This window comes from Sceloporus occidentalis, unplaced genomic scaffold (genome assembly GCF_023333645.1).
Source record: "Sceloporus occidentalis isolate IW3139 unplaced genomic scaffold, rSceOcc1.0.p SCAF_1, whole genome shotgun sequence".
Classification (NCBI taxonomy): Eukaryota; Metazoa; Chordata; class Lepidosauria; order Squamata; family Phrynosomatidae; genus Sceloporus; species Sceloporus occidentalis.
The window spans coordinates 305331159-305473772 of NW_028316981.1; the positions used below are offsets into that span (position 1 = coordinate 305331159).

The 142614-nt window shown below is 41.9% G+C and overlaps 1 protein-coding gene across 2 annotated transcripts; it reads right to left on the reverse strand.

Moving 5' to 3' along the window:
• Positions 1–9583: 9583 nt before the first annotated feature.
• On the reverse strand, positions 9584–111506 carry LOC149324185 (mitogen-activated protein kinase 4-like). 2 transcript variants are annotated; one of them, XM_089497406.1, is made up of 6 exons: positions 111314–111506; positions 52944–54293; positions 26947–27091; positions 16119–16280; positions 13604–13805; positions 9584–11771 (listed from the first exon to the last, which is right to left on the reverse strand). In XM_089497406.1, the coding sequence occupies exons 2-6, from the start codon at positions 53487–53489 to the stop codon at positions 11084–11086; spliced, it is 1743 nt and encodes a 580-aa protein (XP_089353532.1). In that variant the 5' UTR covers positions 53490–54293; positions 111314–111506; the 3' UTR covers positions 9584–11083. The 2 variants fall into 2 exon arrangements, with proteins under 2 accessions (XP_089353532.1, XP_089353533.1); XM_089497407.1 differs by lacking the exon at positions 111314–111506 and adding an exon at positions 68557–68873.
• Positions 111507–142614: the final 31108 nt, after the last annotated feature.

Genomic DNA, 142614 nt, shown 5'->3' on the forward strand with positions numbered 1-142614 from the left:
TACCATCTGAACTAAGAACAAAAACAACAAAATGCACGCTCTTCCATTTTTTTTCTCTTCTCTGATTTTTAACACCTTGCCTGATGAAGAAGCCAGTGGAGCTTCGAAAGCTTGCAACATGTATATTGTACATTTTGGTTGGTCCAATAAAGGTATCACTGTTTGGAGAATTTTTGATGTTATTGAATTCACTAACTCAGTAAAATATTAAACACATACAATTTTTCCCCCATGAATGGTTACTTTGTACTGTATGTTGCAAGACTCACCATTGCTGTACCTACTTTGGTACTTGGGCCGACATGAAGCAGGTGTTCAATATTTAATCAGAGAAATCAAGTTTCATCATCTTGACTTTTGAAAGTAACATTCTGGAAGGAATGTCAAGGGGACACGAAGGCTTTCATGGCCGGCATCCATAGTTTTTTGTGGATTTTTCAGGTTATGTGGCCATGTACTAGAAGAGTTTATACCTGACGTTTCTCTGAAGATGCCAGCCACAAATGATGGCAAAGCGTCACAAATAAACTCTTCTAGAACAGGGGTAGGCAACCTTTTTGAGCCGGGGGCCGGGTTGCTGTCCCTCAGACAACTGGGGGGCCGAAGCCAAAAAATAAATAATTAAATACTTTTAAAAAAAAATTAAATAAATAAACCGGGACAAATGTAGGACAAAATTTTCAAATGGAGGATGCTTTTTTTTAAAAATGGAGGACACACGAAAAAATTTGCTGATTTTTTAAAAAATGTTAATATAAATGCATGTTTCGGAGGCTTCTATAGACAATTGCCCCCCTTGCCCGCCACTTGCCCCCCCTTGCCCGTCTCCTCCTGATAGGCCAAAAGCTCCACACCCTCACACGAGAGGCCAAAGGCTCCGGCAGCAATCGGCGGCAGGACTGGGCTGGGGCCGGTCCCAAGGCCTTGCCGGGCCGCATCCGGCCCGTGGACCCCAGGTTGCCTACCCCTGTTCTAGAACATGGCCACATAGCCCAAAAAACCCACAAAAATCTATATCAAGTGGACAGTTTTCTGCAATAATAATAATAATAATAATAATAATAATAATTTTTATTTATATTTCCCACCTCTCCCTGCGGATCAAGACTCGACTGCAGAGAAATGATGAGACATTAGACTTTATTAATAGCTGAGATCATTATAGTAGGATGGCTTGGAATTTAATTCCTAGTCACTGTCATTTTATTTACACAACTATTTTGCATGTAGTTTATCTGCTTTTTTGAAAGCCTCACAATATACTTTCTAATTAAAAAGCATAATTGAAGGTTATTGCCTCAATTATTCTTTTCCCTTCTTGCTTTTTTCTCCCTCCCAGAGATACTAACATTTAAAAGGCTTTCTTTATCAGCTGTCTGTCTGTCTGTCTTTCTGTCTGTGAAAGAGAGATGAGAGAGAGAGTTCCTGTGTATATTTTAAAATACTTTTTTTAAGTAATGAGCAGTCATTCACAAGACCAATATATTGTCCAGTTTTATTTATTTACTGCATTACGGGGTTGTTTTTCACCCCATCTTATCTGGCAAGGCCTAAACACAGCACTTTTTAGCACTTTAGGATCTTCTGGGAACATATTTTATATGAACCAAAATAGCCCCGAAATATTATTTATATGTTCATGTAGCATTCACTGTGTGATATAGGTCCGTATCTTGGCACAATATTTTAAGTAATAGTAAATGGGCAGAGTGGTTGATGGATGTACAACGATGGGGAGTGTGCATATTTGCATAACAAAACAGGGCAATTGCCTGATAAAAGAACCATCCAAACCCATTATGTCCATCAAGGAAGCACCTGTGATATTCTTGACCATCTAACTGGGGGATTCCAATAAGATTCCAAGTACCATCCAGCAGAACTAAGTTTGAAATCACTGGTTCATACCAAAGATAACTGATCCGCAAACAGAAAGTGTTTATTAGGGAGGAAGAGGAGGAGGAGGAAGAAGGAGGAGGAGGAGGAGGAGAAGACATGGCTCTTTTCAATTATCTTTATTGTTGTTTAGATACATAAGAAAATCCTGCCTCATAACCAGCTGAAAACAAGCACATTTTAGGTTAGAGTTTTCTGTTCTCCTTTTAAAAAGTGTTTTGCTAATACTGGAATTTTTGAAATAGTGTGATCGGATATTCACAGAAGAAAAGAGACAGAAAGTCCCATGAAAAAGTTTAAGTATTACAAAATAGACATTGGTATGTTTTCCTACTGGTCTGCCATCTCAGTTTCCTTGCCAAAATGGAAGTTTCAAAGAAAAACCAAAAAATGCTATCATATTCACATTTGTAGCCACAGTTATAAAATATCAAAATATGTGTGATAATATCCAAACTGTATGTTTAAAGAGGGGTGGATGCATAAATATTAACTTTTTCCATTTTTAAAGTTTTTTTTTGTAATTGCAATGTTTATTTTTTGTGGAGTATTTCTCCAGGAGCGGAGGTATTAACTTCACACCTCATATGATCAGGTGCACTACCTTTATACATGCTAACCCAGCAAATGATGGCAAAAGTAAAATCATGAACTGGTATATATTTTGTTTTGAAAGCATACACTAAAGCCCAAGCAGATTTGTCATGCACTCATTGCAAAGTTAACAGCAAAATAATCCTAGATATTAAAATGTCAAATTTCCAGATACAAACTAGCAAATCTTTAAAATGCAAGACCATTCCCCAGATTTTGAATGTTAGGAAGAAATTTCACAATGGAGCAACAAATGTTAGATATTGGTAACTAGATATGGGCGATGACAACATTCTAAATGCTTGTTCTTGTTGTGTGCCTTTATGTCATTTCTGACCTAGGATGACTCTAAGGTGACTCTTATCACGGGGATTTCTTGCCAAATTTTGTTGAAAGAGGGTTTGCCATTGCCTTCCTCCATCACCGAGAAAATGTGAGTTGCTCAATGACACCGCGTGGGTTTCTGTAACTGAGTGGGCATTTGAACCATGGTATCCCAGTGTCCTACTCCAACCCTCAAACCACTGCCCCATACTATCTCTTTCTAAATGCTCATGTCAACTTTCTAACAAAACATTTATACCATACCTTTCTGCCTTGGACATACAATTGGCCCTTTGTTTTCGGGGGGATCCGTTCTGGACTCCCCCCCCCCCCCGTGAAAACAGAGGTTCGCACATATTCATGTCTCATGGGCTTGAATGGGGCACACACCATTGAAAATAGCACAGGATGCCCCTCCGTGAATATTTGAGGTTGCAGATCTCAGATCCGCGAGTTAGGAGGAGCGACTGTATATGTATATGTAACCCAAAGGTGCATCTACACTGTAGAAATAATGCAGTTTGACACCACTTTAAGTGTTGTAGCTCCATTGAATAGATCCGTAGTTTTACAAGGTCTTGAGCCTTCTCTGCCAAAGAGTGCTGGTGCCTCACAAAACTTCAAATACCAGGATTCTGTAGGATGGAGCTATGACAGTAAAAGTGGTGCCAAACTGCATTATTTCTACAGTGTAGATGCACCCCAAATTTGCCTCGGTTTACATACTGTTTCATACTCTGACACACCAACACACACACACACTAGAGAATTTGAAAAGCTGGTTCCAAACCTCAAAGACCTATTGCCTCACAAGGGTTACACTGTTTACATTTATCATATCTGAGCCATTGTTAAAGTCGTTTAGATCCCATGAATTTCAACATGGACAGTTTAAATACTATTAGATTCCTAGTCTGTCTACTCTAGTAACTGCATTTAAGTCCTCCAGATGTTGTTGGAGAGTAAATTCTCACTAGTATATCCAGTGGTGAGACATGCTGGGAGTTGCAATCCAACAACAGCTGTAGAGCTGCATTATTCCTATCCTTGATTTAATGGGGGCCATTAACACTTTTCTAACTTACCACAGCAAGTTTCTACTATGACAAATGGAGGAGAGATGTGGTGAAGCCATTCCGGTTTCTTCTTCCGGTTTCTTCTTCCAGCCTTTAAAGAAGCTGCCCAAGATGCACAACAGCATGTTGGATAGTTCCTTTAAAATCCAAAAGAAAACCCAAAGCAGATTCTTTGAACTCCTGACACGGAAGCCATTGGTTGAATTGTGGTTTGCTTGGCAATCCCCTTAATTTTGCAGGAGGCTGGTGGTCTGCATGGTCTATCAGGTGTTGGGCAGACTTCCAGACCTCAGAGCGAACATGCTGTCAGGGCTCTTTTCCAACATACAAAACCAACCAAAGGGAGAGTGCAAAGCAGATCAAGGATTCTATCCCCATCTCACCTCCTACTTCCCCCATACAAAGAGGATGAAGTATAGAAACATGATTTGTCTGACGTACCAGAATTTCTACCTCTCACTTCATTTCTGGCCAGAGATTATGCTGCATGGCAGAGCTTAGGAGCTGTGGTCCAAAAAATAAACTTTCACAAATGCTGTTTTTGTTCATGTGCACAGAAAAAGCACTAGTAATGACAACAAGCAGCAAGGCCACACAATTCAGATGGGAAGGTAGCAGCCCTTTGCAGGAATAATGTGTAGATCTTGGTAGCTAGAAGAATAAAAGGAGACAAAGCCTGGGCTTTTAAAAAATAAATGTCTTTGAACCATCATATAGCACATGGGACTTTGTCTCCTTTCATTCTTCTACTGTAAATATGTGCTTTCCATTTTTTTGTTTCGATCTTGGTAGGTACCCAACAGTATCAACCTGGGATGAGAATTCTGACAAATTAGATCATTCGGGTGAGCAGAAAAGGAGGAAATTGTAAGAAACACAGCAGGTGCATCAATCATGCAATCGCTTTCCCCCTTTTGGACCATCTTCATTTTCATCAAAGAAGTGAAACCAGAATTAAATGGTTGAGTTTCCATTAAACTTGTAGTGTGTGCACAGAGAAGTCACAAAGGGTGTGTGGGCTGTACATCGATCAGTAGGGAAACCCTGTTTTTATGAATTTTGTGGGCAGAAGGGTCTGGAAACCTTGCCCTATGAGGAACGACTTAGGGAGCTGGGGATGTTTAGCCTGGAGAAAAGAAGGTTAAGAGGTGATATGATAGCCCTGTTTAAATATTTGAAGGAATGTCATATTGAGGAGGGAGCAAGCTTGTTTTCTGCTGCTCCAGAGACTAGGACCCAGAGCAATGGATGCAAGCTGCAGGAAAAGAGATTCCACCTCAACATTAGGAGGAACTTCCTGACAGTAAGGGCTGTTCGACAGTGGAACACACTTCCTAGGAGTGTAGTGGAATCTCCCTCCTTGGATGTCTTCAAACGGAGGCTGGATGGCCACCTGTCGGGGATGCTTTGATTTGGATTTCCTGCATGGCAGGGGGTTGGACTGGATGGCCCTTGTGGTCTCTTCCAACTCTATGATTCTGTACTGAGCTTGGAAAAATAAGCTTTTTGGGACCGTAGGATTCCTTTTCCAAGCTGGATGCTTTCTCCAGACGTAAAGGATGTCATGCCTTTTCTGAGCTAAACTGAGAGAAGTCTTTTTCTCTACAGGGTTTGAAACAAAAAAAGTGGCACACGTTTTGCTGAGATCTATCATTTGTTGGGGCAATTGCTTCTGATTCTTTCATTTTTGCCTCTTGTAGATAATAGCCCCTACATCTATCTGAAAGTGGCCATGGTGGTGGGGGAATTCTGGGAACTGTAGTACAAAAAAGTTATTTTCCAAGTTCTGTTCAAATTTTTTCTATGATCTGATGAAGTAGGTTCAAATAAGACTTGCTAGTCTTTAAGGTGTCACAAGACTTTTCTTGTTCTTCATCCAAGATTGTATTATATTCCCTCCCAACATGGAATTTAGCTGTGAAGACCAGAGGTTTGAGTTCCTCCTAATACCAATAGTTACAAATACAACCCATGCCTCAAAACTAAATCTTCAGCCAAATTTTAAAGCTTCCCAATGTTAGAAACATTACATAAGAGTTTCCCCCCTTTACTTACATTCAATGTTTCTTTTTCACAGTGCATTATATCTTCTATTAGGATCCAACAGTTGTCTAAATGCAGTATGAATTTTAAAAGAGTTCTATGGCTCCCAAAGGCTTACACACTTTATTTTGAACACACTTAATTAAAAGATATCACCTCAGTTATAGAAGTGACAAGAGTAATATATGAGCCTTTTGAAAGTTAAGTAATAAATAGGATACCTTCTCCACTGTAAGTGGGGAAAATGGCATAATCCCAGAAACAAAATGCATGTAATATTTACATATTTTCAGCCTTTCCTTTAAAAAAAGAATTGAACAGGCAGATTAAATAGAATGATATAACATTTCTTCAAGATATAAATTAATTAGTAAGATGCTCAGATATGTTAATGAAAACAGAGCCTCTAGCACAGCTATTAGTGTGTATATTTATTTATTTACAAATTTCTTTGAAATTGATTTCTTCCTTTACCTTACAAGGACACTTCAGTACAAAACAACTGTGGTGGGAAGGACAAAGCTGAAGTTCAGCCTTGGCTAATCCTGGGAAACACACAATAGTGTCATTTGCTTATTTAAATACAAGATCTCGAGCCACCGGCCTTAAAGAAAAAAGTATTATAATCCCTTCTCCGGACTTATTTGCCATGATCTACACACAAGGGATCATAATGAACATTCAAGCCATTGGCTTAATTACTAACACTGAAAAACTGGTTCAATGATAAGATTTGAAATAAAATTTCATTATCAGTTAAAAATTTGGCAGCACTTTAGAGTTCAAATTTCACTTTCAGAATTTTGCATCCTTTCCCATTTTCCTTTTGAGATTGGACTTAGTGAGATACATTTAAACAAAAAACCTCACTCTTCTTGATGGACTTTAAGGCAAAAATTAGATCAACTTTCTGCTTTCAATTCTCGTAAGGTCCTGGGAGACATCTAGAACTGTGGTTCACAGCAGGAACTTAAGTCCTGGAAGCTTCACTAGCAATCTATCTTCACTGCTAGCTTGCGAAACTGAGCTCTGCATTTCAGGAGCAGCAGATAAACCAAGAGTAGGGAAACTGTTTCATCCCATGGGAAAAGTTCTACTTCAGAAAGTTTCTTGAATCTACATTCTAATGGTGGGCAAGGCTAGAGGTTAAAAGGTGGGACCTAAAATATCAGCATTGGTATTTTCAACCAGGTTGAACCTCTCACTACTAACAACTAAGCCTCTTTTTTGTTGTTAGTTGCCATAAAGTCAGCTTTGACATACAGTAACCCCATTAATATGAATATGAGACCTTCAATTTACTCTGTTATCAAAAGACTTGCTCAGGTCTTGAAAACTCAGGGCTGTGGCTTCCTTGACTATCTATCCACCTGTAAACTAAGCTTTAGGAGATGTGTTTCAACCTTTTATAATAGGTGGGTTGATAGAAGAACTCCACACAAAAACAAGGAAACCACCCAACAGTGATGTCATGAGAAGGAATTGGTGTGTGGCCATCCAACTGATGGACCCTAGCAGGCCAGCCTGGGACTTCCGGCATACTGGATTCAGCTCTATAGGGCCTAAGCTTCTCCACTTCAAGAGTCTAGGCTACAAAGGAATACAAGGAGCTATTCTATACTGAGTCAAACCATAGGTCCTTCTAAACCAATGTTGTCAACTCTGAACGGCAGCAATAGTTCAGCAAAGTTTGAGCCCTATTTGGAGATTCCTGGTACTCCTTAGTGGTCTCTAATTCAAGTACTAACCAGGGCCCAACTCTCTATAGCTTTCAAGATCAGACACATTCAAGTATACCCTGGATGGTGTGATGAAAACGTATGTTCAATACTACATGACCCTTAGGGCCAATTCCTGCCCACCATTCTCCATATCTTTGGGCTTTCACAGCTTTCTTCTTAATGCGTATAAGTAACTTGCATCCTCTGTCTAGAAGACATTTTTTGCCTTCAATTTTGAACCCTGACTAGTTTTGACAGGACTGGTCTGTGGCCCTTCTGGCAATTGCTCATTGGAAGCCCAGTCCTTGACCATCTTAGACTTGTACATGCTTCTGAACATAACCTGGAAAAGTTACTGTTCTCAACTGCACCCCCATAAAATACTTCCAACTTCCATTGCCAGTTGTAGTCTGAAAACGTAACTTTTCCAGGTTCTACTTCTGACCCATTTTGACTGATAGACAGTTGTTATTGGGTCAGGAAACTGAGAACCTAGAGCTTGACTTTTGCAAAAGCCTGATACTATTTTACACCACAAGTGCATAACCTTTAGCCCCTGGACTGATCTCAAGCAAGCCCTATTGCATTAGAGCAGGTTTCTGGAAATGCAGTGTGTTCCCAGTACTGCCAAGATGGGAAGGTAAAGGAAGATAAATAAAATAAGAGAGAGGATGCAGAAACAGAAAAAAGAGAAAAAGATGGGAGGATGCATATATTTTTGGCTCTTATCCTGTCCAGCACTAGTATGATGTTCCATTACAAACTGCCCTGAGGAAATGTGGCCCTCAATAATAATTAAAAAAATGCTCCCTCCTCAATGTGCCCCAATCCAATATAAGAAAATGTATCAGCCATCAGGTTTTGTGCATGCAAATGCCTCATGCTGAATAATCTAAGCCATTCACACTGTACTCACATATAGTCACACTGTATTCACATATAATCAGTTCATGGGCAAGAGCGATGGTAACATGATCAGGAACTGACAAAATCCCAAGCTCAGCCTCAATAGACATGTGCAGGATGTCCCCTCTGTTCAAATAAGGGCCCTTGTTTTCCCTCTTAAATCCAATAGAATGAATAACTGGCAATATCAATATCGATAAACAAAATGGAAGATTGTGATCTTAAAATTCTTACAGTTCGGAATCTTGTGATCAGGTACTTGCTTATAATACATATCTCAGTGTTGTTCTTCACAATTTGTGCATCAGTCCAAGTTTAGATTTCTGTGGAAATGAAACTTTGAAAGTAGTGATTTTAAATTCAGGTGCCACAATGCTTTCTCTCTCCATTATTTCTTTTGCACAGACCATAACTGTTGGGCATGGGGTTGCTTTAAATAATGACTTTTTCCCCATTTATATCCTGACTTTCTTCCATCCTGGGCTTTAGAGCAACAAGTATGGAGATCCTAGGTGGTCTATTATTCAGGTACTTAATCTAGTTTCAATAAGGCTGCTGCATCATGCACTTTCCTATTCACTGGTTTCAGTACTTTAAATCCAGTATAATTGGTGGGGTGAAACTGCCCCCAGCATATTTACACTGAATTGCACCATTGTGCAAATAGCGACATCTGTTGCAAAACCATGAAAACATGGTTGTATGTTTTCATGCAAAAACACCTGCATGAAAACATACAGCAAGGGCGAGTAACTGTCAGAGCAGAGGGGTGGGGGTGGGGGGGTCACATAACCCCTATGAATTCTTGGAGAGCTACAACCCCATTGCACACACCTCCCATTAAAAAAAAAATATCAAAATTTGGTTCCCCCCCCCCCCCCATGAACCCATACACTCTTGGGAGGTATGAGGGCATTTTTGCCAAATCTCCCCCCCCCCCCCCGTCATTTTAGGCTCAAAAGAGGCCTTGTTCTATAACAGAAAGGGAACCAGAAGTCACTTTCTGCTTTTTAAAAAGACCTCTCGCAGGTATAAAATGGCCCAGAGGAGCAAAACATAGTGAAAATGCCCTCCTCACATTCTACATGGTGGCTGGGGACATTTTTGGGAGGCAAATCCACTTTGCCCATCCCCACCCTCATTGTGTAATTGCACAGTTATAATGGCACAATAGGATCCAGGTCAATGCATTTTTTACCCACAAAGCTTTGGGTAAAGGACAGATGGTTCCCTTTTGATTATTTCTTCATTTAACCCAGTATAGTCCATGTCAACTGGCAGAGACTCTTCATTATCTCAGGAGAAGGTTCTATTTTCTGTCATCTAATAAATGAACTCTTCTAACTTGATGTAGAAGGTAAGTTGAGAGGAACTGAAGCTAGAACCTTCTCCATGCAAAACATGCATCTCTGAGTCCAGCCCTACCATTAGGCAAAGTGAGGCAACCATCTCAAGCAGCAAATTGATAATTATCCCATTTCTTAGTGTTGCACTATCGGGGATAGAGAAGAGGGATTTAGGAGATTTTCTACCTTAGATGCCAGAATAAAATGGCTAGCTTTGAATATTATGTATCTTGACCTGGGTAGGTGGGATGTCATTTTGGATTCCATCTGAAACAGCAAGATACGTTGGGCTACCAGTGCTTCTCAATTATTTTCTGTCATGCCCCCCCCCTAGGAAGAAGAAAACAGTTCGCGCCCCCCGTGCGACTGTAAATAGTATTTGCCGAGGTCAAACGAGCCCCCCTTTACGGAGCCTCGCGACCCCCTTTATGGAGCCTCGCGCCCTCCCTGGGGGGTGCGCCCCACTATTTGAGAAGTACTGGGCTAACCTTATGGAGTCTCCCTAAACAAGGATAAAGAATTCAAGGCTGAAGGCTGAAAGTCCCCATTTCAACTTTCACTTCAAACATAAACTCACTGTGAGTCAAATTTAGAATTAGAACTTGAAAGGGTACTTTTTTCAAGCTCTGGCCACAGTCTCTCAGCTGCAGTTTGTAATGCATGCAGTAGTACTGCCCTGCCTTACAAATGTCATGAAGACTGAAAATACATGGGAAAGCACCATATCAAATTGTGATGTTACTAAGAAACAGGGGCACCTGGTTCTCTGAAGGAGGGCTCAGACCTTCCTGCCTCTCAAAGCAAAAGTGATTTGACACTCCTCTATAAAATTAAAAGTTTAACATCTTTTGCAGGACATCTCTACACTGGAGGCTGATGTCCAAAACATGTCCCCTAGAGCAAAAAGGCAAGACTGTTAAGGCAGCATAAGAATCCCTACATTTCATTCATACCTCGGGAAACCTTTTAGGTTTCCTGCCAAGGCCTCAAAAGGGGATTTTGGCTTGTGGTTGCCCTTAACATGAAGGATTTCAGTAACATTAGATAATAAGCCAGCATGTTCCATGTGTGATCAAACCTTGACTGCTATTCATCATTGGGTACGTAGCACATGAAAATGGAAGAATTTTTAAGGAGATTTCCAGAACCCTGGTTAATTATTTTTGGTCTTTTTTTTTTACCATCTCTCTTTATGATACACCTCTGTCTGTACAATCTCATTTGGGTGTTCTGCTAAACATGCACCATTGATGTCCTTAAGCTTGTTGTCCGGAAGATCCTCGGGCTTCGTGCAAAGTTTCAGTGCCCTGGAAATGAAGACATCCAAGTCAAACTGAGGGTCACTTTTGCTATCAACTTCCTTGGATTCTCTTTGGAGATGGTGAGGCGAAGATGGCAAACTCCGTTCTTGAATCTCTGGAACGGTATTGGGACAATCAAGTCCCGTCTGCGTACTTGTCACCCACTGGGCTATCTCTAAGAAAAGGTTGGAAGGTTCCTCTTCCAAAGCTATCTCTGCTGTGGGTGCAATAGATGCCCTTTTCCAGTGGGACAAGTCCAATATAAGTTTGGGTTCTGAATAATGGTGGAGCTTGCTGTCCCTGCATAGCAGCTTGTCTAAATAGGAAGGCGACCCCACTTTGTAATCACATGATCGTCCATAATCCCCTTCAAATGCTCGGTCCATGGAAGAATGTGACTGCTCCAGGAATCTCTCTGAACTGCTCTGGGAATATTTTCGGGGATCCACTTGAGCTTCCTCGGCAATGGATTCCGATCCTGCTCGAGGATCACGTTGCACCTCGTCCAAATCATGGCATTTCTCATGTTTCCATTCCACATCCGAAGACAAACTCACTTGATACCTATTTGTTCAAAATGATGACAGTGTTGGACATACAGGTAAACATTTCATATGCATTAACCTACCTCGTAAACATATGGGTTGCTCTTCTTGTAATTTTCCCCTCAAAACAATGTACAGATACAGGTTGAGTTTCCTTTATTCAAAACATTTGGGACCAGAAATGATTTGGATTTTGGGGTATTTTTTTGGGATTTTGGGATACCTGTATTTGCATATACGTCCATAATGAGATATCCTGGAGATGAGACCAAAGGCTAAACCCAAAATTCATTTATGTTTCATATATTATATACATAGCCTGAAAGTAGTTTTATATAATATTTTTAATAATATTGTGCATGAAACAAAAGGCTAAAACAGACCGGCCCAAAGGAGGAGCATGATGAAGCCCCTTTGAGAACTGGATCAGGGCTGTGGCACTCACACACCATGGCCCTGATCTGGCTTTTTTCTGGTGCAAAAAGAAGCGGTGAAATGCTAGTCCTTTTTGTGCCAGAAAAAGGGTGCCCTTTCTGCTGCCGCTACGGCTTTTCAATGCTCCTGCGGCGTGCAGTGTTTAAATGCCATGCTGCCAGTGTGCTGAAAACCTGCCACTGTGTAAACAGCCAGGGGGCTTAACAATGGCTTCCTGCCAGCTTGAGGGCATGTGTTGTGTGTACACCACATCCCCAAGCCACCAGGAAACTGGTGTATTTTGCCAGTCTGTCCCAACCCAAAATTTGTTATACACTGAACCATCAGACAGCAGATGTGTCACTATCTCACACTCATGAAAAAAGTTTGGGTTTTTAGAATATTTTGGATTTCAGAATTCCAAATAAGGGAGATTCAACCTGTATTTTGTTTTATTTATTTATTTAAAATGTTTGTTTATCACCTTTCAACCTCCTAGAAAATGCACTACAGGTTGCACTACAGCATTACAGGTTGTGTACTTGTAAAGAACGGCCTTCTTTTGTTCTTCTCTCTTAAGGTCCATGCAAATCAATGGCATATAACAATAAATATTTACTCCTTCTGTTTTTAATTTTTGTCCTTCTAAGGATCACAGGGAGCTTTTCCTCCTTCCACCATTATATCCTCATTTGAACGCAGTAAGATGCAAAAGAAGAAGAAGAAGCAGCAGCAGCAGCAGCAGCAGCAGCAGCAGCAGCAGCAGCAGCAGCAGCTGCCTGAGCTAATATCACGCTGGGATTTTTATAGATAAGCAAAATTTGATTCTAGAACAAGGTTTCCCCACTTCAAATCTAAAGAAACTGAATTCTTTGACAGCATGTGTTAAATTAATTGTTTAAGTAAATCTGCATATATTAGCATGGTTGGAATGACCGCTGGTCTCTAAGAATAAAATCCACTCATGTTTGAATCATTACAGATAATGAAGATAGGACATATTTTCAAATTTTACCTTATTTTGCCTATAGCAGTCTATAAAATGTACTATTTGGTGAAACTTATTTTGCTTTTATTCAGACACATAGCCATGTTAGTCTTGAATATCAGTAAGCAAAGGGATCTTGTGACATCTTTGAGACTAACTGTTTAGAAGAAGTTCTAAATCTGAGATCTGAGGAATTAGACCAAGCCTACAAAAGCTTATGTTAAATGATTCTGGTTTTTTTAGTCATGGGGAAGGAAAAGCCCACTTTCCAACCATTGGAAATATTATACAACAACTCTTTTGGCTTCTGAGGCTTTGCCATAGACTTTCTTGTGAATCTTAGCATCTGTAAGGACTAGAATTTTTTTTAAAGTCCTGTGATTCTCAGAGAAGTGAAATTCTGCTCTTGATTTCACCATCGCATGCCTCAGTCTAATAAATAAATGTACCTCTCCCAGTTGGACATCTGGCTTTGGTTGGCTTCCATCAGCAAAATATCATCAATCTCATCTTCAATGCGGAAAGGATGCTGAGAAACAGGCTCATCTTCAGGACAGTAATAAGGGCTCATATAAGGATGCTGCAGCCCCATCTCCGCAGTCAGTCTGTCCATGGGATTGAATGTCAGTATCTTCTCCAGAAAATCAATAGCTGCAAGTGGCAGATAAATAATCAGGCCAGCTGTAGGTAGGCAAGAACAGATCTGGTTCCTAAATGGAGAGTTTCATGGGACCATTATAACACTGTCTGAAATCAGATGACATACCCTTTAAAGCTCTATTTCTATTTAATTATGGGGTGTAATTGCCCTTGAGTCAAAAGTAGAACTCTAATTATACTTAATGAGAATGACGTGCAGGCTTTGGAAGGATACTGAGTCCTGCAGACGTTAGTCCTCTTAAAAATAGGGCAGGGCCCACAGTAGAGATAGCTAAACAGAAACAGGGAATGTAATCCAAAGCAATCGACAGCACTAAACACACTTATCTAGGAACAAATTCCTTATAATTCAGTGGTATTAATCTCTGGGTATGAATGCATAGGACTGCATTACTAAACACATTATCACACTTGGGAGTAAGCCCCATGGAACACAGTGGGGCTTATTTCTGCATACCTCCTCATTTCTGCATACCTCCTCAGAAATAAGCACAAATGTGTTCTATGGGGCTTACTGCAAAGTAAGTGTGAGACAGTGTGAGTAATAGATGTCTTAGGGTTGGTATTGTAGAGTCAATTGTAGGGGATCCATCACATATGGTGACTGGCCATAGGTCACCTGTTAGAATCATAGAATCATAGAGTTGGAAGAGACCACAAGGGCCATCCAGTCCAACCCCCTGCCATGCAGGAAATCTCAATCAAAGCGTTCCCGACAGATGGCCATCCAGCCTCTGTTTAAAAACCTCTAAGGAAGGATCATGGATGAATGGGATGGGTCTCCCTCGGATTATTTTGACACAGTAACCACTATAGAAAACGGGCTCTTACTTTGCATGAGCTTTTCAATTCTCTCCCAGCCAGGTGTGACCAGGTCCACATCAGTTTAAGTTTAGCAATGCTGCAACATCAAACTCACGTAGTCCGAGAATAAGAAACATGTTACCCTCAAAAAAGGTTTGATAACAGCTTCCCTCAGCTTCAACCAGTGATTAGTGAGTGTAGGACCTATGCTCCAGAACATCAAGCTGCCTACTCCTGACCTAGATTAGTAGTCCACAAGCGTTGGTCTTACAGATATTTCAGATTTCCCAGAATCTTTGCCATTGGTCATGCTGACTGGAGCTTTGGGAGTAATGAAATCCAAAACACATGGAGGGCCAACGGTCCATTATATTGGTGAGCACAGGAAACAGTTTTTTCTGTGGTGGCACCATCCTTGTTGTGAAAGGTCCTGTGACAGGACTGGACTATCCACTGGGACCAGAATGTACTGCTTCTTTAATATGCACAACTGGAGATATTTACCACATATAGTCAACTATAAGTTGACCTCATGTATAAGTCGGGGGTAGATTCTGTGGCCAAAATTATGGGGTTTTATAGGACCTGTGCATAAGTCAAGGGTAAAACTTGGGGCATGTAACAAAGGATGAAGGGGCATGTAAATGATGAATCAAAGGAAAATAATGCTAAAGAACTTGCAGAATTCCAGCAGGCATAACTGTTTGTGTTCACCCTAAAGGCTAGATGGATGAGAGAATCAAAAAAGCATAGAATCATAGAGTTGGAAAAGACCACAGGGGCCATCCAGTCCAACCCCATTCTGCCATGCAGGAAATCTCAATCAAAGCATACCTGACAGATGGCCATCCAGCCTCTGTTTGAAGACTTCCAAGAAAGGAGACTCCACTACACTCCGAGGGAGTGTGTTCCACTGTCGAACAGCCCTTACTGTCAGGAAGTTCCTCCTAATGTTGAGGTGGAATCTCTTTTCCTGTAGCTTGCATCCATTGCTCCGGGTCCTAGTCTCTGGAGCAGCAGAAAACAAGCTTCTCCCTACTCAATAAGGCATCCCTTTAAGTATTTAAACAAGACTATCATATCACCTCTTAACCTTCTCTTCTCCAGGCTAAACATCCCCAGCTTTCAAAATCGTTCCTCATAGGGCATGGTTTCCAGACCCTTCACCATTTGGACACACTCCAGTTTCTCCACATCTATGACTCTATGTCCAGAACTGGACACAGAATAGAGGGGAGTCAGTGCTCCCAGGACAATTACACTCTTACCAGAGGATGGTTTCTTTTAAAATAAGAGTTAAAGTACAGTACTGACATTGACCCATGGATAAGTCAACTCAGTTTTTTGAGGGCAATTTTTTGACTAAAATATCTAGACATACACATGAGTATATACAGTAATCTAATTTCAACTGAGTTTGGTGCTTATGCATTGGGAGAGAAATATTTTTCAGCAAAGGAGCCTATCCTTGAATCCTTCCAGATACATAACCCACTGTACCTTGGCTGTTCATCTCTGGAAGAAGCTTCCGCAAGGGCTTCTTCACCTCCCAGGTGCTGTTGACAAACGTCGGCATGACTTTGAGCAGTTCTTCCTTGTCCTCTTCATGGAAAACGGGAATGGTCTCCAAAATGAGCTGCATCTGTTCCAACTCATGGCTTCCTAAACAAGCACAGATGATGCTGTTCACAGGAACAACTGTTGGGAACTAAGGAACCTCAAACCTTGCCATACATGTATTTTCATCATTGGCCAGGTGAGGCATGTGTGAAAGAGCTAAGTCTAAATATTCAAATCCCCACTGAGTCATAGAAACCCACTGGATGACACTGGGCAAGTCACATTCTCAGAAGAAGGTGAAGGAAAAAACCCTCTGAACAAATCCTGCCAAGGAACCCCTGAGATAGTGTTATCCTCCTGGCTCTGATGTCCAGAGAAGACGCCAAGCTACTGCTTGCTTTAGGGGAATATTTAGACTTAGCTCAAATAGAGAGATATAGAATGACTGGGGTAACTTAGTCTATCCCAACTTTTATGGGGTCTAAAAAGTTGGTTTTCAATGAAAATGAGTTTTATTTAAAAGGGAAATAAACACACCAATCAAGGAAACAACCATGCACACACACAAGGATGATAGAAATCAAAGGTGGGAAGTAGATGTAAGGCTTCACTAACAGTGATGATTACCTATTTGGATCTTGATTCCTATCAAACTAGTTCCGGGAAAAGATAGAGGACTCAATCGCTCTTGTGGTAAGTGGGAATGGCAAGCAATCGAGGTGCTAGTCAAGCAAACTGACAGTTTGTGCCTGCTACTGGACTGAACTGGGGACTTGCTGAAAAGTACCAATACTGTCCGCCTGCATTATACGTGGGCATGCCTTACATGGCTTTCAGCATACACTGAAAGCTGCTCCAGAAGAAGGATGAGTGTGCCCCGGACAGGATAATGGTGTGCGTGCGCTACTGCACTGCTGCGTGCACCAGCCCCATTCATTTAAATGGGGCTTGAGCATACAGTCTGGAACTGATCCCCTGCGTAAGGGAAGGGTGGACTGTATTTATACCAAAATTATGCTTTGGGAGCAGATTCTAAGGAGTTGAAAAGACCAAATGGTTTTGAAGTTACTTTGAAATGGTTTTGAAGTTCTTTGAAATGGATTTGGAATCACTTTGAAATGGTCTTGCAAGGTGGCAACATTGAGGTGTGAAGGGATGGCAATAGCCGCACATTTCCGAGGCAGAGAGGATTAGCATGCAGGATCACCAGTGCTTTGTTTATCTTATATGAGCTCACTGTCCTAAAGTCTTGGGTCTCCTCACCTCCTCCAGAACATCCAAAATCAATTAATCAAACCAGGGCCCCCATGCAAAACTGACAAATATTCATAATACAGAGCAGGTGTTTCTTCATCAGAGTCAAGGACTGTATGCTTACACTGTTTAAAATGCCATCTTTTACCACTAGGTGGAAGACAGCAACTGTTTGTGCCCACGATAAATCACCAACAAAGCTATTCACAATGCTTGAATCCTCTATACAAGTAAACTTTCCTCCCAGTTTGGTGAATATCGTGTTTAATAGGATGTTTTCCATTATAAATAGCAGGTTACCTGGGGCAAGATCCAACATTGTCAGTGTACATTGTCAGTTCTCCAGACAGTACTCTACTACAGTTCCCCATGCATAAACCCCAGGATCTCCAGTTTTGCTGTAGGCTGTTGAAGCAAAACTATGAGACCTGGAGCCAGAGTACTTTCGCCACTGCAGAGGGTGGAAGGGAATGCTAATCTCCAGAACACGCTCCCCCCCCCCCCCCAGGCATATAAGGTGAACTCACGCTTTGCATTTGTCGTTAAAAGGATGCTGGCCTTAGTGGGGTAAAATTTCAATAGAGTATAACATTCTAATATCATAGAATTGTAGAATTTTTAAATTTGGAAGGGCTGCGAGGCCATCTTGTCCAACCCCTTGTCATGTAGAAATATACAGCTAAAGTCATTAGGTCAGAATGACTGTCCAGCATCTATTTAAAGATCTCCAAAGAAGGAGACTCCTTCACCCTCTGAGACAGTCTTTTCCACTGTCAAATGTTCTTATAGTCAAGAATTTCTTCCTAATGTTTAGGAGGAATCTCTTATTTTTGAATTTGAATCAAAGGTCATGGCCTCCTGTTCTAGACTCTAGAGAAGCAGAAAACCAGCATAATCCATCTTTTGCATGACATCCCTTCAGATATTTAAAGATAGTTATCATATCACAACTCAGTCTTCGCTTCTCCGGACTGAAGATACTTGACTCCCTAATAAGCTGTTCCTCATAAGGCTTGATTTCCAGACATTTGATCATCTTGGTCCCCCTTCTCTAGACACAGTTCATCTTGTCCATATTCTTCTTGAACTCTGGTGCCCAGAACTAGACATAGTATTCCAGGTGAGGTCAGACCAAAGTAGAATAGAATGGTACTATGACTTTATTCTCCTGCTGATATGGACTAGAATTGCATTGGCTTTTTGGCTGCTGCATCACACTGTTGACTCATGTTTAGCCTGTAGATGCTTTTCCATATGTACAGTGGGTCCTTGGTATCTGCTGGGGTTTGGTTCCATGGATGCACAAAATCCATGGATGTGCAAATCCCATTAAATATAATGGCAGAGTAAATATGGGGAATGTGCTGTGTGTACCAATGGGCCATTGAGCTTGTAGGTGATGCCAGTGGACCCAGGCTCATCATTTTCAAAGTATCCAATCTATAAAGTTGCAGCTGGTCAGACTAGAAACAGAACTAGATAAAAGAATGATATTTTTCTCTGGATTTTAATAAGGCAGCCCAGTGAGGTTAACTGAATGCAAGCACGTAACAGGTATTTTTGAAAAACAAATAGCTAATATGGGCATGGAAGACCATGATTAGCAACAGACTTTTGGCACACACACCAGAATTTCCAGATCTCAGAGCCTTGGGTTCATCAAGCCAATGATGAAAAATCTCAGGATGAGAGCCCTGCCTTGAAGAATGCATATTTCCTCATTTGATAGATTTGATACTTTCCTTTTTAATGGCATACTCTGTAGAAATGTGGTTGACACTTAATGTATTGTGCTTAATGACTTCACCAGCAATTGATTCTTGTAACATTACAGGAGATTAATCTTAGTCTCAAATTTTGGCCATGAAACCTCAGGGCCTGAGATAATCTTCAACTGCAAACCCTACCACACACACAGTCACACTCACATATACACACACAAAACTGGTGCCTCTCAAACCTGAAGCCCTATGAAAATCCCTTCTTCCCCGACCCAAGATCTGTATGTACTTTCTAACTGTCCTCATTTCACAGTGACAGTTCCCATTAATCCTCTGCCATCCCACTTCTCCTGCTGCTTTTAAAATGGCTCAGTTTCCCTACCCCCCTACTTTCCCCCTTTGTCCTCCGCTTACTTCAACTGATGCAGACTGAACTGAAAGTGCAAAAAGTATTGTTCACTCACCTAATGCAGCAGAGAGACAGGACCGGGGGGGGGGGGGGTCAGGACCCAGTAGACTCAGGCAAAAGCAAAATGCTGCAACCTCTTCTAGCCTCTCCGTTCTTCCTCATAAATAACTTTTGCTATCTTGACCATATACTGATGCTGCATGGCTACCCATTTTATGGTTTTCATTTGTGATACCCATCCAACAGGAGAGTATTCCCTATAAGGAATTCTGACCTTAGTTTAAAGTGGCTCATAGAAAGAAAAAGGTTTTTATTAAAGGAGATGACAAAACAAAGGCAGCAGGAGTTGTGAGCAGGCTTGCCTCCCCTTCCCCAAGCTTTAGGAATTAGCTCCCAACACAAACCATCACACATCAATGCTCAAGGACAAAAGTAAAGCAAGGAGATTTCATTAGGCTATGTTACTTACGGTATTTCTTTTCCCCCCCAAGGACCATTAGCTAATAATGTCCAAGTTACACCGTCAGTATAACTACCCCAATACTCTTTTGTTTGTTTTTTGTTTGAATCTCATTAATGCTATCTAAATAATTAACAAACTCATATCTGGATTCATTATTATTTAAGCAGCTGAGATGTCCTATTTCTAATAGCTACCCAAGGAACCGGATAGAGGCTTTATTTCTTGGAAATGCTTCCATATTCCCAAATGTTGGCCTATGAGGATTCAAAAACAAAAATGAGTTGCATAGCTCCATTTTTGAGTCACTGACATCTGAAAAAGAGGGTTCTGTTGAGCTAGAATAGGTACAGAAGGGGGAAATCGAAATGTCCAGGGTGCTTTTCTCCAAGAAAAACTACAACATTTGAGGCTTTTATTTAATTTTTTTTTAAAAAAGATAATCCAACACATCTGGAAGGAAGCAGGTTGGGGAGGACTAATCTACATCGTTCCAGGATCTGGCCAATTCATTGTTTTGGTGCACAAGCCAGTGAGTGACTTTCCTTTGTTCACAGGAGGGATCCACTTGTGTTTAAACAATCATCTGATTCAGTGGTTAAAAGCATTTTCCATCACTTACACCCCCTGCTCCCCGTAGTTTCTTTGGATAGAGAAGCATGTCCTCAGCATGGTGTGAAAACACTCCACTATTTGTTTTAAGACAACATCTCTTGATGTGAGTCCTGGTTGCTGCTGGGGGTTGTTGGGAGGGGTGTTGAAGAATGTGCACGCATGCTGCCTCCCACTATCCTAGCCTTAAAAAACCATCCCACCCAAAATGGATTCCAAGGTAATTTATATTTTATCTGTATTCCTGATCTATGAGATGACCCTCTACAACGATCAAATGCAGAGCTTGGGAACATTATCCTTTTTTTAAACGATGGGTGCATCTCCCCTGTAGAAATAATGATGTCTGAGTCCACTTTAAGTCCTTTAGCTCCATCCTATGGAATCCTGGGATTTGTAGTCTTTAGCCTTCTCTGCTAAAGAGGGCTGGTACCTCACAAAACTACAAATCCCAAAATACTGTAGGATCGAGCCATGACAGTTAACGTGGTATCAAACCGCATTGCTTCTAGAATGTAGATGCACCCTATAATTCCCATAATCTGACAGCCGGCCTGACCTGGTTTTGCTGGCTAGAGAACTGTAGTCCAAAAATTGCAATGTGTCCAAGCTCTGATCAAACTGTAAACCAGCTGAGATTATTCCTAAAGGAGTATCTGGACTGTACCACTGAAGACAGTTGGAGAAAGGAGTTCACGTGATTGAATATTCATACATACAAAAGGAAATCCCTACACAAAGGAACTATATAAGATGCCTGAAGAAAGGCATTCTAGCCAAGCCATCTTGGCTGGCAAACTGCAGTCAGTCCTCCATATCCACAGATTCTTTATCCATGGATTAAACCATCTATGGGTTAAAAATATTCCAAAAAGATATAAATTCCATAAGGCAAACCCTGATTTTGATATTTTATACAAGGGACACCAGTTCACTACCGGTATGTCATTATATTGAATGAGATTTGAGCATTCACAGATTTTGGTATACACAAAGTTAGGGTCAGCCCTAATTATATTTGGATCTTATCACCTTTTCCAGTGAGTCATGTCATCTCAAGACACAACAGGTTCAGTTCAGTCACTTTGGTTTCTACTGAGAGTTCAGGTTTGATTTATTCTCAGCCCATTTATTTGTCTTTGTGGTAGTCCATCGTTTCCACAACACTCTCCTCACACATTGCATTTCAAATGAATTGATTTCTTTCCTACCAGCTATGTTCACCATCCAGCTTTCATATTTGTACATAGAAATTGGAAAGACTATGGCAGAGATGATTCGGACATTGATATTTAATGCTGTATCTTTACACTTGAGGATCTCATCTCGTTTCTCCATAGCTGCCCTTTAACACCACTTTAATGGTCATGCTTATCCCACAGAATCCTGAGATTTGCAGTTTGGTGATGCATTCAGCCTGGCCTGTCAGATAGCTCTGGTGCCTCACCAAACTACAAATCCCAGGATTATGTAGAATAAGTCATGGCAGTTAAACTAATGCCAAAGTGCTTTAATTTCTGGAGTGGCAACACCTAAAGTCATAGCCTTCTTCTGATGTCTGAACAATAGTCTCCATTTTTATTAATGACTGAGGCAAGGTATAGAAAATCTATAACAATTCTGTTGTCTTCATTGCCCATTTTAAAGTTATGTAACTTTTTTCCCCTTAATATTTGGCTGTAACCCTTCTTTTCACTTTCTTCCTTAATTTTCATCAATAGTCATTCCAAATCTTTTTAAAAATTATTTTTATTTTTTGCTAGTAATAGGACGTCATCTGTGTATTAAATTGCTGTTTTTTCTTCCTCCAGTTTTCACACCTTCCTCCGCTGAGCCTAATCCCGCTTTAAGGTAGGCCTACTGAGAGTTATTACCATGGCTGAAAATAGAACCTGCATGTACAAAGACAGCATGACTCCTTCTACCGCCAATATTCACCTTTGCGTGTTATTGCTTATATAGCTAAAATAGCAGCTCTATGTGCAAGAAGGTGGTACAGGCTGAGAATCCAAAATGTTTGAAACTGGAAGTGTTTTGCATTTCAGTTTTTTTTTAAATTGAAATATTTTAGACAATGAGATATCTTGGAGATGGGAACCAAGTCTAAACGCATAATTTTGTGCGTGAAACAAAGTCTGTGTACACTGAACCATCAGAAAGCAAAAGTGCTACTATCTCAACCAACCTTGTGGGCAATTTTTGGATTTTGGAGCATTTCAGCTTTTTGATTTTCAGATAAGGGATACTTAGGGTGCATCTAGACTGTAGAAATAATGCAATACGACACCACTTTAACTGAAACGGCTGCATCCAACAGACTCCTGGAATTTGTAGTTTTGTGAGGCACCAACACTCTTTGGCAGAGAAAGTTGAAGACCTCATACAACTACAAATCCCAGGAATCCACAGGATCAAGCTAAAGTCCTTAAAGTGGTGTCAAACTGCATTATTTCTACAGTCTAGATGCACCCACATCCTGTATTAGCAGGCTGAGAGGGTCCTCAAGAGAGTGTTGCTGTTGTGTGCCCTCAAGTCATTTCCGACTTAAGGTGACCCTATCAGGGGGGGTACTTGGCAAGACTTGTTTAGAGGTGGTTTGCCATTGCTTTCCCCTGAGGCTGAGAGCATGTGACTTGCCCAATGTCACCCAGTGGGTTTCTTGGTCGAGTGGGGAATCAAACCCTGGTTGCCAGAGTCGTAGTCCACTACTCAAACCACTTTGTCACCCTGGCTCTCACCTCAAGGGGTGTGTAAATATTTAAAAAATTGAAGGAAAAGCTCTAACTGCAAGGTGTGGGGGAGGACTCCAAAAATAATGCAAGGACCAAGTATGCTCAGGGTTCACAGACTTGCAAGTCACTGTTGTAGAAAGAAAATTAAAAAGAGTTGATGCCATTTCTGCAACAGAATAGAGTATGTTAAAGAAGGGGGAGACTGGCTCTCTGGCAGAATGAACCAGGAGTACTGCATATTGCCAAAATTTTGTTACAGGTCCCACCTGTACACCTGAATACAAGCCACTGTACCTGCATCTGAAGTGTTCTTTTAGCGGTTGCTAAAAACCAGTCATGGTTAGAAAGTGAGAAACTATTGTTATCCTATCTTTGGTGGAACATATTGGGAGATTCAGATCTCCAAACACTTTTTCTTGGGGACAAAACAATCCCCCAAGCTGAAGAAGTTGGCCATCACTGCTCGGTACCACAGCCTATGCAACCAAGTCTTTTGGGTGACATTATTATGGACAACCAAGACTTAGAAATCTATTATTAATGGAGCTTATTATATATTTAGAGAAAGCTGTGTGCAGTTGCTTACTAGAGTGTCAAAATCCTGCAGCCTTGCAAAATAAATAATGGGCTGTGATGGTACAATAATAATAGCAAAGAAGAAAGACGGCCAGGTCAAACTGAGAAGGAGGGATGTTTATTTGTTCAGTGGCATCAGGGGGTGCATTTGATGCCTGAATAAATATTAATGGCCTCCTTTTCCAGCTGTTGCATAGAGACTGTGCCAGCAACCTTCTAGCAGGTGAGGAAGCCTCTTATTCTTGTTAAGAATATTTTCTTCTTAATAAGCGCCAGGGACATAGGTTAGCAGGAGACTTGAAAGCATGTTGTCATAATGAAAAGAGAGAATATTTTCTTCCAGTTTTTAGATGCGGTTTATCGTGAAAGTATGAAATCTACAGTATTTCAAATTGCTTTCTTCCCCAGCAGCACTCAAAGGGCTGCTTTGCTTAAGATGCTGCTTTTGGGTTGCATAAGCCAACAAAAAAGGATCATCAGCAATCACCACAACCAGGGCCAGAATATCTATTAGCTAGGTATTGCCTGAGATCTCTTCTTTAAGTTTCTGCTATTTTAGGAGGAGCATTTGAAATGAAACAGAGGGTACAGTTTAAATGGAGGGCATAATCTCCTATCCCACTTGTGGGCTGTATCTGCTCTGCAGAAATAATGCAGGTTGACATCACTTTAACTGCCATGGCTCCATGTTATAGAATCCTGGGATCTGTAGTTTTGTGAGATATTTAGCCTTCTCTGTCAGAGAGCTCTGGTGCTACAACAAACTAGAAATCCCAGGATTCCACAGGATGGAGCCATGATAGTTAAAGCAATGTCAAACTGCATTATTTTTGCAGTGCAAATGCAGCCATGGGCTTCCTATGGGCAGCAGTCTGGCCACTGTGTGAACAGAATGTTCTGTTGATAAGAGTTGAAGAAAGGGTTATTGATTCCATCAAGAAAGCTCAGGGCTAAGTTTGCAAGACCTAAGCAGAGGCTCTTGAAGGTCTCATTCATAGGATCACTGTAAGTTGAAGTCAACTTGTTGGCAATTAACAAGACCAACAGCTGATCCAATGTGGCCCTTCTAATATTTTCATTCTAATTAGGAGATGGTCACAGAGTACAGTTAGTGTCCAAAACAGAAAGGGCATACGTCAAAGGACAGTGGTGCACAGGTTTAGGGCTGGCCAGTGGAATATCAGAGATAGATTACTCAGACTGAGGACCCAAGCAACAGTTGGTGGATTAAAAGAACAAGGGAAAGCCCTAACTGAGCCTTTGTTTTACCTGATGCTTATAGTTGCAGTAATAGACAATAGCAATTTGAAGTAGAGATACTGCAGTGCAACAAGAGAAGATCAGCAGCTTATCTCTTGCTTGGCAAGGTGCCATGGTGGTGGGGGGAAAGGGCTATGGCATTACCTGGAACCCACTGTGAGGATTTCTAGTCTGCAGGGTCCATCACTTTACACTCAACCTAAACCTTTAGGATTATGTACAACATTTCTCAAAATGCTGTCCAACATGCTTGAGTGTCAAGATCCTTACTTCCAAACCTGTTCAAAACATGCATCAAAACCTTTTAGCTAACCTCTTCCTGAAGCTATTGCTATCACTCACCAGCTTTGTGGGGGTTCAGTTGTGAAATCACATAAATACATATGTATGTGGCATAGTGATTTGAGTAACAGACTATAACTCTGGAGACTAGGATACAATTCCCAGCTCAGTCATAAAATCTACTGGATGATCTCGTGCAAGGCATACCTTCACAGCTTCAGGGAAAGGCAATGGCAAGCCTCCTCTGTACAAATCTTGCCATAAAAACCCCAAGATAGATTTGTCTTAGGGTTGCCATAAGTCAGAAATGACTCAAAGGCACATGACGACGGCAACAACAACAAATTAAAGCAGTGGCCACAGGGAGACAAAAGGGGCAGCATTCATATAGTTTGTCACCACTATACTGATGACCAGATCTCCTGATTCTGATGTATAAGCACTAAAATCTCTGACATAGATGTGGATAGTGAGAAAGTATGAATCCAGGGGAGCAATGAGGGTAGCTAAGTGGGGAAGTCAAGTAATCAGATATAGGACTAGGCATTAATGAAGACAGTTTTCTCTTTTTGCATTTGAATCTGACACAGTTTAGGCTCTGCTGTGAACATCTGACTCCATCCTGGCTTCTGAGGGAGAGAGGGGTGGGCCAATCCCATCAGGCATCCCCAAAGGAACTGAGTCCTTCCCAGAAGGCATCTGGTTCCATCCTCCACTCCTTTCCCCTTTTGTGTCATGTCTTTTTAGATTGTAAGCCTGAGGGCAGGGAACCGTCTAATTAAAAGATTGTATGTACAGTGCTGTGTAAATTTACAGCGCTATATAAATAAAGCTTAATAATAATAATAATAATAATAACAGACCTATTACCTGGCAAGTTCACAATAAAGGGCTGGTTTTGTGGACAAGTATGTTTGCTGCTGAGAAGCAAAACATTTCTCTGTTGCCTTTTATTTATTTATTTTTAAAAAATTATTTCCAAAATCATGGGAATCAACTACTTTCTGTTTCTTCTACTATTTTTAAACTATACATGGGATGACAAGATTTCTAGCACTAGCAGCATGCCACAAATAAGCAATGTGATCTACAGAAAGTTCACATGCTATAGGTTTCCAAACTGTTGTGTCTTCAAGTTGTTTCTGACTTATAGTGAGCCAAAGGTGACCCTATCATGTGGTTTGCTTAGCAAGATTTGATCAGAGGGACCATGCTGTTGCTTTCCTCCAAGACTCAAAGAGTGTGGCTTATCCAAGGTCACCTAGTGGATTCCATGGCTGAGTGGGGATTTGAACTCTGATCTTTCAGAGTCCTAATCCAACCCTTAAACCAATACACCACACTGGCAGTTCCCAAATACTGTATTGTTTAAATAGGTATGAGAATATACAGGAAGTTTCCACAGACACACATCAGGAAGAGAAGGGAAAGGGTTTTAAAAAGATAGGAATTAGTGACTTACCAGCAAAGAGCATCTTTCCTGTAAGCATCTCTGCTAAAATGCAACCAGCTGCCCACATGTCAATTGCTTTAGTGTAGTTGTTGGGTGAGAGGAGCAAACGAGGCGATCGATACCATTTTGTTACCAAGCCTTCTGACAGGTAACCCTGAAGGAATAAAAGAGATATCTCTGATACAGAGGAAGGAGTTTTACCATGAATTACCAAGATATTTCCACAAATAACTGCACAACAGAATTCATCTTTTGTCTTCAGTGGTATACATTCAATAGTACCCGCATGCATTTCCACATCAGCTTTTGGCTTTCTTGCCTTTCTACAATGGCTAGATCACAACACTGAAGAGACAACCCATCATCTACTCCACATTATTTCTTCAACCCTGTCACCTAGTTTCCCTGTTTCTCATACTGGTCCTCAGTACACAAATATATATAGCTTTCGGCCTGGGCAAGATTTTAAGATTCTAGATAAACTGATGGAGAAGTTGCAATGTTTATGAACATTCTGTATTTTACTAGTTTTGGAACAAAACAAAAAACGGGAAAGCATGCATTCACAGTAGAAGATTGAAATGAGACAGTGTCCCACATGTTATGTGATAGTCCAAAAACTTTTCTTTCTTCAAAACCCTACCAAAAACTATTATTTCTTTAAAAAGCTCCCCCACCCCAAATTTTATTTAAGAAATAAAAGGTTTGGGACCATTACATAGCATATGGTGCTTTATCTCATTTCAGCCCTCTATTATATTAGTTCAGTTCAACTGTTCAAGTTACATCAGCATAACCAGTCCCACAGGAAAGGAGGTGCTGAAGCTGAGAATGTTCAAGCATGGCTACTTCCATAGCAAAAGCAAAAGTCAATGTATGTATGTAGTATGTATGTATACATGCATATATGTGAAGACACACCCAACTAAAGGTGGTGGCAGGTTTGGGTGTGCAACACTGGTACCCTGGTGAAATCAAACTCTTTACCCAAAAAAGGCTCTGAAGCTGAATGTAAAGTTCAAAAGGGGGGAAATTTAATTTATAGGACAAAAACAAAGAGTTTTCTCCTCCCCAGCTCTAAACAAAAGATACTTTACAGCTTCAGCAATCTTCCGGATGTCATCTTTCTGGGTCTGATGTTGGTTTGCTCTCCTCACTCAATGGAGCTGGTGCAGGGTCTTTCAGCTCCTGAATTCCTCTATTTTCTTGCTGATGGTAACTAATTTGGCTAAATTGGTAACTAAAATGGCTAAGGTACTTGGTAACTAAATTGGCTAAATTGGTAACTAATTTGGCTGAGGTGTAAGAAATGCCCTTTCCAGCTGTCTGGGCCTGTTTGCCACCAAAAAGACAGCTCCCAACTAAAACCTTCCAGCTACAGCAGAGCAGGCTGGGAAAGGGCAAACCAAACCTGGAAAAAATGCAGGGGAATCCTACAGCTCCTCCCACAAACTAATACAATGACTTTCCTACACTAAAATATTCTATGGCCTGAACCAACATGAAAGAAAATGCAGGGGGAAATTCAATCAGTCCTGGCAGGACATCACAATATATGTAACTGTGATTGCTACTACTGTTGTTGTTGTTACATTACTGTTATTAGGACAATAGTACTCAATGTTAGAGAGGATTCTCTCATCTTCTTCCATAAAACCATAGAGCATTTACTATGATAATAACTCTTGTGTTTTTTCCACCTCTAACTTTGTAGAATTATGCTACTACCCAAATGTGCTGAACAAATGCCTTTTCTTTAGTCATTTTGAAGCAGCAGTGCTATCTTTCTTCTCAAGAAGAAGAATTCATCCAATTCATCAACAGAATGGAGATCTCTCCTTTCTTGCACCAATGATTTTCAAAAGGCAGTGGTCTCACTAGGGGATGCAGACCACACCAGGTGACACATTAAGGAGTGTGTGTGATACCACTGCTCCTCAAACATTTGCATTTTGGCAGAAATGAACTTTGGCAATTGCCTATCAGTTTATTCTTCTCTGTTCTTCTTTTGTGTCTTTAAGTTGCTTCCAATTTATGGTGACCCTGAGGCAAACCTATCATGCGGTTTTCTTGGGCTGAGAGGGTGTGATTTGCCCTCACTCATTCAGCAGATTTCCATAGGTGAGTAGGTTAGCTCTGATTTCCAGCGTCCTAGTCCTATACTCAAACCACTACACCATGCTGGCTGTTCTTCATTGTCATATGCAGACAGTGTAAGTGAGCCCATTCCTTGGCATCAGATGGAGAGTGGGAAGGAATTGGATGAGGCATCTTCAAACTTCAAAGCCAGCTAATGATAACAAGCAGCCAATCCATCTAACAAAAGGACTAGCTTTGCTTGGCTAAACTTTTTTTTTTTTTTTTTTTTTTTTTTTTTTTTTGCAATCATAGCACCGCAAGGTTGGAAGAGATCCTAAGTTCCTATTTTGCCTTTGTACTTGTGCTGTGTAAATCACACTCTTCTGTGTTTTTTAATCAGACTGACAGCATCTCTGTTATCACAGCATGTTCTAAACAAACTGCCTTCATCACACAATGCCTCTTTTCTGTCAACAGTGTGCAAAATAACCTGTAGAAGAGCCAGGTCATTTTCACATGGGATTATGAGAGCACTTTTCACCTCTCCTGACACTCTTGCACCCTGGTTAACAACCAGGATTGTGTGGTAAATTTCATAGCTTGTGTAGCATTGTCTGTAGTTTCAGCAAGCACAGTCCTTATACTTCCAAGCATGTTACCACAGTCCTTATACTTCCAAGCATGTTACCAAAGTCATAAAGGCTAGAAATTTGCTTTCATTTTTAAGGTCAGATTCTCCAGAACAGAATTTCTGTGTCCATTTCTGATTTGTATGCAGTTTCTGGTGTGTAAGCAGAGGGACTGAAGAGTGCATATTTCCCCAGTAAATTATGGCACTGTGTCAGATATTCCATTAGATCTAACTGACAGCTCAGAAGAAAAAAATGGATTTACCATTGGATTATCTGCTGGGCACACAGTTACTGGCAGCTGAGAATAGAAATATTCTTTCAGAATCATTTTATAGGTCTCTAAGAGAGCACCAGGCACCTGTAAAGCCTGCTCTATAGTGACAGCATCATACCCCAGTGAAACTAGTCACACCTTGTAACACTGCCACTTAAGACAAATCACCTTCTTCTTGTTTTCCTCCTATCCTGGGCTTTCCCCCCTCCCAACAGGAATGGAGCAGTTTGGAAAGATGTGCACACTCCTCCTCTGTCCTGAGCTTTTTCCACATTCACATTTTTTTCATATTCACGATGGTCTTGCACCCCTAACCCCCATGAATGCCAAGGGCATACTGTATAATGTACATGACAACACATGATAAGCACCAGCCAAAAACACCTTTATTGTGTTAATATTAAATTTTTCTACTAACTAGCCTTCAAAGTGGCTTGCAAGCAAATGCCATTTCCTTTTTCCTTTTTAAAAAATCAGTAAACATTAAAATTATATATAGACTCTAAGCAAATGTCTCTCAGTGGAGATTCTTAAAGTGATTGTCCCTATATACAGTATTACAAAGATACTCTGAAGCTCTTAAAGTGATTGTCCTGTCTCTGGAACAGTTTTTATCTCTTCCCATTGCTATTTGACAGCTGTGTTAATCCAGTTAACGGGTCCATTTCAGCTACGCAAAGACCTTTTTGGAGCCAGTCTGTCATATGCAATCATCCATTAGACTTCCATTACTAGTAGCAGCCTCTACAACCATCTTCACTGTAACCAACACATTTCCAATCAAATTTTTGTGATCGTTGTTGTTATGTGCCTTCAAGTCGTTTCTGACTTATGGCAACCTTAAGGTGATCCTATCATAGCAATAGCAGCTTCATTTATATACCACTTCATACCACACTAAGCAGTCTTTAAATGGTTTACAACTGTAAGCTAATGGCCCCCAATAAGCTGGGTGCTCATTTTATTCACCTCGGAAGGATTCAAGGCTGAGTCAGCCATGAGCCCCTGGCAAGATTTGTTCAGAGGAGGTTTGCCATTGCCTTCTCCTGAGGATGAGAGCATACAACGTGCCCAAGGCCACCCACTGAGCTTCATGACTGAGGTTGGAATTGAACCCTAGTCTCCAGAGTCCTAGTTACCGTAAATGCTCAAACCACTATACCATCCTGGCTGTCTTATACCCACATAATATACACATATAACTTTGAGAAAAACATATTTTTAGAAAATGGCACACCAATGGGTCATTCTCTGCATTTGTTCCAAAGAAGGGAAGATGTTCCTTGTGACAATTCCCAGCCCTACGCAGAGGGGTCTAGAGGTCAAGATGACTACCGTAAACTGAGCCTGCCATACTTTGGCCACATTATAAGAAGACATGATTCTTTAGAAAAGATGATAATGCTAGGAAGGAAGGAGGAAAAAAGAAAGACCTATGGATAGAGTCAATCAGGGAAGCCACGGCCTTGAGTCTGCAAGACCTGAGCAAGGCTGTTGATGATAGGGTGACCTGCAGATCTTTCATTCATAGGGTCGCCATAAGTCAAAGTTGACTTGAAGGTATTTAACAACAACATTTTTTATTTAGTAACTCCATAAAATCTCAAAGAGTACAGCTTGCAGCCTGAATCTCAATTTAGTATTCTTTTTAATATTCTCTTGCCAACATATTTTTCCAAAAGGACAAAATTAAAACCTATGAATAAGTCAGTGTATTTTATCTCACAAGTTACTATGGAAATATTATAGAAATTAAGCAACAATTTAAGAATGACTAAAATCAGAAAGCATAAATGACCATCCAAAAAACAAGCAATACACCAATACAACATCAAAGCATAAATCAGAATAATAAAATAGATCCTTATGACATCTTGTCAGAGGTTTTTACAAGATTTTATCTAGAGCCTAAGGGATAAAGAAGCAAACACCTGGCAAATACACTTGGGAAGGCTTCTCCATGTTGGAGGCTGTCACTACCAGTTATGGGAACAGTAAGAACAAGGGCTTGGTTGGCGAACAGAACAAAATAGGTAGGTTAAGCTGCAGCATGTGTGCATGTGTCATCAAGTCGCCTGTCAACTTACACTGACCAGACTGTAAGGTTTCATAGGGTTTTCCTAGGCAAGGAAAACTTAGAGATCGTTTTGCCAATTCCTCCTTTGAAATACAGCACCTGGAATTTGTTTCGCAGTCTCTTATCCAAGCACTAACTAGAGCTGACCCTTCTCAGCTTCCAAAATCAGACATGATCTGGTACCTCTGGGCTATTTAGGACTAAGCTGCAGAGGCCTATGTAAATATTTAGACTATAAATGTCATGGGGGAGCCAGTCTCGTGTAATGGTTTGAGGGTTGCACTATGACTCTGGAAATGAGAATTCAAGTCCCTGCTTTCCCATGGAAATCCACTGAATGACTTTGGGTAAATCACATTCTTTCAGCACTGGAGAAAGGCAATGGCAAACTCTCTGAACAAATCTTGTCAAGGAAACTCCATAACAGGTTCACCTCAGGGTTGCTATAATTCAGAAATGACCTGAAGGTACACAACAACAAAATATTTCTTGGGACAGGGACATGGCCTCTTTGACATGGTAAAGCACAACAAACTCTTTATGGATAATGAAGCTACTGGGTGCAAGTGATGGAAGACATGTACCGTAAGCACAGATTCAGAAAATATGAAAAAGCAATACCTTTTGTGTCAGCATTTACAGCATAGATATGATGCAGAAAGTTATTTAAATGCAGGGATGCATTTGGAAATGTAAGCTTCCAACTTCTAAAAATAAATAAAATAATAAAAATGGCCACAGAAGCGGCTTACAGGACCTGGGCTGCATCTGGGATGGACCTGGGCGGTGATTCAGTGGTGATTTCTGTGTGATAGGATTCTGCAGCCTCCAGAATTAGCACTGGATTCAGGAAAGGTAAGCTGCTGCCTTAACCTCATGCGATAGGGTCCCTAGTGAGCTTCCAGGCTGACTGAGGATGTGAACGCCGATCTAGCCAACTATATTGTACAATGATTTTCAATAGCCAAAAGAGCAAATTATCTTCAGACAATAGAAATATCCAGGAGTGATGGCAGTATAAAATTACACTGCCATGTTCTAAAATCCTTTTTCACAGATAACAAATCTACAGGCCTCTGGATTCCTGCTGCACATGAATACTTGCCTCATTTTGCATGCAAAAGGAGCAAGCACACCAGTCTCGTGAGAAGAGTGTTGCTTGATGAACAAACAGGCACCAATCTCTCACTGCTCATACAAGCGGCATTGCAGAGAGAAATACTCCCCAAGCTAATGCAATGTGACAGCTGCTGTGTGACCCAGCCAGTATCCTTGCAGGAGGGGAAAATGTGTTGAACTTCTATTTCCCTCTCTGTGTACGTTTCCAGAATCAATGCCCAGCCTCTCAACTGTCTTATCATAGCTCCATAGTGGATTTCAGGTGAAGCAGTAGAAGTATTCAGCTGCAACATACTTACACATCCTGGTTTTGTGTAATCTACACTCACATCACCCTGCAGATTCCAGGTACAGTGGGCCCTGGTATCCTCTGGGGTTTGGTTCCATGACCCCACCATGGGATACCAAAATCCATGGAGGCTCAAATCCCATTATACAGAGTGGCATAGTAAAATGGCAAAACCAAGGTTTGCTTTTGGGGTTTCTTAAAAATATATATATTTTCAAGCCATGGATGGTTGAAAGAGCGTCATCCTCGCAAAACATGATAAACTGACGCTGTGTTCATATTGCTTTAGTTGTGTTTCTTGTACCTTCATATGCGGAACACCCAAAATCTGCATTGGGTCAAGAATAGCTTATCATGTCAGTCCAAATAGATATCATCATGTACTGATATAGCTATCACATACACAAAATGTGCACAACAGTTAGTGGTTAGGGGACAGACTATACACCCCAAACCCTCCAACTATACAGATTTGGCAGGTACAGTCACCATTAATTGTCTGTCATCCCACTTTTTCAGATGCTTTTAAAATGTCCCAGTTTCTCTCTCCTCCTCCCACTTTCTCTGTTTGTTCTCAGATTGCTGCAAATTGAGTTCAAAGTACAAAAGTAATTTGCATTCAAAACAGTAGGGAGAAGTGAGGAGGGGTGGAATCATGCCTTTCCCCATAGACTCAGGCAAAAGCAAACTTCTGCTACCTCTCCTTTTTATACATTCTTGCTTATTAATAACCATCGCTATGTTGAGCACATTATGTTGTTGCTTGGCCTCAAATGTCACCATTTTTATACGTGAAATGTTGGCAGGTATACTCTGCCGAAGACCTGAGAGGGCTGCATCATTCTTACCGTATCCCATGAAAAAAGATTTTAAAAACAAAATTGGGGGGAGGGGGATGCCTTCAAATACCCCCCACACACTTCACTACATTTCTGTGCTCTCTGGACCATTTTAGTCCCCGCAAATGCCTTTTTCCAGCATAAAATGATCTGGAACCCAATTTTCAGATCATTTCTTGTTAGAAAAAACTTCCTTTCCTGTGTTTGAAATGGCACAGCCAGGGCCAACAGCATTCCAAAATAGCATCACAAACCACCTGAGGGGCTCAAGGGGCAGCAAATATGGTTGAAATGGCCTCCACATCCCCTACAGAACATTTGGAGGCATTCTGGAGCAACAAGTGTTTTTGAAAAGATTCTTTCAAAAAAAAAAGCTTTCCCCCCAAAAAACAATATTGACCCCCTCCCCCAGGTGAGGCAGGGTGGCTCCAAACATGGGGGAGGGGGGCAGTGGAATCCTTCCACGCCTCCTAGAGTACATTTGAGGGCATCCTGGACCAAAGAAAAAGAGTTTTTAAAATTTGTTTGAAAATATATTTTGACCCCCTGGGGGCCACAAAATGGCCCTGGGAATTACATGTTGCCCCTGGGATGAACTTTCCCCACCCTTGCTCTATGCTTACAGACTAAGAAGAGGGTTTTTAAAAAATAGCATAAATGAACTTACCTGGAAGCACTCTAAGGGGGCGTTCCCACTTGGCAGATAAAACGGATTATACTGGCGCGATTCTGATTTGGATTATGTTCCGGTAATAATTCAAATTTTTTTCATCGTTTCCATTACTAAAAGGAGCAAATTACCTCGATTCATTTAGACCCTGTTTTCATTCCCATTTATTTTAAATTGCTTTATTTTAAAGCGGATTAACTTGCTCCCCGTTCCCATTTGTGTCCACAAGCTGTCAATCAAGCGCGTAGGCTTCAGACGTCACAAGTCTAGGGTTTTTTTATTTTTAGGGCAGCCAATGAAAATTGGCTGCATCCAAGGCTCTTCTGTTGTGTCTCCCCAGACTAGAAGGAGGCTTGGCAAAGAAGGCAGCGGGCTTCATTATTGGGGAGAGAATCTTTGGGGAAGAGAGAAGAGAAGGTTCAATTCCCCCCCCCCCCTCAGATCCCTGGATGTCCAGGCTCTCCATTCCCCAAAATCTCTTTGCCTCTTCCATTGCTCCCTGGGCTGTCTGGGGGGCGATCAAGCAGGGATGTCCTGCAAAGCCCATCTGCTGCTCAGGCAGAGGTGAAAAAAGAAAAAAGAATAGTTAAAAATTGTGTTCAATGGCTCTTCTCACACATCGGTCTATGAATGAGGAGCAGAGGGCAGGCTGCAATCCACCGGGGGAAAGGCTATGCGAATGGAAGAAAGAAAATGGTGCTGGCAATGCAGAAAGAGACCAAAGAGGGTGACACCCCCAGGCCAGCCCCTTGAGTGCTGCTCCTCCCATCTCCAGGTTCCCAAATCAGACACCCTTTCGTTCCCATTCGGATACCGCGAATCGTACCCCGCTTTCAAAAATAACCCGCGTTATAACCTACTATTTTTTAAAACTGGTTTATAGGCATCTAATTAGAATTATACAATATAATTCAATTTTGAATCGAATCACAGTGGAAATGATTCCAGGGCATTGAGGAACTAATTCGGGCATCAGTGGGAACACCTCTTAATTCACTTCATGATCTGCTTTATAGGCAAGTGGGAACGCGACCTAAGAATCAATGGCTCTGGGCTGAATTGTGGCTGGGAACCTACAGAACCTACAGATTCCCCAAATGTGTTCCTTTGGTTCCCCACTAGGAAAACTGGACACTGCTCCTATACCTTTAATGGTTGCATAGGGCCGGAGCAGATGGATGGGAAAGAACGGGCCAAGTCCACTCCAGCCAGAAGTGGGTCTGAACATCCGACTGCATGGCCTGCTCCCAAGGCAGGCCATGCACACAAGGGCTGACAGGAATTGGATTATCCAAGCTCCTTTCTGCTCTGGTCCAAAGGACCGGAGCACAGTTTCGGCACAGCTTCCAGCTGCTTTGGAGGTATGCGTTATCTAATTGGCATGCCTCCAAAGCAGCTGGAATCTGCTTCATTCCACTAGTCTGTTTCACCTCATAGATGATTGAATTTGAGCAGCTCTTTTTTGTTACAGTACCTGTTTGCATAACAAGAAACCCTGGCTGTAATTCTCTCAAAGCTACATTAAAGATACAGGAGCCCTCTCCAGTTTTTAGCCTGGCAACCCTCTTCCCCATCTACTCTCTAACTTTGAGGCCAAGTATGTGAATTATAAACATAGCAGAGCTACAAGAGTACAAGATCTGGGATGAGTACAAGATCAGAAAAATGGAGGCAATGGAGAAAGAAACTGCCGGCATCAGAAAAAGAAATTGCTTTTGTTTTTTGGCCATTTTCCTTGACCCCCCAAATACCTCCTTTGTTCCTCACATGACTGTTGTAGTGGTTGCAGTTTTGGATTAAGACCAGTGTGATTTAGGTCCAAAACTCACTGCAGAAATAATCCAGTTCGAGACCACTTTAACTGCTATGGCTCAGTGCTAGGAAATCCAGGGTATTGTGGTATATTGTGGCACTAGAGCTCTCTGACAGCGAAGGCTAAACGTCTCTCAAAATTAGAGTTCCCAGAATTCCCTAGCATTGAGCCTGGGCAGTTAAAGCGGTCTCAAACTCAATTATTTCTGCAGTGTGTTTTGGACCTTAGATTCATACTTTAAAAGCTGCTCAGCCACAAAACTTCCTGAATGGCCTTGGGTCAGTCATCTCTTTCTACCTAACCTAACTTTTAAAAACCACTTAATGTCATATCTTGTGGGAGTGAGTTCCACATGTGACTCAAGGCTGTCAGAAGGAAGTATGTCTTGCCACAAGTACTTTCTTGCTAGCTCTGAACTTTAAAAAAGCCTTCCCTTGACCCCCTGGACAAAAACAACTACCGGCCAGTTTCACTTCTACCTTTTTTAAGCAAGGTGATTGAGAAGGCAGTCACCATTCAACTCCAAGCTGTCGTGGATGAAACGGATTTTCTACATCCATTTCAAACTGGTTTCAGGGCAGGATACGGAACTGAGACCGCCATAGTCACCTTAGTCGATGATCTCCATCTGGGCACTGACAGAGGAAGTGTGACCCTGCTGGTGCTCTTGGACCTCTCAGTGGCCTTCGATACCATAGACCATGGTAACCTTCTGGAACACCTGAGAAAGTTAGGAATCGGGGGCACTGCTTTGTAGTGGTTCCAGTCCTGCCTCTTGTGTAGGTTCCAGATGGTGTCGCTTGGGGACAGCTGTTCAGCCAAGAGGGAGCTCAAATCAGGCATCCCTCAAGGCGCGATTCTGTCCCCAATGCTATTTAACATTTACATAAAGCTGCTGGGTGAGATCATCCAGAGACATGGAGCGGGGTATTATCAATACGCTGATGACACCCAAATATGTTTCACTATGTCTCAGACTGAAGCAGTGAATAAGGATGGCATCTCTCCTCTGAATGCCTGCCTTGGGGCAGAAATAGACTGGATGAGGGAAAACCGACTCAAGCTGAATCCAGGTTAGACGGAGGTACTAGTTATAGGGACCCCTAATCCAGGAATGGAGATATGTCCACCTATTCTGGATGGAGTCACACTTCCCCTCAAAGATTGTGCTCGTAGCTTGGGGGTGCTTCTTGACTCATCCCTCCAGATGACAGCCCAGATAAATGCGACAGTCAAGAGTGCCTGTTATCAGCTTCGGCTGATACGCCAGCTGCGGCCCTTCCTGGAACTGGGTGACCTAGAAACAGTAGTACATGCACTGGTAACCTCTCACCTTGACTTCTGTAACATGCTCTACACGGGGCTACCCTCATGCCAAGTTCGGAAACTTATTGGTACAGAACATGGCAGCCAGACTGGTCGTGGGCACCTCACGAGCCACCCACATCACACCGGTTTTAAAATCTCTTTACTGGCTGCCTATTAATAATACTTAATAATACTTATTTATTTATACCCTGCTCTTCAGCCAAGGCTATCAGAGTGGCTTACAGTTTGTTAATTAGACATTTCCCTGCCCTCAGGCTTGCAATCTATTAGTGTCCAGGAAAGGTATAAAGTGTTTGTTATTACCTTTAAAGCCCTAAATGGCTTGAGTCCAGACTACTTGCAGGAATGCCTCCTTCTACACAATCCACCACGCACACTTAGTGAAAACACTACTGTTTGAAAACATTGAAATTCTGGACCATGCCAACCACTACCATGTCAGGATACAGAGGGAAGCCATTGAAATCCACAAACACCGGGACAATTTCAACAGGAAAGAGGAAACCCTTAAAGTAAACAAGGTTTGGCAACCAGTCCTGAAAAATAGCAAGATAAAGACTCAACAAATGCAAATGAGAAATCTCCCAGCAGACAATGAGCACTATCAAGCAGACATTAATCCTCCTTTGCAGACCCTCCCACCCTGAGGCCTGCCATTAGCAACAAAACAATCCACATGCAAATCACTCCTGCCTTTCCAGGTCATACAATATATATACCCAAGTCCTTTCCAGGCAAGCATTCTTTGAAGATGCCAGCCACAGATGCTGGTGAAATGTCAGGAAGAAACTTTTCTAGAACATGGCCACATAGCCTGAAAAACCCACAAAAAACAATCCACTGGTTTTGTTAACTGGGCTTCCAAACACATGGACAACTGTATTGTCCTATGAAGCAGGCATAATGTCAGTATTCCCGTTAAGGAATTTTAAGCATTGGAATTTCAGCATATTTGGCATGGGGAAATTAAAACATGGCTTTGCACTGTTTTGGCCTATTTATTTACATTACCGAATGAGCAACACACTCTCTCTCTCTCTCTCTCTCTTTTCTTGGGAAGCAACAGAGACTTCTTATTCTCTATGCACATAACTTATATAATGATTTTACTAGATCTCTAAGTCATCAATCATCCGTTTGCTAAGGAATACAGTCTCTTTTCTTTTGGAACTTTGCTGCTTTTATTTGCATCTAGTCAACTTTAACTTATGGCAACCCAATGAAAGAGAGACTTCCAGAATCTCCAGTCATCAGCTGCCCTACTCACATCTTGCAAACACAGGGTCATGGCTTCCTTGATGGAATCAAAGAACTATACATCTCTGAACAAGCATCCATCAAAAAAAACTTACACAACACTATAATATAGTCACCAGTCCACTTAGCAGCACAACTGCTTCAACTATCACTGTTTCTAACAGCTGCCTAGTGTACTGTTCCTAAGATAAGTACCATATGTGATAATGCTTAGCCTATTGGATAAATATCTGTTAATAGAAATGTATAACAGATGCCTCTGTTTTGTGATGTCTGTGAAAATGTGTGTGACCTTTTTTTAAAATGAATGTCTGGTCAGAGATTATGCTTGATGATTGACCATGTTACCTATGATATCATAGAGTTTCCTTCATTTCCTGCATCCCTCAACCTTTTACAAGGACAAGTTAAGTCAAGGAAAGATTGTTAGTGTAAATGGAGGGAGCACAAACTGGCAATTCCTGGCTCTGTAGAGAGAGCTCTTCTTTGTACCAGTCTGGAAGAATCTGGCATAGTCTGGAAGAGTCAACCCAAATCTTTATTTTGGTCTATGACCAATAATATAGAAAAAAAAAATAAAAATGATAAAAGAATGGTACTTTGAGCATGAAACTGGTCAGGTTATACTCCAAATGAGGGAGGCTACATGCAATGGCTTGATGGACAGTACATGCAGTGACACAAAATTTAGCAACGCTAAAAGTAACTGATTTACTTACCTCAGAAAGAAAGAAGAAAGCATAAAAAGAATCTGTATGGTCTGGAAAATTAACTAAGATGGGATCAATCAAGATTTTCCTGAGACCATTGTTTAAAAATGCCATTAAAGAAGGATATGGGCCACTGGTTTGCCTTCCTTGAATCACAAGGGCATGTGCGATCACAGAGGGGGGTTTGTGAGATCTTTTTTCCAGCACAGCTGAAGGGAGAGAGAAGCATTTCTTCTTGACTTTTTGCATGTAAAGAAAATGCCCTGCCAACAAGCCAAGGCTTTACCTCTTCTTTGAATATATTTTAAGGACAGTATTTAGTCTTAAAAGCATGAATACAATTCAATCCCCAGAAAGGCTAAGGTTCTCCACTTTAGTCAACATGGTATTAATTGTTATTATTATTGGATTTCAACAAATGCCCTCACTTTATTCAGCATTTTCCAACAGACAGTAGACTACAGAGTGGGGGATTTGAGCCAGAACGGAGTAGAGAAGGCCAGGAAAGGTGCCCACTAGCAATGACGTGTCTTTCCACAAATTACACATGAGAAAAATATGGGACACCCTCTTGCTAGCTCAGTACATCTGGCTGTAGGAGGGAAGAAACAGGAGCTACAAACCAGGAACTCCCCTGCCATATGGCAAGAATTGTACTCAGAGCTGCAATGAAATGGCAGCACATGGCCCACCATCCCCCTCCATGCTTTAGTCTAACAACCCTTTTTAGATTCCTAGAATTCAGAGATAAGACAAGTGCATGGTTAAACATACAGCAGGCACCATTTCTGCCCACCTGCACCCATTACTCACTGCCATCTCCCATGTATGTAGTGGGCAATAGTAGTTGTTCCTTGATTCTGGCTAGCAATTCTTCAGTGGCCGTTGTAACATTCTTCTCGGCTAAAGTCACGAAGATTTGCTTATGGGCACATTGTCTTCTCAGGTGTTGCATGGGTGGCTCTTCTCAAACATCATGCCTCATATGCACTTTAGAGACTGTGTGGACCATAAATGATGTGTAACATGTGGCATTTCACTATTCTGGAGGCTGCTTGGAAACAGCACCTCTGACAACTGGATCCCTTTGTATTTTAGTTGTACAGAGAAATCAACCGTGGTAACTGGTGGATCCCATGTCAAAGGAGCAATGAACTCTCAAGAAGCAATTCTATTTTGGAGAAAGGGTTATGTGGTTCGCCTTAGGGTTGCCATAAGTTTGAAACAATTTTAAGATACACAACAACAGAACCTTTAATTACTCCTTTAAAGGTCTGGGCCAAAACTCAAAGCAGATTTGTTACACCTCAGATGTGGAAAATCACTAGTCGCCACTGGAAACCATCAGTTGGCTGAAATTGCCACAAAAACGTCTTAGCAACAGGGCCTTTGCATGGGAAGTTGGTCAGCATCAGCAAGCAGGAAGGAGGCTTTTTTTTTACATACTGTTGCTGCCGTTCTATTTTCTTCTTGATGTAATTTCATTATTTTTGTCACCCAAAATAATTAACTTTATCAGGCGAAGTCTTGTTCTGGCTTTCTTGTCTGGTGCAAAAGATCCTTTCACAAATATCATGATTTAGGGATCAGATGGATCACGGTGAGTGTGTCTGGGGCATGCGGTAGGCATCTCGGCCTCAGAGGGAGCCATCAGGCAGACCCAGCAACATCAAGGTCTGCCTGAAGGAAGAGGCCCCTCCCTCCTCAACTGTCATCTCGGCCTCAGAGGGAGCCATCAGGCAGACCCAGCAACATCTTGGACTGCCTGAAGGAAGAGGCCCCTCCCTCCTCAACTGTCATCTGGGCCTCAGAGGGAGTCATCAGGCAGACCCAGCAACATCTTGGACTGCCTGAAGGAAGAGGCCCCTCCCTCTTCAACTGTCATCTGGGCCTCAGAGGGAGCCATCAGGCAGACCCAGCAACATCTTGGACTGCCTGAAGGAAGAGGCCCCTCCCTCCTCAACTGTCATCTGGGCCTCAGAGGGAGTCATCAGGCAGACCCAGCAACATCTTGGACTGCCTGAAGGAAGAGGCCCCTCCCTCTTCAACTGTCATCTGGGCCTCAGAGGGAGCCATCAGGCAGACCCAGCAACATCTTGGACTGCCTGAAGGAAGAGGCCCCTCCCTCCTCAACTGTCATCTCGGCCTCAGAGGGAGCCATCAGGCAGACCCAGCAACATCTTGGACTGCCTGAAGGAAGAGGCCCCTCCCTCCTCAACTGTCATCTCGGCCTCAGAGGGAGCCATCAGGCAGACCCAGCAACATCAGGGACTGCCTGAAGGAAGAGGCCCCTCCCTCCTCAACTGTCATCTCGGCCTCAGAGGGAGCCATCAGGCAGACCAGCAACATCTTGGACTGCCTGAAGGAAGAGGCCCCTCCCTCCTTAACTGTCATCTCGGCCTCAGAGGGAGCCATCAGGCAGACCCAGCAACATCTTGGACTGCCTGAAGGAAGAGGCCCCTCCCTCCTCAACTGTCATCTGGGCCTCAGAGGGAGTCATCAGGCAGACCCAGCAACATCTTGGACTGCCTGAAGGAAGAGGCCCCTCCCTCCTCAACTGTCATCTGGGCCTCAGAGGGAGTCATCAGGCAGACCCAGCAACATCTTGGACTGCCTGAAGGAAGAGGCCCCTCCCTCCTCAACTGTCATCTCGGCCTCAGAGGGAGCCATCAGGCAGACCCAGCAACATCTTGGACTGCCTGAAGGAAGAGGCCCCTCCCTCTTCAACTGTCATCTGGGCCTCAGAGGGAGCCATCAGGCAGACCCAGCAACATCGAGGACTGCCTGAAGGAAGAGGCCCCTCCCTCCTCAACTGTCATCTCGGCCTCAGAGGGAGTCATCAGGCAGACCCAGCAACATCTTGGACTGCCTGAAGGAAGAGGCCCCTCCCTCCTCAACTGTCATCTCGGCCTCAGAGGGAGCCATCAGGCAGACCAGCAACATCTTGGACTGCCTGAAGGAAGAGGCCCCTCCCTCCTCAACTGTCATCTCGGCCTCAGAGGGAGCCATCAGGCAGACCCAGCAACATCAGGGACTGCCTGAAGGAAGAGGCCCCTCCCTCCTCAACTGTCATCTCGGCCTCAGAGGGAGCCATCAGGCAGACCAGCAACATCTTGGACTGCCTGAAGGAAGAGGCCCCTCCCTCCTCAACTGTCTGTCATCTAGGCCTCAGAGGGAGCCATCAGGCAGACCCAGCAACATCAGGGACTGCCTGAAGGAAGAGGCCCCTCCCTCCTCAACTGTCATCTCGGCCTCAGAGGGAGCCATCAGGCAGACCCAGCAACATCTTGGACTGCCTGAAGGAAGAGGCCCCTCCCTCCTCAACTGTCATCTCGGCCTCAGAGGGAGCCATCAGGCGGACCCAGCAACATCTTGGACTGCCTGAAGGAAGAGGCCCCTCCCTCCTCAACTGTCATCTCGGCCTCAGAGGGAGCCATCAGGCAGACCCAGCAACATCAGGGACTGCCTGAAGGAAGAGGCCCCTCCCTCCTCAACTGTCATCTCGGCCTCAGAGGGAGCCATCAGGCAGACCCAGCAACATCAAGGTCTGCCTGAAGGAAGAGGCCCCTCCCTCCTCAACTGTCATCTCGGCCTCAGAGGGAGCCATCAGGCAGACCCAGCAACATCTTGGACTGCCTGAAGGAAGAGGCCCCTCCCTCCTAAACTGTCATCTCGGCCTCAGAGGGAGCCATCAGGCAGACCAGCAACATCTTGGACTGCCTGAAGGAAGAGGCCCCTCCCTCCTCAACTGTCATCTCGGCCTCAGAGGGAGCCATCAGGCAGACCCAGCAACATCAGGGACTGCCTGAAGGAAGAGGCCCCTCCCTCCTCAACTGTCATCTCGGCCTCAGAGGGAGCCATCAGGCAGACCCAGCAACATCAGGGACTGCCTGAAGGAAGAGGCCCCTCCCTCCTCAACTGTCATCTCGGCCTCAGAGGGAGCCATCAGGCAGACCCAGCAACATCAGGGACTGCCTGAAGGAAGAGGCCCCTCCCTCCTAAACTGTCATCTCGGCCTCAGAGGGAGCCATCAGGCAGACCCAGCAACATCTTGGACTGCCTGAAGGAAGAGGCCCCTCCCTCCTCAACTGTCATCTCGGCCTCAGAGGGAGCCATCAGGCAGACCAGCAACATCAAGGACTGCCTGAAGGAAGAGGCCCCTCCCTCCTCAACTGTCATCTCGGCCTCAGAGGGAGCCATCAGGCAGACCCAGCAACATCAGGGACTGCCTGAAGGAAGAGGCCCCTCCCTCCTCAACTGTCATCTCGGCCTCAGAGGGAGCCATCAGGCAGACCAGCAACATCAGGGACTGCCTGAAGGAAGAGGCCCCTCCCTCCTCAACTGTCATCTCGGCCTCAGAGGGAGCCATCAGGCAGACCCAGCAACATCGAGGACTGCCTGAAGGATGAGACTTCTCCCTCCTTTAACTGTATTTTTATTGTATTAACGATTTTACTGTACACCGCTATGATCATCGCGGAATAGCGGTCTATAAATAAAACATATTATTATTATTATTATTATTATGGTTACCCTAGGTCTGTCTAAGCCTTCCATTCTCATTTTATTTTCATAATAGGGAATAAAGTTGCCAGGTGTCCCTTATCTGAAAGCCAGAGTGCTTGTCCATTATGGGGATGGCAGCTGTCCCTTATTATAAGGATTGTACCTTATTTGGGGGCTGGAAAGCTCTTACTTTTATACAGACTAAACAAGATGCCCCCCAAATCCCATAGTTTTGGATGTGGCCCCCTCATGAAGACAAAAATGCAGGCACCATGTGGACAATACGTACCCCCCCTACACATGGGCACTATCTTGCTGCCATAAGGAGCTGTTCTGCTCTCCCAGTGGCAATGCTGGCTGGGGATACTAGGGTTATAGTGAGGGAAAGTATACTTACAAAGCTCTCAGTCCTTTTCATAATAAATATATAGTGGAAATCTGATGTAAAGGTGGTGGCCGTGAGAAAACAGCACTCTGGAAAGCTGATGGTATTCCACAAAATTTCACCCTGCAAGTGGATGGAAGCAATTCCAAGCCAACATCTCTCTCCCAGCATCAACAGAAAATTCAGAAGTTATCATCAGGAACAGGTAGATATTTTTAAATACTATTTTGCATTCCCTGATGGGAAGATTATATTATTTAAAACCAGTTCTTTTTTTATAACTGAAACCAAGTTGGAATTATTTTGCTGTTAGGAAAAATATTTATTATTCAGACTGGTTTATTCAGAAGACCACACAATGTGTGTAGCTATTTTCTCAACTAGGGCTGCATCTGCACTGTAAAAATAATGTAGTTTGATGCCACTTTAACTGCCATGGCTTAATGGGAGGCAATGCTAGTATTTGTAGTTTGTTGTGGTACCAGAACTCTGTGACAGAGAAGTCAAACTAATCTCACAAACACTTTTGGAGATTAGAGTGTCTTCAGCTGACATATCAAGTCGTTGAACTGGCTGAGGGATTTGGGAAGTCCAAAAATGTAACTTTCCCAACCTCTGATCTTGGTGTATCACATGCATAAAGGTGGAATCATGTGTACAACAGAATCCATGCAATCTCTGCAGCAATTAGTTTCCAAACATCTGAGGACACTCAGCAGCCTGCATTTCAAAAGAGCAGTGCTAATTAGACTTTATGGTAAGAACAGATGACTTCTCAGAGAATTTTTTTGGTGGGTGGAGAGAAACACTCCAAAGAAGATCTTGCTCCCACTGAAATTAATTAGTACGGTAGTTATAATGTCGCTATAGCAAATGCTTCCTGTTTTCATTTGGTGGCAGAAATCCCACAGCACTCCATTTGCAAAAGGTAAGGAGAACATTGATTAGAAAACAAGCCAGACTTTGGCCATAAGGACCTGTGAATCAAGCAGCAAAACCATCAGAGGGGCTCCACTTTATTGCAGTGGCAGTAACTGCAATGATGTTGATAATATTAAATATTTACTAGTATTTATGTCTTCTGAAATTTACACTGTATCTTAATGTCAGGCACAATATCTGTATCTTTTTAAAAATTTGCACTGAACCAGCAAGTTGTGTGTTTCAAGCACTGCTTTGTTATAACTGCATTCTTCACATTAATAAACTGTACTGGATTGTAATTGTCATGACTGTGGTTGTGGAACACAGGGTGGCTCACAATTTGAAACAAGTACAATATAGCTAAAATATTCAAAACAATCAACGATAAAACAGATTTAAAGTATTCTGCCTTTAATTCTGAACACTCCTCAAAGGCAGCCCCATGAAGACACATCCAAACTGGGTGTTAAAGTAATCCAAATTGGGTCTGCTTCAGGTCACTTTGGAGGAGGTATGCTATTTAAATGACACACACGTCTTAAGAGTCCAGAAGCCGCACCAAAGCTGCGCTCCAGGCCTTAGGACTGGAGCGCGGCTTTAGCCCAGCTTCCAGCCTCTTAGGATGCATGAATAATTTAAACAGCATACCTCCAAAGAGACCTGAAGCAGCTTTATTTTGGCCTGTCTGTTCAGGCCCTAAGACATGTACCACCTTAGCCAGGTCAGGCATCTCCAGGAATGGATACAGTTGACACACAGGCTTCAAATGTGCAAAAGCACTTCTGCCCTGCCTACAGCAGAAACCTGGGCATCCAGGCTCAAGAATACACTCAAACTGTGGCCTGTTACAGACTGCCAAAATAAAGCTGCTTCAGGTCTCTTTGGAGGTATGCTGTTTAAATGATGCATGCATCCTAAGAATCTGGAAGCTGCACCAAAGCTGCCCTCCAGTGCTTAGGAATGGAGTGTGGCTTTGGCGCGACCTCCGGACTCTTAGGACCCATGCATCATTTAAATAGCATACCTCCAAAGAGACCCGAAGCAGCTTTATTTTGGCAGTCTGTAACAGGCCTGAGAGTCTGTGTCTTGAGGTAGTGTATCCCCATCCAGCATAGGCTGACTCCCTATTCCCTAATCTACCTTTTGACGGAAGTTCTGTCTTGTCTGGATTAAGTTTCAATTTGTTTATCCACATCCAATCCATTAAGACATAACCAGTTGTCAAGCTAAAGAATGTGATGGAAGCCCTGCTGTTCCACTGGAACTTTACTATGGTGCTACTTTGGTACAACTGTAATGATACATGGTGGGGATTGCTATTCAATTTGTCATGCCACTATTTTTACTGCCAGGAACTGAGCAAGGTGCTTATGGGACTTTCTAGATGTGCCAGAATTACGTAGCTTGTTTTGATATGATACATATCAATTTGGTGGTTCAATTATCTGTCCTGCCTCAGGCAGCAAAATGTCTTGGGCTAACCTTGATCTGTAAGAGTGGAAGCAGGATGCCGGGCTACAACAACATGGCCAGGCACCACCTTCTGACATCAGAGAGTTTGATGAGAGGCTTCAGGATGGACACAGCAGCAGCGGCGACAGGTATGGGATGTGCAGGGCCATCTGGATGCGGGTGGAAAAGTTAATGGGTGTTGTTCCCTTAGAAACTGTTTCCCCCACAGATCCTGTTATCCTTTACTTCAGATACACTGGTTATGATATAAAGGGGATCCTACTACCACCTTGAGCATGACGTTAACAGGCCTTTCTAAGATTAAACCCATCTTAATTTAGGACCAGCATACCCAAGAACAAGCCTTCCACTATAATAGTCTAAGGTAGGGTCAAAAACAATGGCCATGGAAGAGCTAAAAAAATTCAATCTAGATGACAAGAAAATTGAAATGGTTAAAAACCTTTGACACCTTGGATCAATTATTGATCAGAATAGAGAATGCAATCAAGAAATCGGAAAAAGATTAGGAATGGGAAGGGCAGCTATGATAGAACAGGACAAGATCCTTAAGTGCAAAGATATACAATTGAACAATAAAATTAGGATCATCCAAGACATGGTATTTCCCATCACCATGTATGATGCAAGACCTGGACAGTGAAGAAAACTGATAGAAAGAAAATAAACTTCTGATATGTGGTGCTAGAGAAGAGTGCTGAGGATACCATGGACAGCCAAAAAGACTAACCAATGGGTCTTAGAACAGCTCAAGTCAGAACTCTCCTTGGAAACATGGGCCCTCTTCAGACGGGCCTTTGCAGCGCCCACGTCACATGCAAGGGGTTGGCCGAGGGCGCACCATCCTTACTGGCCTCACCCCTAGCACGTGACAGGGGCGTCAAAATGGCGGCGCCCTGTACACACAGGCACCACCATTTTGATGTGACGGACGCTTAGCGTCTGCACGTCCCGGCATGTTTGTGATGCCGCAAGTGCACCATTGGCACACTGCGGCATCACAAACACACCGCAAGATCCTGATTTTTAAGAGTTCTTTTTGCTGTGTGAGGGAGCCGCACCGTTTGTCTGCTGTGGCTCTCTTGCGGAGCAAAACAAGGCACGGATAGACCGCCCTTTTTGGGCTGTCTGTATCCCGCCCAAGATGACTAAATTGAGGCTGTGGTACTTCGGCCACATCATGTGAAGATACAGCTTACCAGAGAAGACAATGATGCTAGAAAGGGAGAGGGCAGTAAGAACAGAGGAAGACCTCATACCAGAAGAAAAAATTCAGTCAAGGAGGCTATGGCCCTGAGCATTGCAGGCCCTGAACAGAGTGGTCGAGGACCAGAGGTCTTGGAGATGTCTCATTCACAGGGTTACCATGAGTTGAGATTGACTTGAGGACAGTTAACAACAATAGAGTTGCCAGAGTGAAAACTGCTTTTAAAAAAAAATACCTTTAATGTTTGGGTAGAAGAGGAAATTTCAAATGTTGCTTGTGACCTACTTATGTGGCAAGTGACACCTGCTGAAGTTCTCTCTTCTACACGTCTTAAAAGTTACAGGAACCTTTTCTAGTCCTCAATCTGGCAACATTCAGAGATCTTCTGAAGGGTTGCTCCTAGTAGTTCAGCCAGTGTCTGAGATACATTTGGAGTCTACCAGAAGTAATGCCTTTCATCTTCTCTCCTGTGGAATGTCTTTCTAAATGAGATTAGGCGTGTAGTTCTCTTTTTCTGATCTTTGCCAAAATCCATCAGAATTGTGAAATGCTTGGACATTTTGGAAGATAGGAATTACACTATTAATGTAGAGTCCAAGATCTAGGATTCCTACCTATTTACCTGCCAAGATGCTGCCAGGCTGAATTAAATATGCTTAGAGCTGAAACACAGCTGTTCAGTTGCTGCATTTTTGGCCAAATACAGAATTAGCTTCAGTTACCTAAAATAAAATAAAAAATAAAATTTAAAAAACATGGATATTTCTATGCATAGAAATTTCCCCTGCGGCCTTATTCTCAGTGAGATCTTGGGTATGGTCTTTAACCTACTAAGAAACCAGAAAAGGACAACAAATATGATTAGTTGACCTTCTGTCTTTCTGCATGTTGGAGATCTGATTTAGCTTTCCCTCCTTTCCCCCAATCTTCATCTAGTAACAAAAGAGATAGACTATTTGAATATCTGCTGCATCGGATAAAAGAAATTACACTGAACTGTTCAGGTGGAATTAACTCCCCCAACATTCAACTCCTGGGCAGCATACTGTACTGCCAAAAGTATCCTTTATGATAGTATAGCATATACTGAAGTCTCTGTTCAGGAAACTGAAAGCCTTTAAATGCCGCTTGGCCCTCAACCACAAGATGCTGTGCAACTGAATCAAAACAGAGACGCACTAGAGAACTGATCCTGTGACTGGAAGGAGATAAACGTTTTAAGAGAGCTGAAAGTAGTCCAAAGAGACCTCACTTCCAATACAGTGTACATGCATTCCTGTAGACACTGTGTTGCCTTTGGTCAAACAAGACAAAAAAATCATTCATCAGTGTCAAAAGGACATGAGATTATGGTGCTCTCATGGTAGAATGAACCGCTGCAGTTTAGCACACAGTTAGGCAAACAACTTATACAATTCTCTTTTACATTTACATTTTTGCATACCTTGTCATAGAACAGAACTGAATATTTATGCTGAAAACAAGAGGGAAGAGCAGCTTCTGACATCCTTCAAATCCCTCTCTGAACTCACGATTTCTGCAAAGTCTTAAGTTCAAATGCTACGTTATGAAGTGGTGGGTAAGGCACAAGACATCTTCAGGATGCAGTTTGTTGAGCATCTAAACAGCAGTCATGAAATACTGTTAGAGAGCCAATGTAGCATTGATTAGAATACTGGGAGACTATGAATCAAATCCCTACTTGGCCATGGAAATGGGGCAAGTCACACTCACAGGAAGGCAAGGGAAAATCCCTTCTGAACAAACTGTTGCCAAGAAATCCCCATTACAGGAAACTCCCTTAAGATTGCCATAAGTCAGAAATGACTTTGAAGACAACAAAAATACTGTTGGTTGAACAGCTGCAGATCTGACCCACTGTAGTACTGTCCAAAATATATTTTATCATTTTGCCTAACCCATGATAAGGTTCTCTTAGAGTTGCCGAAAGTCGGAAACAACTTGAAGGCACACAACGCACACATACAAAAACAGGATTCTGATAGAAAACTCTCTCAAAAGGTGCAACAGTTTGCTTCTGCCTGGCCGTGCTGGGAAGGACAAGATTCCACCTCCTCCTCTGCTTTCCCCCAGCTGAGTTAGTTGAGAGCAAACTGCTTTGCACTTTGAACGCAGCTTGCAACTATTGAAAGAAGCTGGACAAAGGCGGAAGTGGGAGAAGACACTGAGATATTTTTAAAGCAGTTGAAAAAAAATGGGACAGCAGGGGAGTAGCCACGGCTGCGCCTGCCAAATTGGGACAGTTGGAAGGCATGTAGGTTTCCTTGGATCACACGGTGACCCTAGCTTTGTTCCTAGCAATACTGCAAATATATATATATTTAAATGCTGCTTCAAGCTCCTTGCACAGAAGATTAGAGATAATGGAAAACTGCCATTATCACGACTTCACATATTTAGCCATTAGCAGGCAGCTTCAAACCTCTGGTTAGTTTTCTGATGCATCACATGCCTGAGCACAGTCACCCAAAAGCACACACATTAAGAATTCAGGATTTTGCATTGTTTTCTTATTAGCCAACACACATGCACCTCCAAGAATTCAGGACGGAAGTGGGAAACATCTCTCTTATTTTTGACCAGCAAAGCCAAAATCCCAAATAAACTACTAGCTGGGGGGAAAACATACCAGAGCACAATTGTTGAACATACTGCACATTCCTCATTCTGTCCATGTATTGCTTTTATCTAGGGAGACCATGCGTATATGCCAAACTCATGCTTAGGACACAACTCTGTTTGACGGGGTGAGGTGCTCAAAGTTTTCCATAATAAGCCATTCTTTTTACTTTAACATTGGAAGTTTCCATGCTACAGGTATAACGGTTCCAATTCTAGACTTCCCATCTGTTCTTTCTGCTTAATTAAGCTCAATGATACCTGCTATACTGGAAAGGGACATAAAATCAACGAAGCTTAAGCAAATCACCTTTTTGAAGTACAGGTTCCTGAATCTCCTACCACCATAGACACTGGTAGGTTTTCAGGAGTGTAGTCCAAAAACGGAGTTTGTCTAAGCTCTGAAAACTGGGGGTAAACATCTTTGCTCCAGAGCAAGACAGTTTGCCAATTTCATACTCCCTGGGTTGAAGTCTTCGGCTAACTAAAGTCTGGAAAACTGTATAGTTGGATTCCCTTCAACACAGCTGGCTTGTTTGTAATAGTCTAGACTTCACAGTCAATGCGAATCATGCCTTTTCGCCACCAGAATGGAAGCCAGTTGTTTTTACCTGGAATGTACAGCCCTGACAATATTGTTCTTTCATTCAATTTGGAGACACAGATTAAAAAATTGTAAAAGTGTTTCAGAATCAGCTTTAAAAATCAGCAAAGCTTAGCTCTCCTTAACCTTTCCTATGCCGTACTTTCAAACAGCACTAGGAATCATGTAGCCTTCCTGGTGCTGTTTGACTGCAACTTCCAGCAGCCCTAGCCAGTGTAGACAATGGCAAAGAATGGTGGGAGCTGCAGTCTACCAGCTGATTGCTGAATAAACAAAAGGCAGGATGCTAAGCTAATTGGCTAGGAGCAGCAAGATGATTTTTCGCATTACATACTGTGGAACAATGACATTATTGTGTTGTGTCACATGAGGAGATGCTTTACTTAATAGCTAAACAGGTTTCAACAACAATACTAAGAAATTAGCACTTGTAACCTTTGAGGGCTGGTAGCTACTAGCTCTCACTGCATGCCACTTGCCAAGGCATGGGCTGATGGCAGTTGGTGAGTTTGCATGCAACTCATGATGGAGATAGAAGTCAGCTGGCTGGCTGGCAGGCAAGAAACAAATATAAAGCAAGGTACTGTAATTTGGTTTTAGAGGACTGATGCACCTTTAAATACTCACCGTGTCTTCAATTCCTATCCCAGCTCAATCTAGAGTATTTGTCAATTATGAAATTTTACATAAAAGTGCTACAAATATTTGTAGTGGTTATTTTTTTCCTCCTAAGGAAATCAGTTCATTGAAACGCTGCTCTGGGCTTCCTTCCACTCAAAGCAATGGGAAGAGTAAAACATTATTTTACTATGCTTACTAGATTGCAAAATGTATGCCTACTTTCTGGATATGTGTCTAATGAAACTCGTTGGGTGTTATGTCTGAGTAAACATCTACAGGATTGCATGGCTAATGTGCCTTTAGCACAGGAATGAGAAGCATATGGACCCCAGCTCTTCTCGGTCCCAATCAGTGTGGCCAAAGGACAATAAGTGGAGAACCAAAGCTTCCACATCCCTGCCTTCATATAATACAGTTCCTTTCTGTGTACATCACTGCTTTGGAGGGGAAAAAGGCCTCATAAGGCCTTAGAATGATCGAGAGTGGAAAACTGATGTGGGATCTCAGGTCTGTGGACAGTAACATGAACAAGGTAGCAAAAAACCCATTGGGACTTACCTTGTGTGAATAATGCTGATCCACAACCCTTGCTAATCCAAAATCACCAATCTTCAGCACCAAGTCCTCTGTGTTAATGAAGATGTTGGCAGGCTTCAAATCCCTGTGCAAAACATTGGCTGAGTGGATGAACTTCAAGCCTCTGAGCAATTGGTACATGAAAAGTTTGGCATGTTCCTCAGAGAGCGGTCCTTGCTCCAACAGACGGGCCAGGTCTGTCTCCATATATTCCTGGATAACATACACCATGTTAAATTTAAACAAATCCCCTTGAAGGTCTGCTCCTTTGGGTCCTAACACCTCATAGACCTTCACGATGTTGTCATGGTCCAGTCGACGGATTATCTTGATCTCCCGGAAGGCATGCTTCAAGCTTTGTGCGTCATTGATGGCGATCTTTTTCACAGCCACCTTGCGGCAACTTTTGCTGTCAACTGCTGACAGGACGAGCCCGTTCACACCAAAGCCCAGGGGTCTGAAGTTGATAAAACGGCAACCCAAATCATAACCATACATGTTTGCGATGTAATCACACTTTTCCGCCATGGTGGTGTCTTCTTTGTTCCTGTAATAAAATCCCACCAGAGAGCCAGAACTTCCAGATCACCAGTCTGGTTTGAAATCAAATGGCTCATCATGCTTATGAATTAAAATCTCCAAGTTTCCTTGCTTGAAGCCCATAGTGACAGAAGAGAAGGAGTTTGAATATTCAGAAGTGTGAAGTGAGAGACTAGGCATGAAGTCAATTCAGAAATACTTTCTTCAACAGGCTTGGAAATTTAAAACAATGACTCATTAGTTCAGAAAGAGGGCAGACAGATTGTTTTTTAAAGGTACAACTGCACTTAAGCAAATTAATCTAGGGAAGGCTCTACCTGCAACATGTCAATAAACTAAAAGACTCATAAGAATTTCAAAATTATCCTTCTCATTTCTTCTGTTCTGGGGAATATGCCTCAGTGAAACCTAAATCACTTTTAAAATAATCTTGGTTACCTAGATATGGATCTTCTGTGACAAGGGTTGGAAATCAGTATTTATACCAGAAATATTTTGTTCTCCAGAAATGTTCCGTTGTTAGCATTGTGAGTTAATGATTCTCCATGCAAAACAAGTAATGAGGATTTGGTTAACTTTATATCGCATCTTTAAATACAAAACCAGTTTTCCATTTCATCATCTGGAGACACATTAAAAGGAAAAAAGTACTATCCTCATCAGCTGATCTTGGTGCCACGCATCTGAATACTCAATTTCGTTCCATTTTTCCACATTCTTTATTTGCTGATATATGTGTTATTTGGTCTTCACAGTGCCACATCTCCTCCTCGCTTATTCTAGAGGGTTTTCCTGCAAGGAAGATAAAACACAAAAAGCTTAACATAATCCATGATAATGTAATCTTCTTTAAAAAAAACACACCTGTCTTTCTGAATAGAATGGACAATATAAATGATAACTTTTTCAGTACCTCAAGTGTTATCCTTGCTAAATGATAATAAACACACACACACACACCCTTAAACCTCTCTACCTCCCTCCTTTTCTACACTCATACAATATCTATTTTTCTATCTGAACATTTTCCAGCACAAGAGGCAAACTCTTGGAAGAATGTGACACACAAAAACACAACAATCAGATACCTTGCTGTGAGTTTAGAGCTATACAATCAATTTCAAGCTCTCCCCTTCATCAATGAGTGTGAGAAATAACAACAGGGATTAGTTCTCTGAGAGCCAATGTTGTCTCCATCCTCAAAAAGGGGAGAAATAAGGATCTGAGCAATTACCAACCAGTTAGATTAATGTCAATGCCAGGAAAAGTTTGAGAACAGTTCATTGAACAGTCAGTTTGTGAGCACTTAGAAAAGAAAGCTGTGATTATTAGGACCCAGTATGGGTTCCTTGAGAGCAAGTCATGGCAATCTAGTCTTAGCTTCTCTCTCAAACTCTTTCTTTCTCTTTGATAGAGTTGCAAGCTTGGTAGATCAGGGAAATGCTGTGAATGTAGTACTGTATAACTTGATTTCAGCAAAGCTTTTGACAAAGTTCTCCATGATATTGTTGCAGACAAGTTGGTATAAGTTGGGGTAGATAATAATTTCTGAGAATTTGTAATTGCTTAAAACCAATAAATCTCAAACCATCCAAAAGAGTGTCTACTAATGGTTGATCTTTACCCAAGTGGAGTCACTAGGATTAGTGTCACTCCAGTGCGGTAACTCATGCTGCCACCTCCAGGCTGCCTGGCATATACTCCAGCTGTCCCCCTCCTCCAACCAAGCCACTTTTGTTTTAGTGGTGGGTCCAGATCTGGTGGGCCTACTGACCAAATGGAAAAAGGAGGTAACTCTCTTTCCTGCCTGGCCAGCAGCCCTGCCAGACCCAGAAGACAGCCCCTTTCAACCACCAGCTGCTGCTGCTGCTACCTGACAGCCCTTTTCAGGGCAGCCAGGGCTGCTGGTAAAGTGGGAAACCGGGAAGGGGCTTCTGGGTGGCAGAAGCACCCCACCTCCACCAGCAGCCACAGCCAATAGACACCAGAGGCACCTTGACTAGCAGAGGGGAGTGGTTTGGGGATATCTTGGGATGGATAAGAGCGACCTGCCCACCAGGTGTTTGCCCCACTCTGCGGTGTCACCCAGTGTGCTCTGCACCTCATGCACCCCCCTACTGAGGCCTCTGCTTCATCCTGGGGACAAGTGTATAGTGGGGTGCCACAGGGTTTTGTCCTGGGCCTAGTCTTGTTCAACATCTTTATAAACTACCTGAATGACAAAATAGAGGGCATGCCATCAAATCTGCAGATGTCACACTAAATTAGAAGAGGTAGATAATACACCACAGGAAAAGACCAAAGTTCAAAATGACCATAACAAACTACAGAGCTGGGACAAAAGGAACAAAATGAATTTCAGCAGGGATAAATGTAAGGTACTACACCTAAGCAAGAAAAATTAAGTGCACAAATACAGGATGGGTGACACATGGATTGAAAGCAGAAAGTGTGAAAAGGTTTGAAGGGTCTTACTAGAAGATAAACTAAACATATGTCAACAATGTGATGTGGTCAGCAAAAAGCCAGTGCAATGCTAGGCTGCATCAAAAGGAGCATAGTGTCCACATCAAGGGAAGTAGAAGAGCCACTCCATTTTGCTTTGCTCAGACCTCACCTGGAATATTGTGTGCACCAAATTTCAAGGATAGTAACAAGCTGGAACAAGCCCAGAGAAAGGTGACCAAAATGATATAAGGCCTGGAAACCAAGCCCTATGAAGAACATCTTAGGGAGTTAGGAATGGGTAGACTGGAGAAGAGAAGGCTGAGAAGTGATATGACAGCCATCTTCAAATATATGAAGGGAAATCATGTAAAAGATGGAGCAAGTTTTTTTCTGCTATTGCAGAGAATTGGATTTAAGCTAAAGAAAAGAAAAAGGTGCGGTGGCTCAAGTGGTTAAGATTCTGACTCTGTTGATTGCAAGATCAGCAGGTTGTCAGTTTGAGGCCCGGGTGCCGCATCACTAGTCCCAGTTTCCGCCAATCTAGCAGTTTGAAAGCATGCAAATGCAAGTAAATAAATAGGTACCACTCTGATGGGAAGGTGAACAGCATTCTATGCAATCATACTGGCCACATGATCACAGAGTAGTTTCTGACAACACTGGTTCTTCAGCTTAGTAACGGAGATGAGCACTTGCCCCCTATGGTCGGACACAACTTGACAACTTTGTCAATGGGGAATACCTTTACCTTAAAGAAGAAGAATGAAAAGAGGAAGAAAGGAAATTGGGAATAATAGAATTCCACTCTCCAAGATTAAACTGCCTGGGAGGGTGGTGAATTCTCCTCCTTTGGAAACATTTAAACATAGGTTTGATGGCCAGGTCTCAGGAAGTCTTCATCTGGGTTTTCCTGTGCAGTAGAGGATTGGATTAGGTGGCACTTCCAGTCCTTTGAACTCTCGTAATTCCAGGATGCTGTTTGAACATTCACCATACTACTGAAGTTAATTTTTATGTTTAAAATTGTAAAGTGCTATGATCAAGAATTTGTATATTCAGTCAGGAGTACAGTGTCAACAACATCTCTTCTCATTCCCAAGAGCACTGAAGCAAACTTCAGATACACTAAAACATAGCAGGAAATTTCACTCCTTCATTAAGATTTCAGCACCACTCAGATTTAATGCTTGCAAAAAAACTATCAAGGGAACATAATCCTTGCCAGACAAAAGACTAAAAAACCAAAACAAAACCCTTTCTGCATGATGCCTGACCCGATCCAGTTTCCATAACAGCTTCCTCACAACAAACATGAGGTGATGAAGCCAAAATGCAGGTGGTGTGCAGCTGAACTGAAGTGGAATAACTTGAGCCATGGCTAAACTGGACCAGAAAGCAAATTAAATGACATACCGATTCAACCTCTGAAGTGTTTTCCTACAGCTCTGCAGCCAATATGCTTTGTTGCATATGTGCTACTCAAGAGAAGATGATTAAAAACTTGCCTCTGATAAAGATCTTGCATTTCTAGAATGCTGACTGATCCCAGGCTATATATAGCAACTGATTCCTGTGCCAAATTAACAGAGGCCAACAGTAGGGTGAGAAAAAAAATGCAACAGTTGTTTAGTGGTGAAAAACAAGCCTGAAAAGTAGATATGCTGGACATGATTTCCAGTTCCAGTTCTCAGAAGCACATCAAACTGCATGCCATATACCAGCAGGCTGGAGACCCAAGCAGTGTCCCAGTTCTTAGTAAGTACTGAGAGAGCACTTCAGGTATGCCAAACAACCAAATGCAAAAAATAATGGAGGCTGAAGCTCTGTCATAATGTCAGAGAAATGAGAATTTTTGCAGATGCAGCTTCTAAGGTTTGACAGTGCTTTAACTGCCATGGCTCAATGCTATGGAATTCCAGGATTTGTAGTTTAGTGAGATATTTAGCCTTCTCTGTTAGAGAGCTCTGGTGCCACAATAAACTACAGATCCCAGGGCTCCATAGGATTCTGCAGCGTGGCAGCAGCCTTGTTGTTGTTGTTGTTGTTGTGCGCCTTCAAGTTGTATCTGACTTATGGCAACCCTAAGTTGAACCTATCATGGGGTTTTCTTGCCAAGATTTCTTCAGAGGAGGTTTGCCAATGCCTTCCCCTGAGGCTGTGAGCACGTGACTTGCCCAAGGTCATCCAGTGGGTTTCATGGCCGAGCTGGGAATTGAACCCTGGAGTCCAGAGTCATAGTCCAACACTCAGACCACTAGGCCACACTGGTTCTGGCTGCAGTATTAGACAGGGGTTAGAAAGGCTGCAACATGCTGAAATGCACTCTTCCAAACAGCCATTTCAAAGTACAGGAGATGCAGTCTTCATAGCTATTTCAATTATTCATATTGTTTTCCTTAGAGACTCCTTATTTCTTTATTTACTGCAGAAGTGCATCCAATAATTTATCTCCCTTCCAGCATTTTCACATGTACAACCCACACTGTAGTTCCAGTTTAAGATTTATCAGTATTATCACCATTACCGTCATTTCAGGTTGAACCTCCCTTATCAAAAATACAAGTGTTTTGGATTTCAATTTTTTTCAGATTTTGGAATATTTGCATACACACAATGAGATATTTTGGAGATGGGATGCACGTCTAAACATGACATTAATTTATGTTTCACACACACCATATACACCTAGCTTGAAGGTAATTTTACACAATCTTTTTTAAAAAATTGTATATGAAACAAAGTTTGTGTAAACTGAATCATAAAACAAAGGTCACTATCTCACTCAGTGATGAAAAACGTTTTGGATTTTGGAGCATTTTGGATTGCGTTTTTTCGGATAAAGGATACTAAATATGATTTATGATTTATATCCCCCTTTCCCCCAGTCTGGGACTCAAAAAGGCTCACAAAGGTTAAAACAAATACAGCCAAAAATCCATATTGTACAAAAATTAAGAATGTACTTAAGCTATCAACAAAATTAAAATGAGTTAAAACCATAACCATTAAAAAGAATACAATTCCCTCCCCACAAACCATCCATCTTTTGTTTGCTGATACAAGAAAGTCTTCAAATGAGTACAGAAGGATAGCAGAGAGAGGGCAATCCTAATCTCTCTAGGAAAGGAGTCCAAGAGCCTGGGAGCAGCTACCAAGAAGGCCCTCTCCTGTTTGGCCACCTGAGAAGGTGATGGGACAGACAGAAGGGCCTTCCCCCCAAAATCACAAATCACAGTCAGGTTCATATGGGGCAACATTGTGCTATACATGGTTTCATCTCAAGCAGGTCCAGTTATGGAAGGTGCAGCTGCATTTAAAATCCTCTGTTCTTGCTTGTGACATCACAAACCACTAACTTCTCTAATCCAAGGGTGCGAAATTGTGTAGTCTTCCAGATATTGTTGAGTTGCAACTCCTAGCATCAACTCACCATTGCTACACTGGCTAGGGCTGTTGGAAATTGCAGTTCAGCAATGTCTGGAAAGCCGCACAGTTCCCACCCTTAGTTTATTTGAAGAAATCTCTATCAGCATTGCCAAATGTTCTCAGAATTATGAGCTGTCCGATCTAGTCTCTCTTCCTATACCTTTTCTAAAAGGGTGCCTGACCTCATACATTGCTGGCATAAATGGGCAAGAGTTTCCACTGAATTCAAGATCTGGCAGCTACTCATCCTAAAACACTCAACTTTACTCTTGGCTGCAAGCCTGCAGGCTCTGACAAGAAAGCCAACCCATTACGTCATGCCGATAAGCCATTTATAAAAAGACAGGCTAGATCTGACGCCTGTTTGCCAAGGAGACAAAGGGGGAAACTGAGACAGGACTGCTAATGAGGTCATGGCTGATGGATTCACAAGAAGTGATTCTGGGAAGAGATTATTTTTGCCAAGACCTGAGAACTTTCATCACTTTGCAATGAAAGAAAACCAGAGACAGATATTCTCATGAATTTAACTGGAGAAAAGTTTCAGCAAACTTTTCCAAACATCACAGGGTAAAAATAGAGGTCTATGTTTTAAAAAAGAAAAGAAAAACATAAAATATTCTACATTAACCTCAATGACCCATATAAAATGTAACTTTTCAATTAATGTCTATAGAATGTATTTATCTTCACTCATGCCTCCACATTTGCTGGGGTTAGGGGCACAGGACCCCCGTGAATATGGGGAAACCGCAAATAACAAAACCACTATATTTTTACCTGAGAGAACACCTCTCTAAGAATCTCTAGGTCTTCCAGTGCAACTCTGTGGTCAACATCTGCCAGACATTGACCACAAAATTGTGCTAGAGGAGCTACAAATGCCTAGTGGAGTGTTCTCTCTAGGAATCTCTAGGTCTTTCAGTGTGAATTTTGGTTGAAGTTGACCATAGAGTTGTGCTGGAAGACTTAGATATTCCTAAAGAGAAGATATTAATAAAATCCATGAATAATAATAATAATAATAATAATAATTTATTTTTATCCCGCTTTTCCAATGATCAAAGCGGCGCACAGATTAGACAAAAGTACATCGAAGTAAAAAATGATAAAAACAGCATTTAAAAACAGTAACAATACAATAACAGGCCAGCTGAGTGGGGAATCCATAAACATTGCAAGGTCATTAACAGAAGGGGTGAACCATATAGTAACATCTCATGGGGGGAAGGCTTGAGAAAAGAAGAAGGTCTTAAGATTCTTCTTAAGATATAAGAATATCTTAAGAATAATGAAATCTGCAAAAGTCAAAGCTGCAAGTGTGGACGAGTGTATTATTCTGTATTGGTTACATAGCATTCCTTTACTCCTAAAAGCTCAAAGTACTATAAATGACTCTCCTTCTCCACACTTTATTCTCACAACAACAGTGCTACAAGGTAGGTTGGGTTGAGAGAAACTGATGGGGTGAAGGTTACCCAGTGAGAGTCAGTGCAGAGCTTTGAATTAACTTACTAATCAACTCAGTAAGTTATTAACCCACTCTTTCTAACCACTTCTCATAACTCACTAGATTCTCCAGTTAATGCTGAAGTTGAAAATATGTGTTAGTGATATAGATTGTTAGAATTTGCTAAAGCAGGTGACCCTAGCTATGGCAGGTGACATTCAGGAAAACAAGAAGACCTGCTGCTCTGGAAAAGAAATAATAGAACTGGAAGAAACTTCTTTGGAAAGGCAGCAACTTCTCCTAGCCTGTGTGTTCTTCCTTATTAATAACTTTTGCCACCTTGTGAAGTCAAAGGCTTTCATGGCCAGCATCCATAGTTTTTTGTGGGTTTTTCGGGCTATGTGGCCATGTTCTAGAAGAGGTTCTTCCTGACGTTTCGCTAGCATCTGTGGCTGGCATCTTCAGAGCATGTGGCCATATGGCATCTTCTGAAGATGCCAGCCACAGATGCTGGCAAAACGTCAGGAAGAAACTCTTTTAGAACATGGCCACATAGCCCGAAAAACCCACAAAAAACTATTTTGCCACCTTGACCACACTCTGAAGTTGCTTAGCCTTATGTGCCCCAGTTTCAATGTGTGATATTGGAGTATATGCACTGATGCCTGGATAGAAAACTGCCTGGGAAACAAATATATATCAGTGCTCCTTGTCAAAGAAGATCGGTGTATACATGTAGGAAATAATTAAAGCATCCTCTAGGGCAAAATGTTTCTTGAAATAAATCTGTTGGATGCCCCCCTTTTTATCTGTTTCATCACTAAGATTGTGGTGCAATCTCTGGTTTGTGGTCATCACACCCACCCACACAGAGAGTGTGCAGTGCAAATTTAATTGGTAAAGAGCTGCACTCAGCAACAACAGCAGTAGCATTGCTAGAAAATTGGTTTTTATCAGACTTACAAATATTTCTACAACAGCCACACTTTCATGAAATCTTTTAAAAGCATCACATACTGCAGTGGCATCAATTCCCTTAAATGCAATGGTAGGAATCATAACCTTTGTCCATTAACTTTGAGTACTGGTTGTTCCAATTGAATAAAATATCCCTTAATACAGATCCACTCTCTCATATGCTCTGCCCTCCTCCACTTTGATCACAAACCTGTGGCTTCTGAAGCAATGTATTTTACTTTAAGAAAAGTAGTTGGGAAATAGATACAAAACTAAAAATCCACCATTTTGGACAATAGAAGAATTTTAAAAACCATGTTATGTAATCTGAAATCATCTCAGAATGTGGCAAAGTCTGTTGTGAATGTCTGCAGCCTCTGCCCACTTTCCATCTTAAAACTGTAACCAGATGCAGGATAGACTCTCTTGGTCTGAACATCACCCACTTTTTCATTTGCTTTGCATCTTCTCTGCTACAAAGTTCTAGAGGCTGCAAAAGCTTTCACAGTATTCTGTGACCTTTGAGTTAACATATTAACGGAACTATTGTGCCAATTTTGTTTATTATCCATTTACCAAAGGTCATGTTTGCAGCTTGATTATCAACTTTATCAACTGTATATTATCAACTGTATATTGTTGGAGTCACTTTTTTCAGTGTTCATAAGTGTACAAGTACATACAAAGAATCATGCTGAGTGAAAATAAAGACCTAATCTTTCCAGAATTCTGGTTTCCAAATGGATCAGTCAGATAACCTCAGGAAAATCCACAAGCACAATAACATCTTCCTACTTGTTTTCACTCCCAACTGGTATTCAGAAACATACTGACTCTCATTCTGGAGATGATAAGTAACTATAGTAAACCCACCAATCCCATGGATTGCCCCAACCTATATTAGCCAATGGTAGCACATGCCCATGGCCACGCTGACCTGGGCACATACACATCCCCATCAATTGACTAATATTGGCTTGTGCTACTAGTTTTCCCCATCTGCAGGGTGGGGCAGAACAAAACAGTCACAGATGAGAAGGGCCTGCTATATTATTAACAGCAGTTATTGGTAGCCTCATCCTCCTTATTTTTTTATTTACTGCAGGAATTGCTGATCTTGGTCTAGCACAGATTCTCAACCTTTGGCTTTCCATATATTTTGGTCTTCAGTTCTCAGGAGCCTTGGGCAGCATGGGAGTCAAACTCCAGAATATCTGGAGGCTCAAAGATTGAGGACCACCCTTCTTCCTGAAGCCATACTCATTTAGCAAGATCAGGGCCAACAATCAGAGCCACCAAAAAAGAGTTCAGTGAAACCATGTTTTCAGGTCCCCCAGGTGAGAGTTGTTCAAGTTGTTCAAATAGCAATAGCAGAAAACTTCTCTGTTGCTAGGCCAGCTAAAGATCAGATAGTACAAGAGAGGCAGGTCTGTCTAAAGTCCACACTGTCCTGGGTTAGCTGGCACATATTTGAGACTAATAAGTTTCCCACACCGGTGATAAAATGTTCCCTGATGTAGTACAACGGGCACGAGCGGGGCCGCGCACGGAGCGTGATGGGAACCCGATGGGGCCCAGAACGCTAGTTTACCGCACAGGGAACGCTGCCGAGCGTTCTCATCGCATTCCTATCGGGTTCCTGGGGACGCCATTTCTGAGAACTGGCAGGTTCCCATCACGCTCCGTGCGCAGCCCCGTTTGTGCCCGTTGTAACGCATTGGGGAACGTTTTATCCCTGGTGCGGGAAACTTCTAAGCGAGAGAGGAAGCTATGAGCACAAAATTCTGAGATAGCTCAAACAATGGCAGTGTTAGTTTTTTGTGGGTTTTTGGGGCTATGTGGCCATGTTCTAGACTTCACAATGGCAGTGTTAATAGGGCTCAGAAAGCATCCTTGTCTGTGGTAGTCAATTTGGCAAAGTGTAGTCAAGGTTGGCTCAAGTTTGAGGAAACAAGCAATGCTGTCAGGTACTCCGGGGTCAGAAAATCCAGCAAGGTTGTCAAGCAATCCAAGGGTTAGTGTCACAGATGTCAGAAAACAAGAATGCCAGAAAGCAGACACATTGCTTCCAGCAACTGGCACCAACCAGACCTGTCTCTTAAATGGAATGCAGGCAGCTGGCTCTAATCTTGAGCGCCTCTCCTGCTGCTTGGCAAGGAACTTTACTGAGCATCTCTGTTCTGTTCTGCTCTGCCCTCAACACACCGGGTCCATGGACTTGGGGGGACACGCTGTTTCTCCAAGTCACCTCCAAGTCATTTGCAGAATCTGGCCTTGTCCCTCATGCTAAGGTTGCTCTTCAACCAGGAGAGCTGCATGAAGCTCTTCAGACTTGGGTTCCAAGTCTGAATCCTTGCCCGAGCCCTGGCACATGGCACACATTATTTCACACAAGAAGAGGGCTTTTCATAAGACTCCCAGGCTACCACAGGATTATAGATCTCATGGGAGCCCTTCCAAAACACTGGGCCCCCGTAATTTGTACCAGCTCTCCCTCCCTTACCTCTGTCAATGGTAGCCAAAAAAAAAAAAAATCACTAATGCGGCTGGAAAACAAAAGAAAGCAGAAGCATCTTACCCTCTTCCCATTGTACAGCATACCCTCCAACATTTCACAGGTGAAAACTGGAACACATGTGGCCAAGAAACTTGGGAGTGTGATCCAAGGTGGCAAACATTATTAATTAGGAAGAACACACAAGCTAGGAGAGACTGCAGCAGTTTGCTTTTGCCTGATCCCACAGGGAAAGGCAAGATTTCTCCCCCTCCTGGGAAGGCAAATGTGAAGATATTTGGCTGTTTGAGATGAAACAGGAAATCCAAACCATTACCACCCAATAGTCAAAGAGCATAAAGGAAGTGTCTGGGCCACCCTGATAATCCCAGAAGCCAAAAATAAAAATAAAAAATAAAAATCTCACCAAACAAATCCCCCAGGAATAAAATAAAAACAATCCACTGCTAATAAATTAAACAACTAAGAAATGTGTGCCCTTTCTTGATGTGCAAAAAAATCAGCTGTCTGAAGTGATCGCATCATTCGGCCTAATAGCAGAGCTGGCACTGTTGTGTACTATGCACTTTGACGTGGGAATAGAAGTAGGTAGGGTGGTGGAGTGAGACAGCAAAATTGCTCGCGTTGGCCCTGTTATGTCTTCTTCCTCTTACCTCCCTGCTCACCCCAAATAACTTCTCCCTTTGGAGATACTCAGAAATAAGTTTCTATAGCAACTAAACAGTGCTGTTGTTTTTAAAAATACCTCTACAAGCACTAAATAGCCCACATAGCTTGTTGCTTTTTCAAAGTCTGAAATTCAACACAATGCCAGCAAAAAGTCATTTAAAGGGAAATCCTCCGGTATAATTACAGTGAAGCGAGCACACACCATGTGGAATAAAATCTAGCAACAGCAGTTTGGCACATTAGCCATAACACAAGTGCTCCAGATCTCCACAAAAGTATGAAAGCAAACAGTCTTCCTTGGATCAATTTCCTTCAGGCAAAGGAGAATCTGTTGGGAACAGGTTGTGTGCACAACAGGGTGGAAAGGCCCGTATTTATTTCAAAGTAAAGGAATAGCTGAGTGGGTGGCAGCAGCTTGCACAGGCAGAGGTACACCTCAAAAAAGAACCAGAATAGCTTCCAAAATCTGAAAAACTAGGGACTGATTTGTATCTCAGTAGTGTTAGCATACCCAACATACATATGGAGTTTACATATTTTCATGTATGGAGTCAGGCAAGTTCTTAAGAGATCACAATGACCTTGGTGAGGACCACGATTAACACTAGGAGACTTTCTCATGGGAAAGACACATAGACCCAAATAGATGTGAAGGACCCAGATAATGCCAAGATAAAAGTGAACTGGGTTTGCTGATTGCTCTGTCCTCTCCCCCCCAAGGCTCTCCGCATATCCTCTTGCCCTGGAAATAAAGGCAAAGGCAAGAAAGCCTTCACCACCTACCTATTCCCCTACTGTGTTCCCAGCCTAATTCATACCCATCTATTGTGGTGTTGTCCTAAATTCAATCAATGTTATTGTTATTCTGAAGTTAAAGCCATCGGTCGATCTGAAATCCCATTGTTGATTCCCTGGGAAGACCATCAGGACTTTGTTAAATTGCAAGATAGCACCTTGTATCCCTCAAGGATAGGATCTCAGATACAAATATCAGTCCCAAACCTAGTCTCTTCACACACACTGTGCACAGAGAGCTTCTTCCACTCACTGTGTCAGCCTCAGACACCATCTGAGACACACTCCACTTTCCGTGGTTTCCTCTTCATTACAGGTAAATATAACCCCTCTACAACCCTAAGCCTCCACTCTCCAATTTCCATACTTTTATTTCAGTCAGCTCTGATATTGCTAATTGAAATACTAGCATGTGTTTGATTGCACTTTTACATATTTCCGAATAAAAGTCTTGTTTATTTAAGAAACTTGGTGTCCTACAGCAGTTAGTACTGGTAGAAATAGGTGGAAACAATCTCCAAGTTACCCAGCCTCTGAGCTAAGCCAGTGGTCCCCAAACTATGCTCTTTAAGGGATTTTGGACTTCAGTTCCCAGAAAACCACACCACTGGCCAACATGACTGAGGCTTCTGGGAACTGAAATCCAAAATCTCTTAAAGGGCACAGTTTGGAGACCACTGAGCTAAGCAATTCCCCCAATTTCTAACAGCAATGGCCATAGCAATAGCATTTACATTTCTATACTGCTTCATACTGAACTAAGTAGTCTCTAAGCAGTTTACAATATGTAGGCTAATTGCCCTCAACAAGCTGGGTATTCATTTTAGCAACTTACAGAGGATGGAAGGCTGAGTCAACCCTGGAGCCCTGGGATCGAACTCACAATCTTGTGGCTGCAATAATGGCTGCAGTACTGGCATTTAACCACTTCACCATCAGAGCTCTCTAAGGAGATGCTGACACAACTGGTAGGGAACCCCCCCACACACACACTTTTTTGGGTAGCAGTAGGATGAAATGTGTGAAGGGCAGACTTGGGTTGTCTGCAGCTGTTCCTGTACCCAGACATCCAGACACCCCAAATTTTCACAGAAGAAGCCCATGGCACATGGGACCAGTATAGCCAACATTGGCTATACCGGTTGAGTGTCAGGAACAACATCTTGAGAGTTACAGGTTTCCTGCCCCAGCTTATGGGTGCAGGGAGGAAAGCCATGTTTGCTTTTAGAAGCCAGAGTAAAGGCTAATCACAGTTTATCTTGGCATAATAAAAACATTGAAGTTAATTGAAAATGAAAGATCTCATTGGCTGTGATTCCTGTGGGGCACAATGCTGAGGGCAAAGACTGTCTTTCAGACCTTTAATGACAGCCACCTTTACTACCAATTATTTTATTCTAAAATTGAAAAGGCCGATGAGGGATCATGGAAACAAAAATTAATAGCATAATGTATGAATCATCTCCAAAGCTCCAAGTTTAACAAATACTCTGCTTGGGATGATGTGACCCTTACCACATAGCTACATACTCTCCAACTGTCTCAATTTGGCTGGGATAATCCCGATATATCCTCTGTCATCCAACTTCTTCAGCTGTTTTTACAAGGTCCCAATTCTCTCTTCTTTTCCCATTTCCCCCTTGTCCTCAGGTTTCTCTATTTGCTGAAAACTGAGTTCAGAGTGCAAAGGTATTTTTCACTCAGTCAACTCATCAGGGAGAAGAGGAGAAAAGGGCACAGAATCTTGCCCTTCCCAGTAGACGCAGGCAAAGGCAAACTGTTACAGCCTCTCCTCAGTTCTGTGTTCTTCATCATTAATAATTTTTGCCATCTTGATCACACTCTGATATTATTTGGTCACATGTGTCCTATTTTCATCTGTGAAAAATCAGAGAGTATGTAAATCGCATTACCAGAGTGAAAACTGGAGAGGGCTCATGCACCTGTAATGTTTGTATAGAAGACGGAGGAAAGTCAACAAGTTTTGCTTGTTGCCTTTAAAAGCACAGGAGCACTCACTAGTTTTCAGTGTGGGCAAACCGATGCATAACTGAAGTCAGTCTCTTTTCAGAAAGTAGGTGATTAAAGTCCTTCAAGAAAATAGCAATTGCTTTCACTCCCCTTCCCTATATTCCAAATTGGCACACTGTACTGCCTTATCTAACCATTTAAATCTTTCCATTGAAGTTCTGTAACACAATATAAGAAGCACAAGGAAAAACAGATACCCCTGTTCTACTTAGATTGCCTATAAGTACCACTGGAGAGCTGGCCATATAGGCCATGCCAAGGCAGATAGAAGGGAAAATGGAGATGATCTGAATTGCTTAACTGCTCCTAATTGTAACAATAAGAGCCTCATGGATGTACCCTTGATTAACTTTAAAAGGCTTCTCATCCTAGGAGCTTGACTTGAATTTCACTTGCACCCAGAAGGAGGGAAGTCATGTTCTCAGCAAGCTATTTATGGTAGTTTTCTCCTGGCCATAAAAATAGACCTATCCTGCATGGAAAGCAGAGTGGGCTGATAAGGAGGTTTGGGAACAGGATCTCCTGGCCCAAGAGCAAAATCAATCCAGTCAATTGCAACTGAAGATAGATTGCATTTAGAAGGCACCAGTTGCAAAAACCCACAAAGGGTAATTCAATTGAGAGGGACATCTAGATTGGCCAAGGTGCTGGTCGTTTCTCAGTATCCATTAAAACTAGTCATTTTATCATCTACCAAAGTGACAAATAAACAACACAACAAACAGCTAAGCAACACAAGAACAATTAATGGCATGTCTTCCCACCAAATGCTAAGAGCACAGCCTGGAAAAGTGACTTGCTTCAACTTCATCTCTCAAAATCTGCCAGTGGTGTTTCTGAAGGGTGACCAGATGTCATAACCACAGAGGAGGGCAAGGCACTACAAAATGTGAAACATTCAAGAAAAATGTAGGTCATTACAAAATAAAAGTTAAAAACACTAGTATAAATATAAATTCATGCTTCTAAGGAGATTATCTCATTGGCTTCACTGACAGGATAGGCCCAGGATGTAACTTTCTCATGGCAAATCTTATCACATTTACCTATTGCTGGACAGTATGCAGCCCATATGCAACCTGGACTTCTCTTGCAGCTTTTCAAGAACAGGATTTTCCCATTATTGAAACGATGTGGGAGAAGCCCAGGTTGCATACAGGCTTTATACTGCATAATAACATAGGAAAATATGCCATACCAATTTAGACCATCAGACTATTTACTCTAGTTTCCAGACATAGGTGGTCTTTTTTTGTTACAGGATCTTTTGCACTGGAGATTCTGGGATTGAAACAAAGACCTGCAGATACTCTACCACTAACATATCGCTCCCCCTCCAACCACAAAAGCTTCTGGTCAGAACAATCTTCAAAACAGCCTTGGGAGAACAGTACAGCAGCTTCTTTCTCAGTGTAAGTATATTGTGTTCCTTTTCTACATTATCTATTATGTTGGGATTATAGATGTTGCTTTGATTCATGTATACTGCTTATTATAAAATGAATTTTAAAAAATAAAATGCAAACTGGCATCCTTTCAGAGTGATTTATTAATGTACTCAAGCTTTTATATTCCTTGGAGCAAAGCTGGAAACTTGCAAGTCATTTTAATTACTCGAAGACTTAAATTTCTTTTAGCCATGATAAGTACAATGTTCTTTTTGTGTTGTTATCAGAGGGAAAGTGTTACCTTCTTTCAGAACCCACACAAAGAGTTTTAATGAGGTGTTGCAATGCATATGTAAATTGATTTATCTTTTTTTTTAAGGCAATGCAGTTATGGACTAAAGCTGTAATCCAATTCCCATTAATTTAGGAGCAAGACTATTTTATTCCATGGGAGTTACTCGTGAATAGAGATCTTTTAGTCAACTAACTGCCCTAGTTTTTCCAAACTTTTTTGTTTGCTAAATAAGATAAATAGCACAGACATAACAGTGAGACAGGTCTTGTCATCTGAGTTTTGCAGATTGGGGGTGATGGGCAAGAGAACAGCACTCATGGCAATGAATTATTCAGAAGGCTTGACCAAGGTGACATCCGGGGTGGAAGGAATCCTGAGTCAGATTTCTTGGGCAGTCAGCATCTAACTAAGTCCTTTCCTTCTCTCCCCAGAGGTTCAGAGTTGCCAATATGTCTGTGTACTTTGTTAAGATACTGGGGCTTCTGTTCATCAGCTTATCTGAGGGAAAGGAAAGAAGAGAAGAAACAAAAATTCATCATGATCTGTGAGTTTCAATGTGAGTTCAGCATCCACAGTGGGCATAGCAGTGTAACAGTCCATTATATGGAGAGATATTTTTGGGCAACTCCAGATATTTCTGTTGTTGATCATTTGAATGTGTAGCCCCTGAACAAGGACAAACAATGTATAAAGGCTAAGATGTGTTGGGCTTGTTGTTGTTGTTGTTGTTGTTGTTGTGTGTCTACAAGTTGTTTCTGACTTACGGCGAGCCTAAGGCAAACCTATCATGGGGCTTTCTTGGCAAAAATAGTTCATAGGATGTTTGCCATGGCCTTTCCCTGAGGCTGAGAGCATGTGACATGCCCAGGGTCACCAACTAGGTTTCATGGCTGAGAGGGGAGTTGAACCCTGGTTTCTAGAATCATAATCCAACACTCAAACCACTATGCAACACAGTCTGTTACCCTCCAACATTTTACAGATGAAAACATGTGGCTAAGCAACATCAGACTGTGGTCAACATGACAAAGGTTATTAATGAGGAAAAAGACACAGGCTAGGAAAGTTTGCAGCAGTTTGGTTTTGCCTAAGCCTACTGGGAAAGGCAAGATTCCTCCATTCCTGTCTTTCTCTACCTGCTGAGTTAACTGAGTACAAGCTAACTTTGCATGTTGAACTCAATTTGCTCTAATGAAAGTAAGCTGAGGACAAAGGGGGGAAAGTAGTGGGAGAAGAAAGAAACGGGGACATTTTAAAAGCAGCTGAAAAGGGGGGACAACAGAGGATTAACTGGGACCATCCCAATCGAACTGGGACATGTGCATATAGCAGTAACACTTACTTTTAATGTGTTCCTACCAAGCTCTAGAAATGCAGTGCAGAAATAAAGGATTTAAATCCCCTCTTTTTATATCCCAGTAGTTACAATTCAATATTTCAGTTAAAAATAGTTTGGTGATCCAGTTGTGGCTCTCCCACGTAACATTCAGCTTGGCCCCAAGAGAGAGGGAGGACTAATGGCAAACTGTAAACCTCTCATCTTCCAGAAGTACATCTTGATACAATATAAAAGTCTGTCTTTCTAATGAGAATTCTTAAAGGTTCTCAATGGTGAGCTATTTGGAACAGCTACTGCAGTTATGTACAACTTGTGGGCATGATTATGAAAGCCAAATATTGTTCACTGGCTTGGAAGAAGGTAGTTTGGGGAACAGATTACAGTCTGGGAGGGAGATATGGGTAGGGTGCTAACTAATCTCAGTTAGCTTATTATCCACTGGGCCCTTGGTATTGGCTGGGGTTTGGTTTCAAGACAAAATCTGTGGATGCTTAAATCCCACTAAATACAGCGGCATAGTAAAATAGTGTCCCTTATATAAAATGGTAAAGTCAAGGTTTGCTTTTTGGAATGTATATATTTTAAAAATATTTTCAAGCCGTGAATGCTTGAATCCGTGGATTTAAAAAAATCTGTGGATATGGAGGGCTGACTGTACATTAGGAAATGGGGTGGGGGTGGGAAGAAGGAGAGGCAAAAGAGAAAACAAATGGGTCCCAGAGCAGATCAAGCCTGAAGTTTCCCAGGAAGCCAGGATGATTAAATTGAGACTGTTGTATTTTGGCCCAACAATGAGAATGCATGAGAATGCAGGACCTTCTCTGAACCACCCATGATAGGTTTGCCTTAGGGTTGGAAACAACTTGAAAACAACAGCAACAATAGAGATATGCCTATTGTAACAACGTCATTATTTGTAGTTTTTTGTGGATTTTTCAGGCTATGAGGCTGTGTTCTAGAAGAGTTTATTCCTGATGTTTCACCAGCAGTTGTGGCTGGCATCTTCAGAGAATGCTGGCATGGAAGAGAGTGGGTTATATGTAAGATGCCAGCCACAACTGCTGGTCAAACATCAGGAATAAACTCTTCTAGAACACAGCCTCATAACCAAAAAACCCCACAAAAATATGGATGCCACCCGTGAAAGCCTTCAACTTCATTATTATTTGTGTTTGTGTGTGATGATTGGACTGTAATTCCCATCATCCCTCTCCATTGGCTGTGCTGACTAGGGTTGCAAGATCTTGCAGGCCAACAATATCCATGGGGCTGCATAATCTCTGTAAGAGAGGGCCTTTTTTGTGGCTTCTTCTAGATCCTGGAACAACCTTCCCTAGGGATGTTAGACTGGCTTTCTCCTTCCTGTCCTTTCATTGGTAGGAAAAACTCTTCTCTTCTCTTCCAGCCAGCACTGGGGAACATACTGATTTATAACAGGAGTTTCTTTCTCACTGTGCAGTATTACCTTTACTCTGTGCTTTTAGTTCAATGTTTTCAATACTTTTAATTTTATAAACTGTGCAGTATTACCTTTACTCTGTGCTTTTAGGCCAGTGTTTTCAATACTTTTAATTTTATAGACAGTTTAATACTATTGTATGTTTTTGCTACATGTGTTTTAGTTTGTATTTTTTTAACAATCTTCAAAGCTGACTTCAGTCCCAGTACTAAGGAATAAATAGAAGAACTGAATAGAAACTGCACCCCGTTGTCAACCAAGGGTAAGTGCAATGTAGATTGGGAGTTCCTGACTTCTAACTCCCAAATGCTAAATCTACCCAGAAGGAATCTTCATACCCTCCAACATTTTACAGATGAAAACTGGGACACGTCTGCCCAAGAACATCAGAGTGTGGTTAAAATGGCAAAAGTTAATGAAGAACATCAAAGAAGCCAGGAGAGGCTACAGCACTTTGCTTTTTAACAGAATCATAAAATCACAGAACCTTCAAGTTGGATAGGACCACAAAGGCCAGCTATTCAATCCTGTGCCATACAGAAACACCCAATTACAAGAATCCAAAAAGACGCCCATCCAACCTCTGCTTAAAGACCTCCAAAGATGGAAAGTCCACCACCGTCATAGCCAGTCTATTCCATTGTTGAACAGTAAAAAAGTTCTTCCTAATGTTTATGTGGAACCTCTTTTCTTGTACAGTTGACCTTTCACATCCATAGAATCTTTATATACCCACATTTAACAATCCACAGCTTGAAAAAGATATAAATTCTCAAAAAAGATATAAATTCCAGAAAGCAAACCTTGATTTTGCTATTTTATATAAAGGGCACCATTTCAATATGCCATTGTATATAATGGGACTTAAGCATCCACAGATTTTTGCATCCACTGGGGGCTTCTGGAACCAAACCCCAGGGGATACCAAAGGTCCAATATAACTGAATCATTGGTTCATGTTATTGCCTCTGTAGTAGCAGAAAACAAGTTTGTACTATCTTCTATGTGACTTCCCTTCAGATATTTAAAGATACCTATTGTTACCTCTCAGTCAACTCTTGGCCAAGCTGAACACACCCAGCTCCCCAGTTCATTCCTCACAAGACTTGGTTTCCAAACCTTTAATCATCTTGGTCATCTTTCTTTGGACAGGTTCCAGCTTGTTGATATACTTCCTAAACTGCGGCGCCCAGAACTGGACATATTAATGCAGATGAGATCTGACCAAAGCAGAATAGATTTGATTCTCTACTGATTCTCTTGATCTGGACACTGTACTTCTGTTAATGGAACCTAGAATTACATTGGCTTTTTTTTTTTTTTTTTTTTTTTTTGATGCAGCATCACACTGTAGACTCACGTCTAGCTTGTTGTCTGCTAAGCCCCTTAGATCCTTTCTACAGGAATTGCTTTCAAACCAGGTCTCAACTTGCCTCTATTTATACATTTCACTTTTCCTGCTTAGATGTAGTACCTTATATTTTTCAGACTTTTACTTCAGACTCTTCACTTCCTGAGTTAATTCAGTACGAACTGATTTTGCACTTTGAACTCAGTTTGCAGCAGTTGAACTATGCTGTGGACAAAGGGAGAAAGGGGGGAGAGGAGAGAGAAACTTAGATGTTTTAAAAGCAGCAGAAAAAGTGGGACAACAGAGGATTGATTGGGACTGACCCTGTCAGATGTGGACAGTTGGAAGGAATGAGTATTTTGGAGCTCAGACAACCACCATCCAATTTTTAATTGGGCTTCTGAAAAAGTGGGGAAATCCAGCAACAGCAGCAGAGTTACTATCACATAAGAAATTATCCTTGAATGTATTTCTTTCCTCCCACCTGAAGCCTCTACTGTCTCCCATCCCTCAAAATCTGCTGACTCTTCGAATTCTATTTTTTGAAAAAGCAGATGGCACAACCCTGAGCTTTGCCAATTCCAGCTACAGAGGATGTAGTTATGCTTCAATATTTTATGATCAAAAGCCTGAGATTTAGATAGTTTGATATACTAGATCGCAGAGACAGGAAAGTGTTGGAGAAAAACAAATTTTGAACTTCCAGTAAAGCCAGAAAGTCAGTATTAGCCATGATTGCCTTGGGGCATTTCCTCTACTCCTTGGCATCTCCAGGGTGAAAAGCTTCCATATATTTTGCATTGGAAGTTAAAAGTGGACAAGTCAGCTTAAAGGTAGGTTGGAGGTGCCTATAAAAACTACTATGTGTTGAAGCTCAGTTTTTTCTGTCTCTATGAATACAACGTTTTTGGGGCTGGTGATGCTTCCCTAAAAACCACCCTGTGATACCCAGTGCTTCATACAGTTGTATGCCTCATGCTGTTGTCTAGCTAAACTTGGCTCCCAAACCGAAATGGTCTGTTAGTGCAGGGGTAGGCTGAGCTACGAAGGAGCAAAAGGGGGACAAACTCATAATTAGAGCTTACTTTGAATTCTATTCTAAAAGCAGGTTTCAGAGCCAACATTTAGTAGTACAAACTTTTTTTTTAAATTGGATTGAAACACCATTATTTCCTAATAAGAGCCAGGGTGGTAACAACTTTACATACCATATATACTCGACTATAAGTCGACCTCATGTATAAATCGAGGGCAGGTTTTGGAGCCAAAATTATGGATTTTGATATGACCCTTGGATAAGTCGAGGGTGAAATTTAGGGACATGCAACAAAGGATCTAAATGATGAAGCAAAGGAAAACAATGCCAAAGAACCCACAAAATTCTGGCAGGCATAACCGTTTTGGCTCACACTAAATGCTGGATGGAAGAGAGAACAGAGGGAGGTCAGTGCTTCTAGGACAGATTGCACCCTTGTCTTTCATCAGGGGATGGTTCCCTTTTTAATAAGAGTTAAAGTATAGTATTTACATTGACCCGTGGATAAGTCGACCTAGGTTTTGGGAGCCAATTTTTTGATTAAAATTTCTAGACTTATACATGAGTATATACAGTAAGTACATATAATTAAAGTTAACAGACTACACATACCTAAAATCTAAAAAATAATGAATTTGGACATGTTTAAATTATAGATCTCTTCAATTAAAATTACAATGTCACAAAAGTGATACAATCAGCAGCAGTGAAACACAAATTATTTATTTGCATTATTCCCCCAAAGCTTACACAAATAGATATTGGCAAGAATTCTCTTAGCGAGACACACATGTGTAAGTCACGGTACACATGTGGAACCAAAAAGGCACAGTTGCACAATGGGCATATTCTGCTAATGGTGATAGAAACAGAGTTGAACAAAGTGCATGTTAATCCGTGCCTTTGAAAGTTGCACATTGTGCATTACAAGTTGTGGTTGTATATCCTAAAGTTTGCATTGTGCTTGTGTGTCATATATTGTGGACTGTGCAATGACACCTAGTAGCTGACATGTGTTTCACACTGTTCATATTCTATCTACATGGAGGCTGCATAGTACAGTGGGCCCTCCACATTTGCAGGGGTTAGGGGCAAAGCATCCCCAGGAAAGTGGAAAAACTGCAAATTAAAAAAAACCCTCTGTTTTTTGTACTTGATAGAATACCTTTCTAGGAATCTCTAGGTCCTCCAGTGAAACTTTGTGGTCAACATCTGCCATAGAATCATGTTGGAGGACCTACAAATCCCTAGAGAAGTGTTTTCTCTGGTAATCTCTAGGTTTTCAGGTATGGTCAGCTTCCAGCAGAGGTGTGATAGAGGCCTAGAGATTCCATCAGAAAGACAAATTTGTGAGGGACAGCTAGACCTCTGATGGAAAGGAAGTCCACAAAAGGGTGCCACCACTGAGAAAGCCCTGACACGTGTAGTAGCCCTACAGAACAAGTTACTCCACACCACTACCAGCATGTACAAAATAACTAACAGAAACAAGGTGCCTCTGAAAATCTGCAGAAAGCATTTCAATCCACTACAAAATCTTACATATTAGGAATTAGAAAACAGAAGTGACAAGACTGGAAAGTGAAGCAGGCATGATGATATCCTGATTAAACAATGGCAGTTTTCCAGAAATACCTTGAACCAAATCTCCAGAAAATATTGGGCTCATTGGCACTAAAAAGTATCTTTCTGTTAAACATTCTTCTCTAGACCAGATTTCTATATTTGGTGTGCCTTTTAAGGAATTAAAATGGTAACGTTGGGGTGGGGGACCCAGACGTAACTTGAAATCCTAAAATAGCAAAGAGTGGAACACAATGTATTCCAAGTGACTTTTAGCAGTTCACATGACGTACTGAAAACTAAACGTTGCAACAGGGATCTGACTTTAGCAGCGGTCCAGAACAATTACCTACAGCAATAACGAGATTAGATGGATTAACTTTCTGGATTTTTTTTAAAGCAACATCACTAAAATAGGTAACCCATCTGTGCTGTATTTTTTTGGTGCTACACAAGCAGCAAGGGAGATACCATGACTCTGACCAGTTGTCTGCAATTAGGGAAGAGACTGTCCAAATAACCTTACATGCTGAAGGAGGATGTGTAAGCAGTGACCTCCAAATATCATAGCAAACCAGAGAGTACCCAGTGACAGGTATTTGGTTTAATCAGCTTGCTTAGTATCAGTTCTGCCAAAGGTTGACTTCAGTCCTATTTCTGGAGCAGAATACACTTAGGCTAAATGCTAGCATATCTCTCTTCTGTTTCCTTCTCAACAGCCTGGTGGTATCACATTTCATTATGGGATGAGGTTTAAATATCAGACTAACAATTGGTAAGATATGGGTTTGGATGTGCAGCCAGGATGCTTGCTGAGTCATTCTCTATGAGCGATCCCATAACTAGAAAAAGTTAACTTTGGTTGTTGTTGTTGTTGTCAACTGTCCTCGAGTCAGCCTCAACTCATGACAACCCTGTGGATGAGGCATCTCCAAGAACCTCTGATTTCCACTTCTCCTTGGTTGAGTCCATCCATCTGGCATGTGGTCTTCCTCTTTCTGCTACCTCTACCTTTCCTACATTATTGTCTTCCCATGACAATGTGGTCAGGTCTTCCCATGATGTGGCCAAAGTACGACAGCCTCAATTTAGTCATCTTGGCTTCCAAGGAGAGTTCCGGCTTGATCTGTTCAAGGACCCATTTGTTCGTCTTTTTACCTGTCCACAGTATCCTCAGCACTCTTCTTCAGTACCACATCTCAAATGAGTTGATTGTCTTTTTATCTGTTTTCTTCACTGTCAAGCTGTTGCATCCATACATGGTGATGGGGAAAACAATGGTTTGGATGATTCTAACTTTATTGCTCAGTTGTATATCTTTACACTTTAGAATCTTGTCTAGTTCTTTCATAGCTACTTTTCCCATTCCTAGTGTTCTTCCAATTTCTTACTTGCAGTTTCCATTCCGATCAGTGTTTGATCAAAGGTACAAGAACTCTTTAACTAATTTGATTTTCTTGGACTACTCCAATTCCCCACTGGCTGAGTGATATGAGGAGCTATACCCCTAAACAGAACTAGATAAGATTCTCAAGTGTAAAAATACACCCTTGAACATCAAAGTCAGGATTATCCATGGCCCAGTACAGACGGCGCAAAAGTGCCATGCTGGGGCCAAAAATAGGGCTGGGGAGCGCGCAGCAACCACACGCTCCCTAGCCCTACCACATATGGAGGCGCCATCTTGGCATGGCGCCATCCATACACAGCATGCGATGATGCTGTCAAGCGCACGCTGCGTCCAAATGGACCAGCGCGCACTTGACATCATCGTGCTGCTGGAGGGTGCTTAGGACACCCTATTTGTGGCGCAAGAAGGAGCTCTGAAACGGAGGGCGCCTCATTCCTGTGGGAACAAAGCCAGGGAGAAAGGGGCTGAGTGGCCCCTTTCTCCTCTGGCTGCACCTGTCAGGATGTCCATGGGGCATGAAACCCCATGGACACCCCTTTCCAGGCCACACCGCTTTCCCATGGCCTGGAAAAGTACTGGGTTGAAGCCACAGGGGCTGCCGGTGAGGCTGCCCTGCCTCCAACCCACCAAGAAAAGGGGTGGCTGAGGACCGCCCCTTTTCTGCCATCTGTACCCCGCCCATATTACAGTATTTCTTTTCCTTTTCTTTTTTTTAATGTGACCAAAGCATGACAGTCTCAATTTGATCATCTTCCAAGGAGAGGTCAGGCTTGATCTGTTCAAGGACCCATTTGTTTGACTTTTTGGCTGTCCATGGCATCCTAAGCATTCTTCTCCAGCATCACATCTTGAATGCATTGATTGTCTTTCTGTCTGCTTTTTTCACTGTCCAGCTCTCTCATCCATACATTGTGATGGGGAATACTATTGCCTGGATGATGATTAGGACTTTTGAAAGACTCTCGTTGATAAGCATGCCATAAGTCAAAATGAGCTTAACAGTATATAACAAGTCCCAAAGGCCCAGCTCTAATAACCCACCAGCACAGAGGGGATGTCAATGAGAGAGAGGGCTCCCCCGTCCCCCAGTAACATCACAGTCTGTGGGATGCTCTGTCCACAAAATCTCAGATTGAACAAATATTCACAGATTAATGGAATTATACCCTAGAGTTGGAAGAAATCCCAAGAGCCATCCTGTCCAATCTCTTGCCATGCACAAATACACAATCAAAGCAATTCTGACAGATGGCCATCCAGCCTCTGTTTCAACATCTCCAAAGAAGAGTCTCCACCACTCTTCAAGGCAGCCTGTTCCACTGTCAACTCTTACCATCAAGAGGTTCTTCCTAATGTTGAGGTGGAATCTCTTTTCCTGTAGTTTGAATCTATTGCCCCATGTCCCAGTCTCCAGAGCAGCAGAAAACAAGCTTGCTTTAAGGTACCAAGCAAAACACTTCTTCACCCCGTCGTACACATTAGCAATTGTTGTTGCATTTGTATCTGCTTCCTTCCCTTTTCTTTTTTTGGTACTGTATAATTTAATGGGAAATACATGTTCATATATTATATGCCCCCAACATGGAGTCAGTTTTAAAAGTGGTATGTAACATACCCGCGAACTGCTACAAAATGGCAAGGACAGTAGCACTTTTTAAAATGTCCCAGTTTCTCTCTCCTCCTCTTTTGTCTTCCGCTTATTTCAGTTGCTACAAACTGAATTCAAACTGCAAAAATACAGTAGTTTGCATTCATTTAACTCAGGGGGGAGAAGAGAAACGAAGGAGCAGAGTCTTGCTCTTATTAAGTATACATGTGCCTGCAAAAGTAAACTGCTTCAGATTCTCTTGCCTTTTGTGTTTTCCCTCATTAATAACATTTAACATCTTGACCAGACTCTGATGTTCCTTGGTCACACATATCCCAGTTTTTATCTGTGAAATGTTGATGTAAAAGCTTCTGTTTTTTTTGGATGAGCAATTAAATGGGGTTTTTGGGGATACAGGAATGAGGATGGAAGACAGAAGCACCCAGAATTCATTTGTGGAAACACAGAGTAAATGGATGAAATTTTCAGGATAAAATTTGAGTTAGCTTTTCTGAGAAAAATGCAATAAATCCCATAAAACAATTGAGCATTAGACGGCTTTCTTCAATGTGTTTGCATTCACCACATAAGATAAAAGGAGAGAGAACTGTTCCTTCTAAGTTGCCAATATATGAGGCTTTTAATATAAGCAAAAACCCTTTCAAGCTAAAAAAATATCTGGAGGACCCAGCTTGTTGAGGGAAATTGGTTTAAAGACTGTAAACCGCTTAAAGAGTGCTGAGTTCACTGATAAATGGTATAGAAATGTAAATGCTATTGCTATTGCTATCAAAAGTGAGACAGAAAAGGTTGGTCTTACGATAGGTCAAAGAATAATGCCATAAATATATACGACTGTGTTTAAAAATAACTTTTAAAAAAATGAATAGCTTCTGTGCAGTAGGAATGGAACAACACAACTGAGATACGAAACCTATAATTGGCATGCTGTTAAGTATGCAAAGGTGTGAGCACATTAATGTTACTGTCATCGCTATATTTATTTATACATCACATTTTCCCCAGTTTGAGACTCTAGGCAATTTACAACAGATTAAAGATAAATTCTCTGGCATTCTCTGAAGATGCCAGCCATAGCTTCTGGCAAAACGTCAGGAATAAACTTTTCTAGAACATGGTCGTATACCCTGAAAAATCCACAAAAAAACTAAAGAAAAATTGTTTAAAATTCCAGAAGTGAAAAAGTTACAAAGTTATTAAACTATCAAAATAAATTAAAACCAAAAGAACAGAAAACGTTATGGGCAAAACAAAGGCTGCGTAGGCCTTCACTCAAAGAAGTGGTTAAACGTAAGCTGGCCAGGTGACTGATTTACACTATTTCTCCCAGCACCCCAAAACCCAGTAAGTTTTCTAAACTCTGGGTCAAACCTCTTTTTTTTTTTTTTTTTTTTTAGGCTTTGCAGAATTGCAGCCTTTGCAGGGTTTAAAACAGACTTTTCTACCATAAGATAAAGTTTAGGAGCTCGGTCATTTCAGAACAACTTTTACTCTCTTACTAATATACTATTAATATTTACCAAAATAACCAATTATCCCATAGCTCTGGATCCTGAGCCATCCTGTCAGTTGGATTTAGTAGTGACATCAAAGCAGAGGCACTGCGTCAAAGGCTGATGGTGTCAATTAAAATCTCTCTCAAGAATAAGAAAACGACAAATCCAGATTGAATGTGACAATCTGAAATGCAGCCAATATCCTGACTGCAGCCAACAGGTTTTCTGGTTGTCTCGTTTCTCCCTTGCGAGTTGCTAAGGCTGCATTCACACTGCAGAAATAATCCAGTTTGACACCACTAACCACCATGACTCAATGCTGTGGAATCTTGGGATTTGTAGCTGTGGCATGAGAGCTCTATGACAGAAGAGGCTTCAGAGCTCACCAATTGGATGGAAAGGAGAGATAGAGTTGGGTGTCATCCACCTACTGGTGACACTGAACCCCAAAATTCTGGATGACCTCTCGCAGTTGTTTCATGTAGATGTTCAACAGCATGGGGAACAGAAATAGGCACTTAGGGACCCCACAGGCTACCAGGTATAACTGCAGGTATCTTGCCAGGATATTAAAGAGGTGTCCCCAGCACCACCTTCTGGGTCTGCCCCTCAAAGAGGGACTAGAGCCACTGTAAAACAGTGCTTAATTAACTTTAATTTTTATTTATTAATTTTATTGCCAGAGGAAGGAGAGGAGAGGAGAGGAAAGGAGATGCTTCTTAAATTTTTATTTTTGATTTTTATGCCTGAGATGCCAAAATCACTGGGTTGACTTTGGGAACTATGTGCAATAATATTTGGAGAGCAGGGGTCACATGTGCTGCCTGATGTCAGGCGGGAAAACTTTGGCAATTTGTGTCTGTGTTCTTCCTTGCATCAAGACACATTTTGGCCCTCAGCAAGTGGAACCCGATTGGCCATATTTATTTACTATTTATTTATTTCATTTTTATGCTGCCTTTTTCCCAGAAAGGGACCCAAAGCGGCTCACAAATAAAAACATTTAAAAAACACATTACAATGAAAAACATCAAATAAAAATACTACAGTGCACCTGAGTCATACGCGCGTGCGCCATACATGGCTTTCGGCTTATGCTGAAAGCTGTGTGCCTCAATAGCACCTCGGGCATGAGCCCCATTGTTTTCAGTAGGGCTCCACCATATACATTATTTCCTTTATGCGGGAGGGGGAGAGGGCATGGGCGGAATGGATCTCCTGCATAAGAGAAGGGCACACTGTATAAATTTACATACATTGAAAACTACAATGCCCACCCCGTATAACGAACACCCCATATAAAAGCCACCCCATGATTATATATTAAAAGCCTGCCTGAATAAAACTATTTTTTCTTGGCAACATAAGGCACGGAGGGAGAGCACCAGCCTAGATTCCCACGGAAGAAAGTTCCAAAGGGTGGGAGCTGCCACAAAAACAAACAACAAAAAATGCCAAAAATTCCCCAAGTTACAGTATACCTCCAGAAACAGTACAAGAGTAATAAGCAAAATGCTACCAGTCAATGTTATTAGTTGAAAGTAATACAATTCAGCTTTTGAACTGCATTATTTCTAGTTGTCAGAGAGAAGCTAAGTTACCCAAATGGTTGGGAATTTGCATTATTTCCTTGCTAGCAGGTGGCATTTTGAAAAAGTACCATATCCCCAGGGGTGCAACACAAAGAGAAATACCACAAAAATACCTATATGGTGCTTATGGCAGGGGCGGGCAACTGTGGAAGGCTAAGGAGCTTTATACTCATCATGTCTGTAGGTCCTATTTTAAGTCCCAGAGAGGCCTTTTTTTAACAAAAGGAAGTGAGAAGATGACACTTTTCCCCCACAAAAAAGGCATCTCTTGGGCAGAAATGACCCTTGGGGTAAAACATGGTGGAAATACACTCCCACACACTCCTAAGAGAGTATTTAGGGGTATTTTTGACCCCAAGAGTACTGGGAGACCTCCACATGTGGTGGAAATGCCCTCCACACACAAACCACAGGGTATTTTTGAGACATTTGGGAGCAAAAAGATTTTTTGGGAAAAAAAACCCACAATTTTTTTATATTCCCAATTGGGCATAAAAATAGCCTGGGTGGCCAGATGTGGCCCGCAGGTTCCACTTTGCCCATCCTTGGCTTAGGACTTTATCACACGGGGGGAAATAGGGAGAAAAGCAGGAGTTTAAATGGACATTATCACACTGAGGATTTTCACACACACTGTGATTAAAGAGGACTTATCCTGGCAATAATCAGGTCATAACCAGCAACAAACTTAGAGAAGTATTGAGGGCGATTCCATGGTCAGAAATACTAAAAGATAAAGGAGTTCAGGACGGATGGGAATTTCTCAAAAGGGAGATACTGAAGGCACAATTTCAAACAGTTCCAGTGAGAAAGAAAAATGCGAGGTGTCTCAAGAAACCAGGATGGATGACTAAGGAACTTTCAACCGAGCTAAGTTTGAAACGGAACATGTATAAGAAATGGAAAAGGGGGAAATCACAAAAAAGGAATTCAAAGAAATAGCAGGCATTTGTAGGGGTAAAGTCAGAAAAGCTAAAGCACAGAATGAACTCAGGCTTGCTAGAGAGGTTAAGAACAATAAAAAGGGCTTTTTTGGATATGTCCGCAGCAAGAGGAAGAAGAAGGAAACGGTAGGGCCACTGCGTGGAGAAGATGGCAAAATGCTAACAGGAGATAGAGAAAAGGCAGAATTACTCAACACCTTCTTTGCCTCAGTCTTCTCAGAAAAGGCAAAGGGTGCTCAACCTGAGGATAATGGAGCAGAGGACAGAATAGGGGAATTTCAGCACAGAATAAGTAAAGAGATAGTAGAGGAACACCTTGTTAATCTAAATGAATTTAAGTCTCCAGGACCAGATGAACTCCATCCAAGGGTATTAAAAGAACTGGCAAATGTAATATCGGAGCCATTGGCAATCATATTTGAAAACTCCTGGAGAACAGGAGAGATCCCAGCAGACTGGCGAAGGGCAAACGTTGTCCCCATCTTCAAAAAGGGGAAAAAAGAGGATCCCAACAATTATCGTCCAGTTAGTCTGACATCAGTTCTAGGAAAGATTCTGGAGCAGATCATTAAACAGAGAGTCTGTGAACATCTAGAAGGCAATGCCATAATCACAAAAAGTCAACATGGGTTTCAGAGAAACAAGTCATGCCAGACAAATCTAATCTCTTTCTTTGATAAAATTACCAGCTTGGTAGATGAAGGGAATGCTGTGGATATAGTATATCTTGATTTCAGTAAGGCCTTTGACAAGGTTTCCCATGACATTCTTGCAAACAAGCTTGTAAAATGTGGGCTAGACAAAGGAACTGTTAAATGGATCTGTAATTGGTTGACCAGCCGAACCCAAAGGGTGCTCAACAATGGCTCCTTTTCATCCTGGAGAGAAGTGACCAGTGGGGTCCCACAGGGCTCTGTCCTGGGCCCAGTGCTATTCAACATCTTTATCAATGACCTAGATGACAGAATTGGGAGCATACTTATCAAATTTGCAGATGACACCAAATTAGGGGGAATAGCTAATACCCCAGAGGACAGGATCAAGATTCAAAATGACCTGAATAGACTAGAAAGCTGGGCCAAAGCTAACAAAATGAAATTCAACACAGAGAAATGTAAGGTATTGCACTTAGGGCGGAAAAATAAAATGCACAGATATAGGATGGGTGACACCTGGCTGAATGAAACTACGTGTGAAAGGGATCTAGGAGTCCAAGTAGACCACAAGTTGAACATGAGTGAACAGTGTGATGCGGCAGCTAAAAAGGCCAATGCTATTTTAGGCTGCATCAATAGAAGTATAGTGTCTAGATCAAGAGAAGTAATAGTGCCACTGTATTCTGCTTTGGTCAGGCCCCACCTAGAATATTGTGTCCAGTTCTGGGCGCCACAATTCAGAAAGGACATTGAGAAACTGGAGCGTGTCCAGAGGAGGGCGACAAAAATGGTGAAGGGTCTGGAAACCATGCCCTATGAGGAACGACTTAGGGAGCTGGGGATGTTTAGCCTGGAGAAAAGAAGGTTAAGAGGTGATATGATAGCCCTGTTTAAATATTTGAAAGGATGTCATATTAAGGAGGGAGCAAGCATGTTTTCTGCTGCTCCAGAGAACAGGACCCGGAACAATGGATGCAAGCTACAGGAAAAGAGATTCCACCTCAACATTAGGAGGAACTTCCTGACAGTAAGGGCTGTTCGACAGTGGAATGCACTTCCTCGGAAGGTGATAGAGTCTCCTTCCTTGGAGGTCTTTAAACAGAGGCTGGATGGCCATCTGTCAGGGATGCTTTGATTTGGATTTCCTGCATGGCAGGGGGTTGGACTGGATGGCCCTAGTGGTCTCTTCCAACTCTACGATTCTATGATTCTATGATTCTATGATTCTATGAAATTATTCATGGGATTTGTAGTGTAAAAATCTTTAACGTGATCACATGATTTTCACAGGATAATATCCGTTTAAACCTGCAATTTTCCCAGTGTGATAAAATTCTGGGAGAGAGACAAAAGGCTGCCTCATTCAGGTTGTGTCACTGTCATGTCTAGGGCTGTTGCAGTGAAAACTGGAGAAGGTGCCCATAGCTTCAACAATTGTGTAGAAGTGGAAATTTCAACAAGTGTTACTTGTTACCAGGTTGCATGACAAGTGGGTGAAATTCCCTTCTACATAACCATTAAAGGTACCAGAGCCCTCTTCAGTTTTCACTCCAGCCAAACCTAACTGTGAGAAGCTCCCCAGAGCCTGCACAGCCAAGTATTTTTAAGTTATAACTTGTTGCCTAACACACAACATTTCAATTGGACTTTCTTACTTAGTTACTTGGAGGTCAAAGCTGATCACATTACCTTGTGCATGGCAAAATGGAGGATTGCTCCTCAAGGACAACTTTTACAGCTTTCATTTTGTGGGGGAAGGATGGGACAGAATAAACTATTTTCTCATAAAGAGCTGATTGGAATGCTTTTGATCACAGCTAGAGCTGAAATAGCAAAAGATTTGGAAGTTGTCATAAAATTATTTGCAAAGATCCTGGCCAAATAAGATTTGGTCTTTTGCTCTTTCCAAGACGTTCACCTGTAGGGTAAAGGATAATAAGGGAGAAAAGGACTCAAAATACTTTCCAAGTTGTCTAGCTTCCATTTATTTCATATACCACTGCAACTTGTAATACATGAACCTTCATCCACACAGAGCAATTTGTGAAAGGGAAATACTCAGAAATGGAACTGTGTCAATAAAGGAGAAAGGAATCAATAAAGGAACAGAGATTCACTGATTAAACTGAGCCTATATTGTGCATTGAATTTGTAGAAGAGCCTCCAACGTCTTATAGATATTATGTATGGGGTATTTTAATTTGTTCCCTTTCAGTCTTTTTATTTATATCCTTTTCCTGTTTAGTCTGACTTGCGTATAGTTGTTTTTAACACAGATGAGATCATTCACACAGATAGACACAGACACAGACTCTCTCATACATACATACATACATACATATATATATGCGCACACACACACACACACATTTTAAATGAGAGCCAGAGTGGCATAGTGGTTTGAGCATTGCACTAGGACTCTAGAGACCAGGATTCGAATCTCAGCCGTATAAACCCACTGGGTGACCTTGGGCAAGTCACACTCTCTCAGCCTCAGAGGATGGCAATGGTAAACCTCTTCTGAAGAAACTTTTCAAGAAAACCCTGTGATGGGTTCACTTTGGGTTCTCCATAAGTTGGAAATGACTTGGAGGCACACAACAAGGGCAACAAATATTGAAATACCTCATCCCCAAATAAAGACAAGCAAATTCCTATTTACAAACTGATGCTATGGATCAGAGCTTGGAAAGCATTTTTAGAATACAACTCCTAAAAAAACCCCAACCAGCAGAGCCACTGCCTTTACCATGTTCAAAGGCTCTGACAAAGTTTTAGTTGCATCATCAGCACTGGGAGGATGGTGAAGGAGGGCTGAAGAAAGACAGACTTGATGTCAGGTTGTAGCAGTATGTCAGCAGTAAGGAATGCAAAAACCAAAGCTTGACCTGGAAAAGAAATTTCACTCTAGTTGATGCTACTCTAGGCATGCGTGCCTATTTTCAACAGGCAAGGTAAACAGCGGCTTCCTCTGTAATTCTTTATAGAAAACAGAAAAAAGGGGGGAAAGCAGATTACTCTGCCTCACTAGCCACCCCTCTGTAAATTAAAAAAAAATTAAAAATGGAAATCACAAGAGAAGTGGTGACTTGGGGGGATTATCACAGGATGCATTTGGGAATATAATTCAAGTGGTTTCTGCAGGAGATTCAAAATGTTTTTGTTTAGTTATGCTAACCTTACATGACCTGGTTGTTTCATTTCCCATGTGCATATTGTTAGTTTTGAATATAATATTTGCTGAAACACAGAACCACTCTTCCTTTTTGTCGTGTAAAAACCTATCCCCATTCTTTCTGTGTTATTTTTCTCTCTGGTACCAGATTTTCTGTTAAAGAAGTAAAGCCCAGAGACACATCTACTTTGTTAACTAATGCATACCTGTCGATTAGATAAAACAGCCAACAAAGAAACCAGAAGAACTTTTACAACCCTTCCCTTCATCCACTGTTTTCTGCTGCAAGTTTTTCCCCCAACGATGTAGCCTTTATTTTTTACATTTCTGCAAGCAGATACCTGGCATGAGAAGCAAGCAGTTCTGGACTGAAGCTGTATTTTTCAAGAATGACAAGGAAAAATAGCATTCAGCCCTAGGTGAATGGATAATGCAGCAAAAACAATGAACAAATGCTCCATCCCCATCAACAGTGTATGGCACCAATGTGAATTTATTGCTCCTGGCCTTGAAAAGACACAGAAGAGCTCTTTCATTTTATGCTTTGGTAAAGATGTGCTCTGCCTGTTTTTCCACGAAAGAAATATACAATAGCCCACTGTGAACCAAAGTGAAGCCTTGTCTTTGCGCTGAGATTGCAGATCAAACACTACACATTACTTAGGAGCATATTTAGAAGAATAGCTACTGTTCTCTAGTTATAATACTGTGGCTTTGAATATGGCATTCTTTATCTCACCTCTTTCCTATCCTTGTTCCCTACAGGGGAATCTGTGAGTAAGGCACTCAGACATCAAACAGCTTGAGATCTCAGCATGCAAGATCAACTGTACATCTAATGGGCACAGAAGCACATACATTAGTTTTGCAAGATGTCCTAATGACACAAAAAGCCCTGCTGGATCAGACAAAAGGTCCATCTTGTCCAGCATCTTGTTTTCTGTAGCAGGTTTTCTGTAGAAGCCCATAAGCAGGACTCATGCTGTCTATATAAGCTTATCTGTTTGCTGATCCAAAGCGAGGAGCTTTCAGTGACAGATAGTGAGTTGAGCCTCAGCCATTAGGCAGGTGTGTTTTGGAATCCATGGCTAGCACCGTGGTCAAATGATAACAGCTGTCAAGTAACAGGGAAAGAGTTAATGGGACCTTGTTTGATATCATTTTGCATTAGCTTGGCAGTTTGAAGCTGAGAACAGATGGGAGGAGTGAATTTTCCTCTGTGACTGACCTGCTTTCACAGCTCTTAGCTGTTGTCAGTGGGGAGATGGGTCATGCTTGCACGCTTTGATTTTCTTTGTCTGCTTCTGTGTTACACAACCCTTGGGAGTCCATCTAAAATCAGCTGTGCCCTGGGAGGGGTGCACCCCAGTCAGGGGCCTCTTTTAGACAGTGATGGGGAGTTTGCCAACTGGGGATAGTTTGGGTAGAATTAGTTGTTTAGGGGCCCATTTTTACCATTAACTGTGTGAGGGGATGATAGGCCCCATCAGCAAAAGAGCTGAAACACTTCTCTCCTGTGTACCATCTGCTGCATCAGTTGTTGTTGTTGCTGTGTGCCTTCAAGTCATTTCCGACTTATGGCAGCCCTAAGGCAAACTTATCACAGAGGTTCTTGGCAAGATTTGTTCAGAGATTTACCATTGCCTTTCCCTGAGGCTGAGAGCTTGTGACTTGCGCAAGTTCATTCTGAGATTCATGGCCAAGCGGGGGATCAAACCTTGGTCTCCAGAGTTGTAATCCAACACTCAAACCACTATGCCACACTGGCTCTGCTGCAACATTTATCACCAGTAAAGTTTATGCTATAACAGTAAAATGTGCCAGTGTTCAGCACCAAATAAATTGTTATCCCAAGGCAACTTGAGGTCTATTGTCTCGGTACACCTTACGCCAATCAGGAATCACAACAGGGGGTGAGATCCAGAACTATAGTGAGTTACAGAAGTACAGGATTGCAACTATCCTGGTTCTGAAGGCAGCATATCCTGGTAGCTTCCGTGTCAGTGGGAAGGTAAATCCACTTTAGGTTTTAGTCTGAACCATCCACAGAGTTAGCAAAGATGTTGAATCCTATTCCCTTGTTAGGTTCAACCTGGGATAGCTCCTTGAAAGTTCAAACTAAACCCAGAACAGGTTTACCAGCCCATTGACATGGAAATCCCCAGTCTCTACTGCCTAACTGAGGTGAGGAGGAAGTAAATGGGAATCTGCTAGTAAATTTGGATCTACTCATAAATATGCATTTATCAACAATTGTTGATCAATAGCAAGTACATTTCTATACCACTTATCAGTGCACTTAAGCACTTCCTGCACTGAAAAAAGCCAACAGCAATGGCCCTTTCTGTTTTAAATTAACAATCATGAAAGCTTGGAAGAAATTAGAAATGCACACACACACACACACACACACACACACACACAGAGAGAGAGAGAGAGAGAGAGAGAGAGAGAGAGAGAGAGAGAGAGAGAAGGGTATATATTGCAAGCTCTAGTTCTGGGACTGGAACAAATTCTGAGCATGTGCTCAAAAAGACCATCTTCATCAGGGTGGGGGAACCTGTGGCCATCCCAGTGTTGATGAGCAACAATTCCTGTCATTCTTCACCAATGGTCAAGCTATCTGGGACTGATGGGAACTAGAGTCCAACAATACTGGAGGGCTACAATTTCACAAGCCCTGGTGATCACTGCTCTATGTCAAATTTCCTCCATTCATATTTTTCAGTGATAGCCCCTTGACTATTGACCTGCAAGAAGAATCTCTCGTTTCTCATCTACACCTTTCTAACTTCTTGGACTGACTACTATAATGGACTCTATGGAGGATTATCCTTAGAGAAAACTTGAAGGCTTTAGCTGGTGCAAAAAGCTGCCATTGCCTATCCACTGCAAGGTGTGGTAAGGCAGAAGCCTATACAGTATAGGTTTTCAGTTAGCTTCCAGGCACAGTTGAAGATGTTAACTTTTAAAGTCCTTTGTGGCCTGTTGTCATTGTGTGCATTCAGGCTGCTTCCAATACATGGCAATCCTAAATCCTAAAGAGAACCTATTACAGGGCTTTCTTGGCAAGATTTGTTTGAGGAGGTTTGCTATTGCCTTCCTCTGTGGCTGAGAGAGTGTGACTTGCCCATGGTCATCCAGTAGGTTTCCATAACCCGTCTCTCCCGGAGTCTTAGTCCAACACTCAAACCTCAACAATATGCTATATTCAAAGGGCCAATGTTGTTTTCTTGTTTTGGATACTGATTGGATAAAAAATAATGAGTTTGGTTTACCTCTGCAACCTATTTGATTGTTCACTTGATTGTTCATTTGATTGCCTTTATTCATCTTTTCTCACTGTCCTCTTAAGATACCTTTGCTTTGGTCAACAGCAGGATCAAGTTGTCCTCGTATAATTCAGAAAGATTAGAAAGAAATCTCCTGCCTTTATACTATGTGAGGCCAGGAGGATATTGGTTAGTTCGGAAAGATAATCTTAGAAGATGAAAGAAGTTAATTATAGATTTAGTTTAGAAAATGAAAGATCAAAGAAGAAAAATATGCAGACTCTACCTTAGGTCAAAACTTGCCTTGAAACTTAAGAAATAATTCATAATATTTCAAATTATGTGGAAGCCATTTTTACGTGTAAATGGACATGTAAATAAGTCATGTAAAATAAAATAAATAATAAGTCTTAGAGACAGGCTAAAAGTCTGTGCCTCTTCTGAAAAACTGTCACATGGAGAAGGAAGACGAAAGGGAGGTGAAAGAAGGGAAATAGAAGATTGGGGCAGGAACCAAGAAAGTGGAGCAAGTTTGTTTTTTGCTTCTCCAGAGAGTAAGGCCTGAACCACTGGGTTCAAACTACAAGAAATGAGATTTTGACCAAACTTGAGGAAGAACTACCGTATTTTCTGGCATTTAAGACGACTGGGCATATAAGACGACCCCCAACTTTTCCAATTAAAATATAGAGTTTGGGATATACTCACTGTATAAGACTACCCCTCTTCCAACACACATCAAATAAAAATTAAAAAAACATCAGATTTGATTTCATTATGGTAATTTTAATTCAAATGACATGCAGGTACTTAGCAGGAAACCTTGTTGTGTACAAAGCCTGCTTGGATTGGTCAGCTCTCCCTGCCTGCCCAGCCTTTCCTGTCTCTAAGACTATCAGAGCAGTAGCTGCTTTCATACGATCATCACATATGGTGGGGATGTGGCTGCAGCCGTTTTTGAGCTCCCCCCACCATATGTGGCGACCGCAGATTCTCCAGTCCGGCTCAGAAGTTTCAGCACCTGCCCTATAAGATGACACCCAGCGTATAAGATGAGCCCCGACTTTTGAGAAGATTTTCCTGGGTTAAAAAGTAGTCTTATAAGCCATAAAATACAGTACTTGATAGTAAAAGCTGCTTGCAGTTGAACAGACTGTCTAGGATGTTGGTGGGCTCTCCTTCATTGGAAATATATGACAAGGAGTTGAATGGGTATCTCATACTTTAGCTAAATAGGAAGGGGGTTTGACTAGATCACCTTTGAGTTTACTTCCAACAGTACAATTCCAAATCAGTGCTTCTCAAGTTACCTGAGTTACTTCTCAACATTATTTTTGTTTGTTGGGTCATGCACTGCACACTGCATGTTCAACAGAGCTGTTTAACCATGAAATAGACTGCCTTGGTTTATGGATCTAGTTTAAAAAATCAATGATCAAAGAACAAAAATATGCAAACTCTACATTAGGTCAAACGTTGCCTTGGCACTAAGGACATAATTCAGAATATTACAAATTCTTTAGAAGCCATAGTGGTAAACTCTCCATCTTTGGAGGTCTTTAAACAAAAGTTGGATGGCCATCTCTCAGCTGTGCTATAACTGTGTTGTCCTGCATGGCAAGAGGTTGGATTAGATGGTTGTTGAGGTGTCTTCCAACTTGAAGATTCCATGAATCTATGTCTAATGCAAAGTAAAATAGCCAAATTTTGTACCAAACGTTTTGGCTTTAAGGCCTGAATGGTTAGTCCCAACTATTCAAATGATGAATGGTGCCTGAACCAGTTGGTCTTCTCTGTTGAGACTCAACATACTCAGGCTTAGAATTTTATACAGAAATCAACATCCAACAGTGTGTGTCTACCCAGAAATCAGCATCTATCAATGGAGCAAATTCATTTTGCACCTGCAACCCACCAATGTCTAAGTCTGTTCCACATGGTTGGAGACCATCCATAGTAAATTTGCGGCATGCACAGATAGCAGAGGAGAGGAAAGTCTCATGTACATGCACAAGGTAGTCAAACACTCCAGGGATGTGAAAATTGTGGCCATTCAGACATTATTGGACTGTAATGCCCATGTTGTTTGACTACTGATTGGGAATAGTGGGAGCTGGACTCCAACAGCATCTGGGCAGTGAAAGGTTTCTTTACACAAATTCATAGAACCATATCTGTTCTCCTCATAGGAAGGTTCACACTTCTTGCACAGAGCAATTTATCTAATTACTAGAAGTGTAAAAGCCTGCCTGTAAGAGGCATCCACAGCACCAACACCAATTAAAATCTACATCAAATACTCTGGCTGTAACATCATTGCATGAGGTCAAGATGATCTCAGCAAGGAGCAGTGCCAGGGTGGAATAAACAATTATTTATTGTTGAGTGTAGGATGATGCAAAATGAAAACATTTTAAATAAAAGAACAGCAGAGAGCTGTCTATGGCCTAAATACCCTAAAGGCACTAGGTCCTGTCTGATCTTGGAAGCTAAGCAAGATCAGTGCTGGTTAGTACTGGACAAGAGACTGCCAACAAGCCCCAGGTGCTGGAGGCTCTATTTCAGAGGAAGGAAGTAGCAAAACCACCTCTGAGTATTCCTTGCTTTACCCCTATGGAATTAATGGGGTTGCCATAAGTTGATAGGTGATTGGAAGGAACATACAAGCACACATAGAGAGCTGTCTTGGGATATTGGCTGTGGCTTTCACTTGAGAAACACAGCCTCAGCTGTCCATATGCAATGTGAGAAGGACAAGTGCAACATGGAGCACTCCTTTTCAAGTTTCATCAACCAGCCATGCTTTCCTCTTGGAAAGTCTAGTAAAGTCACCTTTTTGAATGGAATCCTGTTGGTACATGATGCTACCTGCTGCAAATCTTTCCAAGACTGAAGGGGGTCACATATAGGGTTGCCATAAGTCAGGAGCTCCAAACCGGGACAAATGTAGGACAAATGTAGGGCAAGATTTACAAATGTAGGACACACTTTTTTTAAAATGGAGGAAACACCAAAAAATAATGATTTTTTAAAAAATGTTAATATAAATGCATGTTTCTTAGACATGGTCAAAATGGAGGACACTTTGTTATTTAATAACAAAAATAAAATAAAATAAAATAACCAAGGCTGGGTTGAATATATTTAAAAATAAAATAAAATAAAATAAAATAAAAAACCAAGGCTGGGTTGTATATATTTAAAAATAATAAAAAAAAACTTTTCCCTCCCCCTGGCCCAGAGGCCTATCCTCCTCCTTTGCCTCCTCCTCTTACTCCTTTGCTGCCGCCGCCGCCACCTCCTCCTCCTCCTCTTACTCCTCCTTTGCCTCCTCCTCCTTTGACTCTGCCTCCTCCTCCAAGGCTCCTGACACTGGCCAATGGCAGACTGGGGCTGGAAACTAGGCCAGCCCCTGCTCGTCTGCCATTTGCCAGAAGGCTTAGGAGGCGAGTGCTGCCCCTTAAGCCCCGCGCACGAGCGCACAAAAGGGGCGAGTGTGCGCTGCTGCCGGCCGTGGCCCAGGCAAGTGCTGTGGGCTGCGCAGCAGCTGCGCTGGGGGGGAGGTGGAGGAGGAGCGGTGGAGGCGGAGGACGGCGCAGCGCGGCCATGGAGGAGGAGGAGGAGGTGGGTGGCCAGCCAGCCGCGTTAGCAGGTGTGGTAATGGCCGCATGAGCGCGCCCGGCCCGGAGGCTGGGCCCGGGACAAAGGCTGGAATTGGGGGGGAACCGGGGCGGGCAGGGCCCCCCCAAAAGCGGGTTTGTCCCGGGGGCTGCCGGGATATGGCATCCCTAGTCACATAGCAAAGAAGGCAAATAAAATTTGCCTGTTCCAAGAAACCAATTTCTATTATGCTTTACTTCCTTCGAAGGCTGCAGCACCCAGAGCCCTTTTGTTCCTCCTGCACTGCCTATACCAACTCATGTTTATGTTAACATTATGTACCAGCTGGATATTGGTCTTGAATTGGTTTTCTTTGTTACTTTCTTATTTGCTAACAGCCTCAAAATTTGCACTGCCTCAGTTTACATTTCAAATTTACAATGCTTCTTCAGAAATAAATAAATAAATAAATAAATAAATAAAGGGGAAGAAAGAAACTGCAGTCTTACCACTGCTGGAATGATGATGTTTCTTTTTCCTGCCAGAAGAAGTGTGTGAGGGAGATGAAGAAACTGGAATTTTGGAGTTTTACTAATGTGTCTGGAAGGAGTTTCCTTTGCTTACTTAGGCGAGGCAGTCACCAAAGACTAGAGTCTTACCAGCAATTGGAATGAGAGCAGGGAGAGTTTTACAACCTGGGAGAAACCACCGAGAAGGTTCTCTCCCATGTCCTCACCCAATGTACCTGTGAAGGTGGTGAAACCATGGGAAAGCCCCTCCAACAAGGACCTTAAGACTTCAGCAGGATCATACAGGGAAATATGACTCTTCAGATAGTCTACAGCAGTGATTCCCAAACTTTGGTCCTCCAGGTGTTTGGACTTCAACTCTCAGAACCCCCAGCCAACTTGGCTAACAGTCAGGAATTCTGAGAGCTGAAGTGAGAAACATCTAGAAGACCAAAGTTTGGGAGCCACTGGTCTACAGCAAACCACTCAGCACACTGAATCCTTACTGGGCTGTTTGAAAAGCCCCTAGAGCTATTCCCAAAATATTTTATACTACAGTGCACCCGCTTTATACATGGGTGCGCTTTACGTGGGCTTGAGCATATGCGCTCAAGCCGTGGGAGCACGTGGGGCGGCACATCCCATTCAATTGAATGGGCAATCGTGCCCATGGCGCCCCATGCGCCACCACGCCGCCATGCACAAGCCCCTTTGTTTCCAATGGGGCTTGAGCATAGGCGGAATTCGTCTTATGCGGGGGTCCGAAACGGATCCCCCCATGTAAGGTGAGGGCCAACTATATTGACAACCTTTAGGCTCAGTGTCAAGCCTCCTGATCAACAGCATAGATCCAATTGAACTGGGAGCCAAATAGTGGGCACCAACTACCCTGCCTCCAGCCCCTACCCTACAATCCTACATTGTCAAACACATACAGCACTCCAGCTTGGGGAACCTATTTTTAATTCTTGCCTCATGGGCACTATTTGACACCCACACAGTTGTGTTTTGATGGCATCCTTTTGGCTACATCAGGATCCACGGTTCAAGAATGAGTTTGCTATTAGAATGTACTACACCAAATGATGATGCAGAGCATGTTCACCTTTAGAAGCCACTGATGAAGGTGCTGATAGCTGATGCAAATGGTCTTGTTTGTGCATCAGGCAGAAAACAGCCTGCTAACCCAGCTATCAAACAGTCCGTTTCAGAAGAGCTTCTGGATAGGTAATTGGACATGCATTATGCATGGGGGAGCACATTTCTCATCCCCAGTTTGCCAACAAACCTTGCTCTGCTCCATCACCCTAAATTGATCTCTGAGCAAATGGAAAATGAATGCTGCAAGCCTCCTGGATGATATGTCAACACAGCCTTCTCTCTCAGCAACATCAGAGAATACCAGAAAGCAGAGAAAAACAAGGGTGGGTGAGATAAAAGGGTTTCAAGCACATCATTGAAATTAGGTCTGGGGTGTTTAGATAAAGGCACTCCACACAAGTGAAGATGTTGCAAAAATGATTAAAGAGTAAAGGTAGAGTTTCAAGTGACAACTGACTGACTGATTTGACTTGGGCATCAAGTACAAGAGTCAAGGCAGGATATCTCATCCTCAGTACTGTAAAGTGGATGTAAGGGTATTTTAATAGCATTGAAAATAGCATTGAAAAATGGCTTAGACTAGCCATATTTCTTTTACATAAAACTAATGAGCATGGCATATTGTCCCCTCATCCCTTTGTAGTCATACAAAGATGTTTTCAGAAGGGGGGGGGGGTACCTGCATGTTTCCAATGAACAGCTATCTGTTGTAAAATCCTCTATTAACTCCTCTCTTCTCCAAGACAGACTAGTAAATGAGTTCAAGGTTACTGAGAGCAGCACCCCACACATACAAAATTGACAAGGTATCACAAGATAAACCAGACAGCATGTTAGCAGGATACATCTATTAGATACTTGTTATCTTAAATGCTCACTTTCATTAACTTGTTTTGCCCTCATACCAACTCATTACTTTTTTGCTGCAAGCAATAAACATGGTTACCTTCTGGAAAATTCATGTTAAGAAGTGGTTGAGGGTAGGGAAGGCATCTTTAGAAGCACAGGTGCCAAGCAGCATTCCAGCTCTCTGAGAAATTCACTTAATGAGAAGTGGAGGAAAAGTCATTGTAGGTGCCAAGGAAAAAGAGATGAAAGAAACCATGGATACAAGAAAACCCTACTTAACTGAGTGGGGAGAAATGTTTCCAATAATAATTAACCCAAATACGTTGAATGAGCTACCAATACACTTGATCCAGTTATTTCTAGCAGGATCTACTTTGACAGGTTTTCTCCTTGGTCGTTTTCAATCTGTTTCTCAGATTTGTAAATTGCATAATTAAAGAAAGAATGTTTGCCGTAGGTTCAGCATGTATTCACACAAAGAAAAACGGGAAAGAAACAGAGTTTATCATTGCAACAACAGTTTATCCTGCCTTCTTGATAAATGACAGAGAACCAGTCTCAAATATAGAAGGAATACTATTGCTGAGTTACAATGGTTCTCAAATCAGAGCCCAATGAGGTTGAGGGGATTACAACTTCAAATCATCTCTGGTGACAATGGATGGGAAAGATGGGATTTGTTTTCCATTGTCATTAAGGGACCTTTATGGGGGCAGGGAAGTGCATGAACATTACATACAAATGGATTTTTAAGGGACTTCAGTAAGGCATTGCTATATTTCCCTTCTGTAAAGTGTTCAATCAGCAAGGTGAAGCTTCATATAAAGGTAAAGGTTTCCCCTTGGCATGAATGTCTAGTCGTAACCAACTGTAGGGGGTGGTGCTCATCTCCATTACTAAGCCAAAGGGACAGTCCTGTCTGAAGATGATTCCGGTGGCCATATGGCCATTATGACTGCACAGAACACTGTTAACGTCCCAGCAAAGTGGTACCTATTTATCTACTTGCATTTGCATGCTTTCATACCGCTATGTTGGCAGAAGCTAGTGACAGGAGTGCACCCTATCATGCGGCACTTGGGCCTCGAACTGCTAACCATCTGACCTTATGACTGCCAGAATTGGCCTCTTAACCACTAAGCCACCACATCCTAGGAAGCCTCAGGTATTAACAATTTCATTCAGTCTGATCAAAATGGTACCTATCCTGAAAATACACACAGTATTGTTGCCATTTCATGGTCAAATCATACCAGCAGAGTTAAACCAGCCAGCAGAAGAAAATTATTGGCTACCAAGGACAACCAGAATTTGGTGACACCCTAATAGAAAAATTCAATGCATCCATTGCTCATTCAACAAACATAAGGCACATGAGATTTCATTGCAAAAGCAAGAAAAATAGATAACGTGTTTGAGGCCGTGAGTGAATTTCTGGTAATGGAAAAACCGAAACATGCTGTAAAAAAGAAAAGAAAGTAATTCAGTGTTCGATCCACCAGCATCTGAACTAATAAAACCAAAAGTAAAGTGATCTTATAAATAACTTTCTGGACTTTAAGTATTCCAGAGATAGCAATGGATGTTTTTATTTTATAGCCCCCAAACATTAACTTTTGCAAATTCTTTTGCACACGAAATAAACTGGGAATTACAAACTAACTACTTGTTGCTGTTTCTCATAAATGTTTAACTCAAGGTGAACTGAATGGACAGTGAGAGAGGGGGATAATTTTAAACAAAATGCTATACTACCTGGGGCCTCAGTCCAGAACAATAAATCCGTTTCACAGTTGAGTGTGGCACATAAGAGTGTTCGCATAGCTCAGCTGCACTGGTGGGTCTGTGAACAATGGTAGCTTGCTGGCAAAGCTCATGGTTCAGGTAGTAGGGAATGGGAAAGAGCTCTGGCTCACAGTCGACACACACACATGCAGCCCCACTACTCAGAACATGAAGTATGCTTTGGAATCATTTGGCCCACCAGATGTTATTGAATTGTACATTCTTGCAACCTTAGCCAGCAAACCCATGATGAAGAATGCTGAGAGTAGCAGCCCAACATCTTGGGGACCCCATAGTTTCCAGTCTTGTCGTAGACCAGGGCAAAAATGCACCCTATGGGATGCATACAGCCCTTGGGACCCCTCAGGTATGACCCCTGAAACCCCAAGAAGCCCCTCAACTGATTTTATTTTTAAAGGGCCAATTTTTTAAACCTTAAAAAGGAATGCAATTCAAAGAGGTGCAAATGTATGCTGAACTTATTTTTATACTGTCCATTGACTAATGCAATAAACATTGAGGAGGACTGAGGAAAACACAGTAATTGAAATACTCACATGCCTTCCTACCCAAATTGCTCTGAGGTTATGTGCAACTAGAAGGGCAACTGCTGCTCCTGAAATCTACTGTGGACCAAAAGGCATTCAGTGGGTTCAGGTCTTGGCTGACATGTGAAAAAGTTGAACTATCAATGGGCCTGAACAGACAGGCCAAAATAAAGCTGCTTTGGGTCACTTTGGAGGTATGCTATTTAAATTACATGCACATCTTAAGAGGCCAGAAGCTGCACCAAAGCTGTGCTGAAGTCCTTAGGACTGGAGCATGGCTTTGGCACAGCTTCCGGCCTCTTAAGATGCATGCATCATTTAAACAACATACCTCCAACGTGACCCGAAACAGCTTTATTTTGACCTGTCTGTTCGGGTCCAATGATACAATGAAAGCAAATGCTCCAGAGCCCATAGTGGATAGAGGGCCTATGCTGCCACTAGCAGCATATGCACACACACAAGGGTCTGTGGTGCTCTCAAGAGAGAAATGCTCCTGAAAAGAGAGGATGACTATAGATATCAATTTCCTGACCCACCCCTAAAATTGGTACTATTTACCATCCACCAGCCCTCACCTTCTAACTGCAGAGCGGCTGAATTGGAGGTAGGTAATCCCTGCCTCTGCGGGCTCTTTTGCACTGCACAGTTACAGCACTATGATCCCACTTTAACTGCCATGGCTGTACCCTATGGACATCCTGGGACATGTAGTTGTGTGAAGGACTTTGACTTTTTTCTTGAAAAGTTGTAAGGCCAGTTTGGTTGTTGTGTGCCTTCAAGTTGTTTCTAACTAGTGACCCTATCATGGGGTTTTCTTGGCAAGATTTGTTCAGAGGAGGTTTGCCCTTGCTTTCCCCTAAGGTTGAGAGAGTGTCACTTGCCCAAGGTGGAAGCAGATGAGCCTGAAGCTAACCAGAGTTCTGGCCAACTGGTCTAAGCTGTATAACTTTGCTTTGTTTTGTTAACATTAATGAACCTATCACGGGGTATTCTTGGCAAGATTTATTCAGTGTTCAGTTTGCCACTGCATTCCTTGAGGCTGAGAGAGAGGGATTTGCTAAAAATCACCCAGTGGGTTTCCATGGCTGAGCAGGGATCTGACCCCTGGTATCCAGAGTCACCATCCAATGCTCAAACCACTACACCACACTGGTGCTCACCAAACTATAAATGCTAGGATTCCATAGGATGCCGCCATGGCATGCACAAACAAGCAGTAGTAATGCCATTAATTGTGCAGTGTGAAAGAGACCTGAGATTCTGGCCTGGAACACAGAGCAAGAGGTTGCCCAGGGGTATCTCATACCTTGGGCTTTAAAGGGACTGGGTTTCCTATTGATCTTGCAATCCTTCCGAGCATGATCTGCTATAGCACAAAGCTAGAATTTCAATAGCAGAGCTTGTACATTTGCATAAAGGGCAGAGGGAGACTATTTTTGGAATTGTTCCAAAACTCTGACAACTTTCATCCAGCCTTGTTGTGGGAGGATGACCCTACAGCTGCTTCAGGATTCTTCCCCAGAACTTTAGGTACCTTTATTTCAAATCACCAGTGTCCTCTAGGATGCTGCCCCATGACTTGAGAATCACGTTGGCAGGTCCGATTTAGAGGCTTTTCCAAGGTAGCCTCAGGCAAGACAGTTCACCCTCTGAAATGTCTGTAAAACAAGGTTTGCAACACTGGCAGCTGTCACGGGGGCCTTGTTGAGATCGATGTTTGTGCATGGTTCCGAAAGCCCCGAGTGTTGCTGAGCATTAATGTGTAAGCGCTCTCCTTCCCGACAGCGGTGATGTAATCAGCTTCCTTATAAACTGGGCTACATGGCCTAAGAGACACACAATGAAGATTTATCTAAGAGGATTTGATCACTAGCTTTGCCTGTATCCCAAAAAAACCAAATAAGTGAAGCCGGAGCAAAATTGCCCAGCTTACCGTTAGCAAAACAACACAAAGTTAGGCAGCTTAGAGCAGTCGGCCAGAACTCAGGTTAATTTCAGGCTCATCTGCTTCCTAAGGAGTATTGCAGATTTAAGGTGCTTCCAAATGAGAAGAACAGAGAGTAATTTTTTTGGTCAGTCACATAACTTAACCCAGCTACAGAAAAGCGTCTCACCTGGCCAGTCTTGGGGGAAGAAGCATTTATGACTTATGGCTCTCATGTCAGTGTGGTGTATTCTATCCAGCTAATGTGTTCAGCGCCTTAGACAGCTTAGGCAAAGTAAAATTCAGCCCTGCGGATGGGATTCTGCCCTTTGGACCTCTCCTTTAAAATTCAGTCTAAAACTGAATTTGTTATCCCACAGCAATGGAAGCTAATATCTACCATGTAAGCATCATATGGTTTCTGCTGCCCTTCTAAAGAGAATGATTCAAAAAGGGATATGTGAGGGACACATAGATACCACTGCAAACCCCCAACAATACAGGTTGAGTCTCCCTTATCCAAAATGCTTAGGACCAGAAGCATTTTGGATTTCGGAGTTTTTCAGATTTTGGAATGCTTGCATAAACATAATGAGAGATCTTGGAAATGGGACCCAAGTCTAAATATGAAATTCATTTAAGTTTCAAATTGTCTGAAGGTAATTTTCTACACAATATTTTAAATAATTCTGTGCACGAAACAAAGTTTGTGTACATTGAAGCATCAGAAAACAACGGTGTCACTATCTCAACCACCCGTGTGGACAATTCTGGATTTTGGAATATTTGAAATTTGGAATTCTGAATAAAGGAGACTCAACCTGTATAATTTTTTTTAAATGAGAGTGACAAGGTTTTCTTTTTATTGTCAATTTCAATGGAAAGGAGGATGGAGGCTGCTGAGTAGAATGGTGGATAGAAGGAGCAGGCAGACAAAGGGAAGAGGCAAGGTTCCTTCTCTTCCCTATCAACTGCATTAAGATCCATGCCTACAAACCAGGTGAGACAACCATGTTAGTTCACATATAGAAACTTTGGAAGTGCATGGATGGCTACCCACCCACCCACCCCCACCCACCATAAAAAAAAACACATTTAGTAGTCAACATGCCTGGCATTCTTTATCCTGTTTCTCTTCTTATTAATAACCTTGCCTGGTTCATGACATTTACTGTTAATATATCCATTTTCACAGCAACTGTTTGTCATGGGAAGCCGTCCCCAAGTTCAGTCTGCATCTACAATGCTGATTTAATGTAGTTTGACACCAGTTTAACTGCCATGGTTCAATGCTATGGAATTCTGGGACTTGTCATTTTCTGAGATATTTAGCCTTCTCTGTCAGAGCGCTCTGGTGCTACAACAAACTACAAATCCCAGGATTCCATAGGATGGAGCCATGTCAGATAAAGTGGTGCCAAAATGCATTAATTCCACAGTGTGGCAGGAGCCACAGAGGCCCCATTCCCACTTACAAATAAATCGGTGTGTGATCCAAATCGATTGATCGATTCGACAGCAAAGCGTGGTTCCCACTACATTTGCCCTGATCACATTTTTCCCCTCTAAAATAATCCACTTATCATTCCCATTCATGAATGAATCGATTCAAAATGATTCAGTTCCAGCTGGCTGAAGGGGAAATTTAAATTGATTCTGATCCACATGTGGTTCTCACTTGCACAGATTTGATTTATCAAAAAAGAAACGTAAAAAATCAGGGTCAAAAAGACACGGGTTAAATGGGTCTAGCACATGGCCCCCCTTCTCAGAATTGCTTCAGTGATTCAGATTAAGTGGGAACCAGGGTTGTTTGAACCGGTTCAAACTGATTCACAATCCGATTTAAAAAATATTGGGAATGAGGCCAGAAGAGCTATATTTGGTGATCTGGATCAAGTTAAAGAAATAGAGTGGATCCATATACAATCATATAGTTGGAAGAAAGGTAAAAGGTAAAGGTAAAACTAATCCTAAATTATTCTAAATCCTAAAAGTAAAAGTAAAAGTAATCCTAAATTAGTTACATATAGACAAGTTCTTTTGAACTGTAATGGAAATTAGGAATTCAGCTGCCAGTGGGAATCTGGGAGTTGTAGTCCAAAGCTGTGGATAATTTCCACCTCTTTCCTCCAAGAAATTCAAGACAGCATCCCTAATTCTACCCATCTATTTTCAACAGCTGTGTAAGAGAGGTTAGTCAGAGAGAACATGGCTGACCCAACATCATCACGGTCAACAGAGGATTTGAACTCTGGTCTCTCCAGTTTTGCACTGTATCCACTATACCTGCACTATTTGTAGTGGTGGTCCTTGGACCAGTGCTAGCTCACATCTCACTGGCTGTTGATCTGTGGAGAGTTTCCAGGAAATAAGCAAACAGTACACACAGTTTCCCAAGCTTTTTCATTCTATTTACTGCAAAAACGTAGTACAGCTTCTGTTCCAGATTTCATTACAAATTTCTGTATGACAAGTGACGTGCATGCAGTAAAATCTTTTTATAATTAGGATGCCAGTCATTGGCTTGCTCCATTATTAATTTAAGCAGCAAATCTGCCTGCAGTTCCATGCCAGTCAGCAGCAGCAACAATACAACTCATTTTTGAAAGAGCTGTGGAACAGCTGGCCAATAGTCTGGGGCTAGTGCTCCAATGTGTATGGCATCTTTTGTGTTCTCAATCCACGCAGCTCAACTTCCACCACTCAAAAACCTGTCCTTCAGTGTTTACACACCAATCAGAGTGGAGCAACAGTTACGACATAATAGGATTCATTCATGCAAACGCTAGCCAGCTCTTTGCAACTGACAAATGCTGGAGTATTCAGACGTCTGTTGGGTCCAAAGAGACATCACATCTGATCTTATCTAAACATGGCCTTCAAGGGAGTAATAGGGCCAGAGATTTGAAACCAAAACCAAAGATCCATAGCATGATCAATATAATTAGGTAATATAGCTCATGGCCGGAGCTTTGGAGAAGGTACCTTCTGAACTACAGTGGACCCTTGTTATACGCTGGAGTTTGGTTCCAAGATCCCCCATGGATAACAAAATCCATGTATACTCAAGTCCCATTAAACACAATGGCATAGCAAAATGGTGTCCCTTATATAAAATGGGGAAATCAAGGTTTGATACTTGAAATTTATATTTTTTTTGAACATTTTCAAACCGTGGATGCTTGAATCCGTGTATAAAAAAAATCCATGTATAAGAAGGGCGGACTGTATATCATTCACAATCCCCACCTCGCTATGAGATTCTGCGTATTATAGTCCAAGAAATAAGTGTCCTATGCTCAGACTGCTATTCACAATGGGGGAAGGGTGGCACCAAGTCAGTTTCTCAGTATGGGATTCAAAGCCATGTCTCTCCAGTCCAAGTCAAAAGCTCTAACCAATATATCACATTGGTTCTCACATATAATACTTAAAATTACACAAAGGAATAGACAAACAGTAACCTCACAAAACAATGACAATAAACAATACCTATACAATACATGGGTGCAGCATGGTGTAGTGGTTTGAGTGTTGGAGTATAACTCTGGAGACCAGGGTTCAAATCTCAGTTTGGCCATGTAACCCACTGTGTGAGCATGGGCAAGTCACACTATCTCAGCCTCAAAGGGTGGCAATGGCAAACCCCCTCTGCAGAAACATGCCAAGAAAACCTCATGGTAGGTTTGCCATCAAGTCAGACTGGATAGCATATAGCAACAAACCATATACAATATATCCCCTATCCTTACCTATTTCCACCACCCATTCAGATTGACTTCCCACTCTTTTCTGGCTACAGTAAATTATACATAACATTCCTCCTCTCTAAATTACACTTGCTAGTTTTTTTTTATAAATACACAAATATTTTCTTTCTATATATCAAATCCTATAGTTACAATGTCCACTTTCTCCTTCTTAACATAGTCTGTAAAAGGTTGCCACATTTTAAAATATTTTTATAGTTTTATTAAATTTGTCAGCCTGTCTAGTTCTGACAAACCCATTCATTTATCCATCCATTCTACAATATTTGGAGTCTTACTATGTTTCCAATGTTTCACATACACCAATCTTGCTGCTGTTGTCATCTGACACATTAAGATTCTATACTCTCTCTCAATCTTATTTTCCAAATCTATCATATTTGTTATTTCTGTTTTTACAATCTTCAGTATTCTTCACTGGTTCTCAGTGTAACAAATAACAAGGTGGGGGGGAGGCCTACAGCTGAAGAACAGGCTGATAACTTGAAATCAGTATGTGGAATCTGTTTTATGAAACATTCCTTCCTTCTTTGTTCCTGGATGTCACTGTAGGGTTGTCTCAGGACAAAATCAGTATGCAGAGGGTTCCTGTAGCACTTCTGAGACTAACTGAAAAAAGAAGCTGGTAGCATGAGCTTTCATAGACTTGACCCTACTTGGCCATCTGAGGAAGCAGACTCATGTCTATGAAAGCTCATGCCACCAACTTCTTTCTTTCAGTTAGTCTCAAAGGGATTACAAGATCCCTTTGCATACTGATTTTCCAGACTAACAAGGCTATGAACTTTATCGCACCGGGTTCTCGGCCCGGCCTGGCAGGAAATGGAAACGAGTGCGGGACGGATTTTACCGCACACACCCGTCCCTCACTCGTTCCGTTCCCCCTCTCTTCCCTGCCCATTCCGTTCCAAAGGGCACGCTTTTTGAGAACTGTTCAGAACAGTTCTCAAAAATTTCCCCCTCTGGAACAGATTAAGAACGGAAGAGAGGGGGAACGGAACGAATGAGGGACGGGTGCGTGCGGTAAAATCCGTCCCCCACTCGTTCCGCACTCGTCCCTGCTCCTTCCGTTCCGTGCTCAAAACGGAACGGAAGGAGCCAATGCGATAAAGTTCTATATCTTTGAATTCTACCATTCAAGACAAAATGGGGAAGAGGAAAGAGAACTGGCAGAAATTCACTGCTAGGGTTTAGGGGAGCCTGTGATCATAAGGCTCTGTGGTTTGCTGTGTTGTCCCAATCAAAAGAGAACAGCCCCCTCCATCATTACTATTAAGCCTTTGGAGAACTGGACCTATTTGAGACAGCTGGCCTTCCAAAGTTCAAGAATATTGGCAAGCTGGAACCTGTCCAAAGAAAGGAGAACAAGATGCCAGCCACAGATGCTGGTGAAATGTCAGGAATAAACTCTTCTAGAACATGGCCACATAGCCTGAAAAACCCACAAAAAACTAAAGATGATCAAAGGTCTGGAAACCAAGACTTATGAAGAATGACTGAGCTAGGTTATCTTTAGCTTGGAGAAGAGGAGACTTGAGAGGTGACATGATGGCTATCTTTAAATATCTGAAGGGATGTCATGTAGAAGATGGAGCAAACTTGTTTTCTGCTGCTCCAGAAACTAGGACACAAACCAATGGATTCAAATTACAAGGAAATAAATTCCACCTAAACATCAGGGAGAACTTTTTTTTTACAGCAAGAGCTGTTAGACGTGGAATGAACTGCCTCAGAGGAGCCCTCTGTTAGACGTCTCCCTCACAAAAGTAGGACTGCAAATATCTGTGACACCAAGCCAATTTTACCTAAGGGCCAGAGGTTTCGGTATATGCATAACATACTGAATACAATATAAGTGGAGAGCACCTTTCCTCTAAAACGTTCTTGTAATAGACTTCAGAGTCTGACAACAGTCTTATTTTGCCTGCTTTTCTTTCTTTGTTTTTAATCAGGGTATCCTTGAAGTCCATTATATATATTCTGCTTAAGAACATAGATTGTTGTTGTTTTTCTCTTTCTGGATCAGATAAAAATCAGGAAAAGATAGATAACATATCCACAAGAGTACAAAGGAGGAATATGTAAACACATGTAAACTTTCATGAAATATAAGTGGTACAATAAGTCTGTGATTCTGGAGACCAGGGTCCAAATTCCTGCTGGAGCATAAAAAACCAATGGGTGACCCTGGGCAATTCAGACTCTCTTAGCTTCAGAGGATGGCAATCCCCTCTGAAGAAACCTGTCAAGAAAACCCTGTGATTTTTGTTGCTGTTGTGTGCCTTTGTTTTTGATTTCTGGTGACCCTAAGGTGAACCTTTCACAGGGTTTTCTTAGCAAGTTTCTTCAGAGGGGGTTTGCCATCACCAGCCTTTGAGGCTGAGAGAATGTGACATGCCGAGGGTGGGTTTCATGGCTGAGAAGTAATTCAAACCTGGTCTCCATAGCCACAGGTCAACACTTTGTTTGCCATAAGTCAAAAATGATCTGGAGACACACAACAACAACAAACTCTGTGCACAGCTTGAAAAGTTACTTTCTAGGACAAAAATTTGCAGAATTCTCCAACCACGGTATCTAGAGAATTTGGGGGTTTTCAGCCCCAAAATTATTTTTTTAAGCTCTGGGTCTGTGATATCTCCATGTAAAGTTCAGAAGAGGATAAGAACCATCATAAGTGGATTAGAACATTCAAGAACATGCATTCCAGTATCATGTTTCCTAAAGTAACCAACCAGAGTTCTCTCCAATTCTTGCTTACACAGCAACCCAAAGGCATTACCACTGAATCCAGAAGTCGCCTACGGTTTTAGTGACTAACAGCCACAAATGGATTTGTCCTCTGATGGAAACTGTGTGGGTTCCCATAGGTTGCTGGTCTGCAAGTTCCACCAGCCCTATCCAGCCCAGCTAATGGTGAGGAATGTTGGGAGCTGCAGTCCAACATCTGGAGGACCACAGGCTGTCCACCACTGGTCTAACACTGTTTTGAAGTGATGCTGACAGTATGCTACACTTCACTCCCAGCAAATTCCATAAGTTAATTATGAACTGTGTGAAATAGTACTTTTGGTCTGTTCATGAATCAAATCAGCAACATTTATCTTTTGTCCTCTTTGTTCAAACTACACATGAATCTTTAAGCCTGGATTATAGCCCACAGTAGTCACTTTGTCCCTAAACCAGAAACACCACCAGTGCTACCACGTGTTTTAACTTGTATGGCAAATGTTGTGATCTCTAATTGTTTTGATTCCCCTTTTCCTAATGCTTATTGCTAACACTTTGTTTGCACTCAGTACAGCATGTCTCTTAAGGGCTCAAAAAGCTATTTCCTATTCATCATTTCTGCAATCCTCTCAACTACCTGTAAAGCAAGCCAGTGTGGCATAGTGGTTTGAGTGCTGGACTACAAATCTGGAGACTAAATCTGGACTACAAATCTGGAGTGACCTTGGCTGAGTCACTCTCTCTCAGCCTCAGGGGAAGGCAATGGGAAACCTCCTCTGAATAAACCTTGCCAAGAAAACCCTATGATAGGGTTGACTTAGGGTCGCTGTAAGTCAGCTTGAAGGCACTCAACACACACACAAACCTGTAAAGCATATTTCCAGAACAGGCTAACCTCCAGATATGTGGATCACAACTCCCAATGGCCATACTGGGTGGGGATGGTGGGAGCTGTAGTCAAACGCATTTGAAGAGTCTTTGCCCAATGTGATGAAAAGTAGCACACTGTCATTCCCAAATCAGAGGTCGGAAAAGGGACTTTCTTGAACTTGGTATTGTTATTTGTTATCAAGATGACTTCAACTCATGGCAATCCTATGAATGAAAGACCTCCAAAAGCCTTGGTCATCAACTCCTCTGCTTAGGTTTTCAGACTCCTTGAATCAATGGGCTTGTAGTGTGGTCTTCTTCTTTAACAAGTCTTTTCTCTAAAATCACATGGTTTCATGATATGTCCAAAGTACAACAACTTCAGTTTAGTCAGTCAGTCAGTCAGTCAGTCAATCAATCAATCATTATTGTCATAGAATGACATAGCAAGGGCAACAGATTTTACCATTAAATACATAGGATATATGAATCATATAAAACAGAGTGGCATCAAATGCAGTACAATAGATATTTAAAACTGAAAATTCTTAACATGCTTTAAAATTCCCTTTTAGTAACAGTAGTGCTAAACCTGACTATGAATAATCCCTCACATGAATCAAAGTGCATTATCTAAGTCCATGTGAAAAGCCCACTCCTTTGCAACCTGCATGGTTAGTTGGTTCTTTATTGCTCTTCTCTATCGCTGGTTTATCAGATGCCTACAAGTCACAATGGCAGATCCACAGTTTAGTCTTCTTGCACTAATTTTTTTAGAATATAGCTCCCAGAATCCCCTAGCACAGTTACTGGCTAAATTACCTGGAGGATTCTGGGAGCCATAATCCCAAACCCCTAACTTTTGCAAATCCTGGCCCATATTGCAGATAAGGTCTTGGTTACCTAAAGCCATTAAAACATTGGATTGGCAGAAACAGTTCCTCCATTCACCCTTCCTTAAGTAAGAATATTACACCCTCCAGTCAGAGCAACACTTTTATTAATTCTGGTCTTTTACATCTAATTTTTGTCTTTGAAAATAATTTGTATGCCCAAAAAACATTCTGCTAACCTAGTTTAGCGCTCCAAGGGGAAGAGCTACAACAGGTTAGCAGCAGCAGCAGTCTTTTTATTATTCCTGCCAAAGGAAAAGCAGTTTGGAGCAGAGAAGGCAAGGAGAGAACATAAAAGGATATTGCTCTTATCTTCCATTATTCTTGCTTTGCATCAGGCGCACTCTTTTAGTTCTTTCCCACCTGCCATTCCAGCACTGTGTTCAGCCAAGTGGCTATCTGTACCCGAGACAAGCCATGCATGCCACCTGCCTTTGGAGAATCTCCTCTGGCTACCCACTTGGCTGAGGAGAGAGCATGAAATCCAATACAAGGAGGATAAGGATCACACTGCGGCTGTTTTTGACATTAAAGAGAGATAAAAGTGCATTTAAAGCATCCTGCAAATGAAGCGGAAATGGCGGGTAATTGCACGAATGATTATCACACGCAATCGTGCAAATAAAGTGATATTGGAAATGCATTGTTGCTGAAATCCCAAAAGTAAAAATATGCGCATTAATGCTTCTTTGTGACCACTTCAATGTCGGATTTTGTGCTGCATTGTGTGAAATCATTACGTGTAGTTACACTTCCTTTTCCAAGCTGCTTTAAGCATGCTGTTTTGAGTCTTCTATTTTAAAAAAAATATTCTCTGCATCCTCCCCTTTGTGCTAATTATCGTCCTGTATCAGGGTTTGAATCATTGTTTGATAATGAAACTACCTGGGTGACCTTGTCACACTCTCTCAGCCTCAGAGGAAGGCAATGGAAAAAAACCTCTGAAGAAACCTGCCAGCAAATAATAATAATAATAATAATAATAATAATTATTATTATTATTAGCCCACCTTTCTCCAAATATAGGGACTCAAGGCGGCACACAGCAAATTTAAAACAAACAACACAAAGCATTTAAATATATCACTATAAAATTCTAAAAAATAATAATAATAATTGGAGGATTTTAAAGGTGAAAATAATTATGCATTAAAATTTAAAATGTATTAAAACCTCTAAACAGCCTTATGAAAACCCTATAATAGGGTCACCTCAGGGTTGCCATAAGTAAAAAATGATTTGGAGCACTGTCTCTTCTCCCATTTTCCCCCAAAATTTCAGAAAGAACTGCATTTTCCAATTAATGCTTTATACAGCCAGTGTGATATAGTGGTTTGAGCACTGGACTAGGACTCTGGAGACCTGGGTTCAAATCCCATCTTGGCCATGTAAACCCACTGGGTGTCCTTGGGCAGGTCACACTCTCTCAGCCTCAGAGGAGGGCAAGGGCAAACCTCCTTTGAAGAAACTTGCCAAAGGACCCCCCCCCCCCCAGAGCCATAGCGATGACTTGACGGCACACAACAGCAAAAGCATTATTTGACTCCATGCGATTTATTCATGGTTCTTATTTTTGTATCCTTTTTAAAACAGAATGTTATGCTGCTGGAAAAGAGACAATCTGAATTGTTTTAAAAACCGTATCATTATGATTTCCTCTCGGGGAGAAAGGCAGCAGATAAATAGGATTAATAAATAAATAACACACACACCAAAATCAGTTACTGTACAAGGAAAGTGATGCCAACACCTGGGAATGTTGGGCCAGCTTGAGAATCAAGTCCTCTGGGGGAAAGAAGAAGGATTTCTTTCAGGGCAAACTCCAGGATCTGCTTTGCAAAGCTACATTTCTCAGCCCAAAACTCCTTGCATCCTTCATTCTTCCAAGGCTCTCCTCTTCTTCCTAAAATTCTCCCCTCCTGCCTGCTGCACTGTCCTGAATGCACCCCTGGCACCCCAGGCAACACTGTCTCAACCTCCATCCATCCCCCCTGAGCTAATCTTTCAAAGTCCCAGGACCCTTTTTCCTTGGGCAACACTGTCTCAGCTTCCATCCTTCCCTCTGAAGCAATCTTTCCAAAGGCCCAGATCCCTGTTTCCTTGGGGGTCATGTGAGGACAAGGAAGTGGTCCAGATTCTTCCAAGAGAAAGATGGATCTGCCCAGGGAGAAGGAAAACCAGGAGCTCTTTCTTCTTCCTTTTATGTTGGAGGGATCCTAATAGCATCCTCCTTTCTTCTTGAATGGGGATCTCAGCCAGAATAAGAAATTAATTGAGCAGCGTGTGTGTGTGTGTGTGTGTGTGTGTGTGTATCCCTGATGGGGAGATTGCAAATGGAAAAGGTACTCACCCATGCAAGAGCTGTTCCAGGAAGGAAACAAAAATATATGTGGGGATTTCTCTGGGTAGCAGCTGCTGCTTGCTTTATTTCCCTTCTTGCAAGCAATCCTCTCTTAGGATACACTTCATCTTGCAACATATATATACAATGCGCCCAGTCCCTCTTTCTCTGCACACAGAGGGAGTGCATGCAGAAGGAGCAAGGCTCTCCTGTGTGCCAAGTCCAGCCACTGCCTCCCTCTTTAGTCATGCAAAAAGCAAAAGAGGGGAAGAAAGGATGCCTCCCGACGCCCTGCCCACCTGCATGACGTCATGGGAGGGCTGTCAATCACACCCTTGGCCACCTGCTGTTTGGCACCAGCTGCTGGCACCTTGCAACCACAGATGCCCCAAGAAGCTGGGCAGAAAAAAAAAAAAGGGGGGGGGCATTGCTTGTGAAGGGCTTTGCATGCAATAAAGGGGATCTGGGTGTGGGAAGAGCAGCAGCAGACCCTGGGGGTGGATGGGATCCCCCCCTTCTCCAGCCCTTTCTAGCATGTTTTTAAATAAATAGCAATAATAAATTGTTTTATAAATAATAATAAATTATTATGATGAATAATACATAGGGGTTTTTTTTCCTGGATGTGGGAGATCAGCAGCAGACTCTGTGGGTGGATGGAATCCCACTCCTTCTCTAGCTCTTCCTAGCATTTTTAATAAATAACAATAATAAATTGTTTTATAAATAATAATAAATTATGATGATGATGAATAATAAATAGTTTTTTTTCTGGCTGTGGGAAGATCAGCAGCAAACCACGTGGGTGGGATCCCCCCTTCTCCAGTCCTTCCTAGCATTTTAAATAAATAACAATAATAAATGGTTTTAGAGAACTAATAAATTAATAATAAATTTTAATAATAAATAATAGTTTTTCTAGATGTGGGAAAATCTGCAGCAGACCCTGGGGGTGGATGAGATCGCCCATATATATATATATATATATATATATCCCTTTTAAGAGTAGGGCAGAGAGACATCTATGTCATAGAAATAATGCAGTTTGATACCACTTTCAGTCCTGTAGTTCCAGGCTATGGGGTGCTAGGCTTGGCAGTTTTGCAAGGCCTTTAGCCTTCTTTCCCTAAGAGCACAGTTCCTCAGAGAGTTGGAAGGAACGCCAAGGGTCATCCAATCCAACCCCCTTCTGCCATGCAAGAAGACACCATCAGTGCACCCGCAACAGGCCGCCATACAGTTGTTGTTGTGGCCCTTCAAGTCATTTCTGACTTATGGTGACCCTTGCGTTTTTGTTGGGAATATTTTTTTCAGAGGTAGGGTGACCAGGCTTCTTCCTTTTCCAGGACATGCCCCACATTTCAACATTGTGTCGCGGAGAAATTGCAAAACATTCTCCATTTTGAGCGTGACTAAGAAGCAAGCATTTATATTTCTATGAGTGTTTTTAACTTTTATTTGGTCATGTCCTCCATTTTTCTTGACTGTTCTACGTGTTGTGGTGCCTTGTCCTCTTTTGCAGTCATGATAGTTGATAACCAGGCTCAGAGGAGGTTTTGCTGCCTTCCTCTGAGGCTGAGAGAGTGTGACTTGCCCAAGGTCACCCGAGCAGCAAATCCAATCGTGGTCTCCAGAGCCGTAGTCCGATGCTCAAACCACTACGCTGTAGCTCCAGGCTATGGAATCCTAGGATTTGCAGTTTTACAAGGTCTTTAGCCATCTCTGCCAAAGGTACCACAAGGGTCATCCAGTCCAACCCCCTGCCATGCAGGAATACACGGTGGAAGCACTCCTGACATATGGCCATCCAGCTTCTGTTTAAAAACCTTCAAAGAAGGCAACTCTAACATACTTCAAGGCAGAGTTATTCCATTGTCCAACAGCTCTTGCCATCTTCTTAATGTTTAAGTGGAATCTCTTTTCCTACAGCTTGAATCCATTGCAGTGGCTTCCCTAGGTTTGATGTCACCCCCCTCATTGTCCTCATCCCATTTCACCCCATATAGAATCCTTAGTAATGTTTTTTGCATGAATGTTACTCGCAAATCGTAACTCCCATATACCACTGAATGTAATGCTAACAGTTGTGACATAAACAACTCACAAAATTAAAATTATACCTCCAAATTACAATATCATATGCACATTTGAAATTTTAATTTAGAAAATTCTGGGGCCTCTCCTTTCTCCTCTCACTGAGCATCACCCCACCATCTCTTAAAGCATTTTAAAGGGAAGCAGATGAATGTCACAGCGCATTTTTGCCAAAAGGTAGGTGTTTGAGAAGCAGTGATGACACACACCACTTAGGGGATAACCTGGTGCGGTCTGAACCCCATGCACCATCCTACTGATGCCACTGGTCCTGGAGTGCATCTACACTGCAGAAATATCAGGGTTTGGCACTGCTTTAAGTGTTGTAGCTCCATCCTGTGGAATCCTAGGATTTGCAGTTATACAAGATCTTTAGCCTTGTATGGTGTGAAGAGTACAGCCAAAGAGTAGTGGTGCGTCACAAAACTACAGATCCCAGGATTCTGTAGGTTGGAGCCATGGCGGCTAAAGTGGTATCAAAGTGCTTTATCCTGTACAGTGGAGATGCACCCACAGTTAGGAAACCAAAGCCTTGGTTATGTCCCACTTTGTGTAAGTATTCAGATGTTCTCTCCTGAAATTGCCGTCTCAAAGAACTATTGATTTCACTATGTCAGGTGCAAGGTTACCACTTCATCCCAGATTGACTATCACATATGGTAAGATTTGTTCAGAGGAGGTTTCCCTTTGTCTCCCTCTGAAGCTGAGAGAATGTGACTTGCCTAAGCAAACCCAGTGGCTTTCCATGACCAAGCAGGGATTCGAACCGTGGTCTACACTACTCTAGGGAGTTGTAGTCCAACATTGAAAGCACTATTCCACACTGGCTCTTACTACACTGGCTCTGGGTTAATACCAAGGTTAATTTTTTAAAAAGCAAACAAGTGGGAAGCGCAACTTGGATTGCCTTCTTTTCATCTTGATGGATGTTCTCTGTGTGCATGTGCCTTCAAGTCCCTTGTCAACTTATGACAACCTCATTAATTCCATAGGGTTATCTTAAACAAGGAATGCTCAAGAGGTGGTCTTGCCAGGTTCTTCCTCTGAAGGCTAGCCTACAGCACCTGGTATTTGTTGGCAGTCTTTCATCCAAATACTAACCAGGGCTCACCCTGCTTAGTTTCCAAGATCAGACAGGGTCTGGTGCCCTTATGACATTTGGGCCCCTGGGCAGAGTATCTACACCAGACGTGAAGGCTCTTCATCTGTCCCAGGAAACTAAACTTTGGCTGGGATGCACCTGGGAATCAAGAAGTAATCATCAGTGGCATTTTCAGCTTCATTCTGGCAAGTCTTTTAATGAAGGCATTTAACTAACTGAAGTGTCAATTTAACATAAACATAACAGCGAAATCCCTCTTCCAATGTAAATGCAAATTAATTATTATTTTTAGCTTATTAGTGATGAAGGAAACACATTAATCCTTTTCCTATCTCTGCTTGAGTGCAACATGCAAATTTAGGGGATCAGAAAAGCTGTATCTTCCCAGTGGAAACTCAGAAGGACCATCCAGGACTTATTCACACTAAAGAGTTGTGTTATTGTTGTGTGCATTCAAGTTGTTTCTGACTTATGGGTACCCTAAAGCAACTCAATCTTCCTTGGCAAGGTTTGTTCGGGGGGGGGGGGGTCCTTGCCTTTGCCTTCCTCTGAGGCTGAGAGAATGTGACTTGCCCAAGGTCACTCACTGGGTTTCCATGGTCGAGTGGGAATTCAAACTTTGGTCTCCAAAGTCATTGGGAGCCATGGCTCCATCCTACAGAATCCTGGGATCTGTAGTTTTGTGATGCACCAGCATTCTTTGGCAGAGAAGGTTAAAGGCCTTTAAAACTAAAAATCCCAGGATTCCATAGGATGGAGTTACAGCACTTAAAGTGGTGTCAAACTGCATTATTTCTACAGTGTAGATGCATCCATAGTCCAACTACACTACACTGCCTCTTGACAGTGCTGTTATTCTAACTGTCATGGTTCCATCCTTGAATATACACAGACTTTAGAACTCATTGTTTCTAATCCCAGTGCAGATTTTTTTACACTTTTCCCAATTTGCTTGCTATGATCAACGTTATTTTATCGCATGATAACTGTACAGTCTTGTACATGTCTAATTTGGAATTTGGACCCAAATGAACTCCATGGGACTTGTTGTTATTTTCTGTCAAGTCAACTTCAGTGTTTGGTCACTCTATGAATGAGAGTCCTCCAAGAGCACTGGCCAACAACTGCTCTGCTCAGGTCTTGCAAACTCAGGCTTTCTTGTTTGAACCCATCAACCTGTACTATTTGAGTTTCATCTTTTACTGAACATTATATTTTTCATAATGAGTCACATGGTCTCATGATATGTCCAAAGTACAATGACTTCATTTTATTCATCTTAGCTTCTTGTGACAATTCAGGTCTTATTTTCTCTAAAACCCACTCATTTGTCTTTTTAATGTCCCATGATATCTGCAGAACTCTCCTCCAGCACCACATTTCGGATGAGCTGATTTTCATCATGCTAGCTTTCACAACCATACATAGAAACCATAGGACTTTAAATTTGGGTAAATATTCATGGGACAAGACTTTAATCCATGCATAAAAGAAAGCATGCTCTATTTCAATCAGAGGAATGTTCTTCTAAGTAAACATGCACAGAATCGGACTGAAGGTTATCTTTCCATCTGTTGATTTATCAGGCTCTTCCTCCCCGCTGTTTGGTTTTGAACTACATTCCCAACTAATCCTTATGAACAACTAACCGGATTGCAAATAAAAGGTATAATATAGTGGGCCCATAATATCTGCTGGGGTTTGGTTCCAGCCCCTCCCCCCCATGGATATCAAAATCCATGGATGCTCAAGTCCTATTAAATATGATAGCATAGTGAATTGTGTAACTTATATAAAATGGCAAAAACAAGGTTTGCTTTTGGGAACGTATATTATTTTTGAATATTTTCAAGCAGAGGATGCTTGAATCCGTGGATAACAGATCTGTGGATAAGGAGGGCCAACTGTATTAATACAGATGGATAACTGACTGTTTGAGATTCCTTCTCTTGCCTCAGTTCAAAGCTCAGCACAGTTGCCCCTCCATTTGTGCAGACCTCAGATCCACGACCCTCACTTATTCACAAGGAGAAAACTGAGGGGGTTAGAATGGGGCACATGCCCCCATTCAAGCCTATGGGGCTTGAATATCTGCAAGTTTCTGTTTTCCATCCAGAACAAATCTCCAGCAAAAACAAAGGGCTGACTGTAATTTCTGAAGCAGAACTTTTGCTCAAGAAGAAAGCTGATTTCCGAAGATGTCAACTATTTTGCATCAACAACACCCACAACAGCTCTCTTTCTTTCCCTCTTTTAATTTTTATTTTTTTTTAAAAAAAAATATATTTCCAGGATTTATATCCCGCCTTTCTCCACAATGGGATTCAAAATGAGTTAAAATGAGATTTAAAATGACCTCGAATTGTTAAAGCAGAAAGAAAGAGGTATGAAAAAGATCAGATACATTTGGGGGACAGGTATCACACACCGGCTAACTTTAGTTCAGCAGGCTTAGAAAGCTTTATCCAGGAAACTAAAGTTGTTCACAGCATAATGATGTTGTCAGGACTGAAGCACTTGTTGGTTACACAGTACATTAAAAACAGAAGCAATTCAAATGTTTTTTGCAACATTCTTCTTCCCAGGACTACCTCTCTTTTCCTCTCCATACCACGCATTCCCACCAAACTGATCTGGATAGCTCATAGCCCATGTTTCCTCCCATCACATCAATTCTTTAGCCAGCTCCAAAGAAAATAAACAGTTTTTCTACCTATCATCACCAGTTGTGCAGCACAGTGGTACTCAAACTTTTTATCCCCTTTACATCTACATGCAAATGTTGCACACACACCCCTCAACTCTCACATCTCCCTGAGGGTCCTCCCCAGTTTCAGAACTACTGGTATAGCATATCCCATCATCCAGTATTACAAAGCATATACAAAATATGTGGCTAGCAAGCATGACAGGATCTATAATCCTGACAGTAGGGGAAGAGAAGAGATTCTATTTTGCTGAACAATTGCATTATTGTTGTACACCTCACACTGCTTCTTCTGCAACCTTGCTTGTCACATCCATTGACTGTGGGATCTTTGAGGAATCAAACATGTCTGCAACTGAAGTTCTAGGAGGAAAAGCACAAAAACATAAGAGAGCTTCTAGATCAGACTGAAGGCCCATCTATTTCAGCCTCCTCTTCTCACAATGTGTTCCCTGGAAACCTGGATTCAGAGGCATATTGTTTTTGACAATGGAGATAATATCATATAGCCATTATAGTGACTAGTAACCATGGATAGGCTTATCCTTCTAGAGTTTGTCTAATCCTACTTTAATGTAATTAACTGCTGACCATCACTACATCTTACAGAAGGGAATTTCATAGTTTACATATGCTTGCTATGAAGTACTTCCTCTTTTTTTGTTGTGAGCCTTCATGTTATTTTTGACTTATGGCAACCCTAAGACAGCATGATGTGGCGGTTTGAGTGCTGGACTATAACTCTGGAAACCAGGGCTCAATTCTCTGCTCAGTCATAAAAACCCACTGGGTGATCTTGGGCAAGTCACATACTCTCAGCCTCAAGAGAAGGCAATGGCAAACCTCCTCTGAAGAAATCTTACAAAGAAAACCCCATTATAGGTTTGCCTTAGAGTCACCGTAAGTCAGAAATGACTTGGAGGCACACAACAATAACAAACCCTAAGGCAAGCCTACCACGGGGGTTTCTTGGCAAAATTTGTTCAGAGGGGATTTTGCCAGTGATTCCCTCTAAGGCTGAGAGAGTGTGACTTGCCCTGGATCACCCAGTGAGTTTCCATGGCTGACCAGCAAAAAGAGTTTGCACTCAATTAACTCAACAGGGAGGAGTTCTGATGTTGTTTGGTCGCACGTGTTCTAGTCTTTATCTGTGAAATGGTGAAAGGTATACTGTACTCAATGGGCCCTGCACAGGTAAATTACAAGTGCAAAAGTATAGCAAGTAAAGTTATTCCTAGAATGAAAATACGTAACTGCTAGGGCAAAGCTTATCTTGCTTCATTCTTGCCGTTTAGATCCAACAGATCTCTTATGTTCTTATGCCCATCCTTCTAGCACTCAGGGTGTTGCAAGAAAAATAAAAAGCAAATGTATAGCAACAGTGGTAGAATAATTGGAAAACAGTCATAAAAACTGTAAGTCTCTGCAAGACAACTGAAATGTTTATTAAAACTAATTATCAGGCTCCATTCAGAGCCTGAGAAAGTTACTTTTGGATTATATATTCTCAAGCTCTGGTTGCATTGTTCCTTTTCAGTATTCTTTTAGGCCAATAACTTTCATATATCACCAATGGGATAGTGGTGTTTTAGAAACAACATGAAAATAATTGTTCCCAAGAATACTATTTCAATTTTTTATATTCTTTACGTGTTTCCATTAAGAGTAAGCAACTAAGCTCAACAGTACCTCTGTAATTTTCCAGTAATAATAAAATTATTATTTGTTTGTATTTACTGCAGTTTTTCTGTTATTAAAACATAGTTAAATATAATAAGAGCCAGCATGTTATAGTGGTTTGAGCACTGGACTATGACTCTGGAGATCAGGGTCTTAATCCTCGCTCAGCCATAGAAAACCACTGGGGACCATGGGTAACTCACACTCTCTCAGCCTCAGAGGAAGGCAATGACAAACCCACCTGACTAAATTTTGCTAAGACAGGGTTTCCATAAGTGGAAACAATGTGAAGGCACACAACAATAATAAGAGAGTGCATGCAAATGTATAAATGTCCTTCACATAAAAAATAGGTGTTTTGTTTCTGTCAGGTACATTTGTTAGAATGAGTGGTGGAGCTTATGATATAAAAGACTGAGAGCCACTGCTCTAGGCAAACTTGCATCAAACTGCAGAAAGAAAACATGAAAAATGGGGTAAGGCTACCAGTTTCCTAGTCAGTCCCTGTGGCAGCACTTTTAATCATAGTATGACATTGTTACTGTATGTGCCTTCAACTAGTTTCTGAGATATGGCAATGCTAAGGCAAACCTAGCATGGAGTTTTCTTGGCAAGATTTGTTCCAAGGAGGTTTGTTATTGCCTTTCTCTGAGGCTAAAAGAGTGTAACTTGCCCATGATCACTGAGGAGGATTCCATGGCTGAGCAAGAATTTGAACCCTCCCAGAGTCCTAATTCAGCACTCAAACCATGACATGACATTGATCCTCATATGTTTATTTCATTACTGATTTCACCAGTTAAGACACTTTTCAAAACACAAGTAGGCTGGGAAAATTTAGACATTTGGCAACCAGGGTGGGGAATGAAATACTGTATATACTTGTGTATAAGTCTAGAAATTTTACTTGAAAAATTGACCCAAAAACTTGGGTAGTCTTATCCACGGGTCAAGGTAAGTACTGTACTTTAACTCTCTCACACACACACACACATATATGAGCCATCCTCTTTCTCTGAATAGAGTGCTAAAAGGCAAGAGCTTAGTCCATCCTAGAAGCACCAAAAAGAAGCATGGGTCCCCTCTCATCTCTCATCCATCCAGCCTTTAGGATGAGCACCAAGTGTTATGCCTGCCAGAATTTTTTTGGCATCCTTTTCCTTTGCGTCATCCTTTCGATCCTTTGTTCCATGCCCCTAAATTTTACCCTCGACTTATCCACGGGTCATATCAAAATCCATAATTTTGGCCCAAAAGCTTGCCCTCGACTTATACCTAAGGTCAACTTATAGTCAGGTATATACGGTAGCATTTCAGTGATAAGATGGTTCCTCTCCTTTTTGCACAGATTATTTTTATCACTTGTTTCCTTCGCCTGCTCTAGAATGGATATAATTTCCCTAAGGTTCCAATTAAGCAGGATGGTTTTGTAGGAGCTTTAATGAATATTTGAGAAACTGGTGGGCGAAAAGCAAGAGAAGGTGAGGCTAATCATGAAAAGATGCATTTGTATGTCTGACTTTCCACTGTATCTCTGTGAAAAAGAAAACATTAGAGTTTGCAAAATATCTAAGGGGGGGTTGGGAGGGGGGATGACCCAGGAAACTAAACAGAGAGATTCAGACAAAATGGGTCTATCCATGCAATGGATGGGATATATTATCCCAAGTGTCAGCCCACTGTGGAAATAACAGCCAGGCACTGTATTCAAGTGTTTAACTCAATGTCTTAAGTCAAGTCCCAGATCTCTATCTCCAAGTCTCAAATCTTTGCAAGATACTTTCAAGTCAAGTCTGAAGTTGAGTCTCTGGTCGGCAAGCCAATTTTAACAAGAAAAAAAGAGAAATGGTGGTACAATGGGTCCTTCTTTTACGCAGGAGATCCATTCTGGACCCCACCGTGTAAGGAAAATCCAGGGTATGTTGGAGCCCCATTAGAAATAATAGGGTTTGTGCCTGTGGCACGGCGCAGCACAGAGCACGTGCCATGTGCACACGCCCCTTACTTTTTCAGGGCATGCGAGGGCTTTTTCTGGTGCAGCATATGCTGAAAGCCACGTAAGGTACACCCGCATATGATGCGGCCTGTAGTATGTATATGTAGGCTTGAGGTGAAAGGATCCTTCTAAAGCTTTTCAAAAGTTTTATAAGGCTCCTCCACTGTGCAATGAGGGCAGGTTGCTGAGTAGACCTCAACCCCCACCTAAAACATATTCCCTAATGCATTTGTTGTTCCCTCTGAGAAATGTGGCTCATGTTCTGGGTCTGAGGCAGAGGTTGAGGTCTACTTGCAGCCTATCCCTGCTGCACATTGGAGGAACCTTCTAAAGATTTTCCTAGGAGCAGCAGGCAAGAGTCACCTGTTGTCGGAGGGGAACAGCAGATGTGTTAGGCGATGGGCTAGGGGAAGGGATCTACATGAATGGCAAACATAAAGTATCACTCCTGTCACATGACTGGTAGGCAAAAAACAGTGAGATAGAAGTATTCAAAGGAGGGAAACAGTTTTCCATTCTGTAAGTTTTCTGGATGAAGCTAGGCCAGCAAGCTGGTCACTACAAATATACAAGTTGCTAGTCGAGCCGAGTCAGTGCATCATTTGTTGTGGAGTCCAAGCTGAGTCATTGAAGTGACTTGAGTTCAAGTTGAGTCCGAGTCATTTGACTCAAGTCTACATCACTGATGCTCAACGAGAGATTCTAAGGGTATCTGAAATTTATCTTGCCTAGGCATATACTGGTAAAGCAGAATTTGCTAGAGTAGAATAAAGCAGAATTTGCTAGAGTAGAATCCTGCTCTTTCCTTGCTCAAGCTTTGTTGATTGCATTGTTTAGAGCAGGCATACATCTGCACAAACCTTAGACTAAAGGTCTGTGCTTGCCTAGGTCTCCTTTATCATTTTTCCAATCCCAAAGTTGTTTTTTTTTTAAAATCCAACTAGACAGAGAATGAGTTGGAGAAGAGAGCGGGGCTATGCAGGCATAAGAAGATGTAAGCATAAATTTCTTTGTCAGAGGCTTTGTTAGCTGAGCTATATCTCTGCAAAGGAGGGGGAACAGTTAAGAATTTTCACCTTCTTGTTTTTAATCATTCCTTCCAGAGGCAGTTTTACTATTATTAATTTTAAAAGATAGTCCATTTGCATTCTAAGCATGGTAGGTGACCCTATGTTGGGTGCTTGGATTGGCTTAAGAGCAAGAAACAGAAAGGCCTTTTGGGATAGTTAGGCTGCACTTAGGCAAATATTCTTGTTTCACTCAGGTAATCTCCACAGGAGGCTCCAGCCATCTGAATTCAGAGTCTTCTTTGACCCTTTGCAAAGAACTGTGTGGGTGCATTTCTTCTGCATTGGTAATAGGAGCTGGAGCAGAGACTATTTTTATGCTAATGGAAAATGCTGAAGAGGAAAGCCCAGCCCAGCCCAACCTCATCTTCCAAAAGGTCACTTTAATCTCCTAGACTCTCTTTCTCTCCCCACTCTCCATATGGAAATGCTGGATCTTTCAAAAGGGGGAGAACCAGCACAGGATAGTCGGTTGGCTTGCATACCTGAAACCACTTCACTAGGCTGGCCCTACCATTGGGCAAAATGAAGCCACTGCTTCAGGTGATGCATACTGGGAGGGAGAGGTTTGTATGTCTCTGTTCCAGCAGAATGCTGTTCACCCCTGTTGGAAGGCAAAGATGTATATGCCACACAACTGTCCTGGTCCCTTTAAATTAGCTTGAAGTCATCACATGTGGTGGGGGATGATGAGGACAGTGGAATAGACAAAAACTCCCCATATCTTGGGTTAACCATTGACCAGAAAGGAAACCGTGGTCAAGAAATCAGGAAAAGGCTAGGACTAGGAAGGGCAGCTATGAAAGAACTAGACAAGTTCCCAGAGCACAATGATATAAAACTGAACACAAATGATAATTATTTGTGCCATCATATTTCCCATCATTAGGAATGGATGCAGGAGCTGGATGATGAAAAGCTAATAGAAGGAAAATCCATTCATTTGTGATGTGGTGTTGGGAAAGAGTTCTACGGATATTGTGTATGGCTAAAAATACCCCTGGCGTCACCTGGTGTGAGGGGCAGGGGCTCCTGGAGGATGGCATGCTCAACCTCCTTTAGTGCTGCCACATAGTTCTCCTCGTGAGAGAATGATGCAATGGCACTGAGGTAGGGGAGGAGGACCTGACTGGGTGTCACCCAGTGTGATCTGCACCCCCTACGACCCCTTGAAATGCCACTGGGCAGCAGAAAGAGACGAAAAGCACACATCAGATGGACATACTCAAAGAGGACATGGCCCTAAGTTTGCATGAACTGAGCAGGGTTGTTGAGGATAGTGTGTCTTGGATATGACTTATTGACATGAAAGTTCTACTTCAACCACATGAAACTATGTACATGTCAATACATTTAAGCCATGTGTATAATACTGTAATTTAAAAGAATAATTTTAATTTTGCTAGTTGTTTATGTCTCAACTATTGCAATTATATTCCGTGATATATGGGATTAGCGCTTTACCGATAACATTAGTAGAAAAAAATTACTAAGGATTCTGTGTGGTGAGATATAGAAGGTCAATGGGAGGGTGGCACCATGAGTTACCGTACTGGGTGATGCCAATCCTAGCGAAGGCACCGCAAAGCACTGAGTCATGAAGTTAAAGCGGTGTCAAACTGCATTAATTCTTCATGGTGGTAGCTGCCTGAGACAGCAGAAGTGTTTTAATTACTTTAAAAAATCTGAGAACTACAGCAACAAATATGTCAACCTCCAAAAACATTTGCTGCATCAGGAAGACCTTATATGACAGAGCGAAATCCAGCATTTCTACAGCTTAGATTGTAAAGCTAGAGATAGAGTCATTTTTCATTTTAAACGTTTAAAACTTTAAAAGCTTATAAAAATAATAGACGGTGGTGAGGTGATGCAGGAGAAAGATTTTACAAAGCAGTTAGGAGCAGAACAAACATTCATGCATGTATTTAAAATGAAAGGTTGCATGCCTTAATACTTGGTCTTTTCTTAAGTTGCTACCATTTTTCTTGATGTGCTTTTAATAGCTGCATCACAAGTTTTAAAACACAACAACAAAGCCACAAGTACATGGAGTGGTAGGAAATACTGCACCTCCTGAGCTTCTTCTTGCCTTGCTGCAACTACTAAAGGCACCAATTCTGACGAACTATTAGGTTAGAAGGTTAGCAGTTTGAGGCTCAAGTGCTGCATGATGAGATGAGCTCCCAGCTTCTGCTAACCTAGCAATTTGAAAGCAGGCAAATGCAAGTAGATAAATAGGTACCAGTTTGGTGGGAAGTTAACAGCGTTCAGTGCAGTCTGCTGGCTACATGACCACCAGAGCAGTCCTTGGTGGCTGGCTCTTCGGCTTAGTAACGGAGATGAGCACCGCCCCCTACAGTTGGTTACGATTACACATTCATGTCAAAGGAAAACCTTTACCTTTAATATTATTTCATTGTAATTATTACATCATAATATTATTACATTGTAATTATTACATTGCAATATTATATTACATTGTAATAACTAATCCTGGAAGACAACAAGAGGGTGAGCAACCTGATGCAGGCTCACCTCAAACTGGGCATCATAATCCTGACAACCTCCTCAGCCTTCCCTCGGGTAAAACACATGACTCCAGGAGGCAGTCCAATAAAATGGGTTGCTCCCATACCAGCCATCCACCAGAAGGCAAACCCAGGCATAACCACTCAAGACACATGCCTTTACAAGTGAGATCAAAACTCCTGATCTGTCTCAAGCGCAGCGTCCTTCCCTGACCCTGAGCCTCATGGCAGCCAAGATGCTCCTAGAAATCACTATGGCTGGCAGAAGAAAGGAGGCCTGAGTGGGAAGATGCTATGATGCGGGGAGAAGGGAGGCTCAAGCAAGCAGCCGCAATGATCGGTGGAAGAAGGGAGACCTGCACCAGTAGCCGCAATGGCTAGCAGGGAGCAGCATGGAATGAAAGGGCCAAACAGGCAACCAGTGGGTAGCTGTGATGTCTGGTGAGGGAAGGAGGCCCCAGCGCTTCAGCCATAGTGGCTGCAGATGGCTGGCGGAAGGGGATGGGAGAGATTTGGAAATTCCCAGTCCACCATGTGGTGACCCTGCATGACCAGACTCTGCCCAGTCAAGTCCCCCAAAACCCGAGAGAGAGAAGAGAGAGAATAAACTGCAACCAATGAAGGATCAAGAAAAGAGATGCAAAGTGACCCAACTAAGACTTAGCCGAAATCTCCAGTGCCGTTCTCCATCACTCGTGCAGCAGTGCTTGAATGGGGTGACCCAATGTCCTCCTTTCCTCAAACATGTCCTACATTTCAGTCTTCTGTCCAGGAGGAATTCCAAAATGTCCTCCATTCTGAGCTTGACTAAGAAGCATGAATTTACATTTACAGTTGGCCTTCCATGTTTGCAGCTTTGACTTGTTTTGGATTTGATTATTTGTGGATTTGATTAATTTGTTCTCTCTAAAAATCTCTAAGTCCTCCAACGCAACTCTGCTGGAAGTTGACCACAGAGTTGTGCTGGAGAACCTAGAGGTTCCTAGAGAAAACACTTCTCTAAGCATTTGCAGGTCCTCCAACATGATTCAATGGTCAGTTGAATCTGGCAGATAATAGAGTTGCACTGGATGACCTAGAGATTCCTAGAGATATGTCCTCTCAGGTAAAAAGAATAGTGCTTTTTTTATTTGCATTTTTTCCACATTCACAGGGGTCCTTCATCCTTAAGCCCAGCGAATGTGGAGGGATCACTGTACTTGTTTTTAGCTTTTATTTGGTCATTATTATTATTATTTTCTTATATCCTGCCTTTCTCCCAATATAGGGACTCAAGGCGGCGAGTCATGTACTCTATTCTTCTTTAATGCCCTACGTTTGCAGTGCCTTGTCCCCCTTTGTGGTTATGATGTATGGAGCAGCCAGGCTTATATCACCTGTAGCTCCACCACTCCAGAGATGTGTCATCATGGCACGTTGCACTGCCCATAAAGGATGATGGTCTCCTTCCAGTGGAGGCCATCAAACTAGGTCTCCCTCCTTGCAGCACTGTGCACAGCACATTTCTTTGACCCCTTCCCTTCAGGTAACATCCATTGGCACAAACTGAATCCAGAGTGCACTCATTTAGTAGAGGGGAGAAGAAATGAGAGGGCAGAATCTTGCCTTTCCCAGTAGACTCAAGCAAAAACAAGCCTCTCCTAGCTTGCGTGTTTTTCCTCATTAGTAACTTTTGCCATCTTGACCACACTCTGAAGTTGCTTGGCCACATGTGTCCCAGTTTTCATCTGTAAGATGTTGGATGGTATGTATTGTCTTACCCAGAACAAACTAACACAAATTGGCAGCTCCATTTGTGTTCCCTTTGGCCTCCTAAATTGCATTTTTAATTTTACAGCAGCTCTTCCTGGCAGGGAACAAAACAAAAGAAAAAGAAACAAAAAGAATCTGGAAGCAGGCAAAAAACAAAAACAAAAAACCCTCAGATTAACCTATTCATGCAATTAGGAAACCATCACAGAAGCAAACATACAGTATTTCTTAGATCTCTATTATTGGTTTAGGCTAAAGTTTTCCTTCCTTCCTTCCTTCCTTCCTTCCTTCCTTCCTTCCTAGTTAGGCACACAGATGCATGTAGAGAGCCAGCATGGTGTAGTGGTTTGAGCGTTGGACTATGACTCTGGAGACCAGGGTTCAAATCCCAGCTCAGCCATGTAAACCCACTGGGTGACCTTGGGCAAGTCACAGTCTCTCAGCCAAGAAACCCTATGATAAGTTTGCCTTCCATAAGTTGGAAATGACTTGAAATCACACAACAACAACCAACACAGATGCACGCATGAAACCATCACAGCTCAGCAGATACATACAACTGCCAGGCCATTACTACACAGAGTTAAAGGACCCAATTAATTAATTCCGGTATTCAACCTGAGCATTAGAAATAGAGACAGACATCAATCTTGCATGTAACAAGAACCTTTTTTAAAACCACAGACCTTGGAAAGAAAACTCATGCAGCCTGGAAATGCTGTGGCAATTATGTTCTGTCACCTGTCACTAGAAAAAGATACATGACCCCCAAATGCACATTTAGTCATGGTTCTAAATGAGGATTTTAAATGTTTTCATTCTGAGCCTTAGACCTGAGAAGCTAGTTTATCTTCATTTAGTGAAGAGGCCCATGGACAGCCAGAGCACAGCACATCTTTTATTCTCAGCACCTTTCTTCCTCTTGGTCTTCTCTTGTTCTTCATAATGTCAATAATACATGACATTCTCTTCACTGCAGGCCTTTGGCTGTTCCTTTGTCCCAGAGGTTCAGTTTCACAGTGGCATTGCTCTCACTGAAGGAGGGGAAGGACTGTGGACGTTATCAGACAAGGGAAATTGGAAGTATAATCTAATGGCAATCCGAACGCAATCATGGGGTTTAACGTTATTGCGTGATAGACTACCACACACAATTTCAGGCAATGGGAAGTCAGTCCGAACGCAATCATGGGGTTTCACGTTATTGCATGAGAGTTGATCACATGCAGTTTTGGGCAATGGCAAGCTATTTTGGGGCAATGGGAAGTCAGTTCCAACGCAATTCGAATTCATGTAAATTCGCTGAACTAGCGAATTCACATGAATGTGTCCTGGCCCCACTTTCTTTTCATTCAAAATTAAGAAAAATTCCTCCCGTGTGATAAACTCCTGTGGCTCACATACATGGACCTTGGCGGGGGGGGGGGGGGAGGAACAGTCAAGAAATGAACAATAACCACCTGTATGCAGAAAATACCATATGCAATGCAGGCTTAGAATCAGAGGAAGGAGGGGTGAAGATCAAAAGAAGGAATATTAATAACCTAAGGTATGCAGATGATGCAATACTACAAGCAGAAACCAACAAAGATCTGGAGCAATTACTGAAGAAGGTCAAGGAGGAATGTGCCAATGCTGAATATTAAGAAAACAAAAACATTGACCATGGAAGATCTACAAGAATTCATCCTTGATAATGAGAAAACTGAAACAGTCAAAGAGTTCCCTTACCATGGATCAGACATAGATCAGAACAGAGACAGCAGCCAAGAAATTAGAAGAAGACTAGGACTGGGAAGGGCAGCTATGAAAGACCTGGACAAGATCTTAAAATGTAAAATATAACTCTGAACCTAAAGCGAGGATCATCGAAGCCATCATATTCCCCACCACTATGTGCAGATGTGGGAGCTGGACAGTGAAGAAAGCCAACAGAAAGAAAATAAACTCTTTTGAAATGTGATGCGGGAGTATTTTGATGGTGTTTTCCTACATTGTAGAATGGGGATGAATTGGATGGTCTTGGGGGTCTCTTCCAACTCTATGATTCTATTCTATGCCTCCCTTTGCTGAATGATAAGACTGGCCCCAGTGGCTTTATTGCGCCTATATCTCTGTCTTTGCAGGTAAAGCTCCATGCCATGAAGAACAGGTGATTGTGCTAGGCTAGCAGCTATTAAAATCACAAAGAGATTTTCAAAAAATAGTTGACAGGAGTTGTGCAAAATCCCCTCGAGAATTGCAGCTAGTCTTTCCTGAATTCTGTCAGCTTCTGTCAAAATTCCTCACATTATTTTCCTCATTGTAAGAGATACCTTCTCCTTTTTCCCTTCTCATACTGAAAAGAGAAAAAAGGAGGGGAGAAATCACTTCAGGCATTTTTTTTCCCTCCACAACTCCCCCTCGCCCCCATGTTTTCATTTTTTTTCTGCTGGTGCACTTCTATTCCAGATGGTTTGCTTTGTGTCAGGGCTCATCGAAAGAGAATAGGTCTGAGCATGCAAGCGGCATTAGTTCTCCTTCATTTGTTAATAGACCAAATATTAATTTCACACTAGATGCAAGTTAGTTAATATGCTTGCCTATAAAGACTCTGAGGAAAGACACAGTGACCAACAAAATTAGAAGAGGAGGGAGATATTATTACTGCATTTTCATTGATTCTAGATTGGTTGTTGCCTATAGTGCTATCTGATGTGGCACAATACACTCAGTTCAGTCAGTTTAATGACATAAGACCCAAACAGACCGGCCAAAATAAAGCTGCTTCAGGTCACTTTAGAGTAGGCCTGAGTAGGCCTCCCGGTTTTGGGCAGGTCCACACGGTCCCGCCCCGGGTTGGCCCCGTCCCCAGGATTTCCCCCGCCCCGGGCTTTGTTGCAAAGTGTGCAACAGCGGTGGCGGGGGAAAGAGAGAGGCCTCTGTAGGCCTCTCTCCTTTGGCAGGGGGGGCTTTCCCTCCTCTCTTTGGCTCCGCTGGAGCCAAGGGAGGGAAAGAAGCCTCGCCTGCCGAGGCCAGACTTCTTTCCCCACCTGAGCTCCGCCGGCAAAAACGGAGCCCAGGCGAGGAAAAGAAAGCCTCCCTGGGGGCGGATTCCTTCTCCACCTGGGCTCCGTCCTTGCTGAGAATGGAGCCCAGGCGGAGAAGGAATCCTCCCCTCAGTGAGGCTCTTTTTCAAATGTAGGACCAAAAAGAAAAAAAAAAGAGAGAGAAAAAGTCCTACATTTGAAAATTTTGTCCTACATTTGTCCCGGTTTGGAGGTCCTGACTAATGGCAACCCTACTTAAGAGGTATGCTGTTTAAATGACACATGCCTCTTAAGAGACCAAAAGCTGCGCCAAAGCTGCGCTCCAGTCCTTAGGACTAGAGCATGGCTTTGGCGTGGCTTCCAGCCATACAGCATTTAAACAGCCTTTCTCCAGAGTGACCCGAAGCAGCTTTATTTTGGCCTGTCTGTTTGGGCCCATACTCTCCAACAATTCCGATTTGGCAGGGACAGTTCATCCCACTTTTTCAGCTGTTTTTATAATATTCCATCTTCTCTTTCTTCCTCCCACTTTTCTTCTTTGTCCTCAGCTTAGTTCAGTTGCACAAACAGAGTCCAAAGTACAAAACTGAAAGGAGAAGGAAGAGGAAAATGCCTTTTGCAGTAGTCTCAGGCAAAAACAAACTGCTGCAGCCTCTCCTCGCTTGTTTGATCTTCCTCATTAATAACCTTTCCCATCTTTACCAGACTCTTATGTTGCTTGGCCACAAATGTCACCATTTTCATGTGTGAAATGTTGGAGGTATGGGAGAAGCAATTTTATTTTTCTAATATGCCAGGGGCCAAATATCATGTTTGTGGCCATTGGCTATAACCATTTTTTTTCCTTTCTGGATATTTGTCTCAGACTGGCAACCAAGAGTTGTATGGCATTTTTAATGTATTTTAAATGTTAATATGTTATAGTTTTTTATTTTTTTAAATAGTTTAATTGTTTTTAAGCTTTGTATCTACTGTATATACTCATGTATAAGTCTAGAAATGTTTGTCAAAAAACTGACCCAAAAAAACCTGGGTTGACTTATCCATGGGTCAATGTAACTCTTATATATATAAAAAAGGAACTATCCTCTTTCTCTGAATAGAGTGATAAAAGGTGAGAGCTTAGTCCATCTTGGGAGCACCAAAAAGAAGCATGGATCCCCTCTGCTCTATCATCCATCCAGTCTTTTGGATGAACACAGTTATATGCCTGCCAGAATTTTCTCAGTTCTTTGGCATCATTTTCCTTTGCATCATACTTTACATCCTTTGTTACATGCCCCTAGGTTTTACCCTCAACTTATCCATGGGTGATATCAAAATCCATAATTTTGGCCCCTAAATCTGCTGTCAACTTATACATGAGGTCGACTTATAGTCGAGTATATACGGTACATTTTAATGCTTTTTAACTTGCACTGTTTTTAAATTTGTTAGCCGCCTTGAGTCTCTTTACCATGAGAAGGGGGGGATAGATTGACAGATATACAGATAATATTTAAAATATAATAATAACATCACACTAGTCCATGAAACATCAATTTGAATATCACTTGCTTGCAATACCAGACAGAAGGAAAACAGAACTCTTCTCTTCTAGTCCAGGGTTTAAAAGAAAGGTCTTTTCCATCCTAAAAGCTGAGGGATGCATTTTTCTAAGCTGCTTACCCATAAAGCATTTAAACAAAGATATGTGACATATAACACAAGTCTACTTCTAATTTGAAACCTGGATTTAGAGGTAGTTGTTTTCAATAGTAGCAGTAGCAAATATGTATGCAAGCATTGGAGGGGATTTCAGTAAGAAACAAGGCTATAACCTCCGATGGTTCTGATTTGATTAATTAATCAATCCTCTGTAAACCCACTTTTCCAACTGCTTTTAAATTGTCGCAGTTTCTCTCACCCACTCCCACTTTTTCACTTTGCCCTCGGCTTATTTTAACTGCTGTTAACTATGTTCAAAGTGAAAAAGTGACATTTGCACTCCACTGAACAGAAGAAAAGGAGAGAGTGGAATCTTGCCCTTCCCATTAACCTCCAGCAAAAGCAAACTGCTGAAGCCGCTTCTAGCTTATGTGTTATTAATAACTTTTATTAACTCATTAACTTTTGCCATCTTAGCCACACTCTGCTGTTGTTCAGCCACATATTTCTTAGTTTTCAGTTGTGAAATGTTGGAAAGTATGCACCCATGCAGAGTCTTCCCTAGCAGCCTGCTGGAAGTTTTTTAAGATGTGAGGCTTGTGTTAGGCTGTCTGTGAAAAGGATCTTCCCATGTTTTCAAGTGTTCTAAGAAAATACTTGATAAGCTGTTGCCATTAGGACTTGCATGATGGAGGGAGCTTTACTGGTATTTGTCTCTTCCTTGCCCTGATTCTGTGCCTTTAATAGCAACCAGATACTACAAAACCGAGTAGCTGGCACTTCTTCTGACTTGTAGAAAAAGGTTCACCTATGCTGTGCTCCTCTGGCCCAGGTTGGGCAGGCAGAGCAGATGAGACCTGTTTAAGGTAGAGTGAAAATAATTCCATGCAGGATTGTAGAGGAGGTGTATGTACGTGCCTTCAAGTCGCTTGTCGGCTTATAGTGACCCCATGAATTTTATAGGCAAGGAATACTCAGAGATATTTTTGCCATTCCCTTCCTCTGAAATATAGCCTATATTCATTGGTGGTCTCCCATCCAAGTACTAACTAGTGTTTCCCCTGCTTAGTTACCAAGATCAGATCTTAAAACTCAGGATAGGCATCCGAAGAAAATGAGCAGGCAAAGGGAAGAGAACAAACTAGGAAATAAAAGTGTTCTAAATGTGCACAATTTTCTATGTTTTCCTTTTAAGCAAAGCTAGAAAATTGAGGAACTAAAAGAAAATTTTGTTGCAGGGGGCAGAATTCTTATTTGGGGGCCAGTGTCCTCAAAGCCAGCATGGTGTAGTGGTTTGAGCATTCAACTATGACCCTGGAGACCAGGGTTTGAATCCCAACTTGGTAATGTAAACCTACTGGATGACTTTGGATGAGTCACACTCTCTCAGCCTCAAGGGAAGGCAATGGCAAACCTCCTCTGAAGAAACTTGCCAAGAAAACTCCATGATAGGGTCACCTTAGGGTCGCCATAAGTTGGAAATGACTTGAAGGCACACAATAATGATGACAAGCCCTCATTTTGCCTCCCAGCTATACCTTTGACAAGGTTGCCAGATTTCAAACAGGAGATGATTCCTGCACCTTTAATTTTGTAGCAGAGGGAATTTCAGCAGGTGTTGCTTGTTATTTGGTTTCATGAAAAGCAACATCTGCTGAAATTCCCTCTTCTACAAGACCATTAAAGGGACAGGAGCAATCTCCAGTTTTCACTCTGGCAAACCCGATTCCATGATTATCGGCTAATTACTGTAGATTAAACTGCTTGTTAAGAGGTGCAATTTCAAGCCTAGCAGAAGCTGTGGCAGTAAGCAGCCAGCCAGATCCAGCAGCTTCTTTTCCATGTGTCTTAGTCTCTAGAACTGAGCTATCAGTGATGACAGACAGACAGACAGACAGACAGACAGACAGACAGACAGACAGACAGAGACTCAGTTCTGGACACTAAGACAGAGAGAGAGTTGGAAGAAGGTCGCCTTAGTCGATGATATCCGTCTAAGCATGGACAGGGGTAGCGTGTCCTTGTTAGTGCTTTTGGACATCTCAGCGGCTTTTGATACTATCAACCATGGTATCCTTCTGGAACGCCTGAGGGAGTTAGGCATCGGGTGCACTGCGCTCCAGTGGTTCCGTTCCTACCTCTCAGGTAGATTCCAGATGGTGCAGCTGGGGGACATTTGCTCTGATAAGAGGGCACTTACATCTGGTGTCCCTCAAGGAGCCATTCTGTCCCCCATGCTATTCAACATATACATGAAACCGCTGGGAGAGATCATCCGGAGACACGGGGCGCGGTGTTATCAGTATGCTGACGACACCCAAATATGCTTCTCTGTGTCTCCGACTGATGCAGTGACTAGGGAAGGCATCTCTCCTCTAAATGCCTGCTTAGAGTTGGTAATGGGCTGGATGAGGGGAAACAGACTTAGTCTGAATCCAGAGAAAATGGAAGTACTCATGATAGGTTCTCCTGGCCTGTCCTGAATGGGGTCATGCTCCCCTTGAAGGACTCTGTTCGCAGTCTGGGGGTGCTTCTGGACTCGTCACTTCACCTGACGTCTCAGGTGGATGCGACGGTCAAGAGCACCTGCTACCAGCTTCGGCTGATACGCCAGCTGCGACCCTACCTGGACCGGGGGGACCTTGAAATGGTTGTACATGCTCTGGTAACCTCTTGGTTGGATTTCTGTAATGTGCTCTACATGGGGCAACCCTTGTACCAAACCCGGAAGCTTCAATTAGTACAGAATATGGCAGCAAGGTTGGTCACTGGTTCTTCCAGGACTAGCCATATAACACCTATTTTGCAAGACCTACATTGGCTGCCTATTCGCTTCCAGGCGCAATACAAGGTGTTGGTTATTACCTATAAAGCCCTCAATGGCTTGGGCCCAGGGTACTTGGAGGACCGCCTCTCCCCATATAATCCGCCCCGCATTCTCAGATCGGTCAGGAAGGAATTGTTGAGGGTTCCCAAGACCAAATATACCTCGTCTTCACAAAGGGCATTTTCCATCTCGGCCCCGCAGATTTGGAACTCCCTTCCCGACAAGCTCTGCTCCGTCACCTCCCTTGATCTTTTCAGGAAGAAACTAAAGACCTTTCTCTTCCAACAAGCCTTCCCCCATGTGTTCTGATGTTATGCTGTTCTCCCCTCTGATATGCAATTGTTACCCAGCTAGTTCTGTTTCATGTGTTTTTAACCATTTGTATGTTTATAAGTTTTATTGCTGTATTGAAATGTTTTTAATATGTTGTTGGTGATACCTGTTGTTGCTATCTTGTATCACTTTTAGCTGTACACCGCTGTGATCAAATTTGGAATTTGGAATAGCGGTATATAAATAAATTTTATTATTATTATTATTAAGGGATTGTAAAAAAAAGGAGAAAATGCAGAAAATACTGAAATTATTACCTTATTAACTGTTTATCACATGAAAGAGATCAGGCGTTTATCCCATGAATATCCTGGGAAAATCGCGTAATTACTTGAAATGATTTCACACAACATTGCACAAAACCCACCATTAAAGTGGTCACAAAGAAGCATTAGTGTGCATCTTTTTACTTTCGGGATTTCAGCAACAATGCATTTCTGATATCACTTTATTTGCGCAATTGTGTGTAATAATCATTTGGGCAATCACTCTCCATTTCTGTTTTATTTGCAAGATGCTTTAAACACACTTTAATCTCTTTAATGCCAAAATTAGTCCCAGTGTGATAAACTTCTGTCATCATACATAAACACACACATCCTGATGATAATATTGTCACCCTTGAACTGATGACCATGTAGTGTGATTTTAACAATACTGTTCCTATTCAAGTGACTAGAGATAGACTTGAAGATCTTGTTGAATTGTGCGTCGTTCAGTTGTTTCATGCAGCTAGAATCTGCTTTTGAAGTTCCTTTGCTTAAGAATGGCCACATGAACACTGGTGAAAGTCATAGTCATATGCCATAACAAACCAGGAATATGCAGGAACCCTGGTTTATCTGTTTGGAGCAACTTGCTGCTGCTAACTATCTGAATTAACAATATATGAAAATCTTGCCCTTAATGTACTTATTGTATTGTAGAGTCTCACCTTTCAGCTGATTCATTAGTTTAATTGTCTCAAAAGATTTCAGGAATTATTTCTAACAAACTGCCCCAGTTAATTAGGCAGCAATATCTGTTTTTGAAAGAAAAAAAACCCCTTTCATATTACTTTTATTGCATCTGTATCCTGCTAATTGGAGGATGCCTGTTTCTGTGTCCACTCTGTGTGACCCTTGGGGATTAACCTGCCAGCTCCCTCAGTTCAAGAGACATAAATAAAATACGATTCGCCATCTAAGAAGTTTCCTTCTGCAATTGCTATGCCCTTGTTGGCACCTGTCAAGACTGCAAGCAAGGCAGGAGCATCAAACCAGCCAGCCTAATTTCCCTCCAAGGCTGGATGGGCTGTCAATAGGTGTAAAGGTTCAGGCCTAAGGTGCTTTTATTCCAGGTTAACATTTGGTGTCAAGTGTTGTTGAAGAAAGAGGATGGAAATCTTACCCTTAATGTATCTACTGTATAGTAGTCTCAACATTTAGCTGATTAATTAGTTTAATTGTCTCGAAAGCTTTCAGGATTTATTTCTAACAATCTGCCCCAGTTAATTAGGCAGCAATGTCTGTTTCTGAAAGAAAAAACGTTCATATTATTTTTATGGCAGGTATTTTGCTAAATTGTGGTGCTGTTTCAGATGATGCACTCTTTTTTTCTCCTCCCACACATAGGAAAGCATGCATTTTCTAAGATGGTTTGCTGTTGTTATTTGCCATCAAGTCGACTTCAACTTATGGTATCCCTATGAAGGAAGGACCTCCAAGAACTTTGGTCATATTTGTCTTTTTTCAGGTCTTGCAAACTCAAAGCCATGGCTTCTTCGATAGAACCAATACATTTGTAGTGTGGTCTTCCTCTTCTCCTACTGCCTTCTATTATACCAAGCATTGCTACCTTTACCAAAGTGTCGTGTGACTCTAAGATAGTAATGGTTGTACAACTCAAGGGGGAGTGATCAGGTCGTTAGCAGCAGCATATTGCTCATAATGGATAAACCAGGGTTCTATCCCTGGTTTATTATGGCATATGACTATGGCTTTCATCAATGTTCATTCTTGAACAAAGGAACTTCAAAAGCAGATTCCAACATGTAACAGCTGAACTATAATCCAGCAAGCTGTTCACCTCTAGCTCTGGTCACTTCAACACAGACAGTATAGTTAAAATCACACGAGATATATTAGTCTGTTCACCTAATACAAGGGTGACTTTATTATCATCCAGAATTTTTTTGTGAATGGCCAGTATTAATCCTCACTCTCATTATTTTCTGCATTTTCTGCTTTCTTTTCCCCCCCAACAATCCTTCTTCCCAACTGTATGAGTGCATATATCATTGTAACCATCCATTAAGAAGCCAAGCCCTTCCTCCAGTCCATCTGCCTTGGTCCAGGCCTCGGAGGTAGAGAAGATCTGCTGGACCTGATCCCATTCCCCACCACCACTCCCTTCTCCTTTTGTGTCGTGTCTTTTTAGATTGTAAGGCTGAGGGCAGGGAACCGTCTGACTAAAAAATTGTATGCACAGCGCTGTGTAAATTTACAGAGCTTTATAAACAAAGGTTAATAATAATAATAATAACTCAGAGTAACATGTATTATCATGCATATAATATAGTGTGTTGTAGTGCACAAAATGGCTACCTACCCTCTCTCCCATAAATGGATCTGAGAGCAAATCAAAAGCCAAACTGACACTATTAAACTTTGGACATATCATGAGATGACATAACTCAGTGGAAAAGATGATAATGTCCTAGAATTTCAACAAGGAGGATGCAAATTTCAATCAAAGAGGGAGAGTTTGGCTTTCCAGATCTCCTGATATAGCACTGGCCATACCTGTTACCTTGCATTAATATTTGCACATATCCACTTAAATTAAATAATCCACCATGGTCAGCCTTGGTGTCTTCATTTCTAGCATCTCTGTTCAAATGAACAGAACTTGATTCTCTCTCTCTCTCTTTTTAAAGGCAGTGTTTTGCCAACAATTTTAGCAGTGAGAACTGTGTGACAAATCTTGCCTTATCAATTTCAGTTTGACCCATACGCCCATGCCAAATTGACTTTATGGGGGAACCCAGACCCAAAAATTGATAAGGAACCATTTTTATGGAACGCATGAGCTGATAATGAGATTGTTACCTTAAATCAGATACCTGGTGTTACGAATGAATTTTTACCTTTTTCAATTTTGCAAGAGCACTTTAAACTACCTCCATCAGCTAAATGGTAATATCTACAATTGAAACATTCATTACAATCCAGATTTGTCCCTACGGCTTTAAGTGCACCTGAGATTTCCTTAATATTAGAGACATTAATCGAGGACAACCAAATACCAAGCTAATATATATATATATATATATATATATATATATATATATTCTGTAAATAAATATGACACATAGGGTTTACAGGAAGAATGAAACAGAGAACTGGAATACTCAGTTCTGACAAATTAATGGCTATCCATTGTAACATCTATAACTTGTATGGCTATACATCTCTGACTATATCTTATGCAACAGAAACTGCTCATTTGGATGTATTGGTTGCCACAATGTCTGTTCAAGGAAGCGCTTTCTAAATTAGCAAATTGTTGGAGCTATAATGCTGTTAATGCTTCCTTAATGGCAAAAGTTTTCCCTTGACATGACTGTTTAGTCATAACCAACTGTAGGGGTGGTGTTCACCTCCATTACTAAGCCAAAGAGCCAGGATTGTCCAAAGACTACTTCCGATGGGTATGTGGCCAGCAGGACTGCACCAAACGCTGTTTACCTGTAACTTTTTATAATACTGCTAATGCTTCTTTAACACATATGTTTTGGAGTTGTCACATAGTAGCTACACTTTGGAAGAAAGTAATAAAACAGATTTGGTGTGGGAAAGTTTCTTGATATTCAGGGATGTGGATGTTCTTTTGAATTATTTACAAATTATTTTATTTACAAAATTGAATTATTTACAAAATTGAATTATTTTCTTGGAAACTAACAAATGGCCAACAGAAGTGAATATTTCACACCCTTTTGACTGTTAAAATTGATATTTGATTACTGGAAAAATATTTTCTCCACCTGTAATCCAGCGGACAGAAGATCTAACAATGTTTGCAACATTTGAAAGAATGATATATAGATGAAATTTACATATGGACTTATATTTGGATATTTGGCCAGCTTTTATAGAAACTTATGAATAGATGTTTTCCCTCCCTTTGTGTTTTTATTTTCCTGCTTTTGTTATACTGGAACATTATTGTCTATAATTAAGAAAGCTTTTGAATGTAAAAAGCAAAATATTAAGGATAATAACATTCAGTAAAGTAGAAGGCAGGAAAAGAGCAAGACTGCATTACAGAGGGATTGACTGTTGACTACAATTCTTGCTCCAGATGCCAGAATGTGAACGAATGGATTCAAATTTCAAAGAAAGATTCCATCTAAACATTAACAATAATTCTGGGATGTTAAGAACGGTTATGACTGCCTCAAAAAGTGCTGAAGTCTCCTTCTTCAGTGATCTTTGAATAGAGGTTGGAGGGCCACCTCTTTTAACTGTCCATTCCTGCAAGGCTGCAGGTCAAAGTAGATGACCCTTGTGGTTCCTTCCATCTCTGTGATGCTATGATTCAGTCAAGAAAAGCACATCCTTAAGTTTCAAACACCTAAACAAGATTGCGAATTACAAAGGACTCTCATTCATAGGGTTGCTATAGGTCAAAACTGACTTGGCAGCACATAACAAAGGGGCTTAACAGACTGCCCCGAAAGGGCTAGCTGGAACCACCCTGTTTTTGCTCCTAAGGGAGGCCGCAGCAGCCAAACTGTGTGGTCTCCCTCCGCAGCAAAAAGAACCTGACACACCATGAGTGTGTCATTGGCGCACTGTCGCACCTCAATGATGCAAGCGTGGCACCGTGATGTGCAGACACTGCGCTGCACTTGCATCATCATGGTGGCCCCCATGTGGATGGGAGGCCACTATGACGGCGCCGCCACTGCGCACTAGGGCTCGGGACCATGCGGTTGCTTCTCAATCCCGAGCCCTAAAACCAGCCCCAGACTGCTGCTTTCTGGCAGTCTGTACCAGGTCAAAGTGCACGAAACATCATGTCATAATACAAATTAGTCTTTACGGCAAGGATGGGAATTATATAGCCTTCCTGATGTGGTTGGCCTGCAAATCTGAGCTATCCCTGTCTGTAATACCCAACAGTAAACCTGGGAGGTTATAGGATTCCCTTCCATGTTTCAAGGTGTCAAGGTCTCATTATTGTTTTATCTGTCACTGCTCTGGGAATTTTACTCCAGTATCAGTTTTCCAAGATCAAGATCCTGAAGTGTAAAAATATATCATTGAGTACTGTACTAAAGTTAGGATTGTCCATGCCAATGTATTCCCACTTTCTACCTATGGTTGTGATAGCTGGACTGTGAAGAAAACTGAAAGGAAGACTATCAAAACATTTGAAAAGTGGTGCTAGGAAAGGGTTCTGTGGATATTGTGGACTGCCAAAAACACAAATAAATGGGCCCTAGAGCAAACTAAGCCTGAATTCATTGTTGTACTTTGGACATATCATGAGGAGACACAGATTCCCTAGAAGACAATAATGCTTGGCAGCATGGAAGGCAGTAGGAAAAGAGAGATCACATTCCAGATGGATAGAGTCAAGTCAAGGAGGTCATGGTTCTGAGTCTGCAAGACCTGAGCAGGGCTATTCAGGATAAGATGACTTGGAGGTCTCTCACTGATAGGGTTGCCATAACCTGAAGTCAACTTGACTGCAGTGAACAACATATCATTTTCCCACTATGGTACTCAATTCTTGGACCAGAACTTTAAAAAAATGTTTCCAGGTTTTGTAGTAGGGTCTTGGGCACAATGTCAGTTCACAACAAACAACGATCACTACAAAGGTCTCACATGAACTCACAGCCTGAACTTACATTCATCTTCCTTCATAAAATGTAAGGGCTTCCTAGCAAACCAGTCCTCGTGAGAGTAAACAGTCTTAAAACCACTGTACAAGCGGAGGGAGAGGAGCAGGAATAATTTTTATTCGAGTAAACATTCTATTCTCTTATTCTTTACTATGGAAGTAAGTGGAGCCACAGTTGGGGAAATTCCTGCAACAAAGCTGCTGTACTGGAGACCTTACTCCAGTGTTTCTGTTTTTCATACCCCCAACACTTCTTAGATGAAGCCCCGGGATGCTTGTGACTAAAAAAACTCAGAATGTAGTCAAGTTGGCAAAAGTTATTAGTAAGGAAGAACGCAGAAGCTACAAGAGGCTGCAGCAGTTTTAAAAGAAAAAAAGAAAAGAAAACTTTTATTTATACCCCACTTTTCTGTTAAAAAAACCCAAAGCGGCTAACAATTAAAACATCTCCACACAATATTACATCAATATAACATCCCACCATTAAAAAGGATTAAACATATTACAGTTTGCTTTTGCCTGAGCCTACAAGGAAGGGCGGGATTTCTGCTCCCTCCTCTTTCTCCCTCCAGCCACTGAATTGAGTCCAAATTACTTTTACACTTTGAACTCAGACTGCAGCAATTGAAGTAAGTAGAGGACAATGAGGGAAAGTTGGAGAAGAGAGAAACTGGGATATTTTAAAAGCAACTCAAAAGGTGGGATAACATATGATTAATTGGGACCGTCACTGCCAAGTCAGGACAGTTGAAGGGTATGTGTTTTATGAAAATGAACAACCATCCTATATCTGAGCCTAAAGAGGAATTTGAATTGCCTCCATAATACATTATAAGGCAAACAGACCACAAACAGCTGTCTCTGTGGTTTATTTATATAGATGTCATCCTTCCCATCAGTTCTGGCTGCTCCAGTTCACTGCTGCTTATTCTTAACCTAAGAGACTCTTTAAATTTTAACGAGAAAGTATATGTACATTCACACCCACAAAGCTGCTGTCTGCAGGGTTGCTATGGTATTTCTATAATAAGGAAGACTCCCCCCTTGAATGAAATCGTTCTAAGCTGCAATTCAAGAATGCTTCTTTAAATGTCAAAGAGTGCCAACACCGAAGGAGCACATTATTCACCTTTGAGGTAACTGGTAGTTTAGTGCTGTTTATACTCCAGATCCATCACACAAAAAACTAGACGTCGGGGAGTTTCCGCTGCCTTCCTTCCATTCATAGAATATTAACGATTCGGTGAAAACTGCTATTCATGTTGGCGATCCATGTATATTGCATGGAAGCGGCACTGAAATATTAATTGGGGATTTTGATGACTCCTGATGTTCATGAACATTGATGTGAGAGATTAGTGGCTTGGTTAATTAAGTTCACCCAGGGGAAAGGCTGATGGAACAGGAATAGACTTGTGGAACCAATGTGGAAGAGTGTATCTTGGGCTCTATCCTTTCTTCTCAAAGGTAAAGGTCAGGGAGGGGACAGATATTTATTATTGAAATATTTATATCCCACTCTATATCTGAAGATCTTAGGGAGCCTTAAAATAAAACCAGTTTAAAACTGTTACATGGTATTGTATTGGTTGACCGGCCGAACCCAAAGGGTGCTCAACAAGGTCTCCTTTTCATCCTGGAGAGAAGTGACCAGTGGGGTCCCACAGGGCTCTGTCCTGGGCCCAGTGCTATTTAACATCTTTATCAATGACTTGGATGACAGAATTGGGGGTATACTTATCAAATGTGCAGATGACACCAAATTAGGAGTAGCTAATACCCCTGAGGACGGGATCATAATTCAAAATGACCTGAATATACTAGGTCAAATCTAACAAAATGAAATTCAACATGGAGAAATGCAATGTACTGCACTTAGGGTGGAAAAATGAAATGCACAGATATAGGATGGGGGATACTTGGCTGAACAAGACTACATGTGAAAGGGATCTAGGAGTCCAAGTAGACCACAAGTTGAACATGAGTCAACAGTGCAATGCGACAGCTAAAAAGGCCAATGGAATTTTAGGCTGCATCAATAGAAGTATAGTGTCTAGATCAAGGGAAGTAATAGTGCCACTCTATTCTGCTTTGGTCAGGCCCCACCTGGAATATTGTGTCCAGTTCTGGGCACCACAATTCAAAAAGGATGTTGAAAAAGTGGAGTATGTCCAAAGAAGGGCGACTAAAATGGTGAAGGGCTGGGAAACCATGCCCTAAGAGGAAGGACTCAGGGAGCTGGGGATGTTTAGCCTGGAGAAAAGAGGTGATATGATAGCCCTGTTTAAATATTTGAAGGGAAGTCATATTGAGGAGGGAGCAAGCTTGTTTTCTGCTGCTCTAGAGACTAGAACATGGAACAATCGATGCAAAACTGCAGGAAAAGAGATTCCACTTCAATATTAGGAGGAACTTCCTGACCTATACTATTCCATTTATGGATATGAGAAACAATTGTCTTCCACAACAGTGCTGAAGATCTCTGTAGCATTAAGTGTCATTGCAGCCTGCCAAAAATATTCAGAACTGTGCAACATCTAATTTGTCTACATGAATATATTACCTCAACCCCCTCCGCCCGGCCTGGGGCTCAATGCATCCTGCTTAGATGACATAGGGCCAAAATGCCGAATCAGGTACAGACTGTCTT

What these genes read in the sequence shown, in the direction of transcription:
- LOC149324185 (XM_089497406.1), bottom strand. Translation starts at nt 53,489, where the DNA reads ATGGCGGAAAAGTGTGATTACATCGCAAACATGTATGGTTATGATTTG. An exon ending in ATCAGCATTATTCACACAAG is followed by an intron (nt 27,092 to 52,943) that starts GTAAGTCCCAAT and finishes TTATTCCTTCAG; the next exon opens with GGTTACCTGTCAGAAGGCTT. An exon ending in CAGATGTCCAACTGGGAGAG is followed by an intron (nt 11,772 to 13,603) that starts GTACATTTATTT and finishes TTGAACAAATAG; the next exon opens with GTATCAAGTGAGTTTGTCTT.